The 144,179-nt window shown below is 44.5% G+C and overlaps 1 protein-coding gene across 1 annotated transcript; it reads right to left on the reverse strand.

Annotated features, from left to right (window-relative positions):
• Positions 1-24,839: 24,839 nt before the first annotated feature.
• mal2 (mal, T cell differentiation protein 2) lies at positions 24,840-88,868 on the reverse strand. Its single transcript, XM_041188966.1, has 4 exons — positions 88,678-88,868; positions 88,403-88,573; positions 50,774-50,938; positions 24,840-27,982 (listed from the first exon to the last, which is right to left on the reverse strand). Exons 1-4 carry the CDS (start codon positions 88,804-88,806, stop codon positions 27,911-27,913), a joined length of 537 nt encoding a protein of 178 aa, XP_041044900.1. The 5' UTR covers positions 88,807-88,868; the 3' UTR covers positions 24,840-27,910.
• Positions 88,869-144,179: the final 55,311 nt, after the last annotated feature.

Genomic DNA, 144,179 nt, shown 5'->3' on the forward strand with positions numbered 1-144,179 from the left:
TTTGTACACCAATGGCTGAATTTTACAGCAGTAGGTTTTATGTTCCTGCCGAAGTCAATGGAGTTTAGAAGGGCTTGCTGCATTTTATGGCCCTGTCCCGGTTGCAACGCAACTGTAAAATTCTGGGCCAAGGGTGACTGTTCCGATGACAGTTTAGTTACCCTGGATCGATGAGGGTAAAGCCACATCAGCTGAAGTCATTGATAGATTGGAGACATATTTCAATCTCAGCAAGAACACTGACATTGAACTCATAAGATTCAATAAATGTACACAGAGACATGGGGAAAGCATAAACGCATTTATTAATGGTTTGTATCATCAGCAGAAGACTGAGTACAGTAATCTGAAAGAGGAGTTAACTTGTAACAAAACAGCTATTGGATTAATAGATGACGCATTATCAGATAATTTATAGTCCTGAGAAGACTTGACACTGGCAAAGGTGATTCAATTAAGTAGGCAAGCTGAGAGCATGAGGCAGAACAGATCAGTAGTCAGAGGAAAGAGACAGCCGGAATCCCAAATTAAACAGTTGAATTTGTCAAGCAAAGAAAAGGAAAGATAGAGAGAAGGAGACATGTGTGGCAGGAAAAGCAATTAATGGCCTAGACTGTTGCTAGGAAGACGAGGGAGAGAAAGGCACAGGTGTGGGAATTCTCCCTCCAAAAATGTGCAATGCTATTGGTGCAAAAAGATGGGGCATTTTCAGGCAGTATGTAGCATTAGAAAAAAGCAGACAGGACACTCAAAAGGAAAAAGTTTTAAAAGGAAACAGTCCATGTATTTGAAGATTCACAAGACAACTTTTTTAGGAGCGATTAAAGAAGTAAGTGGAAACTATTAGGCTAGGATTTTCCCGCGGTGATTTGGGGGTGGGGCCCACTCGCCAAGGGGAAAATGACGTGGGATGACGTCTGGAGAAACTTGCGATGTCATCCCGGTTCCTTTAAGTTTTTAGGAAGGTGGGCGGATAGCGAAATCAGCTGTCCGCCCGCCGACCTGTCAATGGCCAATTGAGGCCATTGACAGGCTCATTAAGATAATTAAAGACCTTCAATTAAAGAACTGCATCTACTGGCGGGATGAAGTTTCATGACCGTTTTTTAAAAATTTAATAAACTTTGTGTTTTTTATTAACTTGTCTCATCTCGTGTGACATTGTCACATGAGGAGGACATTTTAATAATTTTAATATTTCTCTATTTTTTAACTTTTCTGACTTGTCAGGAAACTCCCTGAGACAACATTTTGCCTCAGGGAGCAGTGCGCTCTTTCGCATGCATGCGCGAAAAAGTGCACTTTGACAGTTGGGAATTCCCACCCCCCCGCCCCCCCCCCCCCCCCCCCGTCCCCCCTCCGCACAGGAAGTGCATAGCGCTTCCCGTTGGGCAGGCCGCTGAGCGGGCCTTAATTGGCCTGCCCACTCAAAATGGCGGCGGGCCCCATTTTGATAGCGGGGGTCGGCTGTAAGCCTGCCGCCGAGCCAATGGGGCCCGCACACCATCTGAGGGCAAAATTCTGCCCTTAGAGTGTGGAGATCCTGGTAGAAGGCCACAGGATACAGATTAAACTAGATACTGGAGCAGCAGCTTCAGTTCTTTTACATACTGAACCATGGTTAAACAAGAGAGTTCTCCAACCATCCTACAAAAACCTACCCGGAGCAGAAGGAACAGAGCTGAAAGATCTGGGAGAACTAACAGCTACTTTAAAGCACAGAGAGAAAGTAATTACTAAATATGGTACATAATTCAAGATCTGAGTTGTTCACTTTTAAATCGATAGGCATGTACGGAATTGAACCTAATCCACAGAATAGAAAAGTAAAGAATGGTAAAAGTTAATCAGGAGACTTCAGAGTAGAATTTCTGAAATTATTTATGGGATTGGGAAAGTTGAGAACAGCATATTGTATAACACTAAGCTCAGAAGTGAAACCAATATACTTGTATACAACCAGGTTCCACACCCATTACTCCCAAAGTTAAAGAGATCAATTCAATGGTAAGACAAGGAATCATTTCACCTGTAAAAGAGCCACAAGTTGATGCTCAGGGATAGCACTGGTTCCAAAGTGAAATGGTTTCAAAAGAATATTTGTTGATCTCATACAACTCAATAAAGCTGTGAAAAGAGAAGTCCATCCAATGGGATCAGTAGATGAGAGTTTAGCTAAATTAGGGAGTAGTTCAATATTCAATATCCTGGCAAATACCACTAGAAGAGGAGTCCAAGTTTCTCACAATGGTTATAACACCGTTTGGAAGATCCTGTTTTACCGGTTTACCCTTAGGAATAACAGTAGCACCAGAGACCTTTCAAAGAACAATGTCAAATCTTTTAGAGAACATATACGGAGTTGTTTACCACATGGATTACATGTTGATACATGGGTCCACTCAAGCTGAGCATGACATGAAAGTGAGAGAAGTGCTGAGAAGACTACAAGAGATAGGATTGACACTCAACAGTAGGTGAGAGTTTTCACAGCCAACCATCAGGTTTCTTGGTCACATGCTGAGCGCATTAGGAATAAAGGTTGATCCACTGAAGACCAGAGCCGTAAAAGAACTTTCAGCTCCAAAGAACATCACAGAGTTACAAACGTTTGATGCGGTAGTTAGGAAGGCAAATGCAATGTTGGCATTTATTTCGAGAGGACTAGATTATAAAAGCAGGGATGTGTAGCTGAGGCTTTATAAGGCTCTGGTCAGACCACATTTAGAATATTGTGAGCAATTTTGGGCCCCGTATCTCAGGAAGGATGTGCTGGCCCTGGAGAATGATCCCAGGAATGAAAGGCTTAACATATGAGGAACGTTTGAGGACTCTGGGTCTATACTCAATGGAGTTTAGAAGGATGAAGGGGGGTCTGATTGAAACTTACAGAATACTGAAATGCCTGGATAGAGTGGACATGGGGAAGATGTTTCCATTAGTAGGAGAGACTAGGACCCGAGGGCACAGCCTCAGAGTAAAGGGAAGACCTATTAGAACAGAGATGAGGAGAAACTTCTTTAGCCAGAGAGTGATGGATCTATGGAATTCATTGCCACAGAAGGCTGTGGAGGCCAGGTCACTGACTATATTTAAGACAGAGATAGATAGGTTCTTGATTGGTAAGGGGATCAAAGGTTACGGGGAGAAGGCTGGAGAATGGGGTTGAGAAACTTATCAGCCATGATTGAATGGCAAAGCAGACTCGATGGGCCAAATGGCCTAAATTCTGCTCCTATGTCTTATGGTCTTAAACATTCATGGGAATGGTGAATCAAGTGGCAAAAACTTAACAGAGCTCAAAGAGCTGCTACACCAGTTGTTGCGCCAAGACAATGAATGGTGTTGGGAAGATACACATCAGAATGGGGAACTGCCAGCAGCGCCTGCCCACTTCTGATATGGACTCCAACCTCTTTTAAGAACTCAGCCCTTGATATGTAAAGACATTTATTTCAGTGCCAATTTCATTGTTGGGATATGTGATATTTAATGTGAGTGAATGAATGAAATTTTGCTTCATGTCCTGACATCAAACTACTGTTACACATGCACCACCAAGAGGAGCTAATGAGTGAAGCAAACACTGTTGAACAGACTCACATTGATGTGTGTTATAATAGTTTTCGTGCTTAACCTGAATTTTATAATAATAATCAATATTATTAAAAAGAGACCCAAGGCCAGAAATACTGCTGGTGATAACAGTGGTTATCATGTTCATGCGATATTCCTTTGTCCAGTAATTAATGACATCTGTTTAAAATAATTATCATTAATAATTTTAGTCCTACCTCAGCTGGGAACAGAGAATGGGGATTTGTACCAGAGGCTGTATAACTCTTCTGTGCTTACAGTGGTGAGAATTAGACAGATCTGTGAAAAAGGTCACCTTTATTCGCCAATCTCCAATGAGACACCCTCATTACCAAGGATGTTCAAAATGAAATCCTCCTGTGATCTGTACTGCGACTGCCAGGCATGATAGCCGATTAATTGCTAAGCCTGGACACAGTACTTTACAGTAAAGATGATAGTTAACTATACAGTTGAGAAACGATGTTTGAAACAACCTTCAGGTTTCTGAATAAACTCCAAACAAATGTGGATTGAAGTTGCACTGTTCCATATTAATAATTAATGCAGTACCATCTATTATGGCTGTGTGACTGCGATTTGCCAAGTTGCTTCCTTTCCCTTCCAGCAGGTCACTGCTGTGGATTCTTTCCTCTATTTCAACCAGCTCATCTTTAGAACATTAGGCTTTTACTTTCATTTTATCCTTTCCTGCTCTGATATATTGAGTCTACTTCAAGGGCTTGATTTATTTATAAGCAACGTTGTATCTTTCTTCCAGATCACTAACCCTTTTTTACTATTCCACATGATCCTATTCAACAGAGCTGTTATATTACATATATTTATTTTCCTTGTGTGGTTCAGAATTTTGTAAAGTTATATTTCTCCTTGCTCTTTTAAGGTACTTGAAAGGCCAATTTTACAGCATATTTCTAACGTAATCAAAGGTGCATAGAGACCATGGAGCTTCAAAGCTCGGCCTGGTAAAATGAGGCGGTAAGGAAGTGGCAAGGCTGGCCCCCTCAGAAAGCCACTGGGAGAGCCAATGTGTGGTGGCTGGAAGGGTGATGCATAGAGAGCAATGCCAGATGTTGGCAGAAGGAAAGAAAAGGTACCAGCACTGAGGGGGCATGTGGTCGGTGCCACATAGAGGCAGTGGCATTTGTTTCAAGGAAAGCACAGTTTTGGCAGCCATCTTAGTAGATAGCCTATGAATCAGAGAGAGACCATGGGCCACATCTACCCAGACTGTTGGACCCTGTTAGGAGGGAGAGGCAGGTCAAAGGAAGGGAGGCCCAGGCACCGGTGAGGGCATGTTGACAACCTCAGGATCAGTAAGATGGCCAGCTTCAGGTTGGCACAGAGGATGCAGAGGGCATGCCAACAGCCACCTGTGTGCAGAAGAGGCCATCCTCAGGAATGAGCAAACTGCATAAGACTGAACTTTGTCCAAATGTCCGAACGACGGTGTCAGCAAAGACTGCAGCTCTCTAGGGAAGCAGTCACTGATCTCTGTGCGATGCTGCAGGATGAGCTGAGACCTGTGGGATTGGTGGACACCCAATGTCAGCGGCACTCAAGATCACCGTGGATCTCAACTTCCACACCTCCGGTTCTTCCCAGGGATCTACTGGGAAATTGTGTGAGGTCCCTCAGGCTACAATCCATCAGTGCATTGAGAAGGTGGCCAGTGCCTTTTTCAAGAGGCCTGTGACTATGTGCGATACTTCACTGATCTGGAAAACCAGGCAGAGAGGTCGATTGGCTTCTGGGTCATCTCTGGATTCCCCCAGGTACAATGTGTATTTGACTGTATGAATGTGGCCACCTGGGTTGCTCCAGACCAGCCAGTAGGCTTCATCAACAAAATGAGGCTTCCATTCCATCAATTCCACCAATGTCCAATGTCCATTACGGCCACGAAAAGCAGTATCTTCAAGTGTGTGCACAGGTCCCAGGAAGAAGCCATGATACCTACATACTTCGGCAGTTCCATGTCCCACAGCCTTTCCAGCCCCCCTGTATGCATCCAGGGATGGATACTTAGAGACAGGGGCTTCCCACTGAGGACATGGCTATTCACCCCTTTGAGGAACCTACGCACAGATACAGAGGAGAGGTACAACACCTACCACAGGTCAACCCAAATGACCCATTGAGCATACCATTGGGCTTCTAAAATTGTGATTCAAGTGCCTTGATCAATTTGGTGGAGTCCTTCAGTATTCCCTAGTGAACCTTGGTGCTCTGCTGTGCTCTGAACAACCTGGCATTGCAGAGAGGGGAGCTGTTGAACAGTGAGGACATCACTCAACCTGATGCCTCCTCTGATGATGAAGATGTGGAGGAGGCTGCTGACCCTGCGATGTGTTTTGTGTGACCCTTGAGCCCTTTCAAAAAGCTTTGATTAAAGCCTTACCTTTAATCAGTTCTGCTGTTGCCTCCTTCATTTTGCACTCCATTGACCAGGGCCCAGATGCACAGTGCACATTGACAAGGCTGAGGAGCTAAGTGGACATGTCCTGGTCCATAGCTTTAAGCTCCTTGAGGAAGGCTGTAGATGAAAGATTTATTGAGGTACACAGCAGAAATGATAAACGTCTATATATTGTGAACAACTATGGACCCCAAATACAGCTAGATTCTCCTCTTAACTCTCCTACAAGGTGCTACCCATGCCCCTGCAGCCAAGGCAGAGGGAGGTTGACTGCTTTGCAAGTGCCTCCTGGCTTGGGTTGACCACGTGGCTGTCCCCTGGTTGCCTGAGGCTTGGTAGATCCTGGCATGCTGAGGATCCCCTGCACAGGTACAGATCCTTCCTCTGTCATCACGGCTTTTTAAGGCATTGGCATCAGTGGCAGAGGGACTGAGGAGCTGCTGCCTAAAGCAGGAGCAGCTAAGATGTAGAAGGCAGCCACCCCTCCGCCTTTGCAAAGCATACTTATTGTTCCCTATTCACCTGAGAAGGATGAGGAGCTGCTGGAGAATCCAGATGCCTCATCTCCATCTTGCCTTTCCACTGCCGCATTGAGCTTGTGGACAAGGCGATGGCATGCAGGTCGGTGTAAATCTTTGACATCCACTGAGTGGTCTCCATGAGAGCTGGCAATCCCTCGATGGAGGAAGTCAGAGATGTGGGAACACTCGTGCCAGGATAGACTCTTCCATTGACAGTGCGTGGGTGTCTGTAGCCCCTGAAAGCTCCACCACACGTTCCCTCACCTCTCGTTGCAACTGCAGCAGTTGCCATGTTGCAGTCGACTCCAAAGGCACGTTATCAGCCAGGGTATCAGCAGCGGCCTGGCCTCTCACAGTTCTCTGATTGTCATGGGCTGTCACAGCCTCCCATCAGCTGCCTGGCTGTGTCTGTGATGTGTTCAGCAGCTTGTGACTCTGAATCTTATCATGAACACATATCCACCAATGTGAAAGTTTCTGCATTGGCGGAAGGTGCAGAGGATTGATTTGGGGCTGCATGCACTGAGGATGTCTCCATCTCCTCCATTTACCTCTTGCCATGGTACAAACATGTCTCCAACATGGATGCACTACTGCCTGGACTCCTTGCCACCGACTGGGCGATCACTCCCACTCCAACAATATTGCCACATACAAGCCCCAAAGAGGAATGCAGCATGTATACTCACCTTGGCAGAGTCATTGAGCTCATTGACACAGTTTCAACACTGGATCTGTTTTTGGTGGGTGACCCCGCAGCTGCTCACCTCCTCTGCGATCTTCGTTCAGGTTTGCCTGGTCAGGTGGGGCCCTCTCCTCTCCTCCTGTCCCTGGGAAAGAGGACCACCTGTCTTGCCCTTGGAGCCTGAAGGAAAGTTTGCAGGGAGGCATCACTGAACCATGGGGCCATCCGGGGTCTTACTCCTCCCAATCCAGCTCTAGCCTTCCAACCAGCTCCCTGGTGGGTTCAAGCTGCAGTCAGGGAGCAGCAGAAATAGCAGGATGGTTCAAGATAGCAGTCAAGGGAGGGAACCCCTTTAGTCAGGCAGCAGCAAATTCAGTGCTGGCAGACTTTTAAATATGGTGCCAGCACCTGCTGCTGCATCACCTGATGCCAACCTTACTGCCAGTCTTCCCGCCTCAGGCCCTGGATCGGACAGCTCCTGTGCCTTCAATACTTAGTTAGCCAGGTCGCTTAATGACCAAATGGAAACGGACCCAACCTTCTGCTGCCATCGCCATCATCTTCACCCTTGGCACAAAATTCAGGCCTGGTTGTCCTTAGGTAGATTGCCAGTCCTTATGTGTAAATATCAGCAGGCTATTTGACTACAGGGGCAGCACAGCCAAGTCCAATTCTATGCTCAGGGTGAGGACTCAGTGTAGGAGAGCGTCAATGCTAAGCATTCACAATCAGAAATAGTGTAAGCTAGATGTGAGTAAAGGCCTGCTTTACATGATTCATTGCATTGTCCTTTATCATGAATACATGTCCTATATAAAGGTGGCTTTCCATTCTAATTGCAGCTACAGTTATTGCCTCTCAGTGTGAGAAGCAGTACATAACAGCAATTGCAAAATCAAGCAGTTTTGGGGCGAAATTTCACCCACTGGGGACTGAATTGAATGTCTGAAATAGATTTAAACCATAACCTTCACAATAAGGAGGGAAAAGACCTCTACGGTTTCAGCCTAGGGTGAATTCAAAGATGGATCAAGTTAAAATGATGGTGTGCCCCTATGTTGCCCTAGCTCCATCTACATTTATTTTAGTTAATTGCTATTTGAAAAGCACCAAAATCACTTCTTCGATTTGATTTTTTCAATTACTTGCATTCAGAAAAGCTTTTACTGCACAAGATTCTTATAGCCGGATAGACCTGACGACACCACAGTGCCTCCTTTATCAATAAAAACTGAAAATGCTGGAAAAACTCAGCAGGTCTGGTAGCAACTGTGGAGAGAGAAACAGAGTTAACTTTTTGAGTCCGTAAGACTCTTCTTAAGAGCTCTGATGAAGAGTCATACGGACTCAAAATGTTAACTCTGTTTTTCTCTCTTTACAGATGCTGCCAGACCTGCTGAGTTTTTCTAGCAGATTCGGTTTTTATTTCAGGTTTCCTCAGTATTTTCTTTTATTTCAGTGCATCCTTTAGCACTGACTGTAACATGTTGGTCTCAGAATGGGTGATAGAACGAGCATTACAATTTGCCTCAGTGTTGTTGGATTAGGAAGGGTAAAATTCGCCAGAGCTCCTGACCCTAAATTGCTGTTCAGGGGACCCCACTGGAAGTATATCTGTGTGTGCATTGGATAAGTACAGACTCGGACTCAGTTGCGCTGCCCCTGCAGTCAAACAGCATGCAGACATTCAAGAAATGGCGATGGTGCCAAGGGACGCTCAAGATATTTGGAACGGTATCACAGGTAAGTAGCCAACACAGGAAAGGAAGGAAAGGACAGAAGAAAAATGAGATGTTATGTAACTGTTGTCAACTGCTTCCAATTCTGTTTGAGCATCATGAAAGCTTTCAAATGTTAATCTTACAGTTCACTTGAAGAAAAATTGTTGCAAGGTTGTGCAAAGATCGAGTTTCCAAACTTTACTGTTGCAATCTGCCACTTCAAACATGCCAAACCAGACTTGGTAAACAAATAGTCCATTTCTAGTCTCAATTCTGTCTATCACCGCCTTTCTCTAGAGTTATAGCCCATAATTGAGAATTCTCTTTGGGATGTGAGAGGCAATTTCTGTCAAGAAAGAATTAATGTGAGAGGCAAGAAAGGTGCCAGGCTGGTCAATTGGAGTATCTGTGCCGCTTACGCACTTCCTCTTCTCACAGTTAGCTGTCAACCATAGTAAGGAGAGCCAACGCAGAAGGTCAGATCACCTGTGGTTCAGATTAAGATAACATCATCCCTGTTAACTTGGAATTTGAAACTTGGGATCTGAATGATGTAACTTTTAAATGTGCATTACATTTTGGCAATGTTATAATATGAACAAAGAGAAACCATTTGTATCACTGATTTTTAAATGGTTGGTATGATTCAGATGGATATGGCCCATTGCTGTGTAGTTCTATTTTCAGAGGGACAGAGGTTATAATGTAGCCTGAATGTTGGGTTAAAGGCCAAAGATGCCAAAAGTGGGAAATTATTCCAAACTGTATAGTGAAAATTCATAAACGAAATCCTGTACTAGATTGACTCCAGTATGTCTGAGGAAAAAGTCTCTTAAAAGGACATATTGTTAAAAAAAATAGAGCTGCGGATAGATATCCATAGCAACAAGAATGAGTCCAGACTGGCTGGAGACAAGCTTGGACGTCTGCATAAAGATTTGGGGCACTGAGAGAAAAGTGAAATGTTAATCAATCGTGGGTTGTATTTGTGGGAACCTATTGTTGACCAATCACTGTCCAAGAAATGTGGTTCTAGCTTAAAAAGGGCTTTTAAAGTTAGGCAGAATGGTGTGCAGAAGAGACAAAGCTCCATCGCAACTTGCCTTTCATCTAATATCTTGGCCCCTCATCTAAAATCTTGCTGATTGCTCGCTACCTCATACTTTCATGCCTTGATGTAGGCCCACAGGTTGCTTGTGAAATAGACAACCAGGATTTGTTTTATTCGTTTATGGGATGTGGACGCAGTTATTGCCCATTCCTAGCTGACATTGAGAAAGTGGTTGTGAACCATCTTCTTGAGCTGCTGTAGTCAGTGTGATGAAAGTCCTCCCACAGTGCTGTTGAAGAGGGGTTTTTAGGAATTAGACAGTGAACGAATGGTGATATATTTCCAGGTCAAGATGGTGAGTGGCTTGGAGGGGAGCTTCCAGGTGGTGGTGTTCCCATGTATCTGCTGCCCTTGTCCTGCTCTGTTGTAGAGGTCATGGGTATGGAAGGTGGTGTTGAAAGAGCCTTGGTGAGTTGCTGCAGTGCATCTTGTAGTTGGTATACACTGCTGCCACTGTGCAACGGTGGTGGAGGGAGTGGATGTTTTAGGTGGTGCATGGGGTGCCAATCAAGTTGACTGTGTTGTCCTGGATGATGTAAAGCTTCTTGAGAGTTGTTGGGCCTGCAATCATCCAAGCAAGTGGAGAATACTCCGTTACATTCCTGGCCTGTGCCTTGTAGATGGTGGACAGGGTCTGGGGAGTCAAGAGGTAAGTTACTCGCCATAGAGTTCCCCAGCCTCTGACTTCCCTCCTGCAGCCACAATATTTATATGGCTGGTCTAGCTCAGTTTCTGGTCAATGGTGGCTCAAGGGTGTTAATGGTGAGGAATTCAGCTATAGTAATGCATTTGAACGTCAAGGGAAAATGGTTAGATTCTCTCATGTTGGAGATGGTCACTGTCTGGCACTTGTGTGATGTGAATGTCACTTGTCATTTATCATGGGTTGTACCGTAGTGGCGGTTGTTACTGGACTAGTGTTGCAGAGGCTTAAATGAATAATTCAGAGACATGAGTTCAAATCCCACCATGACAGTTGGCAAATTTAAATTCAATTAATTAAGTAATGTGGGAATCAAAAGCTAATATCAGTAATGGTGAACATGAAGCTATAGATTGTTGTTAAAAGCCCAACTAGTTCATCAATGTCCTTTAGTGAAGGAGGCCTTCTGTTTTTCACCTAATCTGGCCTATATGTGACTCCTGACCTACAGAAATGTGGTTGGCTCTTGACTGCTCTCAATCACCAACACCACCTTCTCAAGGGCACTTAGAATGGGCAATAAATGCTGAGCTTGCCAGTGACATCCACATCTCTTGAATGAATAAAAAAAAGTCTAAGCCTCAACATTGTCTAGGCCTTGCTGCATGTGGGCATGGACTGCTTCCTTATCTGAGGAGTTGCAATCATCAGTGAACAACCCCGCTTCTAACCTTATGGATGGAAGAAAGGTCATTGATGAAGCAGCTGAAGATGGCTGAGCCTGGACACTATACTGAGGAACTCTGCTGTGTGATGTCCTGGATTTGTGATGATTGATTACCAACAACCACAACCGTCTTTTTTTGTCTCAGGTATGATTGCACCCAGTGGAGAGATTGCTCCCTGATTCCCATTGACTTCCATTGTACTAGGACTCCTTGATGTCACACTTGGTCAAATGCTGCCTTGAGGTCAGGGCAGTAAATTTCACCTTACATCTGGAGTTCCGATCTTTTGTCCAAGTTTGAACCAGATTTGTAATGAGGGCTGGAGTTGAATGGTGCTGGTGGAAGTTAAAGTGGACATTGGTGAGCAGATTATTGGTGGGTAAGTTGGTAGGACAGTTGATATTTTCTACCACTTCGCTGATTGAGAGTGGTCTAATGTGACAGTAATTGGTCAGATTGGGCTTGTCCTGCAGTTGGTGGACAGGACATCCCCAGGCAATTTTCCATGTTATTGGGTAGATGCCAGGGTTGTAGCTGTACTGGGACAGCTTGGCTAAGGGCACATCTAGTTTTGGAGCACAAGACTGTAGAGCTGTAGTGCTACGAGGGAATGGCATGCTACACTACAACAGCATCCATTCAAATAAATGAAATCCTACTGACAAGCTTGGGCTAGCATGGAGTATACAACTTTCATCATGGGTTTAGTCCATGATGAACATCTAATTTCTAAAAGATTATGCATTTTGTAAATTCATAACATGTTTTGTTGAGACAATTGTAATTTGTGTATAAGCCAAAGATATTGTTGAGTTTCTAATCTTAAACTTCTAATGTATTAATAAATTATTTTCTTTTTAAAGCACCCATTAAGTTAAAAATAAACTTAAATTGTGGAGATAAAAAGACAATTTCTCAAAGGAAATCGTAAAATCACATTGTACCTTTTTGTCCCTACGTTTGTCACACTTCTTCAGGGAGCATCCTCGAATATTCAAGGGTCACTCAATCATGGCTTATGCCGTGATTTTGATTACAGCAGGGTGAAGAGGCAGACCCCATGTCTACCTCAGCAAGAACGGGAATCAAATCCCTCGCTGTATGCATTATTCTGAATCACACGCAAGCCATCTAGCCAACTGAACTAACCAGCCTCCCTTGTCACATTTATATATGAAATAAAAATTTATCAACAAAAGAGAAAGGAAACAGTCATTTGCTGCTGGTTTCTTTAGATCCTGGTAATCTAGTTCATCAAAAATGTAAGAAGCTGGGCACTGATGATCTGCTCCCAAACTCAAAATCCAGTAAAGCCAATGAACCATTCCCTTCTGCTTAGTTGGGAGACAAGTGGGATATTGTTGCTGCACAAGATTGTTTCTTTTTAATCAAATTTCATCGAGTAAAATAAATAGTTTCTAATTGACTTCAGGATGCACAGATTTCCTGTACTTAACCAGGGATTCAAGATCAGATTCCAGTCAGATTTTGTGGTCGTTTTAAAGGTCATACCGCAGATAGCAGATAGTGTCATCAGGGCAGTCATAGAATCATTACAGTACAGAAGCTGTGGCCCCGTGCCAGCTCCCTGCCAGAACACACAGATGGTCCCACTCCCATGCCTTTTCCCCCTAGCCCTGCAATTATTTTTCTCTTCAGGTAATTATTGGATTCCCTTTTGAAAGCCACAAATGAGTGTGTCTGCACCACACTCTCAGGCACTGCATTCCAAATACTAACTACTTGTTGTGTAAAAAGCTTTTCCTCATGTTGTTGTTTGTTCTTTTACCTTTAATCAGTGTCCTCTGGTTCTTAACCCTTCTGCCAATGGGCACAGTTTCTCTCTATCTACTCTGTCCAGACTACTCATGATTTTGATCATCTCAAACAAATTTCCTCTCAACCTCCTCTTTATTAAGGAGAACAACCCAAGCTATTCACAGCCATTCTATCCACATAACTGAAGTACCTCCTTGAAACCATTCTGGTAAATCTTTTCTGCACTCTCCCAGCCTTCACACTCTTCCTAAAGTGTGGTGCCCAGAATTAGGCACAATGGGCTGGATTTTAAGTGCCTCTGCTGGGTGTGTTTTCAGCAGAGGGGCATATAAAATGTCGACTGGCTAGCCCACCACCTTCCTGCCCATCCTTGTGCTTTTTTTTATTCATGGGATGTGGGCTCTTGCACTGATGTACTGGGATCCCCCATCATTGAGGATGGGGATATTTGTGCAGCCGCCTCTTCCAATGAGTTGTTTAATTTAATTTAATCCTATTTTTGATCTTTTTTCCCACCACCGTTCCCAACCCCCCCTCCCCACCTCCACTAGGGCCATCTGTCACTTATTCATCACACACAAACTGCAGGAACAGCACCTCATCTTCCGATTAGGCACCTTACAGCCTTCCAGACTTAACATTGAGCTCAACAACTTCAGACTATGAACTCTCTCCTCCATCCCCACCCATTTTTGATCCCCCAATTTTTTCTTATTTGTTTTTATTTTAAATTTATTTATTTATTCATATATTTTTCCCACTTATTTTCATTATTATTTTTAAAATTTATTTCCATTTTATTCATTGTTTTATCCCCAGCTTTTAACCTTTTCAATCTTTTTTCCCCACCACCGTCGCCTTCCCCCATCCCACCCCCACAAGGGCCATCTGTCACTTTCCAGAGTGCTTACCCTGGTCCTGCTGTTGTCACATTCTGCTCCCCTCTCTTAATGTCACCATTAGCGCCTCCTTTAGCCAGCACCACCACTATTAACAACCCTTTGATCTTTTGTTTACGATAGCTTTCGCAATCTCTCCTTTGCTTCCACCTATCGCTGGCCTTCTATCCAGCTTCACCTGTTCTGCCCCCCTTCAACAGTACATGTTACATCACATTTCTACTTTCCTTTAGCTCTGAAGAAGTCATATGGACTCGAAAAGTTAACTCTGTCTTTCTCTCCACAGACCTGCTGAGTTTTTCCAACATTTTTAGTTTTTGTTTGTTTTCCAGCAGCCGCAGTATTTTGCCTTATGTCATTTATTCATGCTGTTCTTTCCAGAGTGCTTACCCTTGTCCTGCTATTACCACAGTCAAGTTAGCTGAAGACTGGCATATGTGATGCTGGGGACCTCCGGAGGAGGCCGAGATGGATCATCCACTCGACACTTCTGGCTGAAGATTGTAGCAAATGCTTCAGCCTTTTCTTTTGCGCTGACATGCTGGGCTCCTCCATCATTGAGGATGGGGATATTAATGAAGCCTCCTCCTCCAGTGAGTTGTTTAATTGTCCACCACCATTCATGATCGAATGTGACAGGATTACAGATCTTAGATCTGATCCATTGATTGTGGTGTCACTTAGCCCTGTCTATCACTTGCTGCTTATGCTGTTTGGCATGCAAGTAATCCTGTATTATAGCTTCACCAGGTTGACACCACATTTTCAGTTATGCCTGGTGCTGCTCCTGGCATGCCCTCCTGCACTCTTCATTGAAAGAGGGTTGATTCCCTGGCTTGATTGTAATGGTAGAGTGGGGGTACGCTGGGCCATGAGAGTACAGATTGTGGCTTTCCTTAATTAGTCCACATTTGACCAAAAATCTGTTAATTTCATCCAGGCTTATTGTTTCTAAATGCTTAAACTGACTAGCCAGTAGTCGCTGGGCTATCCTTACACCCATTTTTTGAACCAGAATGTAATATTTGTAATTCTGCAGTCCTCTGGCACCAGCCCTGCAACTAAAGAGGATTGGAAAATTATGGGTCAATGCTTCTGCAATTTGCAGCCTTACTTCCCTCAGTATCCTCAAATGCATCTGATTTGGTCCTGGTGATTTATCAGCTTGAAGTACAGTCAGCCTTTCAAATACCTCCTTTTTATCATTTTTAACCCAACCAATGTCTCAGCTGCCACCTCTTTCACTCTGTCAAGCCTTTTTATTTAAAATCCCTGTGTTTTTGTACAACAGCTTTAAAGGACATTGCTTTTAAACCACATTCAGTTCGTAAAACAGTCAAATCTGTAAAACTTTCTGCTGATCTGCTCTCCTGTCTGCTGAAGAAAAGTTGCAATAGCTTTATCCCTGAATCATGAATCTTTTTTGTATGACAGTTTATGTAGTTGTTGCATCATGTTTCATTTGTCTACCATCCATCAGTAGGAAGTCAACAGACAAATATTCCAAGTGATTGCTATATTGAAAAACAATATAAGCACTGTTCTTCAATTTATTGCAAAACACACATAGCAATGGACCCTGTTAAACAGCTAAGGCCAAGTTGGAAGTAGGTGGCACATTGCCTAAATCATTTGCACTGTGAACAGCATAAGTTTGCCAGTTTTCTTCCGGAGACATTCTGCTGTCTGCAGTTATGTCGGTGACGAATTTGGCATATGACATCAATACAGCCCCAGAAATATTCAAATGTTATAGCCTTGGCGAGGAGCAGAAAGCATATTCCCCTATTAATGCACAACTACTAGATTATGAGTGACCTCTGTTGGTTGATTCAGGAACTAAATTGTCAAGGTGTTGAACCTGTGAGAGCACTGACATAAATTGGGAAGGTCTGTATTCATCAATATTAGGATGGTAGTGCTGGGAAAAGGAAAGTGTTCCATCCCCCACACACACTACCAATATCAGACATTTTCTGCCATGTCATGTACAGTGTAACCAGATGCAGAAAAATAGATCCTCCCTCTCCACCACTCAATTCCGACGTTACAGCACTTCCGCTACACCAGTGCAGATTTGTACCATTCTCTAGCAAATTGCCATGAAATTGCCAGTCAGTGTTGAATTAAAGCCATTTTGTTGCTGTAGGTTCATGTCTGCTAGGAACTGGATTAAGATTAAAAACAAAAATAGCTGGAAAATCTCAGCAGGTCTGACAGCATCTGTGAAGAAGAACACAGTTAATGTTTCGAGTCCATATGACTCTTCATCAGAACTAAGGAAATATAGAAATGAGGTGAAATATAAGCTGGTTGAGGAGGGGTGGGTGGTGGGACAGGTAGAGCTGGATAGAGACCAGTGATAAGTGGGAGGCAAAGAGATTGCCAAAGATGTCATAGACAAAAGGACAAAGGGGTGTTGACGGTGGTGATATTAGCTAAGGAATGTGCTAATGGTGACATTAAGGGTAGAAAGCAGGATGAGCAAGTGACAGATGGCCCTAGTGGGGGTGGGGTGGGGGGAAGGGATCAAAATACGCTAAAAGGTGGACATAAAACAATGGATGGAAATAAATTTAAAAATAATGGAAATAGGTGGGAAAAGAAAAATATATTGAAAAAATTATAAATTATTGGAAAAAGGGGGATCGGAAATGGGTGGGGATGGAGGAGAGAGTTCATGATCTGAAGTTGTTGAACTCAATGTTAAGTCTGGAAGGCTGCAAAGTGCCTAGATGGAACATGAGGTGCTGTTTCTCCAGTTTGCGTTGAGCTTCACTGGAACATTGCAGCAGGCCAAGGATGGACATGTGGGCATGAGAGCAGGGTGGTGTGTTGAAATGGCAAGCGACAGGGAGGTCTGGGTCATGCTTGCGGACAGACCGCAGGTGTTCCGCTAAGTGGTCACCCAGTCTGCGTTTGGTCTCTCCAATGTAGAGGAGACTGCATCGGGAGCAGGAAATGCAGTAGATTAAATCGAGGGAAGTGCAAGTGAAGTGCTGCTTCACTTGAAGGAGTGTTTGGGTCCGTGGGCGGTGAGGAGGGGGGAAGTAAAGGGGCAGGTGTTGCACCTTCTGTAATTGCATGGGAAGGTGCTGTGGGAGGGGGTTGAGGTGTAGGGGGTGATGGAGGAGTGGACCAGGGTGTCCTGGAGGGAACGATCCCTGCGGAATGCCACCAGCAGGGGTGAAGGGAGGATGTGTTTGGTGGTGGCATCATGCTGGAGTTGGCAGAAATGGCAGAGGATGATCCTTCAAATGCGGAGTCTGGTGGGGTGATAAGTGAGGACAAGGGGGACCCTATCATGGTTCTATGAGGGAGAAGAAGGTGTGAGGGCAGATGCGTGGGAGATGGGCCAGACACGGTTGAGGGCCCTGTCAACCACCATGGGTGGAAAACCACGTTTAAGGAAGAAGGAAGGCATGTCAGAGGAACTGTTTTGGAAAGTGGCATCATCAGAACAGATGCGACGGAGGCGAAGGAACTGAGGGAATGGGATGGAGTCCTTACAGGAAGCAGGGTATGAGGAGCTGTAGTTGAGGTAGCTGTGGGAGTCGGTAGGCTTGGAATGAATATTGGTGGACAGTCTATCACCAGAAATTGAGACAGAGATGTCAAGGAAGGGAAGGGAAGAGTCAGAGATGGACCATGTGAAAGTGATGGAGGGGTGGAAATTGGAAGCAAAATTAATAAATTTTTCCAGGTCCAGACAAGAACATGAAGCAGCACCGAAGAACCGGAGAAATAGTTGTGGGAGTGAGCCTGAGTAGGACTGGAACAAAGAATGTTCCACATACCCCATAAAGAGACAGGCATAACTGGGGCCCATGCGGGTACCCATAGCCACATCTTTTATTTGGAGGAAGTGAGTAGAGTTTAAGGAGAAATTGTTCAGTGAGAGAATAAGTTCAGCCAGACGGAGGAGTGGTGGTGGATGGGGATTGTTCGGGCCTCTGTTCGAGGAAGAAGCGGAGAGCCATCAGACCATCCCAGTGGGGGATAGAGGTGTAGAGGGATTGGACAACCATGGTGAAGAGGAGATGGTTGGGCCCAGGGAACTGGAAATTGTTGGGCATCAGAGGAATCGCAGATGTAGGTGGGAAGAGACTGAACAAGGGGAGAGAGAATGGAGTCAAGACAGCAAGAAATGAGTTCTGTGGGGCAGGAACAGGCTGACATGATCGGTCTGCTGGGACAGTCCTGTTTGTGGATTTTGGGTAGGAGGTAGAAGCGGGCCGTCCGAGGTTGGGAGACTATGAGGTTGGAAGCTGTGGAGGGAAGGTCTCAGAGGAGATGAGGTCAGTGACAGTCCTGGAAACAATGGCTTGATGTTCAGTGGTGGGGTCATGGTCCAGGGGGAGGTAGGAGGAAGTGTCTGCGAGTTAACGCTCAGTCTCTGTGAGGTAGATGTCAGTGCGCCAGACAACAACAGCACCACCCTTGTCAGCAGGTTTGATGACAAAGTCAGCGTTGGACCTGAGAGAATGGAGTGTGGCAATTCCATTAAGAGACAGGTTAGAGTGGGTGATAGGAGCAGAGAAATTGAGACGACTGATGTCACGCCGACAGTTCTCAATGAAAAGATCAAGAGAAGGTAAGAATCCAGAGGGAGGGGTCCAGGTGGAGGGAGGATATTGGAGGCAGGTGAAAGGATCTGTTGAACAGGGAGACGACTCCTGCCCAACGAAGTGAGCATGGAAACAAAGGCAGTGGAAGAAGAGTTCAGCATTGTGCCGAGCCCGAAATTCATTGAGGTGAGGGCATAAGGGTATGAAACTGAAGCCTTTGCTGAGCACTGAACATTCAGCATCAGAGAGGGGAAGGTCAGGGTGTATGGATTGAGATTACCCAGTTTCATTTCACATAGTCCACATACTGCCAGCATGCATAGAACACTTTCATCCCATCCATCTGGGCTAGATAATTAATACAAGTCCCATGAGTGATAAGTCAGTGTCTTACCCACTATGCCACCCATTTGTGTCAAAACAGAGTTCTACTTAAAAGTAAATGCATTGGTAGTAGGAACCTTATCATGATTGCATGTGAATTACATTCAAGAAAATCTCTGATTATCCCTGAACAAAACATTTGTAAGACTATGGAGAAAGTATAGAGGTGCAGGATTAATTGGACACTCTCAAATAGCTGGTACTGTCATGATGGGCCAAGCGGCCTCCTTCTGCACTTTATCATTCTATTGCTCTTTAAAGTTAGTGCTTTATCCTAAAATCGTCCCTCAAGAGTAACTAAATAGCAATATTTTTTCAAACATCTTGATTTAAAAATGTATTTACTTATAGAAATTAATATAAAGGTAACAAGGTTGAATAAAAGGTGATCTGCTGTTCTATCTTTTCTAGACTTTAGGGCCAACGGCTGGGAAGTTCCTAGCTCAGCACTCTCTTGGGGGCTTACCAAGGAAACTGCAGTATTTGTACTCCACAGATGGTATCTTATTTCATGTCTGATAAGCCAATTCATCATGAAGTGTCCCCTGTGGCATCATTATACTTGCACCTGCTAAGCACACAAAACAACATCTGCATGACAAAAATCAAAAAAACAAATTCACAATTTCACCCAATTAATACATATCCTCTACATTTTGAGTATGAAACTGAGATAGTGCACACAGGAAAGGAGGAGATGAAAGAAAACAAACACTTGCATTGTCAGCTGTGACAGAGAGTAGCGCTTTGTAGCGTTGTGTCCTGACGGCAGCACCAGGAGTGTGGGAGACTTCCACTTGTATTCAGGCTGGCTGGCCATGCACAATGATGTGCGACCAGCCAATTAGATATTTATGGCTGAAGTGCCTGGCCAGTCATGCAGCTGGGTAAAACAGGAGGTCAACCCTGCCACTACCTCATGGAGCTGAATGTCCGAACGCCATACTTAAAGGGCACAAAGACAGGCGTTCATTCATTGAAAGCCAGCAGCATCAGTCTGGCTGTGCGAGTGGACAGCTTGAGGCTACAGCTGCTGCTCCTACTGACCTTCCCTCCCGCTCTCCACACCCCATCTGGTTATCCTCAACTGATGCTACCACCTGCTCTTCTGAAGTGATGTCTCAAGCAGACTAATAGCCCATGGTTTAGTAATGCCTCCCTGCAGGTTCTCTTCCATGGCGTTGGGAATGGTGAGTTCTGTTTCCCAGTGATGGCAGCAGGAGGCCCTCCCATCTGCCCAAGGAGGCCTGGACGGAGGCCGCGCTGAAGGTTAGTAGCTGTGGGGTGCACAAGCAAAACTAGGTCCAATGCAGAAAAAAGGTCAATGACCTCCTGAGCTCTATAATGGTAGGTGGCACAGTATTGTCAGTACAAAGTGGTACTCATAAGGGCAAATGGAGATCAGATTCTATGACTCAATACCAGATGTAACGGGACTAATGTGTGGCAGCCAGTTCATGCTGTGAAAGTTCTAACAGTCGCAAGATGATGCATATAAGAAACCCTTACCAGGGAAGTGACTTTAACTGTTGTAGGCCTGCACGCTCATTTAGGAAAAAGCAGAATCCTGTGGATACTGGAAATCGGAAACAAAAACAGAAAATACTGGAAATATTCAGAGAAGAAGGTACTCCCTCCAAACCTGCAACTACCACATAGGCCAGTTGAAGAGGAGAAGTTACAATTCCCGATCACACAGCGACCACAGAAAGGCTTCCTTTCATCGGTTTTATTTAAGCATATGCAAGGAAGCCGCAATCATTCATAAGAATGAAGACCCAGCTCCCAGACTGATTGCATTTCATTACTTTTGTACTTTCCTTATCATAATACATTTGATTACATTTGAATACATCCAATCGGTAACTGACACACCGGTCTCATGCTAGCTCTATCCTATTGAGTACATAAACATGTGATTTTGCTAACCAATTATTCTAAAGGATGTATACATAATTATATTATCCAATCAAAATTAAAACATGTACGCAAAGACCTTGGCTCTCACAGCTCAAGACTGTTTGTGTTTCATTAAAGCCCCCTCTTTGTCCATTGTATATTTTCCCATATATAAGCTAAAACCATCTGCCTCTTCCCTATGTGAGAGAGGAGGGCAATTAATCCATTTTTTATCCTGCTTGTGTCTTCAATCTGACTCTCAAGGCTGTGCAATGTTCATTTGGTAATCGTCAACTCTTAATATGCTTAGCAGCCATATCTGCCTGGAGATTGTGTTCTTCAGTAAATTCTTACAATGTTCTCTTTTAGCATTTTAAATTTTCCCCTAATATTCAGCATCAGTGGAGAGTTTGATAAAAGTTCACAGACTTGAAACTTAACAGGTTATGGCAGAGAGAAACAGTTGAGTATTTCCAGCATTTTCTGTTTTTATTATGCTCAATAAGGGGTTAGGGTCCCATTGAAATGCCTCAATCCCTCTTTCTGCCTGCAGGACAAAAGAATGCATGACAGCAGGCAATGGGCACAGAGGAGGTGTCCCAGAAATCAGAATTCTGACTTCTGCAGAACAGGAGGCTGTGGGACTGGCAGGGGAGGACAGTGGCTGATCGAGTGCCAAAGAGGTCAAAGTTGCAGGGGATCAGAGTGAAGACATCTCTAGCCTGGTGTTCAGAACTGGGAATACAGGATACAGGCGTGATACATTGATGGGAAAAGGAATGTGAATAAAAGTCAGCTAATTCCACTACAGGTACTCTCAGTCATGTCAGACAGTGAAAGTAGCCTGCAGTAAGCCTGACCTTCACCTCTGAGGAGATGAAACAGACCAGTCAGAGAATGCACCATCATGTCATTCTCCCACATTGTCCATCAGCACAGAGACATTCACCTTGAAGGTTACACTTTCACAATCAGACACAAGGTCACAATCTGGTGAGCACACCACAGACAGATCCCCACAGCTGATGGAGGATATGAAAGCTGAGATCTCTGACAGTCAGGTAAATGTTGGAGACCAAGCCCACGCTAAGCTCCATGCCGATGACGTGCCTCTGGAAATGGCTGGAAGAAATCTGACAGATGCAGAGACAGGCAGGGAAATATCTGGCAGAAATGCCAGAGGCTACGCATAGCCTTGAGTGAAAGGTGGTGGAGTGCTCCACCTAAGCTCAAAGCCCTATCATGGTTCCTCCATGGAAATATTAGCACTCACCATGGGGATCCAGGTCCAGCAGAACATGCAGTGGCTGCTGGATAAGTGCTTGGAACAGCATTCCATCGCTCTGGCCATGGGGTCTATACAGCGAGGTAGAGGGAGATGAGGCACCTCAATCTTCCTCTAGGTGCCCCTTCTCCTCCTGGAGCTAGGGATGTGTCATCAGGCACTGAGAAGCACCAGCAAGCTGCCCCATGGGTATCATCTCAGCGCTTCGAGGATGCACTTCCGCTCTTCCTCCCCTCTGCCTACATCCCCATCACCTCCAGCAGGTGAGGCCAAAGAGGTTCCATCTGCATAGGAGACCCACAGCAGGGCTGAAGTCCTCTAAGCCTCAGACCACCAGAGGATGGCAAGGTCACCCCAGGTAATGGAACATTACACTTAGCAGTCTACCTCCACCTCAGACATGGATGTCAGGGTTGCATCAAGGTGTATTGTTAGAAAGTGTAAGGTTAAAAGAAGTGTAATGATAGGGGTATCTAATCATTCTATGGATAAATGTAAGCTGGATGTGTGTTGAATGGCCATTATGTTGGAAGTTGTTCAAATTGATGGGTGTATTTAAGAGTGTGATATTTCATGGATGATCAACAATGGGTGAAGTGGGACTATAGAAACACTATTCATTGTGTAGCCTCAGAAGTGGTGACACCTTAAGTATCTTGACATGTGCAGGTTTGTATTTTAGGCAATCTCTATAAGGTCAGAGGTTTGGAATCCAGCTGGCAAGCCAGCAAGTAGTGTTCACCCACTTGTCATGCATCAGGTGCAGTTTGTCTAAACAGCGTCTGTAGCTGAGGTATTCCATATGAGGCAGGTGAGCGCATAGAGTTCTTAACAAGGCATTGCCAACATTTTGAGTGTCTGTCACTGAGTTATGTGCCACTTCCTACCACAGCACAGGTACATGTGGCTTCCACAAAACAATGCCCATATGAGCTTGCTTATGCCAAGGGCCTGTAGCCTTTTAAAAAAATTCATTCATGGGAATGAGGGCATCGCTAGCTAGGTCAGCATTCACTGCCAATCCCTAACTGCCCTTGAGAAGGTGGTGGTGGGCTGTCTTCTTGAACCGCTGCAGCCCATGTAGTGTAGGTACACCCACAGTGCTATTAGGGAGGGAGTTCCAGGATTTGGCCCAGCAACAGTGAAGGAACAGTGATATATTTCCATGTCAGGATGGTGAGTGGCTTGGAGGGGAACTTCCAGCTGGTGGTGTTCCCTTGTGTCTGTTGCCTATAGATGGTAATGGTCATGTGTTTGGAAGGCCCTGTTGAAGGAGCCTTGAATTGCTGCAGTGCGTCTTGTAGATGGTACACACTGCTGCCACTCTGCATTGAGGGAGTGCCAATCAAGTGGGCAGCTTTGTCCTGAATGGTGTCAAGCTTATTGAGTGTTGCTGCAGCTGCAACATCCAGGCAATTGGAGAGTATTCCATTACATTCCTGACTTGTGCCTTGTAGATGTTGGACAGGGTCTGGGGAGTCAGGAGGCAAGTTAATCATTGCAGGATTCCTAGCCTCGGACCTGCTTTTGCAGTCACAGTATTTATATGGCTAGTCCAGTTCAGTTTCTGGTCAATGATAGTCATCTGGAGCCAGAGTTCTGGAAGGAGTGTTCCGGATCTGCAAGCACTTCCACTGCAACATTTATTGAAGAAATCTGACAGGTTCCTCACTAGTTGGAATCAGGTTTCAATGAGTGTGTCACGGGCATGTCTGGTGCACTGGTCCATTTTCCTGGCATCTAATCTGCAGTTGCACCATCTACTCCCTCAGGTTCACACTGAAAGGGTTTTGCTGCTTGGATGACTCTGGTGGAGCACAACAATATGCGCCAGAGTGAATCTCCCAGATTGTGGCCTGCTGCAACCTCCCTCAGGATCATCAGGCTCTTCCCAGTCTTGCTTGTTTGAGGCCGCCTCTGGATCCTCCATCTGCACAAGGTTGTGTAGGGAATTCACTCTGGCACATTCTGCAGCATTCCATCTGAGCCACCCAGGGAGCAGAGCCTCATCTTCAGCCAATGAATTTGTGCAGTTCAGCACAGGCCCTCTTCCAATGGCCTCTTCTGTTGTTGCCCTTGTTGAGACATGGACAGCATTGTATCTCTCCTCTGCTGGGCTTAGTGGGCTCTGCACAGGTGTCACGAGCCAAGTCTTCAGAATATCCCATCACCGAGGAGCCCCCACTGCAGTTGCTGAGGGGACACAGTTGTGGCACCTGCAAGTGAACAAAGGTGTAAGAGTCATGAGAGCTCCCTGGGAAGCAAGCAGATGCCTGCAGAATTCACTTGCAGTGATCACAGGCCAACTGTACATTGAGTGTGAAAGCTTTTGCCATTTATGAAGGCTGCTGGGTGATGCCAAGGAGCTCTTAGTGCTACATGTATGGAATCAATTGCTCCTTGTCCCTATGGAAAACCAGTGATGGCAACAAATGCCACAGCTCTGCCTGCCTGGATCTCAGGCTCTGTGGTGAATTGCACAAATTCATGGCAGATGTGTGCCAAGCTGACCAAATCCACAAGGGAAACTTGGTTACTCTATCACAACAGTTTTGCAATTTGTATTTTTTTTTAAAAACACTGAATTCAGAAATAATGAGTCCAAGAACTTGAAGGATTTTAATTAAATACTTATTAACAAAAAAGATTTCAGGCACATACATAAGATACAATTACATACTTGTATAACTCCTCCTAAAATTCCTAATTAACCTGATTCCCAGTTACACACCCAAAATAGATTTCATTTCACTTATCCAAAAATGCAAATTCCCTTCACACCTTACATGCTAAGCCAGCATTCATAGTTACTCATTAGCATTTCAAGCACATTTCTACACCTCTCATCTTTTGATAGTTCAAAGCTTGCAGTCTACCTGATTCCAAATGTAATTAAATTTCAGACGCACCCAACTATACTCTCACCCATAAACCTACTTTACAATAAATCAGAAAAATAGTATGCAAATTATACTTTCATAACAATTAGCTCTTCTGAACAGGGCTTTGGTGACCTCCCTGATGAATCAAAGTGGCTGACTGCAAGATGCCACATGAGTCCCCTGAAGCTCTGGAAAGGCCCAGAGGTGTAGAAACTCAATGCTGCAAGTGAATTTTAAAGATACTGGTATCCAATCCATAGGAACTGAGGTGAGCAACAGAAACCCTTGACATCCTCAGCTGTCTCTGATATCGTTCCTCATTTGCAGGTAGTTAATCCATATGCGGTATATTTAAATATGCATTAAAGTTTAGCATCTCACTAGCCTTGGTTGCCATCACCCTGAGCTACCTGACCATCTGGTGCTCCCGTTGGCATTTTGGCTATTGTCACACCTGGCTCTGGGCCAGCTTCTGCCATTTCCTCTCCAGATGCAGAGCTAGCAAAGGTACTGGATGCACCGACCCATCTCATCAGCCTGAGGTGAACTGCAGACAAAAGACAGGCAAAGATCTTGCCAGCACAGTTTATATGGGCCTCCTTTTCAACCAGAGAACTTTTTAACCAATGGAGAGCCCCATACTTTGCATTGGCCACACCTTTGCCTCCACCCACTGTGGACATCGCGCTCCGCCACCCTCATGGCAAGTCTCAATTTTTAAATGGTCACACTGTTGAGGTATAAGTAACCAATTATCTCTAATGGAGAGATATGCCCATTGTCCTTTGTGGATTCTGGCTAATTACCTATTGTCTATATAAAAATGGTTAGTCAGCTCCATGAAATAAATTGTCATTTTAAATTAGAGAAGCAGTTTCTGGGGTTTACATGAAGTATTATGAATAAACACACTTCAGTGGTAGTGTTTACCTCACATCTATTGAAGTTTAAAAGAAATTGTGGCAGCTAGAATTGTTACAGTCTTTTTCCAAAAGGGGAACTTAATTTTTCAATTGCTGCAACTGGTGAGCAGTGTTATTGGAAGTTATGAACATACTGCTGAGTTTTGTGATCCCTGACTAAACTCATGTACAAAGTAATTCACCAACAGCCAGAATGAAGGCTTAAATAAAAGACTCCCTGCAAAGCAGATCACTTTTGATAATAAGTAGTGAGATAAAGAAAGTGCCCATAAACATCAGGAGAGGTTTTGTGGATTACTACCTTTATTCAGTGCAAGTTTTTCAACACCCAAGGAAACCAATAGAAAAAAAAAATCAGAAGAACATGTAAACTATTAGAAATTGACAATAGCACTTTGGGTGATGGTTAACTTGTGTGGGCAGATGGACAGTTTCCATTCACCTCCATTAAAAATCATTTGAGAGAAATGCAATAAATTAAGTTTAACCAAGCTGAGTCACTTGGTAACTGATTAATATTTGTTCAGGTGACTGGATGAGTAGATCTCCATGACTATGACAAATACATACTTTCCTGATAGAACAAGGGACTGCAATCTGTAATTTTGGTCAAATAAAAACCTGAAGGGAGAAAAAAAAAACGAAGTTTGATTTTATTCATAAAACTGCTATTATTCAGTGGTTTCTTTCTCTGAAGGGGACAATTTAATCATCTGTGCTGTCAACGGGAAATACTGAATTCTGGCAGTACAAATGGGAAATTCAGATACAGGTCATGAAAATCATGGCCAGTGGTACTGAAACTCCTGGTTCGCATTGCCTATGGATAGGATTCTTCACTGGCTATGGACTTGGAAAGCTATTCCTATGATCTGTGGCCACAGCTCTAACCTGTTATAGAAATTTAAAGGAAACTATTTTCGATATATGGTATATCAACCAGTTTTTAAAAAATTTGCAGCAAGCTAGAATTCAATTGTCAAACTTGTGCATTTTAAAAGACTTTTGTTGTTGATTTGTATGAAAGTTCATTTTAAAAAAAAATAAATTCAGAAAACTTAACTAGGTCAAGGACAACATCAATTCACCTGATGTTGGGTCACAGATCACATTTGGCAAAACTACTTTAAACCCAACATATCCAATACACACAAGGCTATTCCTGAAACAGACACTTGGTTAAATATGGAGAATCTTTTTTATGAGAAAACTATAGACAATTGTAGAACGAAAATATAATTGGAATCTTGTTTTGCAAAAACTTACTCTGTATTCAGATTCAACTGTTGTATGTTAATTATATGCAGTACATACAATAGTTATGAAAATACAAATGGGTACTTATGCAAACTATGCAAAATTAGGAAAATGTTTACTTATTGTGACCAGTCATAATTATAGTATTGTCAATGAAAATTATTTACATGAAGAAATGGGGAGTGTTCACAACCAAATAATGGATAGATACGAAGTCTGAATTTGTTCATCTAATCCCTTTGGATCTTTTTATTTGCCTGGATTAAGCTTTACAATAAATGAGCTCTTGCTATGACTAGTATTAGAATATTTTGTGAAAACTATAAATATTTGGATAACATACTCAGCACCCAACTTTCAGATAAACTGGAAACTATTTTAATTTCCTATCTCAAACTTTTGAACTTAACACTGAAAATGATCATAAAAAAGCTATTTTATGAACAAAAGCCATTACTGCTGCCAAAATACTTCAGTATAAAACAGAATTGGCCTATGAAAAGGGCCACTCTTCTCTTGGGAAGCATCTTCCATCGTTGTTTGAAAGTTTTGTGCCAATGATAACGAAACCAGCCATTCACACCTTTCCGGACAGTTCATATTTGCAATTTACAGCTTCCATCTTCTCAAAGCAAGACCCAAACTGCATGCGTAGCACAGAGTAACAACAAAAGAGAATATCTAAAATAAGAGGGGGAGAAAATTAGTCTCACCATTAAGTTAAAAACTGCTTTGTTTTAATTTAGGGTTACATTGTTTCTAATTGTCTGTAGTTGTTAGTTTCTAAAAATGTGTGCAAATGATAAGGAAACGAACCTTTTGGTCCAACCAGTCTGTGTTGGTAAAAACAAAAAAACTGCGGATGCTGGAAATCCAAAACAAAAACAGAATTACCTGGAAAAACTCAGCAGGTCTGGCAGCATCGGCGGAGAAAAAAGAGTTGACGTTTCGAGTCCTCATGACCCTTCAACAGAACTTGAGTTCGAGTCCAAGAAAGTTGAAATATAAGCTGGTTTAAGGTGTGTGGGGGGGTGGGGGGGGGGGGGGGGGGGGGGGGGGGGCGGAGAGAGAGAGAGAGAGAGAGAGAAGTGGAGGGGGAGGGGTGTGGTTGTAGGGACAAACAAGCAGAGATAGAAGCAGATCATCAAAAGATGTCAACAACAATAGAACAAAAGAACACATAGGTGTTAAAGTTAGTGATTTTATCTAAACGAATGTGCTAATTAAGAATGGATGGTAGGGCACTCAAGGTATAGCTCTAGTGGGGGTGGGGAGAGCATAAAAGATTTTAAGATATTTAAAAATAATGGAAATAGGTGGGAAAAGAAAAATCTATATAATTTATTGGAAAAAAAAGGAAGGGGGAAACAGAAAAGGGGGTGGGGATGGGGGAGGGAGCTCACGACCTAAAGTTGTTGAATTCAATATTCAGTCCAGAAGGCTGTAAAGTGCCTAGTCGGAAGATGAGATGTTGCTCCTCCAGTTTGCGTTGGGCTTCACTGGAACAATGCAGCAAGCCAAGGGCAGACATGTGGGCAAGAGAGCAGGGTGGAGTGTTAAAATGGCAAGCGACAGGGAGGTTTGGGTCATTCTTGCGGACGCGCTCACGCCTTCTCCTCCCTCCCAGAAACATGATAGGGTCCCCCTTGTCCTCACTTATCACCCCACCAGCCTCTGCATTCAAAGGATCATCCTCCGCCATTTCCGCCAACTCCAGCATGATGCCACCACCAAACACATCTTCCCTTCACCCCCCCATCGGCATTCCATTGGGATCGGTCCCTCCGGGACACCCTGGTCCACTCCTCCATCACCCCCTACTCCTCAACCCCCTCCTATGGCACCATCCCATGCCCACGCAAAAGATGCAACACCTGCCCCTTCACTTCCTCTCTCCTCACCGTCCAAGGGCCCAAACACTCCTTTCAAGTGAAGCAGCATTTCACTTGCATTTCCCCCAACTTAGTCTACTGCATTCGTTGCTCCCAATGTGGTCTCCTCTACATTGGAGAGACCAAACGTAAACTGGGCGACCGCTTTGCAGAACACCTGCGGTCTGTCCGCAAGAACGACCCAAACCTCCCTGTCGCTTGCCATTTTAACACTCCACCCTGCTCTCTTGCCCACATGTCTGCCCTTGGCTTGCTGCATTGTTCCAGTGAAGCCCAACGCAAACTGGAGGAACAACATCTCATCTTCCGAATAGGCACTTTACAGCCTTCCGGACTGAATACTGAATTCAACAACTTTAGGTCGTGAGCTCCCTCCCTCATCCCCACCCCCTTTCTGTTTCCCCCTTCCTTTTTTTTCCCAATAAATTATATAGATTTTTCTTTTCCCACCTATTTCCATTATTTTTAAATATCCTAAAATCTTTTATGCTCTCCCCACCCCCACTAGAGCTATACCTTGAGTGCCCTACCATCCATTCTTAATTAGCACATTCGTTTATATAATATCACCAACTTTAACACCTATGTGTTCTTTTGTTGTTGACATCTTTTGATGATCTGCTTCTATCACTGCTTGTTTGTCCCTACAACCACACCCCCCCCTCCACTTCTCTCTCTCTCTCTGCCACCCCCCCGCCCCCCAACACCACACACACACCTTAAACCAGCTTATATTTCAACTCTTTCTTGGACTCGAACTCAAGTTCTGTCGAAGGGTCATGAGGACTCGAAACGTCAACTCTTCTCTTCTCCGCCGATGCTGCCAGACCTGCTGCGTTTTTCCAGGTAATTCTGTTTCAGTCTGTGTTGGTGTTTATCCTCTGTGAGCAGTAGCTTTAATCTCATTTGCATCTCCCACCCCTTATTGTTTACTCTCCTTTCCTTCAGCAACCTATACAACTGAATCTTAAATACTGACTCTTCCACACAGGTGCATTCCACACAACCTCAAACCACTGAAACTTATAGTTTCTACGTTCTGGAGCCCTCATTCAATATAAACTGTCTACTATGTCTGATCATGTTTTTAACCACCATTAAATTAACAAACTTTCTTTGTTCTAACAAAAACTTCAATTTTTGAAACTATTTTCCATCATTGTATTTCCATATACTAGTAAATCTGCATTGTTCCTTTATTGCACAGTGCCTAACTTATAGTATGGCACTCCAAACTACAAAAAATATCCAGTTTTAAAAATTCGTTACTACATCTCTATTTATATTCTACACCTCTAGTTAGGAGATCCAGTATCCAATTAGTTTATGACTTTTATATACTTGAGATGCTGCTCTTAATTTCCTATGAGCTGGAATCCCCAAATCCCTCTGCTCCTCAGGTTACCCAGCTATCCCTCATTATACAAATATTTGAAAAATATACACTTAATTTTACTGATATTGAATTCAATCTAACACTTTTTGTCCTTACCACCTCATCAGTATCCCTTGCTGCTTCCTTTGGTTCTCACTTATTCACTACCTATTTTAGTAAAATTTGGGCAACCTGCAAATTTGAGCACAACTTCCTCTACCCCATATCCAAATCATGAATGAACACTGAACGCTCAAATTTCTGCTTTGGTTGGTAATTTTAACTACAGATCACACAATAGCAGCTAACAACAAAAAATTCTCTACAGTGAAGATATTCAACCTGCTGTTCAAATGTTGAAGCATTTCAACAAAATATTTGACATCTAACATGAACAATCCTAGTAGTCAAAGGCTGCTTTTTACTGAAATTCTCTTATGGGCATATTGATGTAATAATAGTATTAGGTAACAGATTCACAGTCCAGACTCAAACAAGTGCAAGAAAGAGCTCTTCAGGAATACATCCCTTAAAGAATTACTTTGAAAATTAAAAAGCAGGCAAAGTTTTTTAAGTCAAATGTTTGAAAGCCTTGTCCCACAAAACTAAAGGCAAACTACTTGTTCCCAAATTCTAAATTTGAAACACACATTTCTCAAGTGTTACTTTTTACCCATTAGGTTCTGTTCAGCTTACAGTTACAGTTGCCCATCCTCATTAATATGAAAAGCTTGCTGGATCTGATAAGAGCTTGATGGGCAAAAGCTAATGCTCCATTGTGGAAGAGGATCTGTGTAATGCACACCCTCAGTCTGAAAGTCCTCCAGACTAGCCTCCTTGTCTTGTTGGATAAACTCCTTTAAAATGAATATCAGAGCATCTTTATCCCAGACTGTCACAAAATAAACCTATATTTAATGAGGCATTCAAAGCCACACCAACATACTGTTGACTTGTTCCGAACTATTGAGTTCAAAGTAGTGAACAGTTGCTAGAACTTGCCCATTAGTTTCTTCAAGATCCTCTATGCTGGACCCCTTTAGCCATGATCTACATTCATTGTGGTTAAATCAGATGTGGTAATGAAAGTATCATGTGGCCCTACCTCTGCCAAAACTGATCATCCTGGAGTGCAAAGGTAATTCCAGCTTCTGCTCTCCACTACCAAAAGTCTACCCTCAACTCCACCAGCTTATGAGAGTAGCTCATGAACTTTGAGACCATCCAGTCAACTCTTCACCTCTCTTCCCCCTCAATGCACCAAGCCAAATTTTTATTAGAATATACCAAACTAACCCCAAAACCTAGCTGCAAATTTGTATTTTTCTCTAGTTTCTCTACCTTCCCTCTTGCTCTGAGTGTAGCTTGGCCATAAAACCCACTTCCTGCTCCCTCAACCCTATTCTTGAGGAGTTCCTAATCACCCAACTTCCCTTCAAAGCCTCCACGTTAGTTGATATTGTTAATGATTCCCCCTGCTCGGGTACTTTCCCTCCTTTCCTTCAAATCTGCTGTCATCACCACCCCACTCCATTCCACTCACCCCCTCCACCCACCAACCCCCAAGTTTGAACATTAAATCTTCTGTCCTAGCAAAACATCCCCAACCTCACTTTCCTCTCCAAAGTCCCTGCACATGGCATTGCCTTCCAAATCCATGATCCTATTCCACACAACTCCATGTTTGAATCCCAATCAGGTTTCTACCTCTGCCACAGCACCAAAACAGCTTTCAAAGTGACAAACAACATCTTATGTGACTGACCATGGTAAACAATCCCTTATGAAGCAGCCTGCAACACTATTTTCTACTTCATACTCCTCCAATGCCTCTATTCTGTTGTCCAGCTGAGTGGACTGGCCTGGTCTAGTTCTATTCCATCATTCAGTCATGGCCAAAAGTCATCTGCAATGGCCGGGGAATGCAGTTACAGATAGGACCTTGTGGTCTAGCTAGATCCAGCAATAAAAGGTGGAAGTCAGGGCTGCATGCCTGCCACTGACATTATCCAAAAATGTGGTTAGGGTTCACAAGTACACTTATGACACTCGATAGACCTGAGCATAGAAGGTACAATTTTAAAGTGTGAAAATTTGACAGTAAATATTAGGCACAATTGTAGCAGACTTCAGGGGGACCAGACTGCTGCAATGCACACACAGAGGAGAGATGCAATTTAATAGTGTTAGGTGTGAGGTTCTCCCATTAGGGAGAAACATGTAGAGGCAGTAACATCTCAATGGTACTATTTTGATGAAGGGGGGAATGGGCAGGGGGAGAAGGAAGTGCAAGAATAGAGGGACCTGGGATGCATATTTACAAATCTAAGGTGGCAGCAAGGCAAGTTGCCAAGGTGGTTAAGAAGCCATGTGGAATACCTGGATTTATAAATGTTGGCATTGAATACATAAACAAAAAAAGGTAAACATGATTAACCTTTTCAAATCTGTGGTTAGGCCTCAACTGGAATAGTGTGCACAATATTGGGCACCAAACTTTTAGGAAGCATATCAAGGCCCTGGAAAGGGTATAGAGGAGATTTACAAAGATGGGGCACTTCAGTTATGTGGTGAGAATATAGAGAAGCTGATATTGTTCTCCTTGGAACAGAGAAGAAGGGGCTACTTAGAGGTACTCAAAATTGGGAGCTTGATAGAACAAGTAGGAATAAATTGTTTCCTCTTGCATGAGGACCAGTAACCAGAAGTCAAATTTAAAATAAAATAATTAGTAAAAACAACAAAAAGGTGAAATTAGGAGAAAGTCAGATCATTGCAAAGATCTGGAATACTATCTAAATGGGCAGCCTCACAACCTCTCCACTATCAGATTGCCAGTTTGCTTGTCTGACATCTGGTCCTGGATGAGCAGGATTTCCTGTATTAAATACTGAGGGGATTGAAGTCATCATTTTCAGTTCCCACCACAATCTCTACCACCTAGCCACCAAATCCATTCCTCTCCTTGGCAACTGTGAGGCTGAGCTAGACTATTTGGAGCCTTGGACATCATATTTGACCTGAAGATGAACTTCTGACCACTTGCTTCATTGCCAAAACACGCTACATCCTTATAATCACATGTCTCTGCCACAGCCTCAGCTGAAGTGTTGCTGAAACTTTCACGCTGACCCTTGTTACTTCTAGACTTGACTATTCCAACACAATCATGGCTGGCCTCTGATCTTTTAACCTGCAGAAACTTGAACACATCCAAACCTCTGCTGCCTTTATCCTAACTTGCAACAAGTCCTATTCATCCATCACCCATGCTTGTTGACTGACACTGACCTCTGGTCCATCAACATCTCAATTTTAAAATTTTCATCCTTGTTTCCAAGTCCCTCCATGGCCTCATGTTCATCCTTAGCTCCATAACTTCCTCCAACTCTATACAGCTCTCCATCTGCATTCCTCCAATTCTGGCCCATGTGCATTGGATTTTAATTATTCCACCATTGACAGCAATGGCTTTCACTGCCTGAACCCTAGGATCTGGAATTCCTTCCTTAAGCTTCCATGCCAGTGTCCTCTAAGATGCTCCTAAAATCCTAGCTTTTGGTCACAGTCCCAAAATCTCCATATGTGCCTTGGCATCAAACAAATGTTTGATAATATTCCTGGGAAATACCTTGCAATATTTTACTATGTTAATGGTGCTAATAAATGCAAGCAGCTGTTGTTCCTTCGTCAGCTCAGGAATCTGCCTCAAGACCAAGCTGCAATGACAGCAGAAAGTCTTGGTAAGTAAGACTGTTCAGGCTCCATGTACATGAAACAAAAAGAAAATGTAATCTTGCACTGCCACCAAACCTAGGAGAGAGGATTGATTCAAACACGTTCTTGCCTGGTGCAAAGGGGAAAAGATGAAGCGTTCATGATATTCCTACCCAGTCAACTGTAGCAGCACAGTAGAATTGGAATAGATAAAACCAAAATACTGCAGATGCTGGAAATCTGAAACAAAAACCTGGAAAAACTCAGCAGGTCTGACAGCATCTGCGGAGAGGAATACAGTTAATGTTGTTTCGAGTCCATATTACTCATCAGGACTAAGGAAAAATAGAAATGAGGTGGAATATAAGCTGGTTGAAGGGGGGCAAGACAGGTAGAGCTGGATAGAGGGCCAGTGATAGGCAGAGGCAAAGAGATTGATAAAGATGTCATAGGTAAAAGGACAAAGGGGTGTTGACGGTGGTGATATTACCTAAGGAATGTGCTAATGACGACATTAAGGGTAGAAAGCAGGACGAGCAAGTGACAGATGGCCCTAGTGGGGGGATGGGGTGGGGCCGAGAGAAAGGGATCAAAATAGGCTAAAAGGTAGAGATAAAACAATGGACGGAAATACATTTAAAAGTAATGGAATTAGGTGGGAAATAACAAAAATATAAAAAATTATTGGAAAAAGGGGGATCGGAAAGGGGTGGGGATTGAGAGAGTTCATGATCTAAAGTTGCTGAACTCAACATTAAGCCCGGAAGGCTGTAAAAATGCCTAGTTAGAAGATGAGGTGCTGCTCCTCCAGTTTGCGTTGAGCTTCACTGGAACATTGCAGCAGGCCAAGGATGGACATGTGGGCATGTGAGCAGGGTGGCCACAACCAGGACTGTCCCGGCAGACCAATCGTGTCAACCTGATCCTGGCCCATGGAACTCATTTCTTGCTATCTCGACTCCATTCTCTCTCCCCTTGTCCAGTCTTTTCCCACCTACATCCGCGATTCCTGACACCCTACACATCAACAATTTCCAGTTCCCTGGCCCCAACTGCCTCCTCTTCACCATGTACGTCCAATCCCTCTACACCTCCATCCCCCACCGGGATGGTCAGAGGGCTCTCCACTTCTTCCTCGAACAGAGGCCTGAACAATCCCCATCCACCACTACTCTCCTCCGTCTGGCTGAACTTGTCCTCACTGAACAATTTCTCCTTAAACACATCTCACTTCCTCCAAATAAAAGGTGTGGCTATGGGTACCTGCATGGGCCCCAGTTATGCCTGTCTCTCTATGGGGTATGTGGAACATTCCTTGTTCCAGTCCTACTCAGGCCCCCTCCCACAACTCTTTCTCTAGTACATTGACTGCTTCGGTGCTGCTTCATGCTCTTGTCTGGACCTGGAAAAATTTATTAATTTGGCTTCCAATTTCCACTCCTCCATTTTCACATGGTCCATTTCTGACACTTCCTTTCCTTGACCTCTGTCTCAATTTCTGGTGAAAGACTGTCCACCAATATTCATTACAAGCCTACCGACTCCCACAGCTACCTCAACTACAGCTCCTCACAGCCTGCTTCCTGTAAGGACTCTATCCCATTCTCAGTTCCTTTGCCTCCGTCGCATCTGTTCTAATGATGCCACTTTCCAAAACAGTTCCTCTGACATGTCTTCCTTCTTCCTTAACTGTTTTTCCACCAACGGTGGTTGACAGGGCCCTCAACCGTGTCCAGCCCATGTCCCGCGCATCTGTCCTCAACTTCCTCTCCCTCCCAGAAACATGATAGGGTCCTCCTTGTCCTCACCTATCACCCCACAAGCCTCTGCACTCAAAGGATCATCCTTCGCCATTTCCGCCAACTCCAGCATGATGCCACCACCAAACACATCTTTCCTTCATCCCCCACCCACATTCCGCAGGGATAGTTCTCTCCGGGACACCCTGGTCCACTCCTCCATCACCTCCTACACCTCAAACCCCTCCTATGGCATCTGCCTATGCAACCACAGAAGGTGCAACACCTGCCCCTTTATTTCCCCCCTCTTCACTGTCCAAGGGCCCAAACACTCCTTTCAAGTGAAGCAGCATTTCACTTGCACTTCCCTCAATTTAGTCTACTGCATTCGCTGCTCCCACTGCAGTTTCCTCTACATTGGAGAGACCAAACGCAGACCGGGTGACCACTTTGCAGAACACCTTCGGTCTGTCCGCAAGCATGACCCAGATCTCGTCGCTTGCCATTTCAACACACCACTCTGCTCTCATGCCCACATGTCCGTCCTTGGCATGCTTGTTCCAGTGAAGCTCAACGCAAACTGGAGGAACAGCGTATCTTCCGACTAGGCACCTTACAGCCTTCCAGGCTTACTATTGAGTTCAGCAACTTTAGATCATGAACTCTGTCCTCCATCCCCACCCCCTTTCCGATCGCCCCCTTTTCCAATAATTTATAATTTTTTATATTTTTTTTAATGTTTTTCTTTTCCCACCTATTTCCATTATTTTTTAAATGTATTTCCATCTATCGTTTTATCTCTACCTTTAAGCCTATTGAGAGTCCTTCCCCCCACCTGGGCCGTCACTTGCTTGTCCTGTTTTCTACCCTTATTAGCACATTCCTCAGGTAATATCACCACCATCAACATCCCTTTGTCTTCTTGTCTATGACATCTTTGGCAATCTCTTTGCCTCCACCTATCACTGGACCTCTATCTAGCTTCACCTGTCCCACCTCCCTTCAACCAGCTTATGTTCCACCTCATTTCTATTTTTCCTAGTTCTGAAGAGTCATACGGACTCGAAACATTAACTGTGTTCCTCTCCGCAGATGCTGTCAGACCTGCTGAGAATTGGAATAGAAGTGAGAGTTCAATTCCACAATGTCTCAAATACACTGCCCTGGTTTCCCATGTGCTCACCTATTTCAAGCAATCTATTTTATTGCTGGCACTGGCAGTAGGAGGTTATTAGTTGTGCATTCTAGTTAATTTTAGAATTTCATTGCACATTTGATAGGTATTCAAAATAAACATTTGAGTTTTGTTTATATTCAACAGCACAACATGACCCATCACCTTCACCAGTTACCTGATGTTTTATAAAATGAGCAAGTTATTTCTTGAAAGGCTAAACACCAATTCTTACTCATTGACAGGTCCTTCCATACCTTACATATTTTGACATGTTTTCGGCAGAGTCCCATTCTCATCCTGCTCTCAAATTCTCCTTCAGAGGTACTGCACCCCATTACCCCTTCACAAAGGCACTCTTAATGCATCTCATTCAGAGGAGCTCCACCAGCCCCCATGCTACCCCAAGGGGCTTTCCTTCAAGGTACACTTTCAATTTCTCTTGCATGGAAGAATGGTCTTCACAATATCTACCTGAATACACTCTTCACTGCTGATCCTGACTCCCAGCTCTTAACTGGCACTCCTGCTTCATTTTAGGAGGGGATTTTCTGCTTCATGCTGTGTACAGGAATTTTTGATGTAATCAAAATAACGTTGCATCAGGAAGCAGAGTGGTAGCTGTCTTGCACCATCCAAATCCATACTTCCCAAGGCTCAATTTGCTGGCCCAAACAGAAGAATGTAATATTCAGTACCTAAACTGGTCATGGTTCAGGATCCTATTACTTGAAAAAGGCTTGGGCATGATGATTTTAATGTGTGGTTCAGGTAGAAGCAAAGATTACCACACAAAATTAAGAATTCATGGTGTAGGGGAACGCATATTAGCATGGGTAGATGATTGATTAGCTAACAGGAAGCCAAGGAAAGATAAATGATCATATTCTGCCAACCTGAAAATAGAGTGTGGAGTATCTACATCAATGGCTTGAATGAAGGAGGCAAATGTACAGCAGCCAAATTTGCAAATGACACATAGGAACATAGAAAACAGGAGGCAGCCATTTGGCCCTTTGAGCCTGTTCCTCCATTCAATATCAAGGCTGATCTTCTACCTCAATTCGTAATCCTGCACTCTCCTGATAGCCCTTGGCACCTTGAGTGCCCGTAAATCTAGTTCCTTCTTAAATATATTCAGTGGCTTGGCCTCCACAGCCTTCTGTGGTAGAGTTCCACAGGTTCACCACCCTTTGAGTGAAGAAGTTTCTCCTCATCAGTCATAAATGGTCTACCCCACATCCTGAGACTGTAATCCCTTGCTCTAGACCACCCCCAGCCAGAGGAAATATTATCCCTGCAGCCAGCCTGTCCATCCCAGTCAGAATTTTATGCTTCAATGATATCCCCTCTCATTCTTCTAAGCTCCAGTGAATACAGGCCTAGTCAGCCCAATCTCTACTCGTACGACAATCCTGTCATCTCAGGAATCAATCTGGTGAACCTTCGCTGCACTCCCTCTATGGCAAGTATAACCTTTCATAGAAAAGGAGACCAAACCTGCACCCAATGCTGCAGGTGTGGTCTCAATGAGGCCCTGTACAACTGCAGTAAGACTTCCTTGCTCCTGTACTTAAGTTCCCTTGAAGGCTAACATACCATTTGCCTTCCTAACCGCTTGCTGCATCTACATGCTTGCTTTCAGTGATTGGTGTACAAGGACATCCAGGTCCTTTGTACAACATTTCTCAATCTATCACCATTTAAATAATATTCTGCCATTGTTTTCCCTACCATTTATTCACGTTATACTGTATCTGCCATGTATTTGTCCACTCAACCTGTTTAAATCACTTGAAGCCTCTTAACACCCTCCTCAGTACTTACATTCCCACCAAGCTTTGTCTCATCAGCAACAGTGGAAACATTACATTTGGTTCCCTCATCCAAATCATTGATATATATTGTGAATAGCTGGGGCCGCAAGCACTGATCCCTGCAGCACCCCACTCATCACCACCTGCCATTCTGAAAAAGACCCATTTATTCCTGTTTCCTGTCTTCAAGCCAATTCTCAATCCATGCCAATATATTATCCACAGTCATATGTGCTTTAATTTTACACACTGACCTCTTGTGTGGGACTTTATCAAAAGCTTTGAAATCCAAATACACCATACCTACTGGTTCTCCCTTATCTATTCTGCTAGTTACATCCTCAAAACTCCAGGAGGTTTGTCAAATGTGATTTCCCTTTCATAAATCCATGTTGACTTTGTCTGATCCAGTTGATATTTTCTTAGTGTCACATCCTTTATAATACACTCTAGCATTTTCCCTACAACTGATGTTAGGCTAACTGGTCTAATTTGCTGTTTTTCTCCCTCCCTTTTTATTAAATAGTAGGGTTACATTTGCCACCCTCCAATTTACCATGACTGTTCCAGAATCTACAGAATTTTGGAAGATGACAACCAACGCATCCACTATTTCCATGGTCACCTCCTTTACTACCCTGGGATGTAGATTATCAGGCCCAGGGGATTTATCAGCTTTCAGTCCCATTGATTTCTCCAGCACTATTGTTTTACTGATGTTAATTTCTTTCAATTCCTCCTCGCTAAACCCATGGTTCCCTTGTATTTCTGGGAAATTTGCATCTTCCTCCTCTGCCATTTCCTTGTTTTCTATTATAAATTCTCCCATTTCAGACTAAGGGACCTACATTTGCCTTCACTAATCTTTGTTTTACATACTTATAGAAGATTTTACAGTCTGCTTTTATGCTCCTCGTAAGTTTACTTTCATACTCTTTCCCCTCCTTTGCTGAGTTCTAAACTGCTCCCAATCCTCAGGCTTGCTACTTTTTCTAGCAACTTAATATGACCCCTCTTTGGATCTAATACTATCCTTAATTTCTTTTGTTAGCCATGGCTGAGCCACTTTTCCTGTTGCATTTTTGCACCAGAAAGGAATGTATAACTGTTGCAATGCATACATTTGTTCCTTAAATATTGGCCATTGTCTATCCACTGTCATGCCTTTTAATGAAGTTCCCCAATCTATCTTAAACCAACTCATACTTTTGTTGTTTCCTTTAAGATTTAGGACCCTAGTTCCAGATTGGACTAATTCACCTTCCATCCTAACAGAGAATTCTATTATGTTTTGGTCACTGTTCCCTAAGGGACCCCACACAACAAGATTAATTAAACCTCTCTCATTGCACAATACCAAATCTAGGATAGTCAGTTCCTCAACATACTGGTCTAAAAAAAAAAACCATCTCATACACACTCCCAAGAATTCATCCACCACAGTACTATTGCTAATTTGGTTTGCCCAGTTTATATGTAGATTGAAGTCATCCGTGATTACTGTAGCACCCTTGTTACATGAATCTCTAATTTCCTGTTTAATGCCATCCCCTACCTTATCACTACTGTTTGAAGGCCTATACACAATTCCCACAACTGTTTTCCACCCTTTGTGGCTTCTTAGCTCCACGCAAACTGATTCTACATCTAGATTTTGAACCAATACCCTCTGTCACTATCGCGCTGATTTCATCCTGAATTAACAATGCCACACCACCTCCTTTTCCTTTTTTGCCTATCTGCCTTAAATATTGAGTACTCTTAGAAATTCAGTTCCCAGCCTTGGTCACTCTGCACCATGTCTCCGCAATCATATCATACCTGTTTACATCTGTTTGCGCTGTTAATTCACCTACCTTATTGAAAATGCTCTGTGCATTCAGATAGTGCCTTTAGACTTGTCTTTTATCCTTTATACACTTTTTTGTACTATGGCACTATTTGCTGCTAGCCCTCGTTTCCTCTGCCTTTCACTTTTGCTTTCTCTTTTTCTGTCTTTCATTTCTATCTTTGTTTCCCTCTCAGGTTCCCATCCCACATATTACAAATATGCCTGCGAGGATATTGGTCTCAGTCCAGCTGGAGTGCAACCTGTCCAAGTCCCGTCTTCCCCAGAATTGGTTTCAATGCCTCAGGAATCTAAATCCCTCCCAAACACACCATCGCTCCAGCCATGCATTCATCTGGTCTATTCTCCTATTCCTCGTGTCGCTAGCATGTGGTACTGGGAGTAATCCTGAGACTATTATCTTTGAGGTCCTGCTTTTTAATTTATTTCCTAGCTTCCTATGTTCTGCTTTCAGGACCTCAACCCTCTTTTTACCTATATAAAAAGCAAAGAACTGCAAATGCTGGAAATCTGAAATAAAAACAGAAACAAATACCTGGAAAAACTCAGCAAGTTTGACAGCATCTGCAGAGAAGAGCACAGTTGACGTTTCGAGTCCTCATGACCCTTCAACAGAACTAAGTAAAAATAGGAAAGGGGTGAAATATAAGTTGGTTTAAGGGCCGGGGGGAGGGGGCTGTTGTTAGGACAAGAAGCCAGTAATAGGTGGAGATAACCAAAAGATGTCACAGACAAAAAGGTATTGAAGGTGGTGATATTATCTAAAGGAATGTGCTAATTAAGAGTAGAAAGCAGGACAAACAAGGTACAGATAGCTTTAATGGGGGTGGGGTGAAGGAGTACTAAAAAGGCTAAAAGGTACAGATAAACAATGGGTGGAAATACATTTAAAAATAATGGAAATAGGTGGGAAAAGAAAAAATCTATATAAGTTATTGGAAAAAACAAAAAGGAGGGGGAAGAAATGGAAAAGGGGTGGGGATGGAGGAGAGAGTTCATGATCTAAAATTTGAACTCAATATTCAGTCCAGAAGGCTGTCCTAGTGCCTAGTCGGAAGATGAGATGCTGTTCCTCCAGTTTGCATTGAGCTTCACTGGAACAATGCAGCAAGCCAAGGACAGACATGTGGGCATGAGAGCAGGGTGGAGTGTTGAAATGGCAAGCGACATGGAGGTCTGGGTAATGCTTGCGGACAGACCAAAGGTGTTCTGCAAAGAGGTCACCCAGTCTGCGTTTGGTCTTTCCAATGTAGAGGAAACCGCATTGGGAGCAACGAATGCAGTAGACTATGTTGAGGGATGTGCAAGTGAAATGCTGCTTCACTTGGAAGGAGTGCTTGGGCCCTTGGACGGTGCGGAGAGAGGAAGTGAAGGGGCAGGTGTTGCATCTTCTGCGGTTGCATGGGAAGGTGCCGTGGGAGGGGGTTGAGGAGTAGGGGGTGATGGAGCAGTGGACTAGAGTGTCACGGAGGGAACAATCCCAAAGATTGTCGCCGGGGAGGTGAATGGAAGATGTGTTTGGTGGTGGCATCATGCTGGAGTTGGCGGAAATGGCAGAGGATGATCCTTTGAATGCGGAGGCTGGTGGGACGATAAGTGAGGACAAGGGGGACACTATCATGTTTCTGGGAGGGAGGAGAAGGTGTGAGGGCGGATGCGCGGACACAGTTGAGGGCCCTGTCAACCACCGTGAGTGGAAAACCTCGGTTAAGGAAGGAGGACGACAGAGGAACTGTTTTTGAAAGTGGCATCATCAGAACAGATGCGACGGAGGCGAAGGAACTGAGAGAATGGGATGGAGTCCTTACAGGAAGCAGGGTGTGAGGAGCTGTAGTCGAGGTAGCTGTGGGAGTTGGTAGGCTTATAATGGATATTGGTGGACAGTCTATCACCAGAAATTGAGACAGAGGTCAAGGAAGGGAAGGGAAGTGTCAGAGATGGACCATGTGAAAATGGAGGGGTGGAGATTAGAAGCAAAATTAATAAATTTTTCCAGGTTTTTAACCTATAACATTGGCAAAGTTAAGTGACACAAAGATGGTAGGAATGCAATTTGTCAAGAGAACAGTCTATAGAGGGAAAAGTGGGAAAAACTTAGCAGGTGCCATAAAATGTGGGGAAAATGTGAACTTGTCCACTTTGGCAGGAAAAATAGAAAAGCAGATTATTTAAATAAACATTTCAGAGCTCTACAGTACAGAGGAATCTGGGTCTCCTGGTACATGAATCAGGAACAGCTAGCATGCAGCTACAGCGAATGATTAGGAATGCAAATAGAATGTAGTCATTTATTGCAAGGGGAATAGAATATAAAAGTAGGGAGGCTTTGCTACAGTTGAGCAGGACCTTAGTGAGACCACATATGGATTAGCGCGTACAGTTTGAGTCTGCTTAAGGATAAAATTACATTAGTTCATAGAAGGTTCACACGACTGATTCCAGGTATGGAGTTATCTTTGAGGGAAGGTTGACCACTGGGCCTATATCCATTGGAGTTAAGAATCAGAGATGGCCTTATTGAAACAAGATCTTGAGGAAACTTGACATAATGGATGCTGAGAGGATGTTTCCATTCATGGGTGAGACTAGAACTAGGGGACAGTTTAAAAATAAAAGGTCTCCCATTTAGGGCAGAGATAAGGAGAAAGTTTTCCTGTGTCATTAGCTTGTGGAATTTGCTTCCTCAGAGACCAGAGGAGGTTGGGTCATTGAATATATTTAAGGCAGAGATGGATAGATTCTTGATTAACAAGGGACCTCCGGTGTTATGGGAAGGCAGACAGGAAAGGGATTTGAGGCCACATTCAAATCAGTCATGATCTTATCAAATAGCGAAAAAGGCTCAAGGGGTCAACTGACCTAAGCCTGCTCCCAATCTGTATGTTTCGTATACATTAATTTTGCTTCAAATTATTATTTTGCCCAGATAGCCCTATATTGGGATGGGCATCAAAGGGAGCTAAAGAGTGACTGAAATGTTGAAATGGGTAATTGCTTCATACAGGTGCCAAACAATGACCCCTTCGTTAATTGGGTCTGGGCATTCAAGGTGCTAGATGTCACAAGATATTGAGAGGAGATTCTTTGAACAGTCAAAGACACCAAGTCTGTTAGGCAATAGCAGGTTGTAAACACAATGATTTCCATGACCAAAGAGTTTGTAGTTTCATATCAAAGTTGGCAAGTAAACAATTGTTTTTTATTAGTGTGTGAATTGATGAACCAATTTTTATTTATTTTTTTACATATTCATTCATGGGATATAGGCATCACTGGCTAGGCCAGCATTTATTTTCCATCCCTATTTACCCGAGGTGGTGGTGAGCTGCCTTCTTGAACTGCTGCAGTCGCTGAAGTGTAGGTACACCCAGTGCTGTTACTGGGGAGTTCCAGGATATTGACCCAGCAATATATTTCCAAGTCAAGATGGTTTGGGACTTGAGGGGAACTTCCAGATGGTGGTGTTCCATTTATCTGCTGCCCTTGTCCTTCTAAATAATTGTGGGCTTGGAAGATGCTGTCTTGGTGAATTTCTACAGTACATCTTATGGATGGTACACATTGCTGCCAATGTGCGTTGGAGGTGGAGGGAGTGAATGTTTGCGGATGGGGTGCCATCAAATGGGTTTTGTCCTGGATGGTATCAAGCTTCGAGTGTTGGAGCTGTACTCAGTCAAGTGGAGAGTATTCCATCACACTCCTGACCTGTGCCTTGTAAATGACCAGGCTTTGGGAGTCAGGTGGTGAGTTACACATGCAGGATTCCTAGCCTCTTACCTGCTCTAGTAGCCAAGTATTTATATGGCTAGTCTGGTTCAGTTTCTGGTCAAGGGTAACCTCCAGGATGTTGATAGTGGGGGACTCAGCAATGGTAATGCCATTGAATGTCAAGGGGCAATGGTTAGATTCTCCGTTGGAGATGGTTATGGTCTGGCACCTTGAGAGATGCAAATGTTACATGCCACCTCAAGCCTGGGTATTGCCGAGGTCGTCTTGTATTTGGACATGTGTTGCATCATGAACCAATGAGTCACAAATGTGCAATGTTCTGCACCAATCAGCAGTGGACATCCCCACTCCCGGCTTTATGATGGAAGGAAGGTTATTGTTGAAGCAGCTGAAGATGGTTAGGCCTAGGACACTACCTCGAGAAGCTCAGGACGTGCTGGAACTGAAATGACTGACCTCCAACAACCACAACAATCTTCCTTTGTGCTAGGTATGGCTCCAACCAGTGCAAAGCTTACCTCAATTCCCAGACTCTGGTTTTGCTAGGGTTCCTTGATGCCACACTCGATCAAATGCTGCCTTAATGTCAAGGGCAATCACTCTCACCTCATATCTGGAGTTCAGCCCTTTTGCCCATGTCTGAACCAAGGTTGTATGAGGTCAGGAGCTGAGTGGCCTTGGTGGAACCCAAACTGACCATCAGTGAGGTTATTACTAAGCAAATGCCTCTTGATAACACTGTTGATGGCCTCTTCCATCACTTTACCGATGATAGAGCGTAGATGAATGGGGTGGTAGTTGGCTGGGTTGGATTTGTCTTGCTTTGTGTATAGATCATACCTGGGCAATTTTCCACATTGCTGGGTAGATGTCAGTGCTTTAACTATACTGGAACAGCTTTGGCTGGGGGCATGGCAAGTTCTGGAGCATGTCTCCAGTACTATTGCCAGGATATTACAGGGCCCATAGCCTTTGCAATATCCAGTGCCTTCAGCTATTTCTTGGTATCATGTGGAGCGAATCGAATTGGCTGAAGACTGGCATCTGTGAGGCTGGGGAGGCAGAGATGGATCATCCACTCGGTACTTCTGGCTGAAGATATTGCAAATGCTTCAGCCTTTCTTTTGCACTGATGTGCTGGGCTCACCATCATTGAGCCTCCTCCTCCAGTGAGTTATTTAAATGTCCACCAGCATTCATGACTGGGTATGGCAGGACAGCAGAACTTAGATCTGATTAGTTGGTTGTGGGATCGCTTAGCTCTACTGCTTGCTGCTTATACTGTTTGGTATGCAAGTAGCCCTGTGTTGTAGCTTCACCAGGTTGACATTTTTAGGCATGCCTGGTGCTGTTCCTGGCATGCCCTCCTGCACCCTTCATTGAACCAAGGTTGATCCCCTGGCTTGGTGGTAATGGTAGTGGGGGATATGCCTGGCCATGAGGTTACAAATTGTGATAATACAATTCTGTTGTTGCTGATGGCTCAGTGCTTCATGGTTGCCCAGTCTCAAGCTGCTAGATCTGTTGGAAATTTATCCCATTTTACCACAGCAGTGCCACACAACACATTGGAGGTTATTCTCAATGTGAAGATGGGGCTTCATCTCCACAAGGATTGTGCGGTGGTCACTCCTACCAATACTGTCATGGACAGCTGCATTTGGGCGAGCAGGTGGGTGAGGATGAGGTCAAGTATGTTTCCCCTCTTGTTGGTTCCCTCACCACCTTCCACAGACCTAGTCTAGCAGCTATGACCTTTAGGGTTTGGCCAGCTCAGTCTGTAGTGTTGCTACCAAGCCACTCTTTGTGATGGATGTTGAAGTCCCCCACCCAGAGTACATTCTGTCCCCTTGTCACCCTCAGTGCTTCCTCCAAGTGGTGTTCAACATGGGGAGCACAGATTCATCAGCTGAGGGGGGAATGGTACATGATAAACAGGAGGTTTCTTTGCCCATGTTTGACCGGATGCCATGAGACTTCATGAGGTCTGGAGTCAATGTTGAGGACTCTCAGGGCAACTCTCTCCTGACTGTATACCGCTGCGTTGCCACGGCCTACCAGTGGGACGAGACATGCCCGGTGATGGTGGTGTCTGGGATATTATCTCTAAGGTATGATTCCGTGATTATGACTATTGTCAGGCTGTTGCTTGTCTAGTCTGTGGGACAGCTCTTCCATTTTTGGCACATGCCCCCTGATGTTAGTAAGGAGGACTTCACACAGTTGACCGGGCTGTTTGCGCCATTGTCATTTCCAGTGCCTAGTTGGACACTGGGTAGTCCGTCCAGTTCCATTCCTTATTGACTTGTTTTTAGTGGTTTGACATAACTGACTGGCTTGCTGGGCCATTTCACAGGGCATTTAAGAGTCAACCACATTGCTGTCAATTGACTTATGCTCAGTGTTGTGTACATTTTATCTACCACTGAATAAAGCAGCTTACAAATTAAACAAAGTAACATCACATCTGGTATTAATTGGGCATACTTGAGATTAAAAGAACTATACATGCATAAGATATGGTATTCACTTGGCAGTTTTGTTATGGAACCAGACTACCTATCACCCTCTGAATACAAAGCTGAGTGTCAACTTTTGTGGAGAAAAAAAAAGGCAAACAGACTGAACTGCAGACACTGAACCAAATTCTTAACATCCAAGCACTCAGTAGTTTAGCAAACTTGGATCTAACTGAATTTGCAATTGGTTTTAATTCCTTTTGCGGTCATGTTCTACCTGTTTAATCTCCTTGCTTAATATACTGGGGAAATATATTTTACAGAAGTGAAACTTGTATGCCTAGACTTTGTCCCCAAATACAAATTCTACCTTCATACAAAGACCAAAATAATGTTTTTGTACGTTAACAACGGAAGGAGGACAAGTGGCATTAGAGGACAAGTGCCAAACTACAACTCAATGGACCTTTGTTCAGATTTCCTGAATATTCTTTACACCAAAAGGAATTTTAACAAAACAAAAATACTGGCCTGTTGACAAGTGATACTTTAATTTCCAGTTCCCTGGTCCGAACTGCCTCCTCTTCACCATGGACATCCAATCCCTCTATGCCTCCATCCCCCACTGGGGATGGTCTGATGGCTCTCCGCTTCTTCCTCAAACAGAGGCCCGAACAATCCCCATCAACCACTACTCTCCTCCATCTGGCTGAACTTGTTCTCACGCTGAACAATTTCCTCTCACTTCCTCCAAATAATAGGTGTGGCTATGGGTACCCACATGGGCCCCAGCTATGCCTGTCTCTTTATGGGATCTGTAGAACATTCCTTGTTCCAGTCCTACTCAGGCCCCCTCCCACAACTCTTTCTCCGGTACTGCTTCATGCTCTCGTCTGGACCTGGAAAATTTTTTAATTAATTTTGCTTCCAATCTCCACTCCATCATTTTCACATGGTCCATCTGACATTTCCCTTCCCTTCCTTAACCTGTGTCTCAATTTCTGGTGATAGACAGTCCACCAATATTCATTACAAGCCGACCGACTCCCACAGCTACCTCAACTACAGCTCCTCACACCCTGTTTCCTGTAAGGACTGCATCCCATTCTCTCAGTTCCTTCACCTCCGTCGCATCTGTTCTGATGATGCCACTTTCCAAAACAGTTCCTCTGACATGTCTTCCTTCTTCCTTAACCAAGGTTTTCCACCCATGGTCGTTGACAGGGCCCTCAACCGTGTCCGGCCCATCTCCTGCGCATCCGCCCTCACGCCTTCTCCTCCCTCCCAGAAACATGATAGGGTCCCCCTTGTCCTCACTTATCACCCCACCAGCCTCCGCATTCAAAGGATCATCCTCCGCCATTTCCGCCAACTCCAGCATGATGCCACCACCAAACACATCTTCCCTTCACCCCACTCCCCAACGACATTCCGCAGGGATCGTTCCCTCTGGGACACCCTGGTCCACTCCTCCATCACCCCCCACACCTCAACCCCCTCCCATGGCACCTTCCCATGCAACCGCAGAAGGTGCAACACCTGATCCTTTACTTCCCCTCTCCTCACTGTCCAAGGGCCCAAACACTCCTTTCAAGTGAAGCAGCATTTCACTTGCACTTCCCTCAATTTAGTCTACTGCATTCGTTGCTCCCAATGTGGTTTCCTCTACATTGGAGAGACCAAACGCAGACTGGGTGACTGCTTTGCAGAGCACCTTCGGTCAGTCCGCAAGCATTACCCAGACCTCCCTGTTGCTTGCCATTTCAACACTCCACCCTGCCCTCATGCCCATCTGTCCATCCTTGGCCTGTGCATTGTTCCAGTGAAGCTCAATGCGAACTGGAGGAACAGCACCTCATCTTCTGACTAGGCACCTTCCGGACTGAATATTGAGTTCAACAATTTTAGATCACGAACCCTCTCCCCATCCCCACCCACTTTCCGATCTCCCCCCACAACCCCCAACGCTTTCCACGCCCCCACAATTTATATAGATTTTTCTTTTCCCACCTCTTTCCATTATTTTTAAATGTATTTCCATCCATTGCTTTATCTCTACCTTTTAGCCTTTTTCGATTCCTTCAGCCCACCCCCACTAGGGCTATCTATACCTTGCTTGTCCTTTCTACCCTTAATTAGCACAGTCCTTAGATAATATCACCACCTTCAACATCTTTGTCCTGTTGTCTGTGACATCTTTTGGTTATCTCCACCTATCACTGGCCCTCTATCCAGCTCCACCTGTCCCACCCCACCTTAAATCAGCTTATATTTCACCTCTCTTCTATTTTTACTTAGTTCTGTTGAAGGGTCATTCGGACTCGAAAGGTTAACTGTGTTCCTCTCCGCAGATGCTGCCAGACCTGCTGAGCTTTTCCAGGTATTTTTGTTTTTGGATTTTCAGCATCCGCAGTTTTTTGCTTTTATCTTAGTGTTTAACCTTTAAATACTTGTATGCAAGTAAATTACACAAAGGTGCAACATCTAGGATTGATTTTCACTAAAAAAGGAGTGCAAGAGCAAATGTATAAAGTTACTCATGAACAGTTGTATATTGAAAAATCAGGCATTAGCCCAATTTTTTGACAAATGGGTTCTGAAAAAGAATTAATCTCCAGTTCAAGAGATTATATGATTAGACAAATATCTTCATTCTGATAAATATATAAGTTGTGTGTTAAAGCTTCATTCTAACATGAGTCTCAAATAGTCACTTGGTAGTACAGAACTTGAGTATTGCTGAAAACAAAAGAGCATGCTGTGCAACGTTTTCATCTTGCACTCATTAGGAAAGATGCAAGAATACCAAATCTCAAAAGGGAACAATAATTTATACTGCATGAGAAGAGGGCACTAATTGGATGACAAGTGGACTCATTGCTCGAGGCATTGCCATGGAGAATATATCAAGAAACAGTTGACTGCCAAGCTTTTGTTTAAATTAAAACCAGGCAAGTCAGCTCTGGCAAAAGCATTACCATGAGGAATGAACCAAGGAATGGCCGCCCCAAGCTTTTGTCTAGTTGAAAAAGATGCAATGCATGGACATGTTCTTTTTGTTTGTAAAGGATAAGGCTTTGCATGTGAATATATGTGCTGTATAAGCTACATGAGTGAGTCATATTGCAAGCCTAAGTGATAATCTTAAATTGGCTATTAGTGTAATTCTTAGCACAATTGGGATGGTTTAATAAAACACTTCCAATCACATCTAATGTTGGACACTATGCTTTGAGTTTTGCAAGCATGGGCTAGTTGAGCATGGTCAATACTTTGCCTGTTTCAAACAGCTGAAGGGATGTGCTGTTTGACGTGATCCACCAGTTGGGTCTAAATTGTTGTTCTCCTTGAGAACTGATATTCTTGGGTCTGTCCTGATGAGTGCAAGACAAAAAGATATTGTCTTTCAGCAATATCTCAGTCTCAGATATAAAATAGTTGAGGAATTTCTCATACTGGTGTTCAATCAGTAAATAGATCTTAGGAATTTCCAAACAGCTACAATTGCTTAGTCCAATCATTTCCTCTGAGGCAAACTTGAGGAGTGATCTTAAAACGAACCATGTTAAGAACTTCCAAAGTTATCAAATATTACAGATGTACCCATCAGGTACACCAGATCTGATATTATGCATACTTTGAAGGCTACAGTTTATAAATTCGATCATTTAAAAGCTTAAAGAACATCTTGTATTGGGTTAAACACAGGAAAACAACTTACCGTAGCAACAACATTTATAGTGTACTGCCGAAAATCTAGAACTGTTACAAAAATAGCTGTAGTTGCATTGATGGACTCGCGTTCTACAGCTGCAGCTGTTGTTGCAGCTTCAAGGACTGATGCTCCAAAGTAGAATACGAAGGCAACAAAATGATAGACAAAATCCTGCAATTGAAAAAGTGACCATTACAAACAGTACTCAAGATGTAAAAAATCAGGGCATTACTTCGAAATCTTGCTGCAGTATAACCTGGCAGTTATTGAAACAAGTTACTTTTACCAATTTCATTATTATTAATAGTGATTGATTAAAGGGTTTTGCAAACATCTTAAGATAATTCTATAATCAATCTTATGAATATATAATTTATGAGGAAGAGAAACATCTAACATGGAATGGAACCATAAATTCTGCAGCTGTCCGGACACAAGTTGCCAGAACCCTAAATGTTCATTAAAAAAAAACGTATCTTCTAGTTCCCCTCATGACTTAGTTGGTTAAGGCGGAGAATCATTGAGTCAGTCATTCTTCAAGATGGTCCCAGGTTTGATTTATGAATATACAAATTAGGAGGAATAGGCCTATCGGCCCTTTGAGCCTGCTCTGCCATTCAATAAGATCATGGCTGATCTGAATATTAACCTCAACTCCTTCCTGCCTACCCCTGATAACCTTTTACCCCTTGTTAATCAAGAATCTAACTCTGCTTTAAAAAAATTCAAATCCTGTTTCCACTGCCTTTTGGGGAGGGGTTCCAAAGACTCAACCCACAGAAAAAAAAATCCTCATCTGTCTTAAACAAGCAATCCCTCATTTTTAAAGTGACCCCCTAGTACAAGATTCTCCAACAGGAAACATCCTCTCTGCATCCAACCTGTCAAAATCCCCAGAACTTAAATGTTTCAATCAAATCACTTCTTACTTTTCTAAAAACTCGTAGATACAAGCCTAACCTTTCCTCATAAGACAACCTGCCCATTCCTTGTATTAGTCTATTAAGCCTTCTCTGAACTACTTCTAAGGCATTTACATCTTTCCTTAAGGAGACCAATGCTGCACACAGTACTCCAGATGTGGTCTCCAAGCCCTGTACAGCTGAAGCATAGCCTCCCTACTTTTGTAATCAATTCCCCTCATCATAAATGATAACATTCTATTAGCTTTCCTAATTACTTGCTGTACCTGCATTCTAGTCTTGTGATTCATGCACTAGGACACCCAGATCCTGCTGAATCTGAGCTCTGCAATCTCTCACCATTTAGATGTTTCTTTTCCCCCCATTCTCACTACTAAAATGGGCAATTTAACAATTGCCCACATGATATTCGATTTGCTGGATCTTTTCCCACTCAACTGTACCTTTGTAGCCTCCTTAAGTCCTCTTCATAACTTACTTTCCTACCTTTCTGTCTTCCCTTCATCCAATTCATTTATACAAACTGTACAAAGTTGAGATACCAGCACTGATCACTGTGGCACACTGCTCGTCACATCCTGCCAACCAGAAATTTATGCCAACTGTTTCCTGTTAGCTAGCCAATCTTCTATCTGTGCCAATATATTACCCCCTACTCCATGAGCTTTTATTTTCCACAATAACCTTTGATGTGGTACCTTATCAAATGCCTTCTAGTAATCTCAGTACACACTGGCTCCCCTTTATCCACAGCATGTGACTCCTTTAAAGAGCTCAATAAATTGGTGAAACAAATCTCAGATATAATTGTACTATAATTAGCCTCAGTACATCTGGAGGGTTGTTGTTCTCAACTGCTATTCATTGATTGGGTAGGTATGTGGGTCAGATGCAGACCAACTCAGGCTCATTAAAAACATACCTTGAACTGAATGGCCTAATCACTTCTGAGGCAACAGCCAATAAGGTTGCAATGAGCAACTATAAAGCCATACCCAATGAGAGGCCATACCCAGCAAGTCGTCAATACTTTCAGGATACATGGGAGAAAATTTACAAGAGGAAAATCTTTTTTCATTTTCAAAATGAAATGACTATTGCAAAAATGTATTAATCTCCGGTAAGGCTCCTGCGTCACTAGAACTAGAAATTGAGAAGAGTATAATAAATTAAACTGTGCTGACTTGATTTTGTAGGAATGAAAGTGGGCTGTTACTTCAAGTAGTGTGAAGGACCTGAACAACAGTTAACAAATGGAAAATGATCAGAGAGTCTTATTAGGAAAGCATAATTTTCATAATATTTTTCTGGTTTGTTGTAAAGTAGGTTTATGGGCAAGTATGTGGATGGTTCTGTGAGATTTAATCACTTTTGGAGTCAAGAGACTGCAAGCTTGAAATTATCAAAAGCAGCTAGGTATAGAAGTGCACTTCAAATGCTAATGAGTAAACATGGATGCTGTCTTAGCATGTAAGGTATGAAGAGAATTTGCATTTTTGGATAAGTGAAGGAATTGTTTGGATTTGAAAGGGATGTTTACAACTAGCCAGATAAGGAAGGCAATGCAATGTGTTCATTTTTCCCCCAAAGGGAAAGGTACAGTCCCAAAGATATATGAAACAATTGAATTTACATATTAGAGAGCGAAACGTATAAAAGGAGAATGAAAGGCTATGTTGGGGGCCATGTGTGATCTAACCTGAGTGTGAGAAACAGCCTTGAAGAAGCCTCCAGCCATTTGTGCATAAGTCTGTTGTGTCCAACAAGTTGGAGAAAGCCATTTGTAATTCCACTATCATGTGGGTACCGTGTTAACCTGTTTTGTTTTTAAATGTAAAATCTATTTCAGACTGTTGTCTTACAGGGGGTGTGTAACTGGGAGTCAGGTTAATTAGGAATTTTAGGATTTATTATAGTATTACGTAACAGTATTATGTAGGTGCATTTTATTGTTAATAATTTAATTTTTAAAATCTCTAAAGGTCTTGGTGGACTCAACTTCTGAATTCAGTGCACACACCTTAAAGTACAAATTACATAACTGTTGTGATAGCATGGCCAAATTTCCCTTGTGGATTTGGTCCACCTGGCACACATGTGCCATGTCATTGCATTTGTTCTCACATTTGGACAACATAATGTTATGTCCAAGCACTCAGCTAACTGGTGAGGAAGAATCCATGAGATGACAAGGCGCTAGCTTCTCAATCTTCAAAGTTGATCGATACTTCCAAAAAAGTGTTGAATCACACTTTCATAAACTAGGCATAATTTACCAGCCAAGAAGAGGACATATGTTCCACAGCTGTTCTCAAACAAGGTACTTTAAATAAGCCAAATGGTTCTATTCTGCTTGGGCCTCATATAGGTAAGTATGATTGCAATCAGACTGTAGACACATCCCAAAGAAACAGAAAAACTGATAGCTGAACAAAATAACAGAACCCAAATATCTTTGGTCACAGACATATTTGCAAATCCAAAGAAAGTATGAGGATATTTTATGGTAGACGCTAGCAGTTCACAATTCAAGAGAGAAACCAAGTCAAAGTCTCAGATTTCAGTCAGCGTATAAACCTTTTGTTATTAGGCTTCTGCTTGTTCAGTTAATTCTTCAGTTAATCCTTTTGACCATATATAGCTGGAAATCCCAGTTTTTATTTAGCCTTCAAAGACTTTACAAATTTTATCCTTCCAAAATTACTTGCATTTGTATAGTTTACTTTAAACAGAGTAAAATATTTCTAAGCATTTGAGGGGCATGCAGTATGTAGAATCTGAGCCAAGGCAGAAGAAATGAGGAGAGGTGAGCAAAAACTTGGTTGAAAAGTTAGGTTTCAGAAGATACGCAAAAAGATGGAAGCTGAAGAGTGGAGGGGCTTATAGGAAGGGAACTGCTGTAAATCAGCCTAGGTGACTGAAAGCTGATGGTAGCGCAAGGCTGGGGGTTAGGGCAGCAGGTGACTAATGCTCAAGGCCAGAATCAGAACAGGGAGCTCAGTGGAGGTGGAGAAACAAAATTTGTTGTAGGTCGCACAGATAGGGACAGGTGGCAAGCCACGGAAAAGTTAAAGACAAAGGCAAACTTTAAATGTGGTTTTGGGGGAACTAGGGGCTAACACAAGTCAACAAGGATATAAGTGATGGTTGGGCAGGACTCAAATAGGATCTTGGATAAGCTGGAATTTATGGGCAGTGAAGGATAGGACTTGATAAGTTACAGCATCTTAGTGAGTTTGGAAGCCTGAAGGCAGGCAGAATTTCAGTGACAGTTGGGCTTAGGTGCAAACAGATGCAGGGCATTTTATAGAGGTAGCAGCTGGCAGTTTTTGTTAACTGAGAGCTGCAAGGTCAATTAGGACATTGAGGTTATGAACACTCCAGTTCAGCCCAAGGCAATGCCAGGGAGGGGTAAAGTCAATGGCAATGGCAGCAGTTTGCAACAAGGACCAAAGATTGGAAGCTTGGCATTTTTGATATTTACCCATAGAAAAAGATGAGATTCCTAACTAGTACCATCGTAGCAAATCACAGGTGAATGCTTTGATTAATTACTATACAAGCTATGAAATATCTGCACAATATTTCAGTTGATTTTTGAAAACATCTTTATACTTGAAATAACAAACCCAATGTCACTATTGGCAAAAAAAATCTTCATATTCCTATTTTTAATTCCTGTGAACTGAAAACAAAAAAAAGTCATGCATACCACCTTAGGAAATAAAAGTTCATCAAGTTATGATCCCAGGTGAGTTATACCCAGACAAGCCTGACCCCAGAGTGGAACCCAGCTGGACAGGTCCCACCTATTATTTGTTTGTTTAGATAAATGGAGAGTAGTTACTGAATGGAGTCACAGAAGTCAGCTAATGAACTTCTAACAAGAATAAAACATTAAACAAGAAAAGATGAACTATATTATAATATTCCTTCAACCACAAGTATATCTTTACAGATATATACAGATTTGTAAGGATAACAAAACAGTTATAAAAGCTATTTTATACTTTAATGGTCCCAGTAGGTACATAGTCCTTGGAAATCTATGGCACCATGTGGGCAGACACACCACACAAACCAAGGGACCAATGCCACCTCAACGAGATGCTATGGGTCTCCCAACTCCCCTTCCCCCGCCATTATGCTTGTCACACCAAGAGCCAACTGGTTTCACTGCACTCAATTTTGAGGGTTTACAACCTCCACTCTCCAAAAAATCTTTGGAATCTTCTCCCGTACTGACACACACACATGCCTTTCACAAGGCATTGCCACTAGGATTTTGAACTCTTTCTGATGTTCCTCTTCCCTGGGTCACCACACATATTCAAGCTGTCTTCCACACACAGCCAAGAACAGTAACCCGCTGCTTCACATGTCCATAGCAAAAAGAGTTACAGACCTTCAGTTGTCTTTTTGGACCTTCTTGCCTCTTGCAAGCTACTTTCTTTTAAATCTGCTTTCTGCAGTTTTTGCCTCCTTAAATCTGAAGCTTGGAGCTTCTCTCTCTGCCCCTCAACTTAATTAACAGGATCTTTCCCAGGTTCCTGTCCTTCCTTTGATTAGAAGGTCTGCTTGGCACTTTCCCCTATTCCACTCCTCTGGATTTTGGGGTCTTTTCTTTTGGGACTTGCTATTTGACCCTTTTGCTCCAGTCTCTCTCTCTGGCAGCTACTTTCAACAACTTTTAGCTTGGGACTGGTTCTCTGTCCCTTCTAGGTGGCTTCTGTTTGGCAGGTGTCCTCAAAACTGTTGTTTCTCTAGTTTGTGTGTGTCTGTGGGAGGGACCTGCCTCTGAGCCACTGTTGCTAGGTTCTTCTACTCATTAGCTTATAGCTGTAAAACTCAGAAACGCAAGCACCATTTAAAGTAAAACTAAAACTCACTTTGACCTCAATGCACAAATACAGAAATACAAATCAAACAAACATTAAAGCTAAAACTCATGCTCAACACCCACAAATAAAAATATAAAACTTACTTAAACTCCCTCTTTCCTAACAACCAACAGTTTCCAAAAAATCCAAATTCAGAGCTATTAGAATGTAGGTGTACAACATGCAAGTACAGTGGGGCACAGGGAATGTCACGTATACTTTACAATTTTGCATTGGGAGACTGTTGCAAAGATTTTAGGAATTTTATTAATTTGAGATACTGCAGGCTATTGGGCTTGTGCATTAATACTCTGCTGCTAATGCTTGGCAATTGTTATAGATAATTTTCACTGACAGAGGCTTTACCTACATGCATCTTTCAGGACTATATATGTCAATAACAGACTAAACATCAAATCAGGAAATATTTACCATACATGATCAGTTCAACATACTTTCATTCAGGTCAAACGTATACTTACTTTTGGATGCAACTTGCCTACACTTAATGCACAGAATAACATTCCAGCCCAATGGACAAAGGTAAATGCCAAAATGGGAAGATGTTGTTAAGGGGTGTAAAGAGTCAAAGCACAATTGAAGAGGATCTTAAATAAGCCTTTGAAAGCAGGAGGAAAAATGACAAAACAACTGGGGAAAAAGTTTAGTATATGAGCAGAGTGGCTGAATAAGTCATAATTAATGGGGAGCAGTCATCATAAATGGGAGCAGTAGGCCATTCGGCACCTTGAGTCTGACAACATTCAATGATGCAGCCTTCATTGTTCACAGGAGGGTGGGGCAGAGAAGGGAGCATCCCAAGCATGAATGACCTTTTCAGAGAAGAAATTCCTCCTCCTCAGTCTTCAGGAGGTCCATTTAGTTCTGCATTCCCCACACAAGAAACATTCTTAGTATCTACTTTATCAAGCCCCCTCAAAAACTAACATATTTCAGTAAGATCACCTCTCCTTCTAAACTCCAATGAGTATAAACCCAACTTGCTCAACCTTTCCTCAAAACTCCATCGCAGCAATCAGCCCAGCAAATCTTCTCTGAAATGCCTCCAACTCAAGTATGTCCCTCCTTAAGTAAGGTGACCAAAAATATACGCAGTACTCTAGGTGCAATCTCAATAATGTCCTGTACAGTTGTAGCAAGACTTCCCTTTTAAGAGTAGCTTGGAATGAAAATGGAGTATAGCATGGATACAAAGCTGGGTGAAATTACACAGGGTGAGGACGCCATGCAGTGGATTTGAAGTCAAGGTGATTTTAAAGTCAATTTGATAAAGGCGTACTTCTTTCCTACACCTTAAGAGCAAAGGTAATGAGTGCGATTGGCTTGCTATTGGAGAGGTCAGTCACTGTAGACATTTGATATGTTGTAGCCTGTAGAGGTTCTAGGTGCAAGGCCATCAGGTTTAGTGTTGGAAAATGAGTCCTATGCCAGTGGGGGTAGGGGGGAAGGAGGAGATATTTTTAGAACTTAAACATACAATTTTACATACTGATGTGATGCATAGGAGGAAGGTGAAAGCGACACTGACATTCAGCACTTCTGGGATAGCTGTCAGGGTAAATGGGTCTAGGCCAATCAAGCGCAAGTGCTGGCAGCAACCTTTACATGATCAGATCATCTTGGTCATAATAAAGCTGAATGTGGAAATACAATATCCCAATGTTAAATGTGAAACATTGAAAGGTTGTGGCTGTGTACACTTTCCAAAGGTCAAATGGCAGGCTAATCTGATGCAAATGTTAATAAGTGTTCCATTAAGAGATGTTGAGTAAGAGTAAGCAAGATTAATTTGGTGTCAAATGTTCTTTCAAATTAATCTCAAATGATTAGTCAAACTGTTCATTTAAAAGGATCCTTACTTATAATTTCATGTCTATCATTTGGTGTAAAACAGAATTAAACTAAATTTTCGCTCAGATCTGTACACTCATTCAGCAAATGAGGAAAATAATTTGATGCAAGCATGCCATAAGTTAACTTATTTCCTCTTGTATCCAAGAAGTTTTGGCTTAGCAACTGCATTGCATGAAACCACAAGAAATCAATTAAAAAACATTTAATCAACTTCTAAACATTATTCGCTATAGCAAATCATGACCAAAGACAACTGCACTTTTTAAAAAACCTTGAATCTGATGGAGTTTGTGATGAAGCAATAATCCAATCTTTAGCAGGGTCGTGGGAAACAGTCATTCCTGGCAGATGGCTGCGTGCCATTTGGTCTCCTTATAAATTTTATTTTAAAGCTAGATATTTAGCTCTTATTTTTTAACGAATGTGCATAAAAGGAACATTTAACTTAAAATTAAGCAGTCTTTTGTATCCTAATCAAAATTTTAAATGCATATTTTTGTGTTATTTGTTGGGGGTGGGTGGGAATGAACCATTGTCGAGTACATACAAAAAAAGACAAACTATTTAGGTAATTAACAGTAATTAGCAAGCCCTCAAGCTATTTTTCAGACAACTTATCAAATTAACAATTTGTTCCTAGTGTTTTCAAAAATCATATGTTTTGCTACAGTTGTACAGGGCATTGGTGAAACCACATCTGGAACGCTGTGTACAGTTTTGGTCTCCTTATTTAAGGATGGATATAAATGCATTAGAAGCAATTCAGAGAAAGTTTGCTCAACTGATACCTGGGATGGGTGGGGTGGGGGAGGGTGTTGGGGGCTCAGGTTGGATATCTTATGAGGAAAGGCTGAACAAGCTGGGCCTGTATCCATTTTAGAAGAATGAGAGGTGATTTTGATGAAACATAAAAGATTCTAAGAGGACCTGAAAAGGCGAATGCAGGAACAATGTTGCCCCTTGTGAGAAAGACTAGAACCAAGGAACAGTTTAAAATTAAGGGAACTCCCATTCAAGACAGATGAGGAGAATTTTCTTTCTTGAGGGTCATGAGTCTTTGGAACTCTTCTCCCAGATGAGGCAGAGTCATTGAATACTTTTAAAGCAGGGGCAGATAGATTCTTGACTAACAAGGGAGTGAAAAAGGAGCAAGGGACTGAATGGACTTTGGGGCAGTGGGTGTATGTAGGTAGGCAGGAATATAGCATTGAGATCACAATCAGATCAGCCATGATCTTACTGAATGGCAGAGCAGGCTTGAGGGGCCAAATGGCCTCTTCCTGCTCCTAATTCGTATGTTCATGTATCAAGTTAATTGAGAAAGGAGCAAAGATACTGATTTACTATGAAAAAGCAACAGCCTCCAAAAAGTTCATACTGGCCAATGTGCAAGCTTCATTCCAGAATAAGTGTACTGTGCTTTCACACACCAGTACCTCAAGTCTTACTTTTGTTTTCTTGACCACTATGGTGTTCTTCATTTTAAGTCTTTACTTGACTGGTACATTTTTTTAATCCTAAGAAAAAGAGACTAAATACTAGCATTGAAATCATTATCAACGCATTGAAAGTTACATTTGAGGACATTATAGTAATAGCCAACATTTTCAGTATAATAGTTAAATATAAAACTTGCCATTTTAATGAATAATTACCAGGTTATGGTTTTGGAGCAGTATTTTTCTAAACAGTTCTGCAGTCATCTGAACTTAGCAGCAAGCACTGTGAAACTTAGTGCCTTGTGAATTCTGAACTCCATTTTATAAATGGGTTTATGATGTCAAAATTATTCCAGACTTTATTAAAACAGTTAACCTAATTAGCCAACAGCTATGTATTAGTCAGCAGTAAACAAAAGGTGACAGAATGTGATAAACTAGTTACAGGGAATCTGTAAAACACTTTAGTCATGCCAAGATTTAGATTCAAACAAACCATGATGCAGTACTACTGAATGGGTATTGAAAGGGAAACATTACTGAAGCACATCATAATATTTATTATAAGTTACTTATTTGACTTCACTACCCAAGAAACAGGTTTAAAAAACACTACCAGAAAGAGATGTACAGAGCTTGACATTAACCGCACTCTCTCAAACCCCATGACGACATGGGTAGAGGGAGAAAGATTAAAAATCTTAGTGAGGAATGTGAACCACAAATGCATCCACTGCCATTTTCATGTCACTGTGTTGCGGCTTATGAGTGCCCCATCATGGAGAGGTGGGACACTTCAACATCTACACCAGGATCCGAATATGCATTTAGGAGCAAGGTTTAAATTCAATGATAAAAACAAAAAACAGAATTACCTGGAAAAACTCAGGTCTGGCAGCATTGGCAGAGAAGAACAAAGTTGATGTTTCGAGTCCTCATGACCCTTCAACAGAACTGAGTAAAAATAGGAGAGGGAGGGGTGAAATATAAGCTGGTTTAAGGTGGGGGGAGAGAAGTGGGGGGTGATTGTAGGGACAAGCAAGCAGTGATAGGAGCAGATAACCAAAAGATGTCACAGACAAAAGAACAAAGAGGTGTTGAAGGTGGTGATATTATCTAAAAGAATGTGCTAATTAAGAATGGATGGCAGGACACGCAAGGGGGTGGGGTGAAATAAGACTAGCAGGGCATATAAAGGTCTGGTTTAAAAATAATGGAAATAGGTGGGAAAAGACAAATCTATATATTATTGGGAAAAACAAGGGAGGGGGAAGAGATGGAGGAGGGAGTTCAAGATCTAAAGTTGTTGAACTCAATATTCAGTCCAGAAGGCTGTAAAGTGCCTAGTCGGAAGATGAGGTGCTGTTCCTCCAGTTTGCGTTGAGCTTCACTGGAACAATGCAGCAAGCCAAGGACAGACATGTGGGCAAGAGAGCAGGGTGGAGTGTTAAAATGGCAAGCGACAGGGAGGTTTGGGTCACTCTTGTGGACAGACCGAAGGTGTTCTGCAAAGCGGTCGCCCAGTTTCTCCGAGCCTTCCTGTCGCTTGCCATTTTAACACTCCACCCTGCTCTCTTGCCCACATGTCTGTCCTTGGCTTGCTGCATTGTTCCAGTGAAGCCCAACGCAAACTGGAGGAACAGCACCTCATCTTCCAACTAGGCATTTTACAGCCTTCCGGACTGAATATTGAATTCAACAACTTTAGATCTTAATCCCTCCTCCATCCCCACCCCGTTTCCGTTTCTTCCCCCTCCCTTTTGTTTTTTTCCAATATATAGATTTGTCTTTTCCCACCTATTTCCATTATTTTTAAATCTGTACCTTTTATGCCCTGTTAGTCTTATTTCACCCCACCCCCACTAGAGCTGTACCTTGGGTGTCCTGCCATCCATTCTTAATTAGCACATTCTTTTAGATAATGTCACCATCTTCAACACCTCTTTGTTCTTTTGTCTGTGACATCTTTTGGTTATCTGCTCCTATCACTGCTTGCTTGTCCCTACAACCACCCACCCCCCCACTTCTCTCCCCCCACCTTAAACCAGCTTATATTTCACCCCTCTCCTATTTTTACTCAGTTCTGTTGAAGGGTCATGAGGACTGGAAACGTCAACTTTGTTCTTCTCCGCCGATGCTGCCAGACCTGCTGAGTTTTTCCAGGTAATTCTGTTTTTGTTTTGGATTTTCAGCATCCGCAGTTTTTTGTTTTTAAATTCAATGATACCCATATGGGTTTTTCCAAGAGGCAGTGAAAGGAGTCAGGAGCTGCTGGCTCAAAAGTTTAAGTGCCTTTTACAGCACTCCTTATGGACTAGCAGGGGCACTTTCCCACACCTCAAGGAAGTTTTTGACATACAGCCTGTTGTGATCACAGACACCCTGCCTGAGCAACAGTTGCTGGCCTTCCCAACCCCAGTCTCTGGCCTTCCAACCTCGACTTCTAGGGACCATCCACAAGGTTCGCCAGCTGTAATCCCCTTCTATGGAATCACCCACAAGGCAGCCTCCACTTGGCCAGCTGCCATGTGAGAAAGAGGAAAAATTGAGGTCCTGTCTCATCCCCAGTCATTCATCCTGGACAATATGCTGTAAATAGTGCGATTGTCTTTAAAGTTAATGGACCAGGTGACTTTCCATAGGACAAAGTTTCTTTGATTTAAACCCTAAAACAACACGGAAGCCAGGGATTTAATGAGTCCTTGGCACCCACTATTGCCAGAGTGGTGGGTGTAGAGTACAGGTAGTTTAAAAGTTCAAAGACAACAGAAGTTCTGATGAAGAGCCCTATTAGACTCAATGTTAACTTACTTTCTCAACAGATGCTGCCAGATGGGCTCTTTGTCCAGCATTTTGTTTTTATATCTTATGTTATGATCCCAGCTGATGTTACTACTGGACAAGTTAGATCCCAGGGTAGAACCCGGCTTGATAGATCCTATCTTTTTTGTTTAGGAATGTGGAGAGTGGCTACTGAACAGAGTTGGTTGTTGAACTTTTAACAAAGAAATAAAACATTTATTAAACAGAAAAGGATGAACTATATTACAATATTCCTTCACCCACACCTTTACAGGTTTGCACTCATTAGGACACTTGCAAGAATACCAATACAAGGGGGAAAACATGCATGGCCTCACCCCATCCTGTGTAATTGTTGTTTCATGCCATTGCTTCACATGCCCATAAAGAGTTACAGACCTTCAGCTGTCTCCTTGGATCTTCTAGCAAGCCTATTTTGCTTTCAAGACTGTACCCTGCAGCCTTCTCCCTTTAAGCTTGGAGCCTCTGTTCCTCATTCTTAACTTCGCTTAACAGGTCCTTTTCCAGATTCCGATCTTTGTCCTTTGACTTTAAGGGCTTCTAGGAATTCTATTTTTCCTTTAGGACCTGTTCCCTGCGCTTGTCTCCCAGTAGGCTGCTAACAACATGGTATCTCCCTTGAGAACCAGTACTCACTTGCTATTCACTTTAACTTTAGAGCAACTCATCTTCTGCTTATTTTCCTCAGCAATCTGCTAGTATGTCAACTAGAGAGACTTAAGCTGCTTCCTCCATCTTAGAGCATAACGACCAACTGAACAGAAACTGCTTTTGGTTTCTTTTTGTGGGACTCCTCTCTGGGCCCCTGGTGCGAGGCAACAGCAGAGTTTTTTTTTCTATCTTGTTTGTTTGCTTGCTTTAAAAATACTCTCCACTGATGTTCAGTTGGTCATTATGCTCTAAGGTGGAGGAAGCAGCTTAAGTCTCTCTAGCTGACATACTAGCAGATTGCTGAGGAAAATAAGCATAAGATGAGTTGCTCTAAAGTTAAGGTAAGTGAATATCAAGTGAGTACTGGTTCTCAAGGGAGATGCCATGTTGTTAGCAGCCTACTGGGAGACAAGTGTAGGGTGTCACACCTAGCACAAAGGAAGATGGTTGTGGTTGCTGGAGGTCAGTCATCTCAACTCCAGGACATCACTGCAGGTGTTGCTCAGGGTAGAGACAAGAAACTGAATTGAACCAGCCATATAAATACTGTGACTACAAGAGCAGGTTAGAGCTAGGAATCATGTGACGAGTAACACACCTCCTGACCCCCCCAAAGCATGCCCACTATCTATAAGTCATAAGTCAGGAGCGTGATGGAATACTCCCCACTTGCCTGGATGAGTGCAGCTCCTACAACACAAGAAGCTTGACACCATCCAGGACAAAGCAGCCTGCTTGATTGGCACCACATTCCCTCCCTCCACCACCGACACAGCAGCAGCAGCGTGTGCCGTCTACAAGGTGCACTGCAGGAATTCACCAAGGCTTCTCCAACAGCATCTTCCAAACCCACAACTACTACTATCTAGAAGAACTAGAATATAAAAAGCAGGGATGTGCTGCTGAGGCTTTATAAGGCTCTGGTCAGACCAAATTTAGAATATTGTGAGCAATTTTGCGCCCCGTATTTCAGGAAGGATGTGCTGGCCCTGGATAGGGTCCAGAGGAGGTTCACGAGAATGATCCCAGGAGTGAAAGGCTTAACATATGAGGAACATTTGAGGAGTCTGGGTCTATACTCGTTGGAGTTTAGAAGGATTGGGGGGGATCTGACTGAAGCTTACAGAATACTGAATGGCCTGGATAGAGTGGTTGTGAGGAAGATGTTTCCATTAGTAGGAGAGACTAGGACCCGAGGGCACAGCCTCAGAGTAAAGGAAAGACCTTTTAGAACAGAGATGAGGAGAAACTTCTTTAGCCAGAGAGTAGTGAATCTATGGAATTCATTGCCACAGAAGGCTGTGGAGGCCAGGTCTCCAGGCACAGTGTATTTAAGACAGAGATAGATAGGTTCTTGATTGGTAAGGGAATCAAAGGTTACGGGGAGAAGCGGGGGAGAACGGGGTTGAGAAACTTATCAGCCATGATTGAATGGCAGAGCAGACTCGATGGGCCAAATGGCCTAATTTCTGCTCCTATGTCTTATGGACAAGGGCAGCAGATAGATGGAAACACTACTACCTGCAAGTTCCCCTCGAAGTTACTAACCATTTTGACTTTGAAATATATCGCCGTTCCTTCGCTGTCGCTGGGTCAAAATCCTGGAACTCCCTAACAGCACTGTGGGTGTACCTACACCACATGGACTGCAGTGGTTCAAGGCGGTGGCACATCTTCTCAAGGGCAACTAGGGATGGGCAATAAATGCTGGTACACCCTGGATACACCCTTAAGCACTCCCAGTAATTTCAGGATCATTGGATTTTACAACCCTCTCACTGCAACACCATGAAACCTGATATTGTTGAATCATTAGCAAAGAGCTGATCAGCTGACAACAGCAGTGACAGCACCACTGACTGAGTGACTGATTATACCTGGTTGGTATCCTATTCAATCTTGGATAGTTATGAGAAAGCAATATAAAATTCAATACTAACTGGGAACATTTACATTTCATCAAGCTACTAAGAGAATGTACAACTTCTGAACTTCATAGTTTATTGAAGTAGCCCCATGGATAGTGAGCCAAAATAATGTAGCATTGCCTATAGAAAAAAAATCAAGATGCAAGGTGAATTGATGTAAAACTGTAAGACCACAGTTGGATTGTGTACAGTTTCAGACTTCACATTACGTTAAGGATATTGAGGCAATAGGGAGACTACGTTTCACAAGAATTCTACCTGGTGTGAAGAAATAGTAATACAAAGACTTGAAAATTTGGAGATGTTTTCATCAGAATAGATGGTGATTTGATAGATGCGTTAAAATTAAGGAAGGGATGGGATATGGCAGATTGAAACAGAACATTTGCAAAAGCGAACTGATCTGGTTGCTAGCTCTGGTTTGACATATTCATGGAGATTTGATCATGCAGCATTTGATCATATGGCATTGAATCAGATGACAATTTTTCCCATGAAGTGTTTCACTATCCAAGATTCTAATGCAATAAGACTTGGTTCTAATGAGATGAACAACTATTTACAGATTCAACAAAAACATCGACACAAGCAACCTCTGATTTTCATACAATTTCATGATTGTTTATACTACACAAAGTCATAAAAACCATAAATCAATTCACTGACTTCCATACTTCACCACTGAAGCCCAGCATCAGGGCAGTGAGCATCAGTCACCCACGAGAGCCATCAATAACTGTCTGACCTCCATAATAAAACTATACAATAGTTCAGATCATAGGGTGATAGGCATGTTAAGTATTTCATTCTACATAAGTGGTTCCTAGTCAAAGTCTCGCTTACTCTTTAATATTCTCTTCTATGTGTCATCTGAAGCTACTCATGATGAAATCCCCTGGTTCGATTCCTGCTCAGTATTTAGTTAATCTGAGGTAAGAAAGAATTTTCATTGCATCTATTGCTTTATAAAAATTCAGTCATGAGAACTTCCAATATTTGATGAGTTATGATTATTGTGTTTACCAATGGAGGAACACTGCTTACCCAACAAATCAATTAACAATTTAAAAGGTTAAATTAAACATGCATCTTTCCCTCACCAAGTTTCTTCCCTACACATAGCCCGAGCTACTACTATTCGTACGTTTGCCAGGACAGTAAAACTAAACCACTCGCATTATGTGATTTGACTGCAGGGGACATTACAGACAAGTCAGGTCCTGCCCATTTCCAGGAGTGGTTGCTGGATAGTGATCTGGACAAGGTACATGATGAGTCATTAAGAAAACTTAAGACAGTAGGCCAATATAAAAAGCTTCAAATTTGCTTCAGATGGTTCTGTAGGTAAACACTCCCAGGTGCAGTATTAAGCCAGAGGAGCAAGAAAGCTTCAAAGTTCAATCCTTGGTCCATCAGGTTCACACAATTTGGAGCACTGCAGCTGGGCTCAACATCTGTCTGTACTGGTAGAAAAGGGGGAATTCAAAGCAAAATTAAGCCAGGAATCTTGCTCATCACTATTCCATGTTATCTGCCAGAAATAGATAGATATGAATGGATCTTGGACAAAGGTAGTACTGGGTGCATTTATGACCCTCAAATGATTGAATAGCCTCTCAATTCTCAATGTCCAAGCAAGAATCGCAATGGGTCATCGGTCCAGTGGTATCCATGGAATCATATCAAGATGAATCAACATATGTAGGCAATTGGAGAAAATTTTGTGGGGGAAAAGATGCTCAGTTGGATCAGCTGGTTGGCAGATAGTCCAGCAGGAAATGGAGGTTTGAAGATATACAGTGAGATGGAAGCACCAGTGGTATTGCAGACCAGAAATAGAGGCCGTAGAGATAGAAGAATCGCAACAGAATGAGCCCATGAGGCAGGAAAATACATGAAGATAAGAGTTTTGAAAAGGATAAAACAGAACGAAAAGACCAATCGTCCATCAAGTTTGCTGCTTCTAATCTTCAATTTATATTGAGGCAAAGCAGCCCTGAAAGATCATTCCAGATTTCACTGTGCATGTAAAGATTAAGACGATGGAGAAATGTTAATTTTGATGCTATGGAAACAGAGTCAGGGTGGAACTTCAGTTGCAAATCCCTTGGAATGAGAGTTGCTGAGGAGATGTGGCTGTGAAAATGAGTCTTGGCAGACACCAGATCAAACACGGGAAGGAACACAGCAAACAAGGCAAACAATATAAACAAGGTAAATGAGATAAACGGAAATCTCAATCATTGAATGGCTACAGAACAGGGGCAACCAGTGGGCCCATCAAGTCCATGCTAGTTCTCCAAGAGCAATTCAGCTAGTCCCACTCCCCCTTTCCCTGTAACCTGCAATTTGTTTTCCCTCCAATCTTCAGGTCCTGGTCTAATCCCCTTTTGAAAGCCACAACTAAATCTGCCTCCACCACACACAGTGCATTCCTGGTTCTAACCACTTGCTGCGTTAAAAAAATGTTCTCCATTTCATCTTTGGTTCTTTTGCCAATCACCCTAAATCTGTGGTTCTTAACCCCTCCACCAAAGGGAACAGTTTCTATCTACTGTCTAGACCCCAATTGATTAAATCTCCTTTTATCCTTCTCTAGAGAAGGATCTCAGCTTCTCTAATCAATCCTCATCATTTAAGTCCCTCATCCCTGAAACCATTCTAAATTTCTTTCAAAGCTTTCACATCCTCCCTAAAGTAGTGCCCAGAATTGGACACACTCCAATTGAGGCTGAACCAGAGTTTTAAAGATTTACCATAATGTCCTTGCTTTCGTACTCTGTCACTACTTATAAAGCCCAGGAACTCATGCCTTTTTAGCCACTTCTCAACCGGCCCTGTCACCTTCAACAATTTGTGCACAAATGCCACCACCCCCCCCACCCCCCCTCCCAGTCTCTCTTCCAGCTCCCCGTTAGAATCATATTTAGTTTATATCGCCTCCTCATTCTTCTTCCGAGAATAGTGCAAAGATTATACAGTTCCTCAGCCAGGCCCTCTGCCTCCAAGCATGGGTCCCTATCAGCCCACCCCTCCTCATGCTTCCTTTTTATTATTTGTATGCATATAAATTGGAGAATGTTCTCCAATAACACCATGCTGGATGATGAAATCAATCATCACCTGACAATAGCAAGCTGAGTGTTTGGTAAGCTCACTCAGACTTTGGAAAGAGCATGCAATTTGTTTCAGATTAAAAAGTGTGCCAGGCAGTGGTTCTTTATGGGTGCAAGACTTGACAACCTACAGACATCACAAAACAACCAGAAGCATTCCATCTTCACAGTCCAAGATCTATTTGCAACGTCAGGTGGCAGGGCAAAATCCCCACTGAGGTTCTTGCAAAGTGCTGCATAGCTGTCATTGAGAGCATGGTCATCAGAGCTCAGCTTTATGGGTTGGTCATAAGGAAGATTCCTGTATGCCAAAGGCGGTATTCTGCAGCCAGCTGAGCATTGGAACCTGATCCACAGAGCATCCCAAACTTAGATGTAAAGACAATCTGAAAGCCATCCTCAGGGCTTGAAAGCTGGATCCCGATATAGGAAGAAACAACCTTGGACAGACCCAAATGGAGAAGTCTCAGTCATCAACTGATTTCAACATTTGAAGTGAATAGCATAAACTGCCTTCAGGACAAAGTGAGCGTGGCAAAGGTAATGCCTCCATCCAACCCCCCCACCCCCCAACACTGTTTTCATATGCAATATTTGCAATTGGTTATGCAAATCAAGACTTGGCCTAACATCATGAGACATCAACCTTGACTGCAAACCGGTCTACTTATTCCTTGCTGAATGATCATCCAAAATGATGGAAGAATAGGGAATGCATACAGAAACTTCTGAAATGCCCCTCATCTTAATCACCTGTCTCTTCTCAGGCCCTCTTTGCTCCTCATTTCCTATTTCACTTCTCTGAACATGCTATATTCAGCCTGGTTCTCACTTATATTATAACTTGGTATCTGACATACTTCTCTGCTTCATCTTACTTTCCATCTCTTTCTTTATCCAGCATGCTGTGGATATATACCTCAATTGTACCTGAACCATTTCCTCCTTAAAATTAGCCTATTGTTCCTTCACAGCTTTGCCTGCCAATCTTTCATGCCATTTACCCCAGGATGGGTGTTATAGAGTCAGAGTGTTATACAGCAAGAAACAGGGCCTTTGGCCCATTGTGTCCATGTCAGCCATCAAGCACCTATCTATTCTAATCTCATTTTCCAACACTTGGCCCGTGGCCCTGTAGGCTATGGCATTTCAAGTGCTCATCTAAAAATACTTAAAATGTTGAGGGTTCCTGCCTCTACCACTGTCTCAGTCAGCGTGTTCCAGATTCCAACCACCCTCTGGAAAAAAATTTCCTCAAATTCCTTCTAAACCTCCTGCTCCTTACCTTAAATCTATATTGGTTATTGACACTCTGCTAAGGAGGAAAGTTTCTTCCTATCTACGCCCCTCAATTTTGTATACCTCTATCAGGTCACCCCCTCAGCCTTCTCTGCTCTAAAGGAAAACAACCCTAGGTTCTCAACCCATTGAAATTGACCTTCCTCCAGTTAAGTATTTTTATCCTAGGTTGCTTCTCATCTCTTTCCATAGCCAATCCAAACCATATACCAACATCACTGTACCCTAAATGTTCCCTGAATGACATCGCTCATTTGACCCAGCTTGTTTCCCAGTACCAAATCCAGCAATGCCTGTCATTGGATCAGAAAAACACAAGAAAATTCTCAAATACACTTCAAAAATTCCTCCCTTTACCCTTAATCTGAATAGAAACTGGGTTAGCAATACTGTAATTAGAGTCCCCTATTAACACTATTCTATAGTTCTTGCACCTCAAATTTCTCTGCCAGTTTACTCCTCTATCTTTTCCATTAGTTGATAGTCTATAGAATACATTCGGTAGTGAAATAGCACCTCTTTTTCTTCCACTCTTTGGTTAGAGATCCTCTCTCCCCAACATTGTTATATACACTTTAATCAATTGCACCACCTCTCCTTTCTTTCTTTCCCAATCTTTCCTGAACATCTTGTATCCAGGGATGTTTCATACCCAGTCCTGCTTTGAGCCAGGTTGCCATTGTCCCCTCAACATCACATTCCCATGTGGCTATATGCATCTGCACCTTACCAACCTTATTTATCACATGCATTCATGTACATGCACTGTAAACCTGAATTTGACCTTAATTATATTGGCACTTAGTTTCACCCCACCCAATACCTTAGTACCAGAGTAAGAAATGCTGTATGCCTTTTCCAATCCTTGGTGCACTTCATTTCTCCTTTCTAATGGTACATCCTGGCTCCCATCCCACTATCAAGTTAGTTTAAACCAACCTCCATTGTACTAGCAAACTATCCCACCAGGACACTGGTCCCAGCCCTGTTGAGGTGCAAACGATCCAGTCTGTAAGGTCCCACCTCTCCAAGAAGTGGTCCCAATACCTCAGGAATCTATAGCCCTCTCCCTTACTGCATCATCTCCCTAGCCATGCATTCACCTTCTCTATCCTATTTTTATACTCACTAGAATGTGGCACTGGAACAACCCAGAGATTATCTTTGATGTCCTGCTTGTTAGACTCCTTCCTAGCTCCCCAAAATCTGCAACCCTTTTTCTACTCATGTTGGTACTGAGTGCTCAAAGTATTCTGTACTCACTCAGTGACATCATTGACCCTGGCACCAGGGAGGCAATACAGCATTGATTCTGCAACTGCAGAAAAGCCACTCATGGAGAGAATAACAAAACACCTAACATTGAGTTTCCTGGAAGGAAGTGGCAATGAATGAAATGTTAATACAAAGGCAAAATATTTCAGATTTTCATCATCTGCAGTGAAACAGAATGCTGGAAATATTTAGGTCAGGCCACATCTGTGGTGAGAGAAAGAGAGTTATGATCAGGTTATTGACCTTTTATCAGAACTTAACCATTTCTTTCCTCACTGATAGGGCCTGATTTAAGCATTTCCAGAATTCCCTCTTTTTATTTCAGATTTCCAGCATCTGCAGTGTTTTGCTTATATAAATCTATGGACTTCAGTCAAAATAGGATTGGTGCTGTCTAGGATTCCTCCTTAAATCAAGTGACCTCATCAGAAAGGTTCACACATAAATAATAGCCATTTGAGTGAAGGGTGCTCAGCTCCTTGGAATCATACTACAGTGAGTCAACAACTTCTTGGGGCAAGGTAAGCAGTGGGGGATGGGGAGAAGGCAGAAAACTTACTACAGAATAATGAATACATGATTTTATGGTTGCATGATTACTTTTTTTGGAATGTGTATTTTTAAAATAGAACTTTCATGAGCAAGAGAATCTCAATAGAAATAAGATGTTAACATGACAACATGCAACACACCCATAAAATTTAAATACAAAGAGACTGCACGAGTAACCACTTTCTGCCTGGCAATATTAATTTCAAAGAGCAGCAGGAAGCAGCATAAATCAATCTAAAAAGTGGCTAAGTACAGCTAGAATTCAATCTACAGGGAGAAAATAAATGGCTTGGATTTTGCAGTCAGCAGTGAAAGAACAGCGCAGCAGTTCATATGCTTATATAATCTTCAGCCATCTTCGTCTCTGTGCTCACTTCTTTGGGCAGGAGCCCTCTCCCCATTCAACGGATCCTTTTACCCGCCTATAACATTCTCCACCTCCACCTGGACCCCTCCCCTCTGGATCCTTACCTTTTCTTGATCGTTTCATTGAGAACTGTCGGTGTGACATCAGTCATCTCAATTTCTCTGCTCCTCTCACCCACACTAACCTGTCTCTCTGTTCTCAGGTCCAAACCTGCTGACAAGGGTGGTGCTGTTGTTGTCTGGCGCACTGACCTCTACCTCGTGGAGGCTGAGCGTCAACTCGCAGACACTTCCTCCTACCTCCCCCGGACCATGAACCCAACACTGAACATCAAGCCATTGTTTCCAGAACTGTCACTGACCTCATCTCCTCTGGAGATCTTCCTTCCGCAGCTTCCAACCTCAGAATCCCAACCTCAGACGGCCCACTTCTACCTCCTACCCAAAATCCACAAACAGGACTGTCCTGGCAGACCGATCGTGTCAGCCTGTTCCTGCCCCATGGAACTCATTTCTTGCTGTCTTGACTCCATTCTCTCCCCTTGTCCAGTCTCATCCCACCTACACCCGTGATTCCTCTGACACCCTACATCATATCAACAATTTCCAGTTCCCTGTCCCCAACCACCTCCGCTTCACCATGTATGTCCAATCCCTCTACACCTCCATCCCCCACCAGGATGGTCTGATGGCTTTCTGCTTCTTCCTCGAACAGAGGCCCGAACAATCCCCATCCACCATGACTCTCCTCTGTTTGGCTAAACTTGTTCTCTCACTGAACAATTTCTCCTTAAACTCCTCGCACTTCCTTCAAACAAAAGGTGTGGCTATGGGTACCCGCATGGGCCCCAGTTATGCCCGTCTCTTGATGGGGTATGTGGAACATTCCTTGTTCTAGTCCTACTCAGGCCCCCTCCCACAACTCTTTCTCCGGTACTGTTTCATGCTCTTGTCTGGACCTGGAAAAATTTATTAATTTTTCTTCCAATCTCCACCCCTCCATCATTTTCACATGGTCCATGTTTGACACTTCTCTTCCTTGACCTCTCAGTTTCTGGTGAAAGACTGTCCACCAATATTCATTACAAGCCTACCGGCTCCCACAGCTACCTCGACTACAGCTCCTCACACCCCGCTTCCTGTAAGGACTCCATCCCATTCTCTGTTCCTTCGCCTCCGTTGCATCTGTTCTGATGCCACTTTCCAAAATAGTTCCTCTGACATGTCCTCCTCCTTCCTTAACCGAGGTTTTCCACACACGGTAGTTGACAGGGCCCTCAATCGTGTCCAGCCCATCTCCAATGCATCTGCCCTGACACCTCCCTCTCCCTCACAGAACCATGATAGGGTCCCCCAGGTCCTCACATATAACCCCACCAGCGTAAACATTAAAAGGATCATCCTCCACAATTTCCACCAACCCCAGCATGATGCCACCACCAAACACATCTTCCCTTCACACCCACGGCAGCATTCCGCAGGGATCATTCCCTCCGGAACACCCTGGTCCACTCCTCCATCACCTCATACACCACAAACCCCTCCCACAGCACCTTCCCAAGCAACCACAGAAGGTGCAACACCTGCCACTTTACTTCCCCCCTCCTCACCGTTCAAGGGCCCAAACACTCCTTTCAAGTGAAGCAGCATTTCACTTGCACATTTCTCAACTTAGTCTACTGCATTTGCTGCTCCCGATGCAGTCTCCTCTACATTGGAGAGACCAAATGCAGACCTGATAAATGCTTCACACCTGCGGTTGGTCCGCAAGCATGACCCAGACCTCCCTGTCGCTTGCCATTTCAACACTCCACCCTGCTCTCATGCCCACATGTCTGTCCTTGGACTGCTGCATTGTTCCAGTGAAGCTCAACGGAAACTGGAGGAACAGCACCTCATTTTCTGACTAGGCACTTTACAGCCTTCTGGACTTAATATTGAGTTCAAGATAGTGAACTCTCCTTCATCCCCACCCCCTTTCCTCCAATAATTTGGGAAAAATCTATATAAATTATTGGGGATGATGGAAATACATTTAAAACTAATAGAAAGAGGAGGGAAAAATCTGTATACCTCTTCCCATTATTTTTAAAAGTATTTCCATCCATTGTTTTAGCTCTAATTTTTAGCCTATTTCGATCCCTTCCCCCTACCCCACCAAGCCTATCAGTACCTTGCTTGCCCTGCTTTCGACCCCTGTCACCTATTAGCACATTCCTTAGATAATATGAAAGGCAGACTGGCGATGGAGAGATGGAGGGGGGGGGAGGAGAGATGGGGGGGGGGGGGGGGGAGAGAGAGATGGAGGGGGGGGGGGGGGGAGAGAGATGGAGGGGGGGGGGGGGAGAGAGATGGAGGGGGGGGGGGGGAGAGAGATGGAGGGGGGGGGGGGGAGAGATGGAGGGGGGGGGGGGGGAGAGATGGAGGGGGGGGGGGGGAGAGATGGAGGGGGGGGGGGGGAGAGATGGAGGGGGGGGGGGGGGGAGAGATGGAGGGGGGGGGGGAGAGATGGAGGGGGGGGGGGAGAGATGGAGGGGGGGGGGGGAGAGATGGAGGGGGGGGGGGGGGAGAGATGGAGGGGGGGGGGGGAGAGATGGAGGGGGGGGGGGGAGAGATGGAGGGGGGGGGGGAGAGATGGAGGGGGGGGGGGAGAGATGGAGGGGGGGGGGGAGAGATGGAGGGGGGGGGGGAGAGATGGAGGGGGGGGGGGAGAGATGGAGGGGGGGGGGGAGAGATGGAGGGGGGGGGGGGAGAGATGGAGGGGGGGGGGGGAGAGATGGAGGGGGGGGGGGAGAGATGGAGGGGGGGGGGGGAGAGATGGAGGGGGGGGGGGGAGAGATGGAGGGGGGGGGGGGAGAGATGGAGGGGGGGGGGGAGAGATGGAGGGGGGGGGGAGAGATGGAGGGGGGGGGGGGAGAGATGGAGGGGGGGGGGGAGAGATGGAGGGGGGGGGGAGAGATGGAGGGGGGGGGGAGAGATGGAGGGGGGGGGGAGAGATGGAGGGGGGGGGAGAGAGATGGAGGGGGGGGGGAGAGATGGAGGGGGGGGGGGAGAGATGGAGGGGGGGGGGAGAGATGGAGGGGGGGGGGGAGAGATGGAGGGGGGGGGGAGAGATGGAGGGGGGGGGGAGAGATGGAGGGGGGGGGGAGAGATGGAGGGGGGGGGGGGGAGAGATGGGGGGGGGGGGAGGAGAGAGGAGGGAGGGGGGAGGGGGGGGGGAGAGATGGAGGGAGGGGGGGAGGGGGGGGGAGAGATGGAGGGGGGGGGAGAGATGGAGGGGGGGGGGGGAGAGAGATAGGGGGGGGGGGGGGGGAGAGATGGAGGGGGGGGGGGAGAGATGGAGGGGGGGGGAGAGATGGAGGGGGGGGGGAGAGATGGAGGGGGGGGGGGAGGAGAGTGGGGAGGGGGGGGGGGAGGAGAGATGGGGGAGGGGGGGGGGGATTGAGAATGAGGGGGCAGGGGCGGGGGGAGGGGAGGAGAGATGGGGGGGGGGGGGAGGAGAGATGGGGGGGGGGGGGGAGAGAGAGAGATGGAGGGAGGGGGGAGGGGGGGGGAGAGAGAGAGATGGAGGGAGGGGAGGGGGGGGAGGGGGGGGGGGGGGAGCGATGGGAGGGGGGGGGGAGAGATGGAGGGGGGGGGGGAGAGATGGAGGGGGGGGGGGAGAGATGGAGGGGGGGGGGGGGAGGAAGAGATGGGGGGGGGGGGGGGGAGGAAGAGATGGGGGGGGGGGGGGGAGGAAGAGATGGGGGGGGGGGGGGAGGAAGAGATGGGGGGGGGGGGGGGAGGAAGAGATGGGGGGGGGGGGGGAGGAGAGAGGGGGGGGGGGGGGGGGGGGAGAGATGGAGGGGGGGGGGGGGGAGGAAGAGATGGGGGGGGGGGGGGGGAGGAAGAGATGGGGGGGGGGGGGGGGGGAGGAAGAGATGGGGGGGGGGGGGGGAGGAAGAGATGGGGGGGGGGGGGGGGAGGAAGAGATGGGGGGGGGGGGGGGGGGGGAGGAAGAGATGGGGGGGGGGGGGGGGAGAAGAGATGGGGGGGGGGGGGGGGAGGAAGAGATGGGGGGGGGGGGGGGGGGGAGGAAGAGATGGGGGGGGGGGGGGAGGAAGAGATGGGGGGGGGGGGGAGGAAGAGATGGGGGGGGGGGGGGAGAGATGGGGGGGGGGGGAGGAAGAGATGGGGGGGGGGGGAAGAGATGGGGGGGGGGGGAAGAGATGGGGGGGGGGGGGAGGAAGAGATGGGGGGGGGGGGGAAGAGATGGGGGGGGGGGAAGAGATGGGGGGGGGGGAAGAGATGGGGGGGGGGAAGAGATGGGGGGGGGGAAGAGATGGGGGGGGGGGGAAGAGATGGGGGGGGGGGAAGAGATGGGGGGGGGGGAAGAGATGGGGGGGGGGGAAGAGATGGGGGGGGGGGGAAGAGATGGGGGGGGGGGGAAGAGATGGGGGGGGGGGAAGAGATGGGGGGGGGGGAAAGAGAGTGTGTAGAATAGCTTGTTAACAGTCATTAGGAACAACCCCTTTGTTGAGGTACTGGAAATGAGCTAGGACTGGAGTTTCCTTTGCCTTTACACAGAAATGCAGCAGTGATTTGGGAGCAAACAACATGCATGGTTTAATAGATTATGAAATTTTGGGAGAAAGTGAATTACATGCAACATAGTATTACAATTTGCCCAAATGGTCTTGGTCTTTTACAGATGTCCATCAAACCCTCTATCCAAACAAATCTCTGTCCAAAACCTGGCCACACCGGCCTCTCAAGTCCTCCAGTTATACTAGTTAGGGGATGGTGAACCTCAAATGGACACAGGCACAATAGGAAAGCTGCATTTTTTCTTGGATTTTATTTCCAAATCAGTGTTTTCACAGTGAAACATTAGTTTCAAATATCTGTTCTGCGTTTTCTCATTCATTTAATGCATTTTTTATGTACCAAGTGCAAGTAATAAAAACTCAAAAAACCTTCCAAGTGCAGTTCCTAAACATACTGCACCTTATGTGCATGCATGAGCTTAAATGAGACAGAGCTTATTTTTTAAGCTCAAAAGATAGGTTTGGCATTTCCTTGCACCCTTAATTTTACTGATTTCCCATTTTATCAAATGAATTCTAATGAGATTGGGGAGGTACTGGGCCACAATTAGGCAGTGTCAAGATTCCAGCAATTTCCAGGTAGAGAAGTAAGCTTCTGTTACTTTTAAAGTTGCACAAACTTTCCTAATCCATGTCTGAGCATCAGATCAATATTTAAAAAGTTCACCTTAGGCTAAAATCAATTGTCTAAAGTTAAAATAACTTTTATAGGAGATAAATGAACCGGTCTTAAAATACTCACTCCCAAACAGCTCCTGGGCTCACTTGTTCTCCAAAACCAGTGTCCAAACTGGACATTAGGCTGTTGATGTAGGCAGAGTCAGCTTGGAACAAGTCAACGTCATCAACCACACCAGCGATTTTAACTTTGGTCTCTTTCATTGCCTCTTCCACATTCTGTTTATAACCAGGACATTTCTATCCTAAGCTTCTTTGCCATGCCCTTGTAACCTGAATTTCCCTGCCCATTAATGTGGATTTTTGCTGCTACAAATCTAAGTCTTAGGTCCAAACATGCGAGACATTTGCACATATCTCTGAAATCCTTTAGGCACTGTTTTGTCCAGTCACTTAATCTATTAGTATCTCAATTTCATGCTTCCATCTATATTGCATACAATGCCCCCTATCTTTACATCATTGAAAAACTTGGGTGTGTGTGTCTCTCTCTCTCAATCCATGTTGTTAACAAAGTGAAAAATTGAGGTTCTAACTTCTATCTCCTTTGCTCTTTCACTTCCCTTCAACTCTGACATTCTCCTGACTGTGCTGTACCATTACCCAGTCATGCCTTTTTTCATTTATCCCATCTCTGGTACAATTCCTAACCCAATCCTTCACTATTGCTCTATCTTCCTACCCTGCTGCCATCATCCCAGGCTTGACACCCTCTTGGGTAAATCAGATGCCCACTGTGCCACAGTATTCTCAAAAGAGTCCACCAAGGCACCCTTAGCTGCCTCCTTATGGAAAATTGCCCAGATATTTTCTAAACACAATAAGCAGGACAAATCCAGCCCAGTCAATTACCACCCCATTAGTCAACTCTCAATCATCAGTAAAATGATGAAGGGGTCATCAAAAGTGCTATCAAGCAGCACTTGCTTAGCAATAACCTGCTCACTAACACCCAGTTTGGGTTCCACCAGGGCCACTCAGCTCCATTACAGCTTTGATTCAAACATGGACAAAAGAGCTGAACTCCAGAGTTGAGGTGAGAGCCACTGCCCTTGTCATCAAGACAGCATTTAGCAGTGTGTGGTATCAGGGAGCCCTAGCAAAATTGGAGTCAATAGGAATCAAGGGGAAAACTCTCCACTGGTTGGAGTCATACCTAGCACAAAGGAAGATGGTGTGGTTGTTGGAGGTCAAACACCTCAGTTCCTTTGCAGGAGTTCCTCTTAGGACCAACCATCTTCAGCTGCTCTATCAATGACCTTCGTTCCATCATAAGGTCAGAACTGGGGATGCGCGCTGATGATTGCACAATGTCCAGCACCATTCACGACTCCTCAGACATTGAAGTAGTCCATATCCAAATGCAGCAAAACCTGTACAACATCCAGGCTTGGGCTGACAAATGGCAAGTAACATTAGTGCCACACAAGTGCCAGGCAATGACCATCTCCAACAAGAGAACACCTTACCATCACCCCATGACATTCAATGGCATTACCATCACTGAATCCCCCACTATCAACATCCTGAGGGTTACCATTGACCAGAAACTGCACTGGACTAGCCACATAAATACTGTGGCTATAAGAGCAAGCCAGAGGCTAAGAATCCTGCAGCAAGTAACTCACCTCCTGACTCCCCAAAAGCCTGTCCACCATCCACAAGGCACAAGTCAGGAGTGTGATGGAATACTCTCTACTTGCCTGGATCAGTGCAGCTCCAATAACATTCAAGCAGCTTGACCTTATCTAGAATAAAGCAGCCTGCTTGATTGGTGCCCTTTCCACCAATATTCACAGCCTCCACCACCAACGCATAATGTCAGCAGTGTACACCATCTACAAGATGCATGACAGAAACTCACCAAGCCTCCTTAGGCAGCACCTTCCAAATCCACAACTGCTACCATCTACAAGGACAAGGGCAGCAGATACTTGGGAACACCCACCACCTGGAAATTCCCCGTCAAGCGACTCACCATCATGAAATTAAATCGATAGCAAGAAATGACATAGGGTCAGATGATGTAGAATCTGTGTGGGTAGAGTTAAGGAACCGTAAAGGTAAAAAACATAATGGCAGTTATGTATAGGCCTCCGAACAGTAGTCAGGATGTGGGGCACAAAATACACCAGGAGATAGAAAAGGTGTGTAAGAAAGGCAAGGTTACAGTAATCATGGGGGATTTCAATATGCAGGTCGACTGGGAAAATCAGGTTGGTAGTGGATCCTACGAAAAGGAATTTGTGGAATGTCTACGAGATGGCTTTTTGGAGCAGCTTGTGGTGGAGCCCACTAGGGAACAGGCAATTCTAGAATCAGTGATGTGTAATGAGGTAGATTTGATAAGGAAGTTTAAGGTGAAGGAACCTTTAGGAGGAAGTGACCATAATTTGATAGAATTTACCCTGCATTTTGAGAGGCAAAAGCTGGAATCAGATGTAACAGTATTACAGTTGAATAAAGGCAACTACAGAGGCATGAGGGAGGAGCTGGCCAGAATTGACTGGGAGGTGAGCCTAGCAGGAAAGACAGTGGAACAACAATGGCAAGAGTTTCTGGGAGTAATTTGGGGGACACAGCAAAAATTCATCCCTAGGAAGAAGAAGCATACTAAAGGGAGGACGAGGCAACCATGGCTGATAAGGGAAGTCAGGGACAGCATAAAAGCTAAAGAGAAAGCAGTGTGGCAAAGTGCAGTGGGAAACCAGGGGATTGGGAAGCCTACAAAGACCAACAGAGGACAACTAAAAAACAAACAAGGAGGGAGAAGATTAAATATGAGGGTAAACTAGCCAGCAATATAAAAGAAGATTGCAAGAGTTTTTTTTTAAGATATATAAAAGGGTAAGAGAAGCAACAGTGGACATTGGGCCACTGGAAGGTGACATTGGTGAAGTAGTAGTGGGGAACAAAGAAATGGCAGAAGAACTGAATGGGTACTTTGCGTCGGTCTTCACGGTGGAAGACACGAGTAACATCCCCAAAGTTCAAGAATGTCGGGGGTGGGGGGCGGTGGTGGGGAGAAAGAGAGAAGGATGTGAGTATGGTGGCCATTACCAAGGAGAAGGTGCTAGGAAAACTGACAGGTCTGAAGGTGGATAAATCATCTGGTCAAGATGGATTACACCCCAGAGTCCAGAAGGAGATAGCTGAAGAGATAGTGGAGGCGTTAGTGATGATCTTGCAGGAATCACTGGAAAATCGCTAATGTAACCCCCCTGTTTAAGAAGGGAGTGAGGCAAAAGACAGGAAATTACAGGCCGATTAGCCTGACCTCAGTCACTGGTAAGATTTGAGAGTCCATTATTAAGGGTGAGATTTCAGAATACTTAGAAGTGCATTGTCAAATAGGGCAGTCAGCATGGTTTCATCGAGGGGAGGTCATGCCTGACAAATCTGTTAGAATTCTTTGAGGAGGTAACGAGTAGGTTAGACAAAGGAGATCCTATGGATGTTATTTACTTGGACTTCCAGAAGGCCTTTAACAAGGTGCCACACAGGAGGCTGCTCAGAAAGATAAGAGCCCATGGTGTTAGAGGTAAGGTACTAGCATGGATAGAAGATTTGCTGTCTGGCAGGAGGCAGAGAGTGGGGATAAGGGGATCCTTCTCAGGATGGCAGCCAGTGACTAGTGGAGTTCCGCAGGGGTCAGTGTTGGGACCACAACTTTTCACTTTATAGATTAACGATTAGATGAAGGAACCGAGAGCATCCTGGCTAAGTTTGCAGATGATACAAAGATAGGTGGAGGGACAGGTATTATTGAGGAGGTGGAGAGGCTGCAGAAGGATTTGGACAGGTTAGGAGAATGGGCAAAGAAGTGGCAGATGGAATACAATGTGGGAAAGTGTGAAGTCATGCACTTTGGTAGGAAGAATAGAGGCATAGACTATTTTCTAAATGGGGAGAGAATACAGAAATTTGGAGCACAAAGGGACTTGGGAGTCCTAGTCCAGGATTCTCAAGGTTAACTTGCAGGTTGAGTTGGTAGTTAGGAAGGCAAATGCAATGTTGGCATTTATCTCAAGAGGACTAGAATATAAAACAGGGATGTGCTGCTGAGGCTCCATAAGGTTCTGGTCAGACCACATTTAGAATGTTGAGAGCAATTTTGGGCCCATATCTCATGAAGGATGTTCTGGCCCCGGAGAGGGTCCAGAGGAGATTCATGAGAACGATCCCAGGAATGAAAGGCTCAACATATGAGGAACGTTTGAGGACTCTGGGTCTATACTCGATGGAGTTTAGAAGGATGAGGGGGGATCTGATTGAAACTTACAGAATACAGAAAGGCCTGGATAGGGTGGACGTGGGGAAGGTGTTTCCATTAGTAGGAGAGACTAGGACCTGAGGGCACAGCCTCAAAGTAAAGGGAAGACCTTTTAGAACAGAGATGAGGAGAAACTTCTTTAGCCAGAGAGTGGTGAATCTATGGAATTCATTGCCACAGAAGGCTGTGGAGGCCAGGTCATTGAGTGTATTTAAGACCGAGATAGACAGGCTCTTGATTGGTAAGGGGGTCAAAGATAACGGGGAGAAGGTGGGAGAATGGGGTTGAGAAACTTATCAGCCATGATTGAATGGCGGAGCAGACTCAATAGGCCAAATGGCCTAATTTCTGCTCCTATGTCTTATGGTGTTATTATGCCTTGGAAATATATCACCATTCTTTCACTGCTGCTGGGTCAAAATCCTGGAAATCCACCCTAACAGCACTGTGGGTGCACCTGCGCCACAGGGACTGCAGCAGTTCAAGAATGCAGCTCACCACCATCCTCTCAAGGGCAATTAGAGATGGGCAACAAATGCTGGCCTAGCCAGTGACACCCATATCCTATAAGCGAATATATATAAAAAACAGGGCTTTGTATAATACAGCATGACTTCTAATCCCATGTATTCTGGTCTACTAGATATGAAGGACAGGGCTCAGCTTCTCTAAGTTATTTTCTGAACCCGCCCATAATATTTTAATTTATTAAGCAGTTATTTCCAAGCTCTAGGGCAGTGTATCTGGGAGATACCCCAAAGATGAATGGGGATCCCCTCCCCCCATGGAAAGGATTGCATGGCAATTGCTCAGGAAGTGCAAACTTCCAATGGGCAATTGCCTTGCACTGGGAACCATCTGAAAATGCAATTTAAATCAAACTTTGGATGGTTCTGATGTGTTACATCAATAGCTACACAGAAAAAGAATTAAAGCCACTTTTTAGCTTAATCTGGGTATATCTGTCCTTAAACTACCATCCTTTCTCCAACTTCACTTCCTCTCAAGCCCTTGAGGGCTGTCACCTCCCAAATCTTTGCCTAACTTTTCCTCAACTCCACATTTGAACCTCTCCAGTTAGTTTACTGTCCCTGCCACAATAAAATAGCCTCAAAGTCACAAATGAAATGCCACGAATAAGGGGCACTATCCTACCTTAACTTTCTCAACCAGTGCAGTGTTTAACATAGCTGACAACACCATTCTCCTCTGTTCAACTTAAGTGATGCTGCCTTGACCTAGTCCCACTCTTACCTACTCAGTTATAGCCAGAGGATTTCCATTTCCAGCAATTATTTCATACCCGGCCTCAGGACCATTACCCTCAGAGTGCCCCAAGAACCTATCCGTCCCTCAGTGAAATCTGAGGGCATAGCATCAGGTTCCACACATATGCTGACACCACCCAGCTCTACCTCAATACCCTTCAACCTCTCAGACTTCTTGTTTTGACATCCAATCTTGGTTAAACTGTAATTTTCTCCAATTAAACACTGAAAAGAGCAAAACCATTGTCTTTATCCCTTGTCAATTCCCATTCCCCCTACTTGACCACCATCTCCAGCTGAACCATACACTTTCGAATCTTGGCACTCCCTCTCTGCACGGAAAGTCTGACCCCACCACGAAGACAGACTATTTCAATTACCATTGCTGTCTTGCCTGTTGCAACGCTTATCCATGCCGTTGTTGCCTTCAGTCTTAACCAATGTTCCCTGTAAGCTGTACAGCCAGGTTCCTGGTGAATAACTGCACAGGCGGCTTTAAACTAGACAGTTTGGGGTGGTGGGTTGAGGGCTCACGTGGAAGGAGAAGTGGAAAGTTAAAGAGAAGGGACAAGGCAATAGTGCAGGGAAGCGATAGGGGTAATGGTAACCAGAGTGAGACAGGAAGGGACAGAGTACAAACACAACAGTACATCAGCAAACATGGTCAGAGTAGGGAAAAAATGGCTTTAAGCTAACAGAGGGAGAGACGAGTTCTGTGAATGGAGATTTAGTAATCCACAGATTTTTTCTATTGCCTCAATTTCCATATCGATGTGGGTAAACAAGTTGCGTGGGACAGAAAGGGACGAAGATTTTAACATATCATGGAGAGTAAAGTCCATGCAGGGAACAGCAAAAAAATTTGAAGTCATTTTATCAGAATGCATGGAATATCCACAATAAGACAGATGAACTAGTGGCACAAAGGGATAAATGGTTTATATCTAGCCGCATGGTTACAAGGTGTCCAAGGTTTGGAAAGAAATATTCTAGGGTACACAACATTTTGAAAAGACAGGTAGAATGGTAAAGAAGGAGGGGTTGCCCTGACAATAAAGGATGACATAAGAACATTAAAGAAGAAAGGTCTGGCTCAGAAAATCAGGAAGTAGAATCAGTAGGGTGGAGGTTCGGAATAGTAAGAGTCTGAAAACATTGGCAGGAGTTGTTTACAGGTCCCCTAACAGTAATTATACCATGGGACAGAGCATCAACAAGAAGTTATTGGATCTAGTAACAAAGGTAATGTATAAGGCTTTAGTCTTTACTTGACTGGGCCAATCAAATTGACAAAAGTTGACTGGTAGATGAGTTTGTAGAATGCTTCCTTGACAGCTTCCTGCAGCAATACATTATGGGACCAACTAGGTTCATAGGAAAAGATTCACTGGGAAAGAGTGATCATAATGCAACTGAATTCCACATTAAGTTTGAAAATACATATTCCAAACAAGAATCTGAAACAAAACCAATTACGTAGGTACAAAGGGAAAGCTGGCTAAGGTGGACTGGGAAAATTGACAGAGGAATGGCAGTAAAAAAAAAATTGGAAAATATTTAAAGAAACAATTCAAAATGTTCAAAAATACATTCCATTGAATAATAAAACCTCAGCAACATAAATCCATCTGTGGCTTCCTAAGGATGTTAAGGATAGTATTAGATTAAAAAAGGTTAATAATGTCGCAAAGAATAATAATAAGTCTGAGGATTGGTAGTGTTTTAGAAACCCACAAATGTTGATAAAAAAGTGAAAAAGTAAATGAGTAAACTAGCCAGGAATATAAAAAACATTTGTAAGAGCTTTTACAAGTACATAAAAAGAGTGTAATGAAAGTAAATGGAAGTAGAGACAGGAGAAATAATCATGGGGAATAAGGAAATGGCAAGGACAGACAAAATATTTGTTCAGTCTTCATAGTAAAAGACAAGTTACATACCCCCTTTTCCTCATAACCTAGAGTGGAGAAATTAAGGTAAAAGCAACTAAGGGAAAAAGCATGGAGAAACTCAAGAGACTAAAATCCAACAGACCAAGGACCTGATGGTCTACATCCTGGAGAAACTGTATGCATGGCTACAGTTTTTCCAAAATTCCCTAGATTCTGGAACAGTCCCAGCAGATCAGAAATTAGCAAATATAATACTATTCAAGGAAAGAGGGACAAAGACAACAGACTAGGTCCCCAAGAACAGTCAGCAGGAAAATGCTGGAAACAAATTAAGAAGCCTTAACAATGTACTTAAAGCACAGTATGATTAGGACAAATCAACAGTTTTACAAAAGGGAAATCCTGTTTGACAAATTGATTAGAATTGTTTTGAGGATGTAACTAGTAAGGAAAATTAAAGGGAAACAGTAGATATAGTATACATGGATATCCAAAAAGCATTCAAGAATATGACATACAAAAAGGTGAATACACAAGGGCTCATGGAGCTGGGGTTGATAGATTAACACAGTATTAGTTAACAGACAAGCAGAGAATAGGGATAAATGGGATATTTTAAGTTGGCAGACCATGGCCAGTGGAGTGCCACAAGGATCAGTGCTGGGGCCTCAGCTGTTTACAATTTGTCTTTGCATCTAATTCATTAATAAAGCATAATGTACCAAATCTTGCTGATAATACAAAGTTAGGTGGGAATGTAAGCTGTGAAAAGGGCACAGAGTGCAAAGAGATATAGATAGGTTAAGCCAGCAAGCAACAAGGTGACAACTGGACTATAATGTGGGAAGTGTGAGTTTATTCACTTTGATCATTAGAATAGCACAGCAGAATATTTTTAAAAAGGATGTGACACTTGTAAATACTGATGGTCAGAGAGACTTGGGTGTACTCATACAAGGAAAGCAAAATTAGCACACATGTACAGCAAGCAATTAGGAAAACAAATGGCATGTTGGCCTTTATTGCAAGGGGGATGGAGCACATGAATAAAGAAGTCTTGCTACAATCACAGGGCTTTGATGAGATCACAACTGGAATACTGTGCGCAATTTTGGTCTCCGCATTTGAAGAGTATACTTGAACTGGAGGTGGTACAGCGAATGTTCACTAGATTGATTCTTGAGATGAGAAGGTTGTACTATGAGGAGATGCTGAAAAATTGAGCCTATATTCTCTGGAGTTTAGCAAAATGAGTGATCGCATTGAAACATACAAGATTATGAAGGGATAAAGACAAAAAAACTGCGGATGCTGGAAATCCAAAACAAAAACAGAATTACCTGGAAAAACTCAGCAGGTCTGGCAGCATCGGAGAAGAAAAGAGTTGACGTTTCGAGTCCTCATGACCCTTCGACAGAACTCAAGTTCTGTCGAAGGGTCATGAGGACTCGAAACGTCAACTCTTTTCTTCTCCTCCGATGCTGCCAGACCTGCTGAGTTTTTCCAGGTAATTCTGTTTTTGTTTAAGATTATGAAGGGGTTTGGCAGAGTAGATATGGAGATGCTTCCTCTGGCTGGTGAATCTAGAACATGGGGGCACAGTCTCAAAAGGGCCAAGCCATTTAAGAGCTGAGAAGAGAGATTTCTTCACTCAAAGTGTTGTGAATCTTTGGCATTGTCTGCCCCAGCAGGTTATGGATGCACCATCATTGAATATATTTAAGGCTGATAAACAGATTTTCAGCCTCTCAAGGAATCAGGAGATATGGGGAGTGGGCAAGAAAGTGGAGTTGAAGCTCAAGATCAGCCATGATATTGAATGGTAGGCTCAATGGGCTATTTGGTCTATCCTGCACCTATTTCTTATGTTCCTATGCAACCCGAAAAGTTCCCACGTAAGCCATGCACAAGTTGGTCCCTTTAAGTTGCTGTGCACTTAAATAAAGCACCTCCTTACTCCAAAAATAATTTAGAAGGTACAATGTCTCCTGGCGGGTCTGATAGCCCCACGTGCCATAAACTTGAGCTCATTTAAAGCTCTTTTGCCCAAAAACCCACAGTAAGCATATTTAGCTATGGGGGTGTGGTAGCATACAGTTGGACTAGCAATCCAGAAGCCTAGATTAATGATCTGTTTCAAGTTCAAATCCCACACAGCAGCTGGGGCGATTTAAATTCAACAAGTAATTAGTTCAGTAAAATAAAAAGCTAGTTTCGCTAATGATCACCATGAAACTAGCAGATTGTCAAAATCCATCCAATTCACTAGTGTCCTTTAGATTAGAGATGAAAATCTGCCTTCCATACTCAAAATGGCCAAATGTGACTAGATTCATGGCAATATGGTTGATACTTACCTGTACTTTTGAAATGGCCAGATAAGCCATTCAAATGCATTCAGGAAGCAGCTCACTACCATCTTAAGAGCAATTAGGGATGGTCAATAAATGCTAACCTTGCAAGAACCACATCACATGAACAAATAAAATGTACATGTTTGCACAACTAGAGGAGCCCCTGGTCTTGTCCCTCCCTATTTCTGTAGTTTCTGCCAGCCTTACAATCCACAGGAATTCTGCTTACCTTCAACTATAGCCTGTACATATCCTTTCACGTCTGCACTGGCAGCATATTTTCAGCCCTCTAGTCCTCTCTTCCTTTAAGACTCTACGTAGAACATACTTCTGAATAAATTTTCAGTTACTGACCTAATATCACCTTGTGTTAATATTTTAGGATTAGACTTCTGTGAAGCATTTCGGCACATCTGACTACATTAAAAGATATTATATAAATGCAAGATGTCTTTAGAATATAGTGGTATCGTTATTGGATTATTATTCCAGAGACCCAGAGTAATGCTCTGGGGATTCTGATTCAAATCCCACCACGGCAGATAATGAAATTTGAATTCAATAAAAATTTGGAATTAAAGATCTGATGATGACCACAAAACCATTGCTGATTACTGTAAAAACCCACCTGGTTTAATAATGTTCTTTAGGGAAAGAAATCTGCCATCCTTATCTGGTCCGGCCTACATGTGACTCTAGACCCACAACAATGTGGTTGACTCAATTGCCTTCTGTACAAGGCAATTAGGGATGGGCAATAAATGCTGGCCAAGCCAGTGGCACCCACATCCCACAAATGAATAAAAAAAAAGCAAGATATAATTCCCAAAGCACCACAAATGTCAGAATAAATCAAATCAAAATTTCAATTTGAATTTCCATTCAGTTTTGAGTTAGCTATATCAGTTGGGATGGCTCTTGAGGCATTAAATTGACCTCAGTGTAGAGGTAAGATCAGATTTCTAACCAGTGCTCCTGTTGCAATTAAATGAGGCAACTGGTGTGCAGAAAAATTACGTGAATGTAATTACCCCATTTGTGCTACAATATCTGATACTCTACCAAAGGAGTTACATCCAAACCAGAAACTTCCCAGTCAGTAATCCGTCTTTTCATATTCCCCAAGTTGTTATTTTTTACTTCAGGTGTAGAAACTTGCCCTAACAAATCAAATTAAAACCGCTTTGGAGATGCTCTGGCACCCTGCAATACCACTGTACACCGACAGTCGAACAATATGACTTACTTCACAAAAAGGTGAAAAAACGGTAGTTTAGTTACAAAGCTTCGGGATGTTAGACTTTATAGGCTTAAAGCTAGAGGGTGGATAATTGTCATGAGTTTGCAGACATACATTTAACGATGACTCCTGGCTACACTTCATTGGCGACGTCAGGGACTGACTACTTAGACCAGGTATTAAGATACCCAACGATTACTCGGTGACATTTACTTACCACCAAATTCCAGTCGGTATCCAGTCGGTCTGCCAGTCCGCACAGATATACACACAGATACAGGATCGAGCACAGGAACATGGTGACGGATACAAACATCACCCAGCCTTGCATCAAAGGCACTGGGACATTAGATGAGGCGACCAGAATCCACACCAACCCTCCGAACAACTTTGGGTAAAAGAGAGAGAGACTTACCCACTGAGTAAACACATTCGGCGTCACCGCCCAGTACTAAACAGCAGCTCTTGTAAAGGGTATTACCGACTACTCACAATCTCCAAACAAATGAAGCCTCCGGAATAGGTTTGCAGAACCGACGTTCCCAGAGGTAAGGTTATCCGAGGAGCCGGGAAAACCACAGCACTGGAGTTCATGCTGGGATTTGTAGAGGGAGCCGACATGGTGCTTGTGACTGTGAACAGGTGAAGAAAGGGGGTGGGGGCGGTAACGCCACGTGACGCTGATCCCCGACAGGTGATGGTGATCCTGGAGAGCGAGCCCCGCCCAGGCCAGCTCAGCCCCGCCCAGACCAGAGCAGCTAGGCGCAGCCCCGCCTAGTTCAGATCAGCTCAGCCCGCCCCAGCAGAGCCCCGCTGAGACCAGCTCAGCCCAGCAGAGCCCCGCGTAGCCCAGGAAGCCACAGCCCAGGGCACCGCAGCCCCGATTCAGCACAGCTCAGTCCGCCCCAGCAGAGCCTCGTCCGTACCAGCCCAGCTCAGCACAGCCCAACCCCAACCAGCACAGGCCAGCTCGGCACAACCGCGTCCCGACCAGCACAGCTCAACTCAAAAACAGAATTACCTGGAAAAACTCAGCAGGTCTGACAGCATCGGCGGAGAAGAAAAGAGTTGACGTTTCGAGTCCTCATGACCGTTCGGGTCATGAGGACTCGAAACGTCAACTCTTTTCTTCGCCGATGCTGCCAGACCTGCTGAGTTTTTCCAGGTAATTCTGTTTTTGTTTTGGATTTCCAGCATCCGCAGTTTTTTTGTTTTTATCCCAGCTCAGCTCAGGCCTGGCCAACACAGCCCAGCAACATAGCCCGACCTCGAGCAGCTCCGACCAGCACAGCCCCGCTCTGTCCAGCTAAGCTCACCGGGCTGTGGATCCAATATAGCCAAGTGCAGCAACAATACCTGCTCACTGTGCCTCGGGTAGCCAACCTGCAAATTGCTTATAATGGATGGGTGATAGATAGTGAAATTGGATATGCCATTTATTTAAAGAGTATGTTGAACACTATAACCCCAGACAGGGCAGCAAGACAATGTGTTAATTGGGCATTGCGAGAAGCAAAAATCTAAGCGATTGATTAAGGCAATCACACGGTAAAATGTGTCAAGATGTCCTTGAAAGCAACGATTGTGCCTGAGAGAACACACCTGAGGAAAAGGGCAAACACAGGGTGCCCTTGATGACGTTTTTAAGGTCGCATCATATTTCAACTGGATTTGGCACGGTTTCTAAAGGGACAATGTTTAGTGATTTCAGGATTAAGTGACATAGCCATATTTGTTGTAAGTAATAGCAACAGGCATTGTTTGTGGTATCCAGGTAAGTATGATTGGGTATTGTCCCTGACAGCAGCCAGCACAAAATCAAGCTTGCAATGTACTGAAAGTTAAAGGATGCAGCAACTTTCATTTAAAAAACATTTCATTATATTCTCTGACAGAAAAATCCCAATGTCTGAAATTCTAGGAATTGTATGTCCTCCTTAATATTATTCATGACAGATCTGCGAATATTGTGATGATACACCCAACAATGTGTGAAAAGCAAGGGGTGAGGATGAAGATAGTGGAAGCAGGTAGGGTATAGGAGACAGTAGGAGGATGGGGAAAAAGGAAAGGTGTGGGGGGAGGGGCAGCAGAAAAGGAGTGGGTGTGGAGAGGGAGAAGGCAACAGGGGGGCAAAGGGAAGAAAACTACCTCAGCATTGTGAAGGAGGAGGTTAAAATAGCAAACTTACCATTTGATAAAAGCAAAGAACTGCGGATGCTGGAAATCCAAACAAAAACAAAAATACCTGGAAAAACTCAGCAGGTCTGGCAGCATTGGTGGAGAGGAGCACAGCTGATGTTTTGCCTGCATCTGGTGGACAGTATTGGTGCGGATAAAGAGGTTTCTGGAGGACTTCTAATTTCTTCATCCATTAAGCTTTCAGGTGGTTAAGATTTTCATTTTGGCAGGGGAAAGCAGCAAACTATCCTCTCGCCGCCCCTCCCCTCCCCTCCCGCCCCCCGCCCTTCCTGTCATACTAGAAATTCCATTTCAACTGGAGAGGAAGGGTTTCAGTGAGATTGTGTGAAATTGGGGGCTGTGGTGGTGTCAAGGTTGAGCTGCCCTCTTTCCCTCCCATCAGAGTAAGAAGCTGTGAGGTGAGGGTGACTTGGATTTCCACACTAAACCCTCAATAGGAAGGAAAGGAACCTGTTTCACCACCAACTCTGAATTTGAATCGAGCACATGGAAAGTAATTGCAGAACCAGTGAATAGGGAAAGGGAGGAACGGCATAAAAGATTAGCCTGCTGTGGAGTGGATGGGCAACAAAATGGAGGAGGGTTGGGTGAGAATGGGCCTTGTCAGCAAAAAAACAACCTTTGGGAAGCAGCTGCTTATGGAGTTCCATGTAGGACATTGGTATTGCCTGGGCTGGCTAGCTTTCTGGTATGTGTACTGCAATTGGAGGGGCATGGTGAGTGCATTTGGATGCGTTCCTATCATTTTCTGTATCCATTCCAGCTATGTACTGTTAATGGGCACCGCAACACTGTGAACACTAAACAATTTTATTTATTTATTCTCGAGATGTGGGCATTACTGCCAAGGCCAGCATTTATTGCCCATCCCTAGTGAGTAGGTACAGCTGGGCCACCTTCTCGAACCAGTGCTACTTATGCAGTGAAGGTGCCCCCAGAATACTGTTCGGTGGGGAATTTAAAGATTGTGACCAAAGATGATCCTGATCAAGAACCAGAGGGCACTGATTTAAGGTAATTGGTAAAAGAAGCAAAAGCAATATGAGAAAAAAACATTTCCACACAGTGAGTGGTTAGGGTCTGGAATGCACTGCCTGAGTGTGTGGTAAGGGAAGGTTCAATTGAGGCATTCAAGAGAGAATAAGATGATTATTTGAAAAGAAACGATATGTCGGGTTACAGGGAGAAGGCAGGAGAATGGCACTAGGTGAAATGTTCATTTGGAGGGCCAAATGATCTCCTTCTACACTGTAACGATTCTGTGATTCTATGAAGTCAGGCTGGTGTATGACTTGGGAAAGGAACCTTGAATTTGTGGAGTTCCCATGCACCTGCCGCTCTAATCCTAGGTGATAGAAATCACATGTCTGAGAGGTGCTGTCAAAGAAGCCTTGGCGAGTTGCTGCAATGCGTACTGCAGTCGCGATTGCTTAAGGTGATTGATGAGGTGCTGATCAGGCAGATTGCTTTGTCCTGAATGGTGCTGAGCTTCTTAACTGCTGCTGGACCTACATCCATTCAGGCAAACATTCCATCATACTCCATTGTAAGTGCTGGAAAGGCTTAGTGAAGTCAGGGGGAAAGTCACTTGGCACAGCATACCCAGCTTGTGACATTCTCTTGTAATCACCATTATTTACATGGCTGGTACGCTCAACTTTCACGTCAATGGTGTTGCTCCAGGATGTTGATGGTGAGGATTTGTTTATAAATCATTGACTAGCCTCAGCCAGAATATTGTTCACAATTCTGGGCATCACTCTTCAGTATTTATAGCAAGACTGAAGAGGGTACAAATGAGGTTAACCACAAGGCCACTAAGGATTATTTCAGTTAAGAGGAGAGAGTGGAGAATCTGGGATTGTTCTTCTTGAGGCAGTGAAAGATAAGGAAAGACCTAAAAGATATTTGGGATTGAGAAAGTGGGGAGAAACTATTTCCTCTGGCATGTGGATCAGTAACCAGAAGTCATAAATATAAAATATTTGACAAAAGACTAGAGGGGAAATAATAAGAAATTGCTTTACACAGAGGTTTGTTAGGGTCTGAAACACACTGCCTGAAAATTATATTTTCAGAATTATATTTCATTGTAAATTTCAAAAAAAATTTGGTCATTTGATTTGAAGAGGACTAATTAGCAGGGCCGTGGGGAAAAGGCAGGGGTGTGAGATTAAATTGGACTTTTTCAAGGAGCTGCATTGGCATGGTGAGCCAAATGGCCTCCTGTGCTGTAAGCTTCAGTGATTTGATGTAATGTCATTGAATGTCTAGGGGAGATGATTAGATTCTCTTGTTGAAGATAGTCATTGCCTAGCACTTATATTGTGCAGATGTTATTCGCCATTTATCAGCCAAAGTTTGGATGTTGTTGCGGATTTTCTGCATGCAGGCATGGACTGCTTCATTGTGCAAGGAATTATGAATGGAACTGAACAGTGTGCAATCATCAGCAAATATCCCCATTTCTGACCCTATGATGGAGGGAAGGTCATTGATGACGCAGTTGACATTGGTCGGGTCTAGGACACTACCCTGAGGAACTCCTTCATCAATGTGCTTAGATGATTGGTTTGCAACAACTACAGCCTTCTTCCTTTGTGCTAGGTATGTGTGATGGAATCTGTGATTTGTGAGACCAGTGGGGGAGTGTGTGTGAGTTGTTAGCTGAACAGATGACTTGTCGACTGTTCTGTTGGGTGCACTGACCCTAGTTTTAAAGCTTGTGTATGTTGAGTCAGATCCTAACTTAAAAGGAAACTGAAACTTCAGGTTCTCAGAAAACTGAAACTTTAGGAAACTGAGACGGGTGAAAACCAGATAAAAGGCACAGAGCCATCTGAACTGAGATTATTCAGTGGCGTAGTGCAGGCAGACTGAGGAAAATGCAGGCTCGATCCAGAAACTGACGAGGTAAATGCAGCTGATTCTGTAACTTAAAGTAATTGACTGGCCAGACATTGCACAGGATTTTCAATGGAGGACTGAATAAAAGTAATATTGATGGATCCATGCCATCAAATCTGTCATAAGCAGAGCTGAGAAGGTGCTGGAGAAGTACGGCATTTTGTTGAAGATTGTACCTGTGGAGCCTGGGATGATTGGGAGCTGTTGCCAGATGAGAAACAGTAGCTAAACCCTTGAAGAAAAACAGCTGAAATTCTACCTGTGGAAGTTCAAAGCTTTGAAGGACATTGTGGCTGAAATTAGTGCCATATATGCTGAGTGAACTGTCCAGTAAATCTGTGAGATCTAACTTTGTTGTTCCTCCTTTTTAATGTGTTTCTTTTTAATTGATTCATGGGATGTTGGTGTCGCTGGGTAGGCCAACACTTATTGCCCTTCCCTGATTGCCCTTGAGAAGGTGGTGATGAGTTGCCTTCTTGATACTCTGCAGTCCACGTGGTGTAGGTACACCCACAATGCTGCAAGGGAGTTCCAGGATTTTGACCCAGTGAGAGTGAAGGGATGGCAATATGTTTGCAAGTCAGGATGGTGTATGGCTTGGAGGGGAACTTCCATGTGGTGGTGTTCCTATTCATCTGCTACCCTTCTAGATGGCAGTGGTTGTGGGTTTGGAAGGCGCTGTTTAAGGAGGTTGGGTGAGTTCTTGCAATGCATCCTGTAGATGGTACACACTGCTGCTACTGTGCGTCGGTGGTGGTGGGAGGGAATGTTTCTGGATGGGGTACCAATCAACTGGGGTGCTTTGGCCTGGATACTGTCAAGCTTCCTGAATGTGGTAAGAATTGCACACATCCAGGCAAATGGGGAGTATTCCATCACACTCCTGACTTGTGCCTTGTAGATGGTGGGGAAGCTTTGGGGAGTCAGGAGGTGAGTTACTTGCCACAGAACTCCAAGCATCTGACCTGCTCTTATAGCCACAGTATTTATATGGCTAGTCCAATTCAGTTTCTTGTCAATGGTAACCCCCAGGATATTGTTGATGGGGGATTCAGCATTAGTAATGCCATTGAATGTCAAGGGGCGATGGTCAGATTCACTCAGTTGGAGATGGTCATTGCCTAGAACTTGTGTGGCGTGAATGTTACTTGCCACTTGTCAGCCCAGGTCTTGCTGCATTTGGACATGGACTGCTTCAGTATCTGAGGAGTCGCAAATGGTGTTGAACATTGTGCAATCATCAGCGAACATTCCCACTTCTGACCTTATGATAGAAAGAAGGTCATAGTTTTGGAAGGTGCTGCCTAAGGAGCCTTGGTGAGTTCTTGCAGTGCATCTTGTAGATGGTACACCCTGCTGCCACTGTGTGTCAGTAGTGGAGGGTTTGAATGTTTGTGGATGGAGTGCCAATCAAAAGTGGGCTGCCTTGCCCTGGATGGTGTCAAGCTTCTTGAGTGTTGTTGGAGCTGCACCATTCCAGGTAAGTGGAGAGTATTCCATCACACTCCTGACTTGTGCCTTTTAGATGGTGGACAGGCTTCAGGGAGTCAGGACGTGAGTTTCTCACTGCTATCCTCTGACCTGCTCTTGTAGCCATAGTATTTAAATGGATAGTCCAGTTCAGTTTCTGGTCAACGGTAACCCCCATTGTGTTGATGGTGGGGGATTCAGCGAAGGTAATGCCGTTGAATGTCAAGGGTTGATGCTTAAGTTCTGTTTCTTCATGGAGATGGTCATTGCCTGGCACTTGTGAGACATGAATGTTACTTGCCTCTTGTCAGCTCAAACCTACATATTGTCCAGGTCTTGCTGAATTTGAACATGGACTGCTTCAGTATCTGAGGAGTCACGAATGGTGCTGAACATTATGCAATCATCAGCGAACATCCCCAGTTCTGACCTTATGATGGAAGGAAGATCATTGATGAAGCAGCTGAAGATGGTTCGGCCAAGGACACTATCCTGAAGAACTCCTGCAGTGATGCCCATGGACTGAGATATTTCACATCCAACAACCACAACCATCTTTTGTGCTAGGTATGACTCCAACCAGTGGAGAAATTTCCCCCTGATTCCCATTGACTCCAGTTTTGCTAGGTCTCCTTGATGCCACACTCGATCAAATGCTGCCTTATGTCATGAGCAGACATTCTCACCTCACTTCTGCAGTTCACCTCTTTTGTCCATGTTTGAACCAAGGCTGTAATGAGGTCAGGAGCTGAGTGATCCTGGTGGAACCCAAACTGAGCATCAGAGAGCAAGTTATTTCCAAGCAAGTGCTACTTGAAAGCACAGTTGGTCATCAACTTCCATCACTTTACTGATGATTGCACGTAGAGGGATGGGGCAATAATTGGCTGTGTCTGATTTGTCCTGCCGTTTCTTGATATCACATGTAGTGAATCAAATTGGCTGAAGATAGGCATCTGTGATGCTGGGGACCTCGGGAAGAGGCCAAGATGAATCATTCACTTCTGACTGAAGATTGTTGTGAGTGCTTCAGCCTTAACTGTTGCACTGATGTGCTGGGTTCCCCCATCATTGAGGATGGGGGTATTTGTGGAGCCACCTCCTCCAGTTAGTTGTTTAATTGTCCACCACCATTTACGATTGGATGTGGCAGGACTGCATAGCTTAGAAGTGATCCGTTGGTTGGAGGATCATTTAGCTCTGTCTGTTGCATGCTGCTTATGCTGTTTGGCACACAAGTAGTCCTGAGTTGTGTTATGACCCACCCCCAGATCAGGTTCCCCTAAGTTGTTGATCTAGGTGAGAACTCTCAATTTTTCACTGTCTGGCCGGAATACCCCCAAATTGCATGCCCTGGGTGAGGAGGGATGATCTGGCTCCCTGTCCTTATTCAGCACCCCCCCTCCCCCACCAAACCTTCTATTGGTCACAACAAGATTTAATCTAAAAAGGATCCCTTTCGTGGATACCTTTTTCCCAGAACCAATCATTCTGGTTTTGAAGGAACCAATTTGATCAGACTTTTTTGAGTTAAAGATAAGAACAAGTTAATTAACTACTAAAGGCAAGAAAGGATAAAACACATGCATATACAGTAATACAGGTTAAATGTAAGAATTTAGTTTGAAGTTAATGATTATTTATATATTTTTTTTTCAAAAAAGGTATGAGTCCTTGACTCAGGAGTAGGTGATTATGCGCTGTGGCCATTGTGATTTGAGATTTCAGTAGAATTGACTCCAGTAGAATAGTCGGATTCGAGGCTTTAGTAGAGTTGACTCCAGTAGATGAATAGTCAGGTTCGAGGTTCCTGTAGAGTTGACTCCGGTAGACGAATAATCGGATTCGAGGCTCCAGTAGAATTGACTCAGGTAGAGAGGGAGAGAGATCGGGATACCTGCAAAATGTTGATTTGCAGGGGTACTATGTGTGGCTGTTACTTCTGAGTCAAACTTCCAGCACTTGCTCTCTCTCAGAACGCGCACCAACAGACAGACACCAGGGCAGCTTTTCAGCTCACTCTTAACCCCTTCTTTGTATATTCCAGTAGGAAGTGAATTCACAAATCTGTCCAGACATTGCTCAACGGGATTTCTTGATGAGATGATATTTATCTCTCATTATGTCCCATTGTCTTTACTGAAGGGAGCAATTAGTTTCTGGATATCTTTAGAAATACCTTGTCTGGCAATAGGGTGGGGTTCCATTACATCCTTAGGGAGTCACCCTACAGCGTTCCAGCCATTGGCTCGTGTGCATTTTTTTAAAAGTCAGGTCTTATTTTTAAAGTCCAATATTTCTGGACGTAATTCAATGTTTTTTCCTTCATTATCATGACAGTTGTATCCTCACCAGATTGCCACCTCATCTTTAGGTATGCCTGGTGCTGCTCCTGGCATGCCCTCCTGCACTCTTCATTGAACCAGGGTTGATCCCCTGGCTTGGTGATAATGGTAGAGTGGGGGATATGCCGGGTCATGAGGTTACAGATTGTGGTTGAGTACAGTTCTGCTGCTGCAGATGGCCCATAGCGCCTCATGCATGCCCAGTCTTGAATTGACAGATCTGTTTGAAATGTATCCCACTCAGCCTGATGGTAGTGGGATATATGCCACACAACACGATGGAGGGTATCCTCAATCTGAAAACAGGACTTGGTCTCCACAAGGACCAAAGCTGTCATGGGCAGATGCATCTGTGGCAGGCAGATTGGTGAGGATACGGTCGAATGTGTTATTCCCTCTTGTTGGTTCCCTTACCACCTGCTGCAGACCAGTCCAGCAGCTATTCCCTTTAGGTCTTGGTCAGTAGTGGTGCTCCCGAGCCACTCTTGGTAATGGACATTGAAGTCCCCCACCCAGAGAACATTCTACTCCCTTGCCATTCTCAGTGCTTCCCCGAAGTGGTGTTCAACATGGAAGAATACTGATTCATCAGCTGAGGGGTGAGGGCAGGAGGTTTCCTTGCCCATATTTGACTTGATGCTATGAGACTTCATGGAGTCCAGAGTCGATGTTGAGACTCCCAGGGCAACTGTATACTACTTTGCCGCCTGCTGTGTCTGTCCTCCCAGTCGGAGAGGACATACCCAGGGATGGTGATGTCTGGAACATTTTCTGTAAGATATGATTCCGTGAGTATGACTGTGTCAGGCTATTGCTTGATTAGCCTATGAGACAGCTCTCAGTAACATATTATTCATAAGGAGGACTTGGCAATGTTGACAGGACTGAGTTTGCTGTTGTCATTTTCAGTGCCTAAGTTGAAGGCTATTTCAGAGGGCATTTAAAAGTCATGAGTCTAGAGTAACATGTAGGCCAGATCAGGTAATGATGGCAGCTTTACCAGATAGGTTTTTACAACAATTGTAAAGTCAGATTTTTATTGAATTCAAATTCCACCAACATGGTGGGATTTGAACCTGGGTCCCCAGAGCATTACCCTGGGTCTCTGGATTACCAGTATAGTGACAATACCACTATGCCACCACCTTCCCCCAATCTATGTAATTTGTGATTTATATTGACTGTGATTTGCCTGTTAATTCCTATTTAGTTTATGTTGATTTTGGTTTGATTGTTAAAGTTACAAAAGGTGATATCCTTTGTATTGGTTTTCCATCGGGGTAATTCAGTAAATTTAGTTCTTTTAGTTTGTTGGTCTCCACGTGGATCATAGTATATGACTCCAGCCAGCGGAGGGTTTGGCCAAAGATCCCCACTGACTCCAGTTTTACTGGGACTCTTTCTTGCCACACTTGGTCAACTGCTGCTTTGATATCATGGGCAGTCACTCTCACCTCACCTTTGGAATTTAGATGTTTTGTCCATCTTTGGATTAAGGCTATGATGAGGTCTGGAACCGAGTGATCCTGGCAGAACCTAAACTGTTGAGTAGGTTATTGGTGAATAAGTTTCACTTAACAGTACTGTTAACAACGCCTTGCATCACTTTGCTGATGATTGAGAATAAACTGATAGGCTGGTAATTGGCCAGATTGGATCTGTCCTGCATTTTGTGGATAGGACATACAATTCTCCACACTGTCGGGTAAATGCCAGTAACATAGCTATACTGAAACAGCTTGGCTAGAGGTGTGGCTAGTTCTAGAGCATAGGTTTTCAGCACTGCAGCTGGGATGTTGTTGGGGCCCATGGCCTTTGGTGCCATACTTTTTTATGGTATGTGGAGTTAATCTATGTGCCTGATTACTAGGATCTGTGATGGTGGGTACATCAGAGGAGGCCTAGATTGATCATTGATGAGCATCTCTGGCTGAAGGTGATTACAAATGCTTCAGAGGCTTGGCCTAAATAGCCAAGTGGTTATGGTACTGGGCTTGTAACCCCAAGATCAAGAGTTCAAATCTCACAATGGCAAACTATGGAACAATGTGACTTCATCTGAAACAGATGGAAACAGGTTTGTACTTGAAAGAGTATCAAGAGTTCAAATCTCACAATGGCAAACTATGAAACAATGTAACTTCATCTGAAACAGATGGAAATGGGTTTGTACTCAAAAAAAGAGTTACATCTTCATAACCTTCCTAACCCTGCTAAGGCCCTCTACGGAGGTGTCCTCCCCCTTTCTATCAGGGACCTGGGTTGGAGGGTGTTGCATGCAGCAGTCCCCTATAATAAGAGGATGCATAGGTTCACGGACTCTCAGGACACGTGCCCTTTTTGCGGTCTTGTGGAGTCCGTGGACCATGTATACATAGGGTGTTGTAGGCTGCACTCCCTCTTTAGTTACTTGAAAAACCTTTTATTGATGTTTTGTTTGCACTTCAGCCCCACGCTCCTGATCTATGGGCACCCGGTGTGGAAGGGGGTCGGGAAGTAGGAGGACCTCCTTGTGAACCTGCTCCTGGGCCTGGCCAAGTTGGCCATTAACAGGTCCAGGCAGCGGGCGATCGACAGGGGAGTCCCGCCCGATTGTTTGTCCCTCTTCCGCGGCTACGTTCGCTGCCGGATGTCCCTGGAGAGGGAGCACGCGGTATCTGCTGACACTCTCGAGGCCTTCCGTGCTCGGTGGGCACCGCGGGGACTGGGGTGTTTTGTTGACCCCTTTAATCACATTTTGATTTAAAGTTTGTAAGGTTCCTTTAAACTTTGTCCTTGGTTTTACAGCTGACCTTAATTAGGGGCTGTGCCTGATTTATCCCAATTTTGTTGATTTGGTTTTCATTTAAAAGATTATCAAGAGTTCAAATCTCACAATGGCAAAACAATGTAACTTCATCTGAATAGGAACAGATGGAAACGTGTTTGTACTCGAAAGAGTTACAAATGCTTCAGCCTTGCTTTTACCTTCATGTGCTAGTCCCCACCATCGTAAAGAATGGGAATGTTTGTGGAGCCGCCTCCTCCATTTATTTGTTTAATTGTTCAACATTTTTCATGACTGGATGTGGCAGAACTGCAGAGTTTTGATCTGATTTGTTGGTTGTGGGATTGCTCAACACTGTCAAAAGTACGTTACTTCTACTGTTCAGCATGCATGTAGTCCTATGTTTTGCATCACTGGATTGGCACTTCATTTTTAGGTATACCTGGTGCTGCTCCTGGCATTTTCTTAAATAACTTATTGAGCCAGGTTTCATTTCCTGGCTTGAAGGTAATGATAGAGTAGGGATATGCCAGGCCATGAGGTTACAGATTGTAGTGGTGTACAATTTTGCTGTTGCTGATGGCTCACAATGCCTCATGGATATCCAGTTTTGAACTACCAGATCTGGTCTTAATCTATGCCAACTGCATGGTGGTAATGCCACGCAACACAACGGAGGTTGTCCTCTACGTGAAGACACGACATAGACATCACAAGGACTGTATGGTGGCTACTAATGGACAGATACATCTGTAACAAGTAGATTGGTGAGGACTGAGCTCAACTAAGTTTTCTCCTCATGTTGGTTCTCTCACTAGCTGCTGCAGGTCCAGTCTGGCAGATATGTCAGGTTATTAGGTGTCGGCCAGCTTGGCCAGTGTTGGTCCTCCGAGTCAAACTTAGCGATAAATATTGATGTCCTTCACCCAGGGTACTTTCTGCCCTTCTTCCAAGCAATGGTCAACATGGCAACAAAGGTTTCCATACCCATGTTTCACTTAATGCCATAAGAGTTAATGTTGAGAACTCCTAGGCCCACTCCCTTTCAACTTGATATCACTGTGCTACCACCGCTGCTCTCCCCTGCCAGTGGGACTATACATAACACGGGACGGTGATGGAGGAACCTGGGATATTGGCTGATAGGTATGATTTGGTGATCATGACTAGGTCAGGCTGTTGCTAGTCTGTGAGTCAACTCATGATATATTGTCAAGAAATAAAAACTAATGGTTCTGTAAATATATATCCCAGGGAGCCACATTCACAGTCGCACTGCAGCTATGTGCTGTGTAACAATATATCAATCTACCAGCCCTGTTTAACTTGTGGGAACCAGAAGACATAACAGCTCTCCCAACTTTTGGCACAAGTTCTCTGTTATTAGCACTTAGTTTGAAGTTGAGTGGTCAGTCTGGTTTGATCCTTAATATCTTTCTTTGTTATATCAATTTGATATAACTGAGCAGCTTGCTAGAACATTTCATAGGACAGTTAACAGTCAACCACATTGCTGAGGGTCTGGAGATACATGAATGCCAGATTGGGTAAGGACAACACGTTTCTTTCCTGAAGTGAATTAGTTTGATTTTACACAACAGTCCAATAGGTTCATGGTCACCATTAATGGTGGTATATTTTATTCCAAACTTATTAAATTCTTTTTAAATTAAACTGACTTAAAATTTACAAAGTGCCATTGTGAGATTTGAATTTATGCCTCCCAGATCATTGACCTTGGTCTCTGAATTGCTAATCCAGTGAAATAACCAAGACACTGCCACACACAATAACAGCTTAAATGGCACCACTGAGTTCACTGAAATCCTATCTAATGTTTTTCTCTAACTGTCCCCCAAGACCTGTATGGCAGCAATCTGAGAATCCGTCGGAACAGTGTGAATTCCCTTTAGGGTCTCAGGCATAGGAGCTTCCACAGCAGATCTCTCTGGATTGCCACACATTTTATCCTGAGCTGTATGAATGTGCACGTGACTAATGGACACTTCCACCCAACCTGCCATTTAATACTTAATTCACAGAGTATCATTTTTAGATAATAAGGTCCCTTGAGGTTCACAACCCCAGTCTCGACACCCAACAAGGAAAGCCAATTGGTAATTATGCACTTAACCTTAATAAGACCAAACACAGTACATTCAGTTTTCTTCTACTCTGACATGACTCCTCTACATATTGTTTTCTACCCTTACAAGCAATTTATTATACGCTTCTCAAACGGAAAGAGGTATTTCAGAGTTTGAACTCCTCTATTCTCAACTTTCTTGCCACAAACCAATGTCCAATGAAAATGCTGAGTCTTTGAAAGCACACCTAGGACATACATAATGTGGGATACCCAATGACTTGCCCGATTTTCACCTGCAGCATGAATGTCTGGTGGCATTGCAAGACCTCAAGGCCAACCCAGACATACATATTTAGAAGCTGGGCAAAGTGACTGGAATAGTCATCCTTAACAAACATAACTATGCCATTCTTATTGACGGATCCAAATTCATGTCCATTGCACCTGCTGCAAAGCATGACTGCACAGCTCTACTCGAAAGCAAGTTACAAAAACGTTTATTAGGCTTGGGTAAGAGTAACGGGCTGCCTTGTGTATATGATAGGATTTGTCCTCATGGTTCACTATGCCCACATATGTACGGGCTGCCCAAGACACAAAAGTGATGTCCCATTATGCCCAATCTTAGCAATGACTGGTTCTGCACAATATGAATTGGCCAAAAGGTTGAGTGAGTTGCTACAACCAGTTCTGAGTGAGTATTCCACATACACAGTGAAGGATTCCTTCACTTTCGCGAAGACTATACCTGATTGCAAATCACAGCAATGTGCTTGTTTGACATTGCAAGCCTATTCACTAACGTGCAGATTGAGGAAGCCATAGACATTTGTGTCACATCACTATATCATGGCAATCTAGGTGTGCTGACATGCTCTAAATCTGTATTATTTGAACTTATGAACTTTGCAACTCATGCCGTTGAATTCAGCTTTACTGACACTTTGTATACCGAAATAGATGGTGTTGCCATGGGTTCCCCTCTAGGGCTATGTCTTGCTAACATTTTTGTCGGTTTCCAAAAGAAACATATTTTTGATGAAATGACCCCTAACACATTTGCTATATTTGAATTTGTAGCTGCATGTACGAATTTCCTTACACATCTTAATGTGCTCCATCCCGCACTCAAACTCACCATTGAAATGAAGCAGTCAAACGAGCTGCCTTACCTCAATGTGCTAGTTGAAAAATCCACTAATACATTCTCTACTACTGTCTATTGCAAGCCTACCTTCACTGGTCAATACACGTGCTGGGATTCCTGCAGCCCCACATGCTACAAGATTGGCCTTATCTAAAATCTTGTAAACAGGGCCTGAGTCATTTGCTCACCATGCAAACTTGACATTGAAATAGGGCATATTTAAGCTCTCCTGCGGGATAATGGCTACCCTGATCAGATCATTACTCACTGTCTATTAAGCATACTTATGAATGGACCTAAGGCCACCAATTTTATACCTGAAAAGTACCTCAAATTAACCTGGAAGGGCAAAACATCTCAAATATTTGAGCAAGAGGTGAAGCTAGCTGTTTCATGCTGCTACTATGCAGTGGCAACACAAGTGGTGTTTTCCACTAACAGAATGCTGCCATCAAGCCAAAAACACGTCCTGCCTACCACACCAATGGGTAATGTGCTATATGAATTTCAATGCCCGATTCCAGGTACGTAGGCCATACATCCCATCAACTGGTGGATCGTATCGTACACTCAGGGTAGTGTCCTAGGCCCAACTATCTACAGCTGCTTCATCAATGACCTTCCTTCCGTCATAAGGTCAGAAGTGGGAATGTTCACTGATGATTGCACGTTCACAGCTCCTCAGATACAGAAGCAGTCCATGTCCAAATGCAGCAAGACGTGGACAATATCCAGGCTTGGGCTAACAAGTGGCAAGTAACATTCGCTCCACACAAATTCCAGACAATGACCATCTCCAACAGAGTGAATCCAACCATTACCCCTTGACATTCAATGGCATGACCATTGTTGAATCCCCCACTAATAATATCCGGGGGCCCACCATTGATCAGAAACTGAATTGGATTCGCATATAAATACTGTGGCTATAAGACCAAGTCAGAGGCTTGGAATCCTGTGGCAAGTAACTCACTTTTTTTATTCATTCATGGGATGTGGGCTTTGCTGGCTGGGCCAGCATTTATTGCCCATCCATAGTTGCCCTTGAGAAGGTGGTGATGAGCTGCAGTGCATGTAGTGTAGATACACCCACCGTGCTGTTAGGGAGGGAGTTCCGGGATTTTGACCCAGTGACAGCGAAGGAACGGCAATATATTTCCAAGTCAGGATGGTGAGTGACTTGGAGGGGAACTTCCAGGTGATGGTGTTCCCATCTATCTGCAGCCCTTGTCCTTCTAGATGGTAGTGGTCGTGTGCTTCAAAGGCGCCAACTAAGGAGCCTTGGTGAATTCCTGCAGTGCATCTTGCAGATGGTATACACTGCTACTATGCATTGGTGGTGCAGGGAGTAAATGTTTGTGGAAAGGGTGCCAATCAAGTGGGCTGCTTTGTCCTGGATGGTGTCAAGCTTCTTGAGTATTGTGGGGGCTGCACTTATTCAGGCAAGTGGGGAGTAGTCCATCACACTCCTGACTTGTGCCTTGAAGATGGTGGACAGGCTTTGGGGAATCAGGAGGTGAGTTACAGGATTCCTAGCCTCTGACTCCCAAAAGCCTGTCCACCTTCTACAAGGCGCAAGTCAGGAGTGTGATGGAATGCTCTCCACTTGCCTGGATATGTGCAGTTCTAACCACACTCAAGAACACCATTCAGGACAAATCAGACCACTTGATTGAAATCCCATCCAGAAACATTCACTCCCTTCACCACCGACGCACAATGGCAGTAATGTGTACTATCTACAAGCTGCACTGCGGGAACTCACCAAAGCTCCTTAGAAGCTTCCAACCTACAACCACTGCCATCCAGAAGGACAAGGGCAGCAGATACATGAGAACACCACCACCTGAAAGTTCCCCTCCAAGCCACTCACCATCCTTGCCATTCCTTAACTGTCACTGTGCCAAAATCCCTCTATAACAGCACTGTGGGTGTACCTACCCCTTATGGACTGCAGCGGTTCAAGAAGGCAGCTCAAAACGACACTCTCAAGGGCAGTTAGGGATGGGCAATAAATGCTGGCCTAGCCAGTGACACCCACATCCTAGGAATGAATAAATAAAAGCACATCCCTTCGGCTGTTCAACCGTACACAACCAACACGTGCTTGCAAAACTCAGAACTTAATGTCTAACGTTAGATGTGATTCTGCGATTGGGCACTACTTATTGAACAATCTTGAGTGTGCTAAAAACTATACTAACAACCAATTTAGGATTATCAGTGGGGCTCACAATGTAGCTCACTTACGTTTGCTAGAAGTTACATATATTCATATGCAGGGACCTGTCCTCTGCAGGCAAAAGGAATGTGTCCAGACATTGCACCTTTTTTGATAACAAAAGCATAGGCAATGGTTCCCTGGTGCATTCACCATCGCAACGTCTAGGCCAATCAAAGCTGACTTGCCAACCAATCAGCACCCCTTTTCTCATACAACATGAACAGTTTATTTGGTATTCTTGTGTCTGTCCTGATGAGTACAAGATGAAGATCTTTGATAGCATGTTCCTTTTTTCAGCAATACTCATGTTCTATACTACCAACTGACAATTTCTTATACATATCCAAGTTTTGCCCTGAATTCCACAGGTTTAAATTTAATTCGGAGAGCTGGATTTTTGTTGATGAGATAGGAAGGTTGAGTCAGGGAATTTCCCGACTCAGCAGACCTGTTGCACATAAAGAGTCCCCGCACGCAATATTTTTCTCTATGGATACTGGGGGGTGGGGTTGCAGGGGTGGGGCGCGGAATGTGTCAGATCAGAGATGGGTGGAGGGTCAGACTGGTTGGCTAGACTGCCTGCTTCCATTTATCTGGAATGTTTGCCAGTTTTAATGATGAATGTCAGGTCCTCAAGCTCTCACTCCTCACCCTGGACCAACTCCCATGCCACCTCTATGACCTCTCAGATTTCCCATGCCCTCTCCATGTCCCACATGTATCCTCCATGGCCACTTGCCCAGCATCCACAATGGGAAGACCTCAGGATGAAACTGACTTTTTAAAAGCTAAACGTCCAATAATCTAATCTCATTCAAACACCCAAAACTGAAAGAAATCTCCTTAAAAAAAAATTCATTCATTCATTCATGTGTGCTCTGCCCTCACTTATTTGCTTATGTAGAAACAGGAAGTGACTGATGGTTTGGCTAACAGCAACCTGCCTTCGCACTGAGATCCAAATTTTCAGTTTTCGTTGTAATGTTCAGTTACAGTTCAAGGAGAAATAAATAACTATTACCATAGCAAGATTGTTGTCATAGAATAAAAACATGCTTTTGGAATAGGTGAACATTGTATGATATTGAAAAAAAATAAAGAACTTTACATTAATATATTGATTTTGATGGCCTCAGAATGTCTCAAGCATTGATAGTTAAGAATTATGTTGTTCAACTAAGTGTGACTGCCCTCACTTGGTTCCATTCTTATTTATCCAGTCATAGCCAGAAAATCTTCCACAATGATGTTTCTTCCTGCTGCTGTGTTGCTACCATTGAAGTTTCTCAAAGAACAGTCCTTGGCTCTCTCCAATTTCTCATCTACATGTTACCCCTGGGCGATATCATCCGAAGATGTAATGTCATTTTCCATATTTACATTGACAACAAGAAGCTCTACTCCACCCCAACCTCTCTTGATCTCTCCATTGCTCCTGATTTGTCATGCTGCTTGTCCAACATGAAATTTCGGATGAGCAGAAATTTTCTCCTATTAAATATTGGGAAGTTGGAAGCCACTGTCTTCCTCTCCTGGCTGACCTCTTCCACCCTATGTGAACTTCAGCTCCTCCTAAGCCTTGCTGCCTATATCCAGACGCATACCAAATCCTGTTTATCCATCACCCTGTGCTCACTGATCTACATTGGTTCTCAGCTATGCCTCAAATTTAAAATTCTCATTCTTATGTTTAAATTCCTTCATGGACTTGCCCTTTACTTTTTCAAGTCCTACAACTCCCCAAAACCCCTGCATTCCTACAATTCTGGCCGCTTTGTGCATTCCCAATTTCCTAGGCCATTCCATTGGTGGTTGTGCCTTGAGTTGTATACATCCTCAGCTCTGAAGTTGCCTCCCTAAACCTCTCTACGTCTTTCTATCCTTTTTAAAGACTGTCCTGAAAACCTTATTCCTGTCTTAATGTCTTCTTATGTGGCCACATGTCAAATTTTGTGATAATGTTCCTGGGAACTGAAGCACTTTGGGACATTTTGCAATGTTACAGGCACTATACCCAGGCAAGTTGTTGTTGTTCTTGTACTTATGAACAGTATTTATTGTTGTTATGTAGGAACATATTTCTTCGGGCAATCGTGGCCTTGAAATTCTGGATGCAAGTTTTTGCCCTCCCCTGATGTGAGTTTGGAGGCATGGGGGCATTTAATTTGGCGGGAGGTGCCAGATGGCGATCCTGCCTCCTTCCTGCCTCTGGCCCAATTGAGGCCTTTAAGTGGGCAATTAATCACCCTGACACCTCTGGTATTTAACTAGCGGCGGGTGGGGGGATTCGCCACATGGGAAGCCTGAAAAGCAAACCCTGTCGTGTTTGCTTGTGTGTTCTCTGGGTGGGGCAGAGGGGAGGGAAAGGCAGTAGGCTGTTGAAGGGCCTGATTGAGGGACCCAGCATCCAGAGAGTCACCCCCCTGCCCTTGCTGCTGACCCCTCTCCTGTGACCCCCACCCTGCGACCCACATCAGGCAACCTTGAATCTGCCCTCACTCACCTAAAACCTAAAATCAATGATCCTGGGCCTCTGGTGGATGCATTGCCAGGAGGTAGGGGTGGTGGTGGCGGTGGCATTTCTGTTCCTGGGGTCCTTATTTCCAGGGAAGACCTGCAGCTGGCCACGTGGCTGATTGGTGTTATACAGCGGGCCTTAATTCCCCTAAGAAGGTAATACATCTCGCCAGCTCACATCACCTGGATTAAATACTGCCCACAGTGGGGATTCCATTAATCTCCTGTCATAACCTCAGTTGAGCGTTTGGCAGAACCCTCAGAGGAAGAAATGTGAGACCCCATTACATCAGAAGTTTTCTCAGTGACTTAGCTCCTTTCTTCCCCTTACAATAACAACAGCTTGCATTTATATAGCATCTTTTAGAGTAGAAAACCATCCCATGGCACTTTAGCGAGGTGTGATCAGAAAGAAGTAGAGACTGAGCTGAAAGGAGGAGATAAATGGAGAAATGACCCAAAGCTTGGTCAATGAGATGGGTTTTAAGAGTGGTTTTAAATGATGAGAAAGAGCTGGTGAGCAGAGAGCGTTCAAGAGCATGGTATCCAGGTGATTGAAGGACCCCTTCCAATGATAGGGTAAAGGGAAGGGTGAAGTGCAAGGGACCAGTCAAAGGGGAATGGCTAGAATGATTTAGAACAAAGAAAGCACACAGGCATTGTGAAAGCTATGAATTTTGACTTCAAAGAAACTGTGCATATTTGTCATTTTTACCTTTGTCCTGATGCTGTGGTATCTGCCCTTTAATACAATTGGAGCAGATTCTGCAGCACTGAGGCTGAAAACTATTAAATACATCATCCATCTGGCTAAATTAATCTGAGATTGCCAAGGTAAAAGTACAGCAACTCTGTACTACAGATGCAAAAACAAACTATGTTCTTATATTTAGTTTAGGGTGTTTCTGTTTTTAAAAAAATCTGCAGTCTTCAAAAGGGTAAAAAGGGTTTTTTCCCTTCAAAAGGAAATATTTGCCTTGCTGGTTAGGTTTTCACTATTTGTTGTAAATTAATCATTAATGATTCCTATCATTGTTGCTTTCTTTTTGGGCTAGGAGCATTGGAACGTGGTTTGCAATATATTACCAATCACTCCCTGTGAGACTTGGGGTAATTTCAAGTTTGCTGTCTGGAAGTTAACCTGGCAGAATGGATTATGTGCCCATTGTACAACCCAACTTGTGGAAACTTGTAATGACTATCTGAGTATCTGATAGTCATCATATGTTGTGATTCATCTTTATTCCGTTTGTGTAGAAAAAGGATGAACAAACAGATGATCTTTGTATACAGATGAGATGGTACTCCTGTTTTGTAACCAGATTGCTTTGTGATTCATTTTGGAGCAAGTTAGTTGAATATAAAGATAGACAATGTAGTTGGAGTCTAGTTCAGACATATGATTGGAGGAGCTCAAGGCCACAATATTTCTATGCTCCAGATAAAAGTAACAATAGTTGGTATGTAGTTACTAAATATTTTGAATTGTACCCCTCTGTGTGTTTAGTTCTGATGTCCAAAGTCACTGATTACACAAAAATGAATTAAATGCTTGATGGACATTGTCTTATTTCAGTAAACCAGCTTCAGTTGTTTCCTTCTTTCTCAGGAGTGCAAAGTTTAATGTTTGGAATGTTTGAACAGACAATTCAAACTAACTCACTGAAAGCAGTGAAACATGTCATCATACTGGTCTGACCTGTTTCTGTATGGCACGAGAGAAATGTACATTTTACTTGCAAATACTGCCTTTAGGAAATAGTTTCAGTAACGTTGTGTTTTAATTAAAAAAACACAGATTTTCAAATATATGAAGTATTGTAAATGGATTTTTTCAGTAAATACCTAACTATTTTGTGGTTATGTATTTTTCACATGGAGATAGATTTTTGTCTCATGTGGGGATAGATTATTAGCATTAGCACCTAGACCTAAAGCATTGCCTACATGGAGTGCAGAAAGGAGAACTGAGCAGGGAGGATCATATATCTGTACCCAAGCCTGCTTGATTTTTATTCCATGTAAATGAATAACAATGAGGCTAAATAAATTACATGCTTTTACACAGGTGCGCATATGGTGGCGGAGAAATAAAATGAGGTGAATCAAACAAGTGAGTTATCTTAGCCTATTTTTGATAAGCCATGGTGTTAAAGTTTATACAACCAAGGCAGATGGATGGAGTTAAGATGCAGATCAGCCAGGATCTGATTGAGTGGCAGAATAGGCACCAGAGGCTGAATGGCCTTTTCCTGCTCATATTTCTGATGCTGCTTCATAAGTGTTGTCATGAAAATGTCTCTTTATTTTTGAAAAATGATTTTTAATTTCTACAACTGACTGGAAATTCAGTACTTTAAAAAACGAGACAGCAAAATGCGAGGCCCCCTTCCAAGGTGAAGAAAGGTGAGAAAAGCAAACAAGAACCCCCTCCGAAAGGAAGTATGAAGAGAGAAACATTTCAAAGGAAGCTTACAGACATCAAAGCCCAAAACTCTAACTAAAGAAGAAATTAAAAATGCAAAATGCTGAATTTTAATCAACAATAAGGACAATGGGAACTGTTAATAGCCAAGTATACCCAACAGACACTCAAACCCTGCTCTGGAGCATGAAATAATTCTATCTCTGTTGAAGAGTCATACGGACTCGAAACGTTAACTGTGTTCCTCTCCGCAGATGCTGCCAGACCTGCTGAGTTTTTCCAGGTATTTTTATTTTTGTTTTTAACTCTATCTCCTGTTGGTTTCCATTATTTTGAAATGTGTGAAATGTTTCTGAGATGAAAGATCAAAATATGGTTACTTGTTCTATAACAATGACTACAAGACGTGTTAATCGAATTCCTTTTTGGGAATATCCAGACTGGAGGCTTTTAAGAACTGGTTTTGCCAAGCCAGCCACAGAAAGAAGTCGTCAGATTCATCTGGAAAAACTCAAGAGAACAGTAAGGCATCTGTGGTAGTTATCGTTTTATTTAGTGTGTAATGTGTCTTTAAGAATAATACTTGTTAAGGAAGATCACATGATCTACAGTAACCAAGAGGAGAGTAGCATGGGCTACCTCAGCTATCAATATAGAGATAAAGTTGGAGTTGAAAGCACACGCATAGTTGTTGCTGAGTATATTGTAAATAAACTTAATTGGCTGAAATCTCCAGTCGGCAAGCGGGCGCGGGGTCCATTCGCCAACACGTAAAATGACACACAGTGACATTGGGCATGCGTCCCAATGTCACCGCACGTCATTTAGATTATCAGTTCGGCGGGCACGCAGCCGACTTGGCTGCTTGCCAACCAAACTGTCAAAGGACTATTAAGGCCTGTTAAAAAATAATTTAAACAATTAAATAAGCTGCCTGTCAAACTTTAAGCTTGGCGGACAGGCTAAGAGCCCAGAATGGCCTTCGCATTTTTCATGGAACGTCATCCATGGGGGTGATGAGGATGGGATAGGATTGAACAGAAGAAACCAAGTTAAAAAAGAAATCAGCACTGTACTTCACCCAGTGATTGTAAGTAGCAAGCTCCGTTAGAATTGAGGAAGTTATCCTCTCTCAAAATGCCACAATTTTGGAGAATTGAGCCTTTTGAACCAACCACAAAACGATTGGTCTCAATACATAAAACGTCTCATGTTCCTTTTTAAAGCAAACAAGATTACAGGGAAAGACAAGAGGCGAGCGATCCTCTTGAGTACTTGTGTGAGCAAATCCTATAGTCTGATTCGAAATTTGACGGCACCCAGTGCCCCAGATTTGAAGAATTTCAGTGAATTGGTGAACCCCATGAAGGGTCACTTTCAACCCACGCTGTCAGTCATGATGTAAAGATTCAGGTTTAATTCACAAAATAGAGCCCTGGGTGAGACAATTGCATGCTATGTGGCAAATTTGAAGCAGCTAACGGAACATTGTGAGTTTGGTATGACTCTGAATGACATACCAATATTTAGTGTGTGTTGTGAAAGAGGACTCTATTCAGAAAAGATTCATGTCTGACGTGAATCTGGATTTCAGGAAGGTGCTAGAGATAGCGCTGGCCATGGAAAGCACATTAAGAGATTCAAAAGCAATACAGGGTGTGCAAAATGGCGCCATCCTCCACATTTGGCAGGAAACCTCAACTGAAAGAGGTGTGAGAAAGCAAGACTCCACCAAGACACGGGAAACAGCCCCCGCTAGCCAAAGAATAAAGAAAAATAACTTAATCTCAGTGAAATAAAAGAATAATTTTAATAGAGGTGGAACCAATCAACCTTTTAGTGATTGACAGTTTAAAAAAATCAAATGCTACTATTGTCATAGCATGGACATATAATGAGGCAATGCAAGGAAAGATTCAAGCAGGCTTGTAAACAAAAGAAGAAGCCTAATGAAGTCTACAATGTTAAAAAGCCTGAAACAACAAATTCAGGTATTTACTCATTGTTTAATCTGAAAGTTAGAAAGACAGAACCAATATTTGAGAAAATAAATGGCAAACCTGTCAGAATGGAAGTGGACATGGGAGTTTCCATTACAGTAATTGGGGAACATACCTTCAGATACTTGAATAATGGTGAACATCAATTAAGTTTAGAAGAAACAGCTGCCAAGCTAAAAGCACATATGGGGGAAGGCAGTAAAGTAAAAAGCATAAGCAGAATAACTGTCCATTATGGAAGCCAATCGGTAAAACTACCCTTGATGATGGTAGCAGGTGAAGGGCCAAGCCTCCTGGGGCAAAGGAGATTAACTTAGAATGGGCTGGAATTTTCCAAGTTCTGTCGAAGGGTCATGAGGACTCGAAACGTCAACTCTTTTCTTCTCCGCCGATGCTGCCAGACCTGCTGAGTTTTTCCAGGTAATTCTGTTTTTGTTTTGGATTTCCAGCATCCGCAGTTTTTTTGTTTTTATCTCTGGAATTTTCCAGTTGAGTGACTACCAGAGCTCCTTAGAAAGTGCACCACTGTCTTTAAGGATGAACTGGGGAAAATCCAGGGGCTGCAGGCCAAGATTTGTGTGGACCCGGAAGCTACTCCTCACTTCATGAAGGTGAGACCGGTGCAATATGTCCTGTGAGAAAATGTCGACATTGAGCTAAACCAACTAGAGAAACATCCTGTTCAGTTCTCAGAATAGGCAGCACCCAAGCCCCCATCCTTAAACCTGACCAAACTGTCCGAATTTGTGGAGACTACAAACTGATGGTTAATAAAGTAACTAAGCTAGACAGGCACTCCATTCCAAAATTGAAGACCTGTATGCCAAGCTGGCAGGAGGGATAACATACACAAAGCTTGACATGAGTAATGCTTATCAACAATTAGAGTTGGATAATGCCTCCTGGGAATTTTTCACAATTAATACCCACAAAGGGTTGTACCAATATACATAATTGCCTTTCAGTGTCTCCTCCACCTGTGCCATCTTTCAGAGAACAAAGCAAAGCTAACTGCAGGGGCTAACCCAAGTTGTAGCTTATTTAGGCTATGTGTTGGTGACAGGATTCACTGAAAAAGAACATTTGGCAAACTTAGAAGAAGTCTTAAAATGTTTCTCGCAAGCTGGGGTGTGTTTAAAAAAAGAAAAGTGCATGTTCCAAGCGAGGGAGGTAATCTATTTGGGTCACTGGGTAGATTCACAGGGCCTCCACCCGGTTGAGGAGGAAGTGAGAGCCATAAGAGAGGCACCTGTGCCAAAGAACGCCTCAGAGCTCAAATCATTCCTCGGAATGATCAGGTATTATAAGCAGTTCTTACCCAATTTGTCTACAGTGCTGGCCCCGCTGCATTCTCTACTCAAAAAGAACCAACATTGGTCTTGGGAGGCACCCCAGCAAGAAGCTTTCATAAAGGTGAAACAATTGTTGCACTCGTCCAATCATTTAGTGCATTATGACCAGACAAAAGAATTGGTGCTGACATGTGATGCATCTCCCTACAGAGTGGGAGCAGTGCTCTCTCAGTGGATGGACGACAGCACAGAACAGCCAATAGGTTATGAATCAAGAATGCTCACCACAGCGGAAAAGGGACACTCACAGATAGATAATGGCAGCCTGTCCATCATCTTTGGTGTCAAAAAATTTTACCAGAATGTACACGGCTGCCATTTTACAATCGTTTCAGACCACAAACCATTGTGAGGATTGTTTAGTGAGGACAAGATGATACGACCCATAGCCTCAGCAAAAGTACAATGATGATCTTTAATTCTGGCAGCATATGAATACAATTTCGTACATAGGCCTGGCAATCAAATCGCAAACGCCAACACCCTTAGCCATTTGCCTTTAAAAGAAAATGATGAGCATGTCCCAGTTCCACAGGAACTTGTTTTACTCTTAAATTTCTTAGACTCGTCTCTGGTATGTACTTGACAGGTCAGAAACTGGACAAGTCGGGACCCGGTCCTATTTCAAGTATGAAGACAAGTGTTACGTGCTTGGTCACAGCAGTTCGTACCTGACAAAATGAAACTGTACTTCAACAGAAGACATGAAATAACCAGCCAGGATGGCAACTTATTGTGGGGAGCATGAGTGATGAGTGATAGTTCCTCCAAAGAGAAGGGAGGGAGCTACTTTTAATTGAACTACGCAGTGCCCAACCAGGAATTTCCCGGATGAAGACCATTGCACACAGCTATCTATGGTGGACTGGGACGCATGGTGAATTAGAGAGTTTGGTAAAACACTGTGTGCAATGTCAGCAACTGCAAAAGTTGCCAATGACAGTTCCATTACACCCATGGCAGTGGCCAGATCCTGGGTGCGGTTACACATTGACTATATTGGACCTTTCTGAAAACAATTTTTCTGCTGATTGTTGATGCCCATTCAAAATGGTTGGATATATATGAGGGTGAAGTCACTAATGTCAGCCACCACAATTGAGAAACTATGTCAGAGTTTTGCCATTCATGGACTACCAGAAGTAATTACTTCCGATAATGGCACGGCATTTATGAGTACCAAGTTTCAACGGTTTATCAACCTCAACGGTATCGTTCATTGAAACTGCACCATAACACCCTTCCTCAGATGGAATGGCCGAAAAGGTGGTTCAAACATTCAAGGCAGGCGTGAAAAATCTAACTGGTGATTCCTTGGCAATCAAGCTAGCACACTTTCTTTTTCACTACAGGACCAACCCTCACGCAACAATAGCTGTTATCATTGAAATGCCATCTCAGGACGAGATTGAGCTTAATAATGGTGTATTTAGAGGGGAAGGTGGAAAGGGGTCAGGGAAGCCAGAAAACCAGACACGATTGTCATAGTTGCAAGAGGAAATTTATCGTGGGTGAACTGGTATATGTGAAAAGCTTCAGGGAAAGACCAAAGTGGCTACCAGATGGAATACGTGTGGTGACTGGACCACTATCTTACCATGTGGAGGTAGAAGGCTGAATCATGTGAAAACAGGTGGGTCATTTAAGAAAGGGAGGGACCAGTCACCAAAATTTGGTTCCACCAGTGACCATGACTGGGTCTGAGTTTCCTGTTGAGGATACTCAACCCAGGACTGACTTGTCTGATGTTTCTGTAAGAGTTGAGGATACAGAACTGCAGCTGAGATTGCGCTCTTTCGCACATCTGCGCAAAAGAGCATACTGATCTCCCTGAGGCTATGTGCTGCCTCAGGGAGATCGGCTCCAAATGTAAAAATGGTAAAGGTGCACAAACAAAATTTCCCTGACATGCCCCCTCATGTGACACTGTCACATGAGTTGGGACATGTCCATTACTTTAAATCAAACATTTATTAAATTTTTAAAAACCCTCATGAAACCCCATCCCACCCGTGGATGAGGATTCATGCTTTTTCTGAAGCTCGCCAGGGTTCCCGGCCTGGATGCACAGGACCATTAATGAGGTTAATGACTTTGTCAAGGGCCTCAATAGGCCATTGACAGGTCGGCAGGTGCACAATTAATTTGGCTGCGCCAATCTGTAGTAACCAATAGGAAAGTAGCACGGGCTACCATAGCAGTCAGTGTAGATATAGAGTTGGAGTTGAAAGCAGTCATGTAGTTGCTGCTGAGTATATTGTAAATAAACTAAATGTTTCCACCCAAGAAGTGTCTGCAGATCAACTCTATCACTAATAATACAACTTGGCCACCCTACAACAGCATCTCTCTCTCTCTTAAATTAAGAAAAGCCCTATTTTTACAGTATAATAATTGAACCGAAGAGGCAGTGACTGTCCATTTCAAGAGAAACCCATCGATTTCTGGGAGTTGGATCACAGAATTAAAAGGAAGGAAATTGTCTCTAATGACGTGCAGTTACCTGGACTGCAATTCAACTCCAGGATTTTAAAGGGAACCAGCTAACTTCAATCATCCACAACCATAGGACCATAGAAAGTTAAAGCACAGAACAACCTGGGATACAATCCATCTGGCTCTGGTGATTTATCCAGCTGCAAGGATGCCAGCCCCTCCAGTACTTCTTCTCTCATTATGCCTATTATATCAAATATTTTGCACTCTTCCTCTTTAACTTGAATGTTTGCTTCATCCCTTTCCTTACGAAGATAGAGACAAAGTGCTCATTAAGAACCCTGCCCACAACTTCAGCATCAATGCACAAGTTACCATGTACATCTCTGATAGGCTCTACCTTTTCCATAATTATTTTCTTGCTCATGATGTACTGGTAAAACATCTTTGGGCTTTCTTTGATTTTAACTGCCAATATTTTTTCGTATCCTCTCTTTGCTTTCCCAATTTCCTTTTTCACTTTATCCCTGTACTTCCTGTACTCCTCTAGGCTTTCTACAGTATTAAGCTTTTTGTCACTGTCATAAGCTGTCTTTTTCTGATTTATGTTACCCTGTATACTTCTGGAAAACCAGGGGGCTCTAGATTTGGTAGTACCACCCTTTTCCTTTGTGGGGAGATGTCTACTGTGCCCTTAGAACCTCGTTTTTGAATACCTCCCACTGATTTGAAACTGTTTTAACTTATAGTAGCTATATCCAGTTCACTTTCACCAGTTCACATCTCAGCTTTGTAAAATTTGTCCTCTCCCAATTTAAAATCTTTACTCCTGTTCTATCTTTGTCCTTTTCCATATTGATGCTAAATCTAACACTATTATGCTCACTATCTCCAAATTGGTCTCCCACTGCTGCTTCATCCAGTTGCCCAGCTTCATTTCCTAAGACTAAATCGAGAATCGCACCTCCCTCTCATGGTCTCACTACATACTGGCTGAAAAAGTTCTCTTGAATGCACTTCAAGAATTTTGTGCCCTCTGTGCCCTTCACTACTGTTCATATCCCAATTGATGTTAGGGTAGAAGTCTCCAGCTCTTACTGCCCTATTGTTTTTGCACTCAGAAATTTGCCTAAATATTTGCTCTTCTAATTCCCTTCCACTATTTGGGGGTCTATAGTACACTCCTGGCAATGTGGCTGCCACTTTTTTATTTCTGAGCTCAACCCATATGGCCTCATTTCATGCTTCATTTAGTTTAATATTCCTTCTCACAGCTTTAATTGTTTCTTTAACCAATAATACTACGCCCCCAGCTTTTTACTCCCTCTCTATCCTGCCTGAAAACTCGATAGATGAATGTTGAGCTGTCATTTTTGCCCCTCTTTATGCCAAGTTTCCGTTATAGTGATAATACCATGCTGCTATGCACCTAACTGTGCCCTCAGCTCATCGGCTTTATTTGCTATACTCCTTGCATTTGCACATACGCCATTTAACACTGCCAAATTCCTGAGCTGTATACTTTTTAACCTGCGTTTTTCCTGTCTTTCAGTGTCACTCACTAATTCCCCATCTGCCGTTCCCTGCTCTGAATTTGCCCTCAGGTTCCCAGGCCCCTGCCTGGGTTTAACCACTCTCCCCCCTGCCTCCAACAGCACTAGCAAATCTCCCTGCGAGAATATTCATCCCAGTCCTGTTCATGTGTAGACCGTCCGGCTTGTAAGGTCCCACCTTCCCCAGAACTGGCCCTAATACCTCAGAAATCTGATGCCCTCCCTCCTACACTAACTTTCCAGCCATGTGTTTATTCCCTCAATTCACCTATTTCTATATTCGCTTGCACATAGAACTGGGAGTAATCCTGAGATTACTGCTTTAGACATCCTACTTTTCAACCTCCTTCCTAGCTCCCTGAAATCTGCTTTCAGGGCCTCATCCCCTTTCCTACCTAAGCCATTGGTCGCAATGTGGACCACGACCTTTGGCTGATCATTCTCCCCAGAAGAATGTCCTACAGCTGTTCCGTGACATCCTTGACCCTAGCACCAGGGAGGCAACATACCATCCTGGAGTCACGTCTATGGTCTGTTCCCATAACTAATGAATCCCCTATCAATACTGCTGTCCCCCTCTTCTTCCTCCCCTCCTGTACAGCAGCAGAACCACCTGTGGTGCCACAAACCTTGCTCTGACTGCACTCCTCTGAGGAATCAACAACCTCACCAGTGTCCAAAACAGAAAATTGATTGGCAAGTGGGACCCCAGAGGACTCCAGCACTACCTGCCGAGTTCTGCAGTCAGCCTGAGTGGGACAGAATCTGTGATTGGAGGAGTAGCTCCATGTTTCCCATGGTCGCTGCTCCTCCAATCACTGCTCTGCAATCTGTTCCCGCTCTCAACAATTGTCAGTTTAACAGACAGTTGATTTAAAAGAAAACTGACAGTTGCTGAGATCAGGTAAAACCTGACAGTTCCACTTTTTCTTTTTAAAACCCGTCTGAAAACCATGAAGCTGCCTGAAAGTCGGGAGCAGCAATTCCTACTTGCAGCAACTGTCACACTGACAGCTCCGATTATTTTTTAAGCCAGTCTTTCGGGTCTGAAGGTTGGAAAGGAAGATGCAAATGGCAGACTTCTGAAACCCCAATGTTGGAATTCTGTCATTTGGCGGAGATTTCTCATCCCTGAGTTTCATTCAGTATTTTGCTGCCTTTTCAAATGTTGCTGCTCTCGGTCACTGCCTAGTTTGCCTAGTGGTTGCAGCAGCCCTCCCAGGCTACAGAATGTGGCATGCATCCTGTACATGTCAATGTGCTGCTCCTACATCCACTCAGAGTGATGCTGCATATGGCTCTCCATAAGGTTGTCCAGTCTCTTCATGGAGGAGCTCATATGCTCGTAGCCCGGAGCCTTGGTGGTACACATGAGCTGGATGGACTCTTCTACCCTCTGTCCATGAACCTGCACGAACTCAGGGAACTCTGACATGCGGGAGCACATACCTTGCTGCTGTTACAGATAAAGCCTCCTTTCCCGTGACTCCTAGGCACTGAACCTGTGCCCAGCTGAGCAGGATTGTGTCTGTTCTTCCTCCTCCAAGGTGGACTGCCCAAAAATGCCTCTACCTCTGACACTTCCTCCTGCACATGTGTTGTGATCCTCACCTTATGCCACCCTATCTAAACATGTGCTGGGCGCCACTGAGGTGAGAGTATCTGAGCTGGTAGATTGTGTGCTTGTTAGGTGTGGGAAACGCAGGAGATCATGTGGACCTGTTTAGGAGAGCAGAAGCCACTGCAATGCTAAGGCTGCCCTATGCTACCAGACGGGGTGGCATCCACTGACCCCCTTATTGAGCGCTTTGCACATAATGGGTTCCCATTTACCAGGTCTGGCTTCCTCCTTGTCCAGAACCCTGGATGTTTCCCTTGCTCCATTAGTGTGATCCTCTGGAAGTATGGAGTCACACCCCCTGTCAGCGCTTTTTCTTGGGCATTCTGCTTCTGTTTTAGTTGTGTTGGTTTCACAGACTAATATCTATATTCCACCAGTATTTATATCAAAGAAGAGTGAAGGAGGACATGCCAGGAGCAGCACCAGGCAAACCTAAAAATGAGGTGTCAACCTGTTGAAGTTAAAACACAGGACTACTTGCATGCCAAACAGCATAAGCAACAAGTGATAGAGCTAAGCAATTCCACAACCAATGGATTAGATCTAAGCTCAGCAGTCCTGCCACATCCATCGTGAATGGTGGTGGGCAATTAAACAACTCACTGAAGGAGGTGGCTCCTTAAATATATGCATCCTTAATGATGGGGGAGCCCAGCACATCAGTGCAAAAGATAAGACTGAAGCATTTGCAACAATCTTCAGCCAGAAGTGCTGAGTGGATGATCCATCTCAGCCGTCTCTGGAGGTCCCCAGCATCACAGAAGCTAGTCTTCAGTCAATTCGATTCGCTCCACATGATATCAAGAAATGGCTGAAGGCACTGGATACTGCAAAGGCTATGGGCCCTGACAACATTCCAGCAATAGTACTGAAGACTTGTGCTTCAGAACTTGCCACACTCCTAACCAAGCTGCTCCAGTATAGCTACAACATTGGCATCTATCTGACAATATGGAAAATTGCCCAGGTATGTCCTGTACACAAAAAGCAGGACAAATTCAGCCCGGCCAATTATCGCCCCATTAGAGAACTCTCAATCATCAGTAAAGTGATGGAAGGCGTCATCAACAGATGCTATCAAGCGGCACTTGCTTAGCAATAGCCTGCTCACTGACACCCAGTTTGCGTTCCGCCAGGGCCACTCAGCTCCATTACAGCCTTGGTTCAAACATGGACAAAAGAACTAAACTCCAGAGTTGAGGTGAGAGTAACTGCCCTTGATATCAAGGCAGCATTTGACAGAGTGTGGCATCAGGGACCCCAAGCAAAACTGGAGTCAATGGGAATCAAGGAGAAAACTCTCTGCTGACTGGAGTCATACCAAGCACAAAGGAAGATGGTTGTGGTTGTTGTTGATCAAACACCTTAGTTCCATGACATAACTACAGGAGTTCTTCAGGATAGTGTCCCAGACCCAACCATCTTCAGCTGCTTGATCAATGACCTTCCTTCTATTATAAGGTCAGAAGTGGGGATGTTCGTGAATGATTGCACAATGTTCAGCACTATTCACGACTCCTCAGATACTGAAGCATTCCATGTCCAAATGCAGCAAGACCTGGACACTATCCAGGCTTGGGCAGACAAGTGGCAAGTAACATTCGTGCCACAAAGGGGCCAGGCAATGACCATCTCTTTAAAGAGAGAACTTAACCATCACCTCTTGACATTCAATGGCATTACCATCATTATATCCCCCACTATCAACACTATCAACATCCTGGGAGTTCCCATTGATCAGAAACTGAACTGGACTAACCGTATAAATAATGTGGCTACAAGACAGGTCAGAGGCTAGGAATCCTGTGGTGAGTAACTCACTTCCCGACTCCCCAAAGCCTATCCACCATCCACAAGGCACAAGTCAGGACTATGATGGAATACTCTCTACTTGTCTGGATGAGTACAGTTCCAACAACACTCAAGAAACTTGATACCATACGGGACAAAGGAGCCCGCTTGATTGGCACCCCATCCACAAACATTCACTCCCTCCATCACCGACGCACAGTGGCATTAGTGTGTACCATCTGCAAGATGCACTACAGGAACTCACCAACGCTCCTTACACAGCACCTTCTAAACCCACGACTGCTACCATCCAGGAGGATAAAGGTGGCAGACACATGGGAACACCACCACCTACAAGTTCCACTCCAAGCCACTCACCATTCTGACGTGGAAATATATTGCTGTTCCTTCACTGTCCCTGGAACTCCCTCCCTAACAGCACTGTGGGTATACCTACACCACATGGACTGCAGCGGTTCAAGAAGGCAGCTAACCATTCAAGGGCAATTAGGGATGGGAAATAAATGCTGGCCTAGCCAGTGATGCCTACATCCCATGAATGAAACATAAAAAAACTGCTAGCTAAACCAGTCATGACCTGCTGAAATGGTAGTGCTGATGATGAAAACTTATAAATGGAAATATCTAAAGATTGGTCTTGAAGCGATGGTGTGTGACTATTTCCTTTGGCAGCCTTGTTGTTGGGAAGAACGATTGTTAGTACAGTGTCCTGAAACAAGTGGTCTTTGTAGTTTATGTGGATGGCTACTTCATGTTTTGTCATTACCAGGGGCCACCAAGTACTTGTTTCTCAATTCTTTTCCTCCGTCCTCTGCTGTAGTGATTCCCATTCCAAAAATCTTTGATCAGGGATGTGACACTGGTGTATTTCCCATACTGATTCATGCAGAATTGTGCCATGAAGTGCCCATGTTCAGGAGCAGCATGGGCCCTGATGGTCTTCAGCTGGTGTGTCTGCTGGAGGGTGCAAGCCCAGAAACCTGTCCTAAGGGCTAAGGGTGGCACTCCTCTTCTCAGAGCTGAGCAGTTCATTGAACCTGTTTCAGCACTCAGTTCAGGTTCTTCCAATCACACTTCTTCCACTGACAGTGGCAGCCATCTCAGCCTAGGCCTGTTTAATCTCAATGGGTGGCCTCCTCCTGCCACCCTCCCCCCCCCACCCCCAGGAAGAGGACCTCCTCTCCCTCATGGCCTCAAGTATCATCTCCAGGCCATTATCCATGAACAGGGGGCTGCCCTACCTTTGTGCCAGGATATGGGCTTTCCATTACTAGCATAGCACACTGCTGTTCACTTCAAGGTTCAGAGGAACTCTTCCCTTTGCTTCTTTGAGATTTAAACAGCAGCCATAATAATGGCTGCTGTGGGGAACTTAAATCGAGCCTGCACTTTTCCCGAACCACCTCTTTTCTTGCCTCTAATTGGCTGCCAAACCTTACTCCAATCCAATTAAGGCATTGGCCCTGCAAAAATTGACAGTTTAATCTACATCCCCGGGGGTAGGTTTGGAACCCGGAAATAGCCCCAATTCTGATTCCTGCTCTCAGCATGAAAATTCAGCTCTTGATTTCTAATAAAAATCAAACTGTTTGGTTTTGCACGGCTAACTTGAAACCAAATGATCTAACAAAAGCTAATACATTTCCAGTGCCATGCATGGAGGGGATTCTTGAGAAACTTAGGGGCTAGGCATTTGACAATGCTTGACCTGACCAAAGACTTTTGTTAGGGACTGCTAAGCACCGAAGCCCAGTTATACCTAATGTTTACCACACTGCTGCAGTTGTAGAGGTTTAGTCAAACAGTTTGGGATAAAGAAAGTATCCTCCACATTTCTATGGCCACGTTGCCTATTTCCAGCCCCTTTATTGACTGCTTGTTAAGCCACATTGTTATAGAACAGCGGGTGGTAAATGCTGAGCTGCTCAAATTCCTGAAGGAAACTTGAAACAGCTGCCACAATTATTTTGCAATTTGTATTTTATTTCGAGATGCGCGCCTTGAATTCAGTAGTAATAAGCCCACTGACACTTCGAGGTTTTTTACAAAACTAAATTAAATGTTTATTAATAAAAGAAAGGATTTTAAGCACACACATAGGGCTACAAATTATTACTATAATAACACCTAACTCCTCTAGTTAATCTGGCTCCCAGTTACACCTGTGTTAAGGCAACAGTAAAACAAAATAGATTTCAACAGACCCAGGCAAAGCATACAATACCCTGCACAGTGATATTCAAAGTGAATTTTCTTAGTTTTAGTTCCTATACACAGCAACTTGATGCATTGAGGCTGGAGGCTTTTCACACTTGTGTTAGATCTTAGAATGCCTGCTCCCTTACACATAACCTCATCTCCTTTGTACATGTTTCTCCCTTTTTAATGTAAATTCCATTGGTCCAATATGTCTTTGCAATTTTACTTTTCTCATATAAATCTTTCAGAGTACTCATATTATCGGTAACCTCTTGGGAAAAATAAACATACTGTTTGGCTTAGCTTCCTATGGCTAGGTGTAACATTTTACCTTCTCTTTGAAATTCAAACTAACCTAATTTATCTAAAAATGCATATGTTCCTATCACCTCACATTCTAAAACTTCAACCATATTAACATATTTAGCACTTCAAACCTAGCTTCCCTTTTGATAACTGAAAAGCCTAGACCAGCTATCTCCAATTCAATTACATTTCTCCGCCCCCCCCACACACACATCCATACAGAGAAACTAATCCAAACCCCACTATTAATCTACTTTTACAATAAATCATAATAATATTATGAAAATTATTATATTTTCATGACAACATGCTATTGTTTTCCTGAAGTAACTGGGCTAACACCAGCTGTGTTAAATGTAACTCAATATTGCAGAGGGAGGTCTCAGTCAGGCATTAAGGCCCCTTAATGAATTTATGGAAAGGGAATAAAACCTGTTTTAGGCTGAAGGATTGGACACCATTTTTTTGCCTACACCAATATGGCAGCCAGGGCACTTCATGCTTGTAATGCGTTTCCTGACTGACATTTTGGAGACATAAGCCCATTTAGCAGCTGAAAAACTGAGGCAATGCTTTTCCAATTTCTAGGCCTGAATATTTGGTGAGCTAATGTTTTTGAGACAATGGGCAAAATTGTCCCAGATTTGTGCACAGTGCGATAGCCAACGGGAAAAAATATAATTTTACCTGGTGGCCGCAATGGCGGGTTTTTGTCATTAATCATGCATTCACGGGAAATGTGTCAGATCACTAGCGGGTGGGCTTGGATTTGCCTACCCCGCCTTAACCTCAGCGCTTCCTCGCTCCAGGCGCCATATTTAAAGTGCACCAGAGTGCAGCCTACTTCATGTCTACTGATCATGACTGCTCCAGGCAACAGATGGCCCCAAAAGAAAAGAAGACAGCAGCCCCCAAATTTATTGATACCTCTCTGGGGTGCCTGCTGGACACAGTGGAAGGCCGTCACAATGTCTTCTACCACTGATCTGGCTGCAGGAGGTCCATCAGAGTCACCAATCTGGCCTGGGAGGCAGTGGCAGTGGCATTGGCATTCATTCCACTGGAGCACAGAGGAGATCAGTCATCCAGTGCAGGAAGAGGATGAATGCTCTCATCTGTTCCGCGATGATAAGTAAACCACCTCACATGCTCCCAAACCCATCACACATCCTCAGGGTTCTCATACCTCAAGGGACAACACCACTGACTCTCACACACACCCTCACATCTCCATCAGGTTCATATCCTCTGGAGTTTGCGCCCTCATCCCATCCCTGGCTCCGTTCACCACACAAACGTTCCATGCAGTACCATGTGTCCTGCTCACACTCTCTCCGTCTGTTTTCATGCAGGAGAAGCTGGCTCACAACAGCAGGAAGAGGCCTCTCACTCATTTTGAGGACTGTGCCATCGTGCTGACTGGTGAGGACGTGGATTTTGTGATGAGGTCGGCAGCAAACACCCTCCTGAGGATCCTGCACTGCATCATCCCTCTCTCAACGCAACTGTGAGTGGTCTCTCTCCTGCTTTTGACTCTGCTGCCATGCACTAATTATCTCTACTTTGGTTCACATGGAGCTCTGCCATGCGACCGACACCCTCAGCCAGCCAATCCCTTAGCTCCATCCAGGTCCTCACTTCTAGACAAGAGGACACCTCCCCCATTGAAGAGCTGGAAATAAGCAGCTTGGAAGACTTATCACAGCGCTTACCCACACCCTGCACCAGCACAGAGACATACACCTCGGTGGGGCCTAGATCTAGAGCAGACTCGGATTCACAATCTGGTGGTTACCACACGGACACGTGTCCGCAGCAGGAGAAGGCAGGTTCAGCCAAGCCCCCCGGCACTCGGAGGACTTCTGGGGAACAGGCATCTATGAGGTCTAAGTCAGATGACAAGCTTCTGGATTCAGCCTTCCAACTCATCATGGAGAGTCAGCAGAAGGCAGGGAAACATCACGCAAAATATTAGAAGCTCTCAACAAAATGGCACAAGAGTTGGAGGAGTGTATCCGCTTGCTCTCTGAAGAAGTGGTATCCATGTGAGCGTATGGAGTCTTGATGGGAAGGATGGCGGATGCCATGGAGACCCTGGTCAAGCAGCACACGTAAATGTGCACAGACCTGCACTCCATCGCGGTAGCCATGGGTGAACTCCTGTAGTGGCAACGCAAGAGGGAAATGGGGCACTTTGACATCCCTCCAGGTGCTCCTTCCCCTCAAAGAGTCAGGTCAGGGTCCTCAGTCACACAAAGGGAGGGGCAGTGGCAGCTGGAGACCCCTGGGTCATCCACTCATGAATCTCAGAGGTTGTCCTCTCCCTCTGAGTCCCATGTGACCCCCTCAACCTCGTCCTCTGTCACCGCAGAGGGAGCAGCTGGCCCATTGGAGGACATCCAAAGCAAGCTGGGGCCCTCAAAGCCTCAGCTCTCCAGAGGATGCATGTCAAAGTCTTCAGAGGCAACAGGGCCAAACATTACACAGGCTGTCTCCACCCCTGCTGTGGATGTCAGGGCAGCACCTAGAAGAAGTGGTAGGCCTAGAAAAGTTAAGAAACGTTGTTGTTGTACAGTTGAACACATTTTGTTACTTTCACTGAACAAGGTGTAATGTTGTCTTCCAGTTTCATTGACAGGCTTCTCGAGTCCTCCCACTACATTCCACCAACAACCAACACCACCACCCCCCCCCCTCCCATCTCTCTCTCCCCACCACCGCACAACCAAAAGAAAACAGCAAATCAGCTGTACGCGGCCGGACCATAAGTGATTCTGGAGAGAGACGTGTATGTGTGTGGCAGGGCTTTTCGGAGCCTCGTGCAAGCACTCTCCCACGCACACAGATTCACCCACACACATGGAGCCTGTCTCCATCACACTCATCTCACTGTCCTGAGCATTTTGAATGTTGCCTCCTGGGGTTCTCTTTCAGTTGTCCATCTGAGCTGACCTACATCTCCGTCCACCCACTGATCACACTCCCATGCAGCACCTGAGCCTGTCCAACATGAGGCTCCGCTCACTTTCAATTATTTTGACGATGATGGTCGCCATCAGATTTTTGCTCAAATTCCCTGTCCTTTCCCCCCCGCCGCCACCCCCCCCTCCCCCCACCCCACCACCAACCATTCCCCCATTACTGTCAACTGCCCTGGCATCACCTTCCACCTCCCCACTGTCGCCTACCAACCCAAACCCTTTTTGTTCTGGGAGGTCCAGGTGAACGTGTACATTCCCTACCTTCATGAGAATCCCACCCCTATCCAACTGACCTCCTCGAACCCCTCCTTCTCCCAGTGTCCATGGCTGCCTCCAGTCCCCACCAACCACCCTCACTGTCCCTTCTACTGCTAGTATTGTACCCTCAGCCTCCATCCTTCTGGCTCTGTCTGCCCCTTCTCATACTCACCATTCCCTCCTACCATACCCACCCTCAGTTTTCTCCCCAGGGACAGTCATTGTCTCCACAGACCCCTCCCTAGCACATTCATCTGGACATCCCCCACCCTTACTCCCTCCTCCCACAGATTCCTTCCCCCCTCCGAACTCCCTCCTCCCCCTGGACTCCTTCCCCCTTCTAAACTCCTTTCCCTACCTGAACTCCCTCCCTTACACCATCCTTCACACTTGCTGCAATTTCCCCAGTTACAGCCTCCTCCCCCCTCCCAACCTCCCCTCCCCAAGACACCTTCATCCCCTCCACTCCCAACCTCGCCCTCCCACCGACACCTTTGTTTTACCCCCACCAGTGCACCTTCCTCTCCCATTTGCATCTTTCTCTTCCTGCCCTTGCCTTAGGAGCCCTTGGCCATGACTGTGATGTTCTGAAGCAGGCCTGAAGCATCAATGGATGCTCCAACTTTCCAAGAGCTGCTTTGCAGCAGAGCCATGTCCATGAGAATCCACCCAGCATGTGAGGCACATATTTCTTCAGGGTCTGGTAGCGATAGGGCTCCAGCATCTTCTGCTCCTCAGATGTCTGTGATCTGAGCGTGATCCTAATGGTAAGTCCCGTCTTCTGCATGTCGCACTTGTCTAGATGTGTTCTGGGCCGACATGTTTTCCCGACATGTGTGGAGACGATTCCGGTTGGGCCTTATTTTGCATCCATTAGTGGGATGCAAAGTGGGTTCAGGCAGGCCTCCAGTGGGATTGGCGTCCCACCATGGCGGACACCATCGGATGACCCCGCTGTGCTTTCATGCCGACGTGAAACCGATTTTTGGCCTTCTCGCCATATTGTCCTACTCCCCTGCCCGCCTGCATGAAGCCCGTTGCCAAAGGGGCCAGAAAATTCTGGTCAATGTTTTCTTCTCCTCATTATTTCTTTATTGCTTTTTATGAATTATTGTGCAGAACCTTTTTTTTATTGCTATTAATCATTCTGCTCTAAAATTCAACTCAGCTATCATTGTATTTGTCAAACCTGTAATTTCAACAATGAAGTCACTGCTCTCAGGAGCACCACCATGTGGAATATAATAGTGCTGCACAGCCATTTAATTAACTTATTTTAGGCTGCATCTATTTCTGCCATTGTGTTGAAAACAGCAGAATTCCTAGTCCCACTGACAGGATGTGGGAGGACAATACTCATGCAACATTTGGAACATGTAATTAAACTAATCTGTTGTAGAATAATTCAACTTCACTCAAAGTGTAATTTTATCCATTAATTGTCAAGCAGGATACAGAATTCAGATTAAGCACAGCATTCACTCGACTAGTATCACAGAATGCCCAGCACTCACACCAATGAATTCAGGGAACGCAAAGTGCTATCTGCTGCTGAGTTCAGGGATTGCACAGTACTGACAATACTAAGTTCAGGGAATGCACAGCATTGACGTTACTGAGTTTATGGAATGCAAAGCTCTGACTTTATTGAGTTTAGAGAATACACAGCCTCTCCGAGGATTGTAACCTTGTCGTGGCTTGGGGGGGGGGATGCTTGTGTGATCCAATGAACCTTGGACCTATGTTGTCCGGAGGCCAGAACTCCTGGTAGGGTCTTCCTCAGCGAACAGGTCCAAGGTGAGGTTCCAGACCAAAGACCCCCATGATGCTTCTAGAAATAACACCGAGAACCTCACCTGGAACAGGGATACCAGGACCCACCCCTGGAACCGGGCCTTTGGGGGGTGGGGTTCGCTGACGAGTGCTGGTGGCCGGGCGACCCATGTAATCCGGCCGCTCTCAGCCTGAAATGGCTTCGTCAAGCTGCCTTGTGGGCCAACCACCCGCAAGGCGAAGGGTGGGGGTCGGGTACAATGCCAGTGTGGCAGTGAGCGAGAGCTGGACAGATCAAGACGGACTGGACCTTGGCAATGGAATCTGGCTCCTGGGACATGGAACGTCACCCTTCTGGTGGGGAAGGAGCTGGAGCTGGTGGAGGAGGTGGAGAGGTACCAACCAGATATAGTTGGTCTCACCTCCACACATAGCATTGGCTCTGGAACCAAACATCTCGATCGAGGATGGTCTCCCTCCTACTCCGAAGTGGCCCCTCCTTGAGAGGCCCTGGGCGAGTGTGGGGATATTCACAAGCCCCCGGCTGGGTGCCACACAGTTGGAGTTTGTCCCATTGGGTTGAGAGGGCTGCCTCAATGAGGCCTCGGGTCTCAGAGAGGAAATATTTGATTGTTGTTCGTGTTTATGTGCTAAAAAGCAGCTCGGAGCACTCAGCCTTCTTAGAGGTGTTGGGATTGGTGCTTGATAGGGTGCCACCTACCTAGCTGTAGTCTTACTGGGGGACTTCAACGCTCACGTGGGAAATGATGGGGATACCTGGAGAGGGGTGATTTGGAGGAATGTCCTCTCTGATCTGAACCTGAGTGTTGAGTTGTTATTGGCCTTCAATGCTAGTTATGGATTGTCCACAATGAACATCATGTTCAAATACAAGGATGCTCATAAGCGTACCTGGTACCAGAGCACCTTGGGTCCAAAGTTGATGATCAACTTTATAGTTGTGCCTTCGGGCCCAAGGCCGTGTGTTCTGGACATAAGAACATAAAAACTAGGAGCAGGAGTAGGCAATTGAGCCCCTCGAGCCTGCCCCTCCATTCATTACGATCATGGTTGATCTCATTTCGGCCTCAACTCCAATTTCCTACCCTCTCCTCATAACCAAATCTATATCTCCTCCTTAAATTTATTCAGCGTCCCGGCATCCATTGCACTCTGGGGTAGTGACAGGTTCACAACCCTTTGAGAAAAGTAATTCCTCCTCATCTCTGATTTAAATCTACCACCCCTTAGCCTAAAACTATGGCCTCTTGTTCTAAAATGCCCCAGAAAGGGAAACATCTGCTCCACTTCTACTTTGTCTATCCCTTTTAGCATCTTATATACCTCAATTAGATCTCCTCTCATCCTTCTAAACTCTAGCGAGTATAGGCCTAAACTGCTCAATCTCTCCTCATAAGACAAGCCCCGCATCTCTGGAATCAATCTAGTGAACCTCCTCTGAACCACCTCCAATGCAACTACATCCTTCTTCAAGTAAGGGGACCAAAACTGTGCACAGTACTCCAGGTGCGGTCTCACCAATGCCATGTACAGTTGCAACAACACTTCCCTATTTTTATACTCTATTTCTTTAGCAATAAATGCCAACATTCCATTTGCCTTCCTCATTACCTGCTGTACCTGCATACTAGCTTTCAGCAATTCGTGCATAAGGACATCCAGATCCCTCTGCACTGAAGCATTCTGAAGTTTCTCTCCGTTTAAATAATAAGTTGCTTTTTTATTCTTCCAACCAAAATGGATAACCTCACACTTATCCATGTTAAACTCCATCTGCCAAATTTTGGCCCATTCACCTAACTTGTCCATATCCGTTTGTAAATTTCTTATTTCTTCATTGCAACTTACTTTCCCACCTATTTTGGTGTCATCGGGTGAAGAGAGGGAAGGAGTTGTCAACTGATCACCACTTGATGGTGAGTTCGATTCGGCACATGGGACGTGGGCTGGACAGTCATGTGAGGCCCAAACATGATTTCAACTCCCACCTCCGTAAGAATTTCCCTTGTATCTTGGGTAAGGTCAAGGACACTGAGTCCAAATTGCCCATGTTCAAGAGCTCAATCATTGAGGCAACCGTGAAAAGCTGTCGTTTGATCCGCTGGTGGACACCAGTGGTGTGGGAGGCTGTCAAATCGAAGAAGGAGGCCTTCCAGGGAATGCTCATGGACAGGTCTTCTGATTCAGTTGAGAGGCACTGGCAGGCCAGGAGAGCTATAGCAGCAGTGGTCACTGAATGAAAGCTTGGGCTTTGGAGGAGTTTGGAAATGCCACGAAGACTGACTATCGGACGGCATCAAAGTTATTCTGGCAAACCATTCAGTGCCTGAGGCGGGGTCAGTGGGATATCACCCAAGCTGTTCTCAACAAAGGTGAGGAGACGCTGACCACAGCTGGGGAGATCGCCGAGAGGTGGAAGGAACACTTTGAGGAACTCCTCAACCCAATGGACACAGTCTCCTTACAGGAGGCAGCACCAGAACCCTCTGGTGAGTTTGGATCTATCGCTGTTGCTGAGGTCACTGTGGTGGTCAAGGGCCTCAGTAACAGTAAGACAGCAGGGACGAGCAACATTCATCTGGAGATGGTGAAGGCGCTGGACAATGTTGGGGAGTCGTGGTTAATGAGACTCTTCAATGTTGCATGGATGGCGGGGATAGTACAGCTGGATTGGCAAACTGGGATTGTGGTCCTCATCTTTAAGAAAGGGGACCAGAGGGTGTGTTCCAATTATAGAGGGATCACACTCCTCGGCCTCCCCGGGAAAGCCTGTGCCAGAGTGCTGGAGATGAGACTGTCCATTAGTCGAACCTCAGATTCAGGAGGAAAAATGCGGATTCCGCCCTGGTCTTGGAACAGTGGACCTGCTCTTTGCCCTCTCACGGATATTTGAGGGTTCATGGGAGTTTGCTAATCCGGTCACCCTCTGTTTTGTAGACCTGGAGAAGGCATATGACCGCGTTCCTTGGGATATTTTGTGGGAGGTGTTGTGGGAATACGAGGTGCCGGTGCTGCTTCCGCGTGCTATCAGGTCCTTCTATTCGCGGAGTGAGACTTGTGTCCGTGCTTTCAGCGTTAAGTCGAATTTTTTCAAGGTGGGCATTAGACTCCGCCAAGGGTATGTCTTGTCTCCACTCCTGTTTGGTGGTTTTCATGGACAGGAATTTAAGGCACAGCCGAGGTACGGAGACTATGCAATTTGGGAGCTTGAGGGTGACATCTCTGCTGTTAGCAGATCATGTTGAGCTTCTCGCCTCATACAACCGTGATATCCAGCGTGCACCCTACTGTTTCGCTGCCGAGTGTGGCACGGCTGGATGTGGATCAGCGCCTGAGGTCATGGTTCTCTCCCGGAAAAGAGTGGATTGCTCTCTCCATGTGCAGGGGAGCAGCTTCCCTTAGTGGAGGAGTTCAAGTATCTTTGAATCTTGTTTATGGGTGATAGCAGGGGAGACGTGAGATTAACCAGCGGATCGGTGCGGTGGCTGCAGTGCTGCCGGAGCACTACCGGTCCGTCATGGTGAAGCGGGAGCTGAGTTTCAAGATGAAGCTCTTTGTTTGCTGGTCGATCTACATCCCCATCTTCACCTATGGTCATGAACTGTGGGTAATGACCAAAGGATTAGATTGTGGGTACAAGCGGTGGAAATAAGGTTTCTCTGCAGGGTTGCTGGGCGTACTCTCAGGAACTGGTTGAGGAGTTCGGAAATCTGGGAGAGCCTCGGAGTGGAGTCACTGCTCCTCCAGATCAAGAGGGGCCAGTCAAGGTGGTTCTGGTATCTGATAAGGATGTCCCCTGGTGGGCACCTGCTGGAACTGTACTGGGCATGGCCAATGGGCGGAGGTCTCAAGGCCGACCCAGGACATGCTGGAGGGATTACATCTCTCAGCTGATGGGGAATGCCTGGGAATCACAAGGAGGAGCTGGAATCTGTGGCTGAGGAAAGGGAAGTCTGGTCGGCCCTGCTCAGATCACTGCCACTGTGAGCTTCACCAGGAGAAACGTTGTGAAAGCGGGTGGATGGATGGGAATGCACAGCACTGACATTACTGAGTTCAGCGAATGCACCGCCCTGCATTACTGAGTTCAGGGAATGCACGGACTGACATTACCGAGTTCAGCGGATGCACCTCCCTGCATTACCGATTCGAGAGAATGCACTGCACTGGAATTACTGAGTTCAGTGAATGCACAGCACTGATGTTACTGAGTTCAGGGAATGCACAGCACTAACATTACCGACTTCAGTGAATGCACAGCACCGACATTACTGAGTTCAGGGAATGCACAACGTTGAAATTATCGAGTTCAGAGAGTGCACAGCACTGACATTACCGAGTTCAGAGAATGCATAGCACTGACATTACCGAGTTCAGAGAATGCACAGCACTGACATTACTGAGTTCAGGGAATGCACAGCACTAACATTACCGAGTTCAGAGAATGCACAGCACTGACATTACCGAGTTCAGAGAATGCACAGCACTGACATTACTGAGTTCAGGGAATGCACAGCAGGGACGATACCAAGCTGAGAGAATGCGCAGCTCTGATATTACTGAGTCCAGGGAATATACAGCATTGAAATTACAATGGTCAGGGATTGCACAGCACTGACATTAATGACTTCGGAAGATGCATAGCACTTACATTGCTGAGTTCAGGGACAGCACGTCTTTGAGACTACCAAGTCCAGAGAATTCACGGCATTGAAATTACCGAGATCAGTGAAGGTACAGCACCGACATTACCGAGTTCAGGGAATGTACAAAACTGACACAACAGAGTTCAGGGAATGCACACAACTGACATGACCTAGTCCAGAGAATTCACAGCGCTGACACTACAGAGTTCAGGGAATTCACAGCAGTGATGATACCAAGTTGAGACAATGCGCAGTTCTGACAAAAGCAAGTTCAGAGAATGCCCATCTCTGATATTACTGAGTTCAGGGAATGCTCAGCATTGAAATTACGGTGTTCAGGAATGCACAGCACTGACATTATCAAGCTCAGGGAATGCACAGCTGTGACAACAAGAATTCCAGGGAATGCAAAACATTGAAATTACCGAGTCCGGAGAATTCACAGCACTGACGTGACTGGCTTCAGGGAATACACAGCACAGACATTACTGAGTTCAGGAATGCACGACACTGACACTACTGAGTTCTGGGAATACATCGTACTGACATCATAGTGTTCAGGGAATGCATAGCATTGACATTACCGAGTTCAGGGAATGCAAAGCACTGACATTACCGAGTTCAGGGAATGCACAGCACTGACATTACTCAGGTCAGGGAGTGCACAGCAGGGACGATACCAAGCTGAGAGAATGCGCAGCTCTGATATTACTGAGTCCAGGGAATATACAGCATTGAAATTACAATGGTCAGGGATTGCACAGCACTGACAATAACGACTTCGAAAAATGCATAGCACTGACATTGCTGAGTTCAGGGACAGCACATCTCTGAGACTACTGAGTGCAGAGAATTCATGGCACTGAAATTACTGAGTTCAGTGAATGCACAGCACCGACATTACCGAGTTCAGGGAATGCACAACATTGAAATTACTGAGTTCAGAGAGTGCACAGCACTGACATCAATGAGCTCAGAGAATGCACAGCAGTGACATTACTGAGTTCAGGGAATGCACAGCACTGACATTACTGAGTTCAGGGAATGCACAGCACTGACATTGCTGAGTTCAGGGACAGCACATCTCTGAGACTACCGAGTCCAGAGAATTCACAGCATTGAAATTACCGAGATCAGTGAATGCACAGCACTGATATTAACGACTTTGGAGGATGCATAGCACTTACATTGCTGAGTTCAGGGACAGCACATCACTGAGACTACCGAGTCCAGAGAATTCATGGCACTGAAATTACTGAGTTCAGTGAATGCACAGTACTGACATGACCAAGTTCAGGGAATGCACAAAACTGACACTACAGAGTTCAGGGAATGCACAGCGCTGACACGACCTAGTCCAGTGAATTCACAGCTCTGCCACATCAGAGTTCAGCGAAGGCAGAGCAGTGACGATACTGAGTTGAGAGAATGCGCAGCTCTGACATAAAAGAGTTCAGCGAATGCACAGCTCTGATATTACTGAGTTCAGGGAATGCACAGCACTGACATTATCAAGTTCAGGGAACGCACAGCAGGGACGATACCGGGTCGAGAGAATGCAGAGCACTGATATTACTGACTCCAGGGAATATACAGCATTGAAATTACAATGTTCAGAATTGCACAGCACTGACATTAACGACTTCGGAAAATGCATAGCACTGACATTGCTGAGTTCAGGGACAGCACATCACTGAGACTACCAAGTCCAGAGAATTCACAGCATTGAAATTACCGAGATCAGTGAAGGCACAGCACTGACAATACCAAGTTCAGGGAATGCACAGCACTGACAATACCGAGTTCAGGGAATGCACCACACTGACATGACTGAGTTCAGGGAATGCTCAAATCTGACATTACAGAGTTCAGGGAATGCACAGCATTGAAATTACTGTGTTCAAGAATGCACAGCAATGACGTTACCGAGTTCAGGAAACGCACAGCACTGACAGTACAGAGTCCAGGGACTGACCAGCAATGACATCACCGAGTTCAGGTATTGCACAGCTCTGACATTATCGAGTTCAGGGAATGCACAGCGAAGACAATACAGAGTTCCAGGAATGCACAGCGCTGGCATAACAGTGTTCAAGGAATGCACAACAAAAACAGAATTACCTGGAAAAACTCAGCAGGTCTGGCAGCATCGGCGGAGAAGAAAAGAGTTGACGTTTCGAGTCCTCATGACCCTTCGACAGAACTTGAGTTCGAGTCCAGGAAAGAGCTGAAATATAAGCTGGTTTAAGCTGTGTGTGTGGGGGGCGGAGAGATAGAGAGACAGAGAGGTGGAGGGGGTTGGTGTGGTTGTAGCGACAAACAAGCAGTGATAGAAGCAGATCATCAAAAGATGTCAACAACAATAGTACAATAGAACACATAGGTGTTAAAGTTAAAGTTGGTGATATTATCTAAACGAATGTGCTAATTAAGAATGGATGGTAGGGCACTCAAGGTATAGCTCTAGTGGGTTTTTTTTTTATTTTATATAATGGAAATAGGTGGGAAAAGGAAAATCTTTATAATTTATTGGGAAAAAAAAAAAGGGGGGAAACAGAAAGGGGGTGGGGATGGGGGAGGGGACTCACGACCTAAAGTTGTTGAATTCAATATTCAGTCCGGAAGGCTGTAAAGTCCCTAGTCGGAAGATGAGGTGTTGTTCCTCCAGTTTGCGTTGGGCTTCACTGGAACAATGCAGCAAGCCAAGGACAGACATGTGGGCAAGAGAGCAGGGTGGAGTGTTAAAATGGCAAGCGACAGGGAGGTTTGGGTCATTCTTGCGGACAGACCGCAGGTGTTCTGCAAAGCGGTCGCCCAGTTTACGTTTGGTCTCTCCAATGTAGAGGAGACCACATTGGGAGCAACGAATGCAGTAGACTAAGTTGGGGGAAATGCAAGTGAAATGCTGCTTCACTTGAAAGGAGTGTTTGGGTCCTTGGACGGTGAGGAGAGAGGAAGTGAAGGGGCAGGTGTTGCATCTTTTGCGTGGGCAAGGGGTTGTGCCATAGGAGGGGGTTGAGGAGTAGGGGGTGATGGAGGAGTGGACCAGGGTGTCCCGGAGGGAGCGATCCCTACGGAATGCCGATAAGGGGGGTGAAGGGAAGATGTGTTTGGTAGTGGCATCATGCTGGAGTTGGCGGAAATGGCGGAGGATGATCCTTTGAATGCGGAGGCTGGTGGGGTGATAAGTGAGGACAAGGGGGACCCTATCATGTTTCTGGGAGGGAGGAGAAGGAGTGAGGGCGGATGCGCGGGAGATGGGCCGGACATGGTTGAGGGCCCTGTCAACGACCGTGGGTGGAAAACCTCGGTTAAGGAAGAAGGAGGACATGTCAGAGGAACTGTTTTTGAATGTAGCATCATCGGAACAGATGCGACGGAGGCGAAGGAACTGAGAGAATGGGATGGAGTCCTTACAGGAAGTGGGGTGTGAGGAGCTGTAGTCGAGATAGCTGTGGGTGTCGGTGGGTTTGTAATGGATATTGGTGGACAGTCTATCACCAGAGATTGAGACAGAGAGGTCAAGGAAGGGAAGGGAAGTGTCAGAGATGGACCACGTGAAAATGATGGAGGGGTGGAGATTGGAAGCAAAATTAATAAATTTTTCCAAGTCCTGACGAGAGCATGAAGCAGCACCAAAGGAATGCACACCTGATACTACCTAGTCCAGAGAATTCACAGCACTGACATTACCAAGTTCAGGCAATGCACATCTCTGCCATTACAGAATGCTGAGAATTTACTGCACTGATATTACTGAATTCAGGGAATGCACAAAACTGACATTATCGAGTTCGGGGAATTCACAGCACTGACATTACAAGTTCAGGGATTGCACAAAACAGACACTACAGAGTTCAGGGAATGCACAGCACTGTCATTAGCCATTTCTAGCAATGCTCAGCATTGAAATTACTGGGTTCTGTGAATGCACAGCACTCATATTACTGAGTTGAGGGAATGCACAGCACTGAGGTTACTGAATTCAGGGAATACTCAGCACTGACATCACCGAGTCCAGAGAATCTCTGCCATTACAGAGTGCTGAGAATTTACTGCACTGATATTACCGAATTCAGGGAATGCACAAAACAAATATTACACAGTTCAGGGAATGCACAACACTGACATTAGCGATTTCTAGCAATGCACAGCATTGAACTTACCGGGTTCTGCGACTGCACAGCACTGACATTACCGAGATGAGGGAATGTAATACACTGACATTACTGAGTTCAGAGTATGCACAGCAATGACATTACCAAGGTCAGGGACTGCACAGCTCTGACATAACAGAGTTCTGAGAATGCAGAGCGCTGACATCACCGAGATCAAAGAATTCATAGTATTGAAATTAACGAGTTCAGGGAATGCACAACACTGGCATTACCAAGTTCAGGGAATGCACAGCACTGACATTACCGAGTTCAGGGAATGCTCAGCACTGACATTACCGAGTTCAGGGAATGCACAGCACTAACATTACTGAGTTCAGGGAATGCATAATACTGGCCAGGGGTCTACAGCCCTGTCATTGCGTGTCTCCCCTGGTGGAAGTGTTGAGTCAATTCAACCCCCATTCAGTTTGGCGGGACCATAATATCCTGTTTGGCGGGAGAGGCTATAAATTTCTCACCCAGGAGTTCAGAGGTTGCACAATGTTAATATGATGAAGTTCTGAGAACGCTCAAATCTGACTCTGGTTTCAGAGCACACAATGCTGACACTATAGAGTTTACTGAACGTGCAGCCCTTATGCTAACAGGTTCAGAGATTGCACAGTGCTAACACTATCAAAAAACTATTGAAATGGACAGAAGGGCTGCGATCCAGTGGAAACTGATTCATGGGTAATTACTAAAAGGAACAATGACATCATGAGAAAAATCTTTTTTCCACAGCGCATGGTTAGAATTTGGAATGTACTGCCTGTGAGGGTGGTGGAGGCAGATTCAATGGAGGCTTTAAAAAAAAACAGGTTCATTATCTGAAGAGAAAGAAACATCAATTATTTGATATCAATTCAATGCTCGCTAAAAGCTCATTTATGATCAGTACCGATCCGGCATCAAATGGTGTGTTTTGGAATGAGTATTGATCACAGATCATTGAAGCATTTGCAAAAAAAGCCAAGCTTGTTACATTGATGGAAGCGGTCGTTTGTGTTTGAAAGTGATCATTCGGCATTATTGGCATTAAGTGCAATGATTAGGCAGCAAAGCAACCGGATGATGTCAGTGCAGCTTCCTACATGTTATGATGGAGAAAATAAACAAATCTTATCGCCCAATTTTGAAATTTTACCCAAAGAGCCTCCCTCACCTATTCCATTTCAGCTGATATGTTTCCCTTTCCTTCTGATCATTCCCTGGTGTCTCTGCTGTGCCGATTCCACCAGGTCCACCAATTCTCATGAAAAACCAGTGGGGGGGCGGGGGGAGTGCACAGTAAAGAAGTAGTCAACAGTTTAAGTAACAAAATAAATGTGGCACCATTGAAAGATAACAGTGCAGTGGAATTAAATTTCAGAAAGCTAGCAACTCACCAAGGTGCCTCGACAGCCTTCTGAATCCGTGACCCCTACCACCTAGAAGGACAAGTTCAGCAGATGCATGGAAACACCACCACTTGCAAGTTCTTCTCCAAGCCACACACCCATCCTCACTTGTGACTATATCGCTGTTCCTTCACTGTTTCTGGGTCAAAATCCTGGAACTCCCTTCCTAACAGCCGCCATCTACTTGGCCACTGTTCTTGAGTAGATGATCACCAAGAGCCAGGAGCTGGTGGGCAATGTGGCCAAGGACAACAAGAAGACCCACATCAACATACAGCTCACCATCAACAACGACGAGGAGAGCAACAAGCTACCGGGAGAAGTCACCATAGCCTAGGATGGGGGCCATGCTGCTGCCAAGAAAACACAAATCCCAGCAGGGTTTACACCTGAAGGGGGAATATCAGAAAAAAGTAATAACACATTGTGAATAAAAAAAATTTAAAATAAAATATATACCACCCAATGCACAGCTAAAAACCAATCTTGCGGTACACCCCCATTACATCACCTGCCTTGCCCTAAGTCGGCAAACCCAGTATCCAGCTCTCAGGCTGGCCTGAACCCTTCCCTCCCCACTCAGGCCTGCCTGAAATGTACCTACATGGAACTGTGTGCCAGCTCCCAACCCAGTCTTGGGTCCTATCCTCAACACCCCCTTAAAGCCTCGGGCCTACACCCTCAAGCCTTGGGCTCTCCCCGTCTCCTCAAGGCCATCTTCCCTCTAACCTTTTCCCACTGCCCTCCAGTCTTGCTCTCCCCCTCCTCCCAGCCCCATCTCCCCCTCTCTCTCTCTCCCCATCTTCCCAGCCCCGTCTCTCTCTCTCTCCACCTCCCCGTCTCTCTCTTTCTCCCCCAGCCCCTCTCTCCTTTTTCTCTCTCCCAAAGTCCCCATTTCTCATCCCTCCAGCCCCTCCTCTCAACACAACCCCAGCCTGCTCTCTCTTTCTCCTTCTCTCTCTGTCTTTCTTTCTCTCTCTTTCTGAATCTCTTTTTATTGTTCTTTGTCTGTCTGTTTGTCTGTCTCCCAGTCTCCCAGTCTTCAGGGTCCAAAACTTAACTTGTTTAGAAGTGATCCCACACATATATGAAATATGCCCAGCAGGCCTCTAACATCACTTCCGGTTGGCCCCTGACCCAGAAGTAGTTTGGGGGAGTTGATCAGGGGCTGGGTTCAGCGGGTTGGGGGTTTGGGTTTTCTGCTAAGAAAATAAGACAAAAACAGAAAATGCTGCAGAAGCTCAGCAGGTCAGTTCCAAAGAAGAATCATATTGGGCTCCCTCTCCACAGACGCTGTCAGACCTGCTGAGTCTTTCCAGCTTTTCTGTTTTCATTCTGCAGAAAGTCAGAAACATCTGAAGTCCGCGTTTGGGGGGCATGGGGAGTTCTGGGGAGTGGGGGGGTGGGGGGGTTGATTCAGGAGGGTGTGTGTGGGGAGTCGGGTGGTCAATAGGCAGTAGTCAAGGAGGGTGGGGGTGGGTTTGGTGGGTACAGTTCTCTCAGACAAGAAATTGGGAAGCTGACATTTTCACTGGAGTCCATGAATGATTGCTAGTACTTGCACTTAAACCACGCTGCAGGGGCTTAGATAAATTTCCAACTGCAGGGACTTGCATTTCTATTTGTGAGCACTTAAACAGCCCTATGGTACTTGCGATGGGCACTGTTGAATCTCGCTGTGAGCTGATTCGGCATTATTCCATGTCAGTTGAACATGAATGATGTTAGCTGAATGATTTTAGGCAAATAAATATTCACAACTGCTGTGGTTTGAGTGCTGTGTGAATTCATTACAGGTCAGTGACTTCATCTGATCACTTTCAGATGCCTAATGATGACTGAAAGATCGCTTCAGAATGCAGAGTATTTCACAAAGTGCAAGTTAACACTTTTGCGCACAGAATTCTGTCAAAGTTTTCAATTGGGGGGAGCATATATCGCAGGGCTGCAGGAAAATTTGAAGGAGTGGGACTATGTGAGCTAGTCTTCCAGGGAGCTCCATAGACATGATGGGCCGAATAGCCTGCTTCTGTACTTTAAGAATTCTATGAGTTCAGAGAATGCACAACCCTATTTCTCTGACATTCAGAGAATGCACAGCTTTGACACCACTGAGTTCAGGGAACTCATATTTGTCCAAATGCTCAGTCATTATGCTCCTAATAAGAGATCCTAGATATTCCCTACAACTGACATTACGCTAATAGGCCCATTATTTTCTAGTTTATTTCTCCTACTCTTCTTAAATAATAGAGAAACCAGGGTCATCACAGCACCCTCCTCATCTTTCTCGACCTGTCTGCATCCTTTAACACGGTTGACCACATCATCCTCCTCCAATGTTTCTCCCGTGTCACCCAGCTGGGTGGGACTGCTCTCACTTGGTTCCATTCTTATCTATATAATTGTAGTTAGAGAATCACCAGCAGTCGTTTCTCTTCCTGCACTGATACTTCTGGTGTCTCTCAGGAATATATTCTTGTCCCCTTCTATTTCTCATCTACCCTATGCCCCACAGCAACAAGATCTGAAAACAGTGTCAGTTTTCACATGTATGCTGACGACACCCAACTCACCTCACACTACCCCTCACCTCATACCATCCCTCACCTCACAGCCCCCTCACCTCAAAGCCCCCTCATCTCACAGCATCCCTCACCTCACACCACCCCCCCACCTCAAACCACCCCTCCACCTCACACTACCCTTCCACCTCACGCCACCCCTCAACACACACCACCCCTCCACCTCACACCACCCCTCCACCTCACACCACCCCTCCACCTCACGCCACCCCTCAACACACACCACCCCTCCACCTCACGCCACCCCTCAACACACACCACCCCTCCACCTCACGCCACCCCTCACCTCACACCACCCTCCACCTCACACCACCCCTCCACCTCACACCACCCCTCCACCTCACACCATCCCTCCACCTCACACCACCCCTCACCTCACACCACCCCTCAACTTAAAACACCCCTCCGCCTCACGCCACCCTTTTACCTCACACCACCGCTCCACCTCACACTACCCTTCCGCTTCACGCCACCCTTCTGCCTCATACCATCCTTCCACCTCACGCCACCCCTCACCTCACACCACCCCTCACCCTAAAACACCTCTCCACCTCACGCCACCCTTTTACCTCACACCACCCCTCCACCTCACACCACCCCTCCACCTCACACCATCTCTCTGCCTCACACCACCCCTCCACCTCACACCACCCTTCCACCTTCTCCAAATTGTCAAACTGCTCATCCAATATCCAGTACTGGATGAACAGAAATTACCTCCAATTAAATATTGGAAAGACTGAAACTATTCGTCCCCGGCACAAGCATCATTTTCTAGCCATCAACTCTGTCCCTCCCTCTGTTATCTCTCTGGTTGAAACAGAGTGTTCACAACCTTTCTGTCATAATTAACCCCAAGATGAGCTTTTGGTCTCATATCCACAGCATACGCAGGCACTATTTCCACCTCCATAACATCACCCAAACTTCGCCCTGCCTCAGCTCTTCTGCTACTGAAATTCTCTACCCTTCTTTTGGTACCTCTAGATTTGACCATTCCAATGCACTTCCGGCCAGCCTCCCATATTCTTCTTGCCAGTAACTTGGGGCCATTCCAGATTCTGCTGCCCATACCCTAACTTGCACCAGGTCCTGTTCACCCATCAATGCTGTGCTTTCTGGCTTACATTGGTTCCCAGTTAAGCAAAGGCTCAATTTTAAAATTCCCATCCTTGTTTTCAATTCCTTCCATAACCTTGCCCCTCCCTATCACTGTAATCTCCTCCAGCCCCATAAAGCTTTGAGGCTTTGGCTTCTTGAACCTCCTCGATTTTAGTTGCTCCAATATTGGAGGGTGTGATCGACCATGCTCTTTAGTGAGGCTCAACTCCAGCTGGCCTGGCTGATAGTACCTGGAAGGGTGTCATGTTGAGGGTTATGAGTAATGGCTAATGGTGAATCCGGAAGATTCTACACCAGTGCAGGGGAGGAGCTTTGACCTCAGAGGATAACTCACATGAGGAAGACAATGGAAACCACCTCATGCTTCCTTGATCTCTAGTCAAATATGGTCAGTACAAACAATTCTCATCAAGGCAACAGCATGAATGCGGTTGGAACCACTCATATATGGATGACCATGAACTGCAGGTGGAACTAGAACTCCAACAATGAGGTCATCCACTGTTGCTCTGATCAGAAAGTTTGGGAAACTATCATGGCCACATGCCACTTGGCATGACACTTAGGCGATGACTATTGGAAAGGTCCTAAGCTCTGGAATTCCCTCTCTAAACCTCAGCACCTCACTACCTCTCTTTCCTCCTTTAATATATTCCTTAAACTCTACCTCTTTGACCAAACTTTTGGTTATTTGCCTTAATATCTCCTTATGTGACTCAGTGTTAAATATAGGTTGATAATGTTCCTGTGAAGAGGCTATGATAATTGTGTTGCCATGTAACTGCGAAGTCCCATCTCACCATTGTCAATGGCAAGGACACCCCTCTCAGCCTAATCTTAAACCCTTCCATATACCTTTCTAACTTGATAGGAAGGGCAGTGGTGATGGGGTATTAAAATTGATGTCAAAGTCAATCGTGTTTGAAACTTTGTAAATTTTAACATTTTTTAACACATAAATTTTTTGGGATGCACAGTAATTTCCTAAAATATGTAATGATGATTAATAAGAACGATTTTCTAATAATATCAAGAGTTATCCATTTCATATTCCGATTTCTCACTAACTGAAAATTCATAAATACAGTAAGTAAAAAAATAACACTTGTCACCACTGGGATGCTTGACAGCAACAAATATTTGTTGTATTCCAAGGATCATTAGTTCATATATTTATGGACTCATGAATTAACCAGGTTTTCTCTTTTATCCCTCTATTTTAGGGAATACAGTCATGAGTAGGCCTTATGGCTGATTTTTCCCTTCCTGAACCTAGAAGTATTGTGACCAAATGTGGCAACCCAATACCACCCTTGTCACCGTAGCTAGCATTGGACAATCTTGCTAACTTTGGCTGCACCAACAACATCTTGCTTTTATACAGCACCTTTAACATGGTGAGCCACAGCAGCATTATCAAACAAAATTTGACACCGTGCCACATAGGAGATATGAGGGCAGATGTACAAAAGCTTGGTCAAGGTGATAGGTGTTAAGAGGTGTCTTAAAGGAGAAGAGAGGCAGAGAGATGTAGGAACGAAATTCCAGAGTTAAAGCCCAGGCAGCTGAAAGCGTGGTTGCCAATGGTGGGCCGATTAAAATTTGAGATATTCAGGATGCCAGAATTGGAAGTTTGTAGGCTGGAGAAGGTTACAGGGATAGGGAGGGATATGAAAGAA

This window comes from Carcharodon carcharias, chromosome 6 (assembly GCF_017639515.1).
Source record: "Carcharodon carcharias isolate sCarCar2 chromosome 6, sCarCar2.pri, whole genome shotgun sequence".
NCBI lineage: Eukaryota > Metazoa > Chordata > Chondrichthyes > Lamniformes > Lamnidae > Carcharodon > Carcharodon carcharias.

Excerpts from the sequence above, each read along its gene's own strand:
- mal2 (XM_041188966.1), bottom strand. The coding sequence starts at position 88,806 with ATGTCGGCTCCCTCTACAAATCCCAGCATGAACTCCAGTGCTGTGGTT. Across the intron at positions 88,574-88,677 it reads GCTTCATTTGTTTGGAGATT|TTGTTCGGAGGGTTGGTGTG; the intron begins GTGAGTAGTCGG and ends TTTTACCCAAAG. Across the intron at positions 27,983-50,773 it reads CTATAAATGTTGTTGCTACG|ATATTCTCTTTTGTTGTTAC; the intron begins GTAAGTTGTTTT and ends CTCTTATTTTAG.